This window comes from Schistocerca serialis, chromosome 10, assembly GCF_023864345.2.
Source record: "Schistocerca serialis cubense isolate TAMUIC-IGC-003099 chromosome 10, iqSchSeri2.2, whole genome shotgun sequence".
NCBI lineage: Eukaryota > Metazoa > Arthropoda > Insecta > Orthoptera > Acrididae > Schistocerca > Schistocerca serialis.
The window spans coordinates 58,254,215-58,376,110 of NC_064647.1; the positions used below are offsets into that span (position 1 = coordinate 58,254,215).

At 40.8% G+C, this 121,896-nt stretch overlaps 1 protein-coding gene across 1 annotated transcript; it reads left to right on the forward strand.

Moving 5' to 3' along the window:
• Positions 1 to 28,602: 28,602 nt before the first annotated feature.
• LOC126425104 (replication protein A 70 kDa DNA-binding subunit-like) lies at positions 28,603 to 119,100 on the forward strand. Its single transcript, XM_050088028.1, has 13 exons — positions 28,603 to 28,813; positions 29,629 to 29,676; positions 30,486 to 30,685; positions 37,066 to 37,238; positions 54,946 to 55,066; positions 66,840 to 67,002; positions 67,993 to 68,197; positions 94,058 to 94,170; positions 101,362 to 101,608; positions 103,583 to 103,743; positions 114,545 to 114,628; positions 116,163 to 116,354; positions 118,606 to 119,100. Exons 1-13 carry the CDS (start codon positions 28,781 to 28,783, stop codon positions 118,711 to 118,713), a joined length of 1,848 nt encoding a protein of 615 aa, XP_049943985.1. The 5' UTR covers positions 28,603 to 28,780; the 3' UTR covers positions 118,714 to 119,100.
• Positions 119,101 to 121,896: the final 2,796 nt, after the last annotated feature.

The window sequence follows — 121,896 nt, forward strand, 5'->3', positions numbered from 1 at the left end:
TCATGTTAACGTGTTCTGTCCAAAGCTATTTACAGTAGTATCTCTGTTCCAGTTTGAATAGTTACATGTTAAACCATTTTTGTTGAAAGTAAAATCGACGATAGAGAATGAAAAAAACAACACTAAACAGCATTTTATTACGTAACATCAGAGCACTTTGCTTTATTATCATGAGGGAATAATTACTGTAATTACAAAAAATATACAAATTGGGTTTCATTATTCAATGTTTGGGCAGACAACCATACATTACAGTTGTCGTATTACATTTACAATTTCCCGTCTTCTATTTGCTCCACATACACGTACGTTTGCTGCTTCCTCTTCTCCCAGTACTGGAAGATTGTTGTCGTCATCACTAGGTGCCTCAAAATCCTCATCCCCTACATGTTTTGCTACGTTGTGCAAAACAAAACAGGCTACTATCACACTGGGGATTTTTGTTTGGGCGAGCCTTATTTTATTTTGCAGACTTGGGAAACGCCTTTTCACCTGTCCAAAGCACCATTCGATTATCACCCTTTCCTTAGAGTGAAGTCTGTTGTATGCCCTCTCATCAGGTGTTTCGGGATTTGGAAATGGTGTCATAAACTACGGTGCAATGCCATATCCTTTGTCTCCTAAAATTAGGGCGTTGCACTGGTTCTCACGCAATATACGATACACATCGTATTTTCTCCATATCCTAGTGTCATGTGCAGACCCAGGCCATGAAGCATCAACACTCGTACACATTTCACTGTTGTCACACGTCGCCTGCACGTTTATAGATGGAAAGCCCTTCCGATTAACGTATTCGTCTCCATGCGAAGAAGGTTTCATTATAGGTATGTGAGTGCAGTCTAGGGCCCCTACCGCACATGGAAACTTGTATCTCGATTGCCATTTAACCTTCGTTGTTTCTAGTTCGTTAATATTTCTCGGAAATCTGATCCACAACGGTGCTTTCCTGTTGACCTGTTGCAGAACATACGAAAATGTTAGTGATACTGTAGTCTGGTGTACTCCCAAATCTTCTCCTACACCTATCTGAAAGCCTGGATCCGCTAAATAGCGCAAAAATATTTTCATTTTGCATTCATTGGAAAGAACACCTCATCTTCTTTTGTGATTTTCCGGAGGAAAGTGATTCGCCAGCCAATTAATGTTTTGACTGTTAAATCTATACAAACTTCTACAGTTCCTTTCTTCTGTGTTCCTGTGTACTACGTATATCTTTTTTTGCCTTTCAAGAAACATAAATTCTGCCATTTTCGCTAAAAACACTCGGTAACGGTTATTCACAACACAGCTCACTCAGCTCAAAGTATGCTACGGTGCTCACTCACAAAAACAGAGAATGTTCTCTGCTTGTGAGAAACTTCTTTGACTTTATTCATACGAAATCGGAGAATATACTTTGCTTTGAGCAACTACCCCCACCCTTCAACCTACACTGAGAACATACTCGGGTGAAGTATATTCTCAGACTCGCTTTATTCATGCCAACCAGAGAACTGTCTCCGAACATCTGAGTATAAAGTATATTCTCCGTTTTATTCATATGACTCATTGCGCTTGCTCTTTGAATAGTTGATCAATAGCCTCTTTCGAATCAGCTGTTCCATTCTGGTGTGTATGGAGGGGTGATTACCAGCCGGATTCCGAGGTTTCTGAGAAGCTGTGTAGTTTCTCAGTTAATATGCAGTACTTCGTATGATTGTCCACACACAACATTTTGGTTCTTTGACGGAAGCTGTTCAGCACAAGAACGTTAAATTAATGCAATTTATCAGTGTCGTCGTGTTAGAGAAAATAAGTACTGTATCCAATTGTCGTATTTAAATTTAACAAAAAACTATGCACTTTGATCGCATGGCCAACATTTGTTGAAGTGACCATATATTGAATGCCCCAGTCATTAATGCCAGTACTTCATTTTATTCACTGCACTGTTTACTTTAGCACTCGGGTGAGTCGGTTTTAGCATGAAAAGCAACCTATTTATAATGTTCGCTTGCTTCACTTCTGCAACAGTTTCTTTGTCATGCACAAACTTGGCATTGTTTCATAAGTAGTGATTTTCGTTAAACTACATGTTCCAAGAGTTAACCAAATTATTTGATGTCACTCACTCCATTTGTGATCAACGGTTTTGTTGACGACAGTTCCCATACCAGTGATTTGGCATTATCATCACAGAATGGTACTTATTCAGCCATTTTGCATGTGACACACCACTGTCCATCAGCCATATGTCTAACTGATTGCACTGAGGCATTTCACTCAAGTGCCCTGTGATGTTTCGACAAGACATGTTTTATCCAAGAAAACTTTCATGTTTCTCCAGGTCTTGCTTTCTCTTCCAGCAGTCTGGAGATAAATGTTCACTCTTTGTAGTGAAAACACTTGTCGGCAGATCGTATTTTTTGCTCTGTAGAACTGTTTGTTTTATAAGGTTAAATTGCCTTTTTCTTTTGCAACCCGATTGCTGTCACTGCAAACATGTCCACTTCATTATCTGTGGCCAATTGGTACGTTGTTTTAATGAGACATTCCAACCATGTTTGCAAGTTCTGTTGACCACTTGGCACGCTGTCCCATTTTGCTTAGAACACGTTGCACTTTGATGGCTATGATGCGATGATTGTCATCTTCATGGCAGTGTCTGACTCACTTTCTCGAACGTTTCGGAGTTGCAGTGCCAGGTTTCGACTTTTTAATGTGCAGTTACTAGATTATCACATTCATCATATATTCAAGAAAAAACTGTGTTAAGGATAGCATACTTTCTTCTGATCATTGCTTGTATATGAATCTCAATGTGTTCCACATTGTCTCACAAATGAACAGATATTGCAATTGATTTTCATCTGCTGATGTGGAAATCAGGAACAGAGTCTAGGCATTTCCTTTTATTCAAGCTTTCATGGCCTCATTTCCAGGTTCAAGCAATGGAATTCCTGTTCTAACTACATCATCAAAACTTCCGTTGGTGTTGAGAATTATAGTCATCTGGAGCTCCATTACTTTTTTCTTCTTCTCATAAATTTGTCATGTCATGATAAAATTTCTTCAGCCTTTGTAGATCAATTTGTGTCTGAGCCCGTCATGATTGAGATAACGAAACCTGCCACAATATAGTCGTTATTTCTTGTTAACTCCGTTCTCACTGATAGCAAAATGGGACTTGCTTTCAGTACTTAAAACAGTGGCCATAAGATAGGTATTTTGCATTCCATGACTGCATCTGGTGACGACACTGAGCTGACAATATTTGCTGGTTGGATTCCACTATTTCACTGTCGCAATCTACTGATTTTAATGTGTTGTTAGTGTGAGAATACGACGTTAATGGGAAATTCAAGTCACTGGACATTTTCACTCATGATCAGTACTGCAACAGACAGAAGTAAAGTGATGGAGAAACAGTGGTACCTATTAAGGATAGAACGCAAAATGATTTAATTTTTAATTTACCACACAACCAGTTAAACAGCAATGAAACTGAAAGATAGTTGTTTACAAGACTAAAGTTCTTATTAATATGTCGAGTGGAATTGTTTTTAAATGTGTTCAGAAAATAAGAAAAACATGTTAATGTATGTAATATCAGTAACAAAAGAAATCTGTATTTTAATGAGATGTTTTAACTTTAAGAAGCTTTTTGTTTGAAAAGTTGAGTAGAATTGTAAATTTTTTCATTAGAAGTTAACTGATGATTGAGAAATGTGGGTAACATATGGATAAGTTTCTTACTGCAGAGTGTTAAACATTGTCAAATAATCCCTGGTATGAGGTAATGTTCTGTTCTGACTCGTGAATATTTTGAGAACTACCAAAATGCCAACAGGAGCTCTAAATTGTAGTTGCTACTGCAGAATAGTTTAAAACCAGTGGCATGAAGGCTGGAACGAGAAAAGAAATCTGACACAACTTGAGTTGCTTATCATTGGAACATTGGGCATTTTACAGTGATAAATCACAAACTGTATGCTCTGAAGAGAAATCCCTGTTGAGATAACGACTTTCTGCATTCCCCATCGATTTTTTCTCAGTTCATCGAATCAAAGACCAGACTCATCTAAAAGTTGTTACCAAACGTTGCTCAAAATTGCAAAAATAATGTGTGGTTGAGCGAACATGCTATATTGCCTGCAAAAAGCATTGATATCGAAGAACAGGATTCCAAGGTTTAAAGTGAAATTGCTCGAGAATTGATAAGGAAATTGGTGTGTTCTGCTACTAGTGAAGATGATGTCAACTACCCAACCAAATTTGTAAACTAGTCCAAATAGTCGCCCCACACTCTCCAATTGAAAGTCAGATCGGTAATCATAATGTTCCGAAATATCAGAAAGTCTTTGTAATGGTTCCTGGCTTGCATTGAAGAAACTGATGAGTAGCACCACTGAAGCAATATTTTCAAAGAAAGTACAAGGAAGACGACGTTTTGATACCATGCATCTCAATTTTTCCAGCTGACATACCAACCGACTTTAAATGCTTGCAGTTTCTCGTGCAATTCGGGTCTGCAGTGATGATAAATAAATCATAAGAGCAGTGATTGAGTGCTTGCAGCATTAACCTTGAAGGCCCACGCTTCTTGCATGGTCAATCGTATAACGCCTGTTTCCATGTGAGAAAACGACCAGCTTTGTTTGTTTGTGTACCAGACAACAAAACAAAAAAATGTCATGTATCATATAGCTTTGCAATGAACGAAATGACATCACAGCAAACCAACCGAAACAAAGTATTTCTTTGTTTTGATTGTTAAAGCCAGGTTCATGCATGCAACAAAGTCCCACAACAGCTAGTACTAGTGCTAGTTGCAATGCAGTTGCGAATGTGAACTCCCAGTTTTTAATTATGCAATTAAGAGATGCAACTTCTGTCATGCCACAAAAAGCTCAAATTTGTTGTACTTGGTTGCGCCACCTCCCCTGCACCATTGCTTCCTGTTGGCTGTATTTCGAAACACAAGCATTTTGTCAAATATACCATAGAGTAATTTCTGCTGTACTCCATTCGATTTTTGCGTGTGTTCATTTTATTACTAAAACAGTGGTCGGTAGGTACATTTTCGCAGTTTCTGGAACTACAGGGGTAACAACAACAGTAACCTGGAATCAGAATGAGATTTTCACTCTGCAGCGGAGTGTGCACTGATATGAAACTTCCTGCCAGATCAAAACTGTGTGCCGGATCGAGACTCGAACTCGAGACCTTTGCCTTTCACGGGCAAGTGCTCTGCCAACAGTAACCTATCAATCTAAGTTTGATTTTCTGTAGCAGTATATATATATATATATATATATATATATATATATATATATATATATGTGTGTGTGTGTGTGTGTGTGTGTGTGTGTGTGTGTGTGTGTGTGTGTGTGTCGTATCAACTTAGTGATTTGTGAGACCAAGCATTGCATAAATTATAGATTATATTAGTTAAATAGTCCCAAGAGTGATGTGGCAGCTGTTAAACTAAAAATTAGATACTCGGAATGCATACAGTAATCAATAGCAACAAGATTCTAAAATCTTTGTAGAGTGGCATGTCTGCAACTGATATTTACGTGCCAGCTGTTGGTTAGTTTGCTATAGCAGACAGCATTTCCGTCTCCAAGTGTTTTTTGTTTTATAAATGTGTTGATGTCCCCTGATTTGTCCCAGTGCGAAATATATTTTTGGATGCAACATTTGGGTTTTGTCTTCTTTATCTTCAACTGTTGTTACAGCTCTAATGCCATAACTTGCACTATAATATTAGTACCCTTTGATATGGTTTCAATTGACGCCATATTGAAAGTTGTGTGCAACTGCATAGAATCTGTGGTGCCACTACAGAAAGACACTAGCTGAGGCACATACTAGTTGCATATGTGAACCTGGATTGACTTGAACCTCAGTCAAAGTCGAAATGTATATAAAACATCTTGAAATTCTTTATAATATCAAATGTAATACAAAAAAATCAATCATTTGATTGACATGAAATACTGATTCAATTCCATTGAGATTAAAATTTTGGAACAAAACTGCATGATTACAACACGAGTGCATACCAGGCACATCACACATTTCAAGCATTTCAGCGTTGTTATACAGATAGAATTCATCTTGTATGTACAATTTCCCATCGTCATGGTTGTGAAACTATTCCTCATCTTGAATGTTCATTACCACAATCTCTAATGGATATAATGATCATTCAAAATAATGTCTTTTCTATTTTTACTTTCTTTACACATTTTCAATAACTTTTCACAGATTTGCAAAACTATCAGAAACAAATTTATTGAAATTTGCTCAGGACAATGTCTGTCACGTCAGCAAGTTGTCTGATAAATATTGCAACCTTCCTACTTTTTCTCCCACTGCAACTCATGTAAAAGATGAGGCCTTATTGCCACAATATCACCTAGAACAAGTCTCACTCATTCACTCTATTCCACGTTTATCCATAGTCTATGCCCTGCCCCTGACCAGTCGCCAGTTCCACCCTCTGGAAGTTACATCAAAGTTGTTAGCAATCACAGATTTGTAAGTCCAAGACACTTCACCCAAGGGTAGAGAGACATATGTATGTTTGTGGTGTAACACATGCATAGACCATAGATAATGTCTATGAATACATGTTACACTGTGATGACATTCACTAATTAGTGAGAAATTAAAGTTTTTTCAAATACACACATCAAAAAAAGTTTTACCTCACCTCGGTTCCGAGGGATCTGGAACCTGTACAAGAAATTGGAATAGAGATCAACATAAGCATCATTTCTGCCCTTTTTATTGTTTATGGGAACCACACATTGCATGTTGTACCACCACACAGCGAGAGCTTCACAGGTGGTGGTCCAGATGGCTGTACACACCGTACATCTAATACTGAGTAGCACATCCTCTTGATGCATTCCTGAATTCGTCATGGCATACTATCCACAAGTTCATCAAGGCACTGTTGGCCCAGATTGTTCCACTCCTCAATGGCGATTCGGCATGGATCCCTGTGTGGTTGATGGGTCACACGTCCATAAACAACCCTTTTCATTCTATCCCAGGCATATTCGATAGGGTTCATGTCTGGAGAACATGCTGGCCACTCTAGTCGAGAAATGTCGGTATCCTGAAGGAAGTAATTTCAAACACATGCACGATGGGGACGCGAATTAGCATCTATGAAGACGAATGCCTCGTCAGTATGCTGCCAATATGGTTGCACTGTCGGTAGGACGGCATTCATATATCATACAGCAGTTACTTCCATGACCACCAGCAGCATACATCAGCCCCACATGATGCCACCCCAAAACAGCAGGGAACCTCCACCGTGCTGCACTTGCTGGACAGTGTGTAAGACGCTCAGCCTGACCGAGTTGCCTCCGAACAGGTCTCTGACGATTACAACACGAGCCCTGTACATCCTTCCTGGTGGAATGACTGGAACAGATTGCCTGTCGGACCCTCTTCGTCTAATAGACGCTGCTCATGCGTGGTGTTGACGTCTTTGGAAGGGTTAGGGACATCTCTGAACAGTCAAAGGATATGTGTCTGTGATATAATACCCACAATCAATTTCTATCTTCAGGAGTTCTACGAACCGGGTTGATGCAAAACTTTTTTGATGTGTGTTGTAACATAATACGAATGTATATTGTTTACAAGCTAAAATTCACCCATTACACATGCAAATACTAATGAGATAAGTCACATAAGGCAAATATTGTACTACTTTTGTTGTATATTTCTACTATATGTAGTTGTTATATTCTTTAATTTTCATGATCAAATCACAGATAATTTGAACTTAGAGAAAGTGGAACCACAGTATAGTTGGAACTAAAATTTCGGAATTCAGATACTACATGTGAAACAAACACCAATTTTGACTGTATTTCCAGAGGGCAACCATATCACTTTGTTATTGCTAGACTGATCCAATCTGTTTTTGCATGTTATTCATGGAATAGTTTTGCTGTAAAGTTTTAAGGGCAGAAAAAAACTAGCATAACTTGAAGAAGATACGTTACAATCATAGAACACTGTAGCATTTGTTTCTTGCAAACCCACAATGTGACAAACATAGAAGTCGCCATTATCAAAGCACAAAACAACTGGTTGTGAATTCCATGAAATTACATACAACTAGTGCTTGATTTGTGACAGTACACTCCATATGTCATACAAGTAAAAGCGCTAAAATAGTGTATCAAGGCGTCTAAAATTTAAAAAGGTCACAATACTGGAACACCATTTCTTTTTATAAATAAAGTGCTGCATACAACTCTTGGTTAACAACAGCTACAAGAAAGAATAGCAACCGATTGTTTTCCTGAGACGTTTGCAATAGAACATATAACACAACTTACCACACAGCAGCAGTCACAATTCGTTTTAGACTCCAAATTAATATCGCTTATAATGTGCAGGAATGACATTGGTAGAATTTATAAGTTAAAATTCGTCCATTGCACATACAAATACAAATGAAATGAGTCATATATGCGAAAATCTCATGGCTTTCATTGGCCATTTTTACTTTACGTCATTCTTATATTCTTTAATTTTCATGAGCTAATCGTGGATATGTAAACTAAACGACTTTGACTTGTTTGGGTATAATGTTGATTTTAGACAATCAAGTTATCTGACTGCATCCTTGGCATTGCTACCGCTAAGAGTATTGGTTTCATATTTTATTTTGGCTCTGATGTTCCCCTAAACGACTGTATTACACAAAGTGAATTACTTAATGAAAATTTATCTTTATTGACATTAACTAACATTGCATTTATTTTTGGTTTCTTATCACTAGCGATGTTTCCAGTTCAGTATACGTATTTTTATTTCTTTAATAATACATGTTAATATTATATTATTATCTAGGAAAACTTAAATTTATTACTAATTACTGAATATCATCACAGCCCCTTAACATGTATTAGACTGTGATATCATTGTATCACTGTAGGGAGTGTCTTTGACCGACATAACTGTGACACTAACAGGATTGATGTAGCTTCTACTGAGTGGAACTGGCAGTGGAGCTTAGACTATGTATAGGCATGGAGTGGGGAAAGACTTGTTCCGGGTGATTTCCTGGTGCTAAGAGCTCAACACAATACCACCCCCCACATTGCAGTGCAGAGGACTATGGAAATTAGTGTAGTGTATTATATATCTAGAAGCACAGAACTATACACGAAAACAACATGACATGCACAATGAGACAATATCAGTAACAGAACATAAGAAAATAGAAATTAACTACCTAAATACCTGTGGAACAATGTCTCTCACATAAAAAACTGTAGATTATGTAATGATACAATCGCAATAACATTCATGAGTCATGTAAGTTTGATGTCCACATCGTATTCTCACAAAAATGCAGTGAAAACAGAAAGAAAGGAAAAAAAGTATTTGTGAACATATGCACTAGTCGCTGTATGGCATAATATAGCACTTAGAGCTAAACACCACGTAGTCCACCAAATGGGCTGGTGGTCTGCACCAGGGTTCACAGCTTGACTGGGTAGCATCAGCAGTCTCTGCAGTATGGATGTGGTCTGGAGTTGACAGTTACAGCTGCGCATTGTGTGAATCCCTGGAGTCAGCCTGCATATTGGAAGTAGCCTGTGAATATCTTGCAATATCCATGCTGGTTTCAGCATATGACCCGAAAGGGTAGATGGTTTTCCAGTGAATATAATGTCAAAAGTGTTGTCAACTCGGCGTATAACTTTATGTGGGTCCAAATATGTTGGTTGGAGCGCTGACCTAACTGTATCATCCTTCAGCATCATAGTCCTGCAGTTCCTTGCGTACAAAAACTGGTTGAACACCACATGATCTCTTGAGAGGTTGTGGATGTTGGAAATATGAAGATTCACACATTGCACTAATACTATCAACCCCCAGAATCTGATAAGGCTACTGGTTCGACAACTCTGTCATAAAGTTTAGAGCTTGTCCATACACAACTTCTTCTAATGGTGCTTATAAGTCTTGCCTGACAGCTGGTCTGACTCCTATTAAGATCCATGGTAGAGATTCATGTCACTCAACCCTGTGACACATTAATACTGCCTTTAACTGGCAAAGCCATTGCTCTGCCATCCTGTTGCTTAGAGGGAAGTAGACAGTGGTTCTGTAGCATTTCACTCCACACATTTCACAGAGGTTCATGAACAGTGCCAACTCAAATTGTGAACCTTGATGAGTTGTGATGGTCACTGGGCATCCAAAGTGAGCCATCAACATTTCCATGGTTTCTTTCACTGTGGACTCAGTTGTGCTGTCAAGAAATGGAGTGGCATCCACTCATCTCTTGACTCTGTCAATGGCAGATAAGATGTATTTAAATCCTTCTGCCCCGCTCAACATGGGAAGAGGGCCAATAATATTCAGGCAAACATGCTATTAATTGCCAGATGGAACATAAAATGCACCTAAAGTAGGGCTTGTTAGTCCTCCTATTTTGTTCTTTTGACATTCTACAAAAGCTTGAGTCCAAAGTTTACAATCTATTGATGTTTAGCCACATAAAATTTTCTGTCACTAGTCTGGTACACGGATGTATTCCTGGATGTGATAATCTGTTCAGTTTCTGAAAAATGGTCTATCTATACTTTTTTAGGAATGAATAGTCTGGTGTATCCTTATGATGTATCACACCATAACGTGTCTGCTATATTACTCATTTGTCAGCGTTCAAATTTTAGACTTGTGTGGTTTCATAACAATTGTTGGAGCTCCTTTTGGTTTTTTTTTTTGCTGCAATGTCGTCGAAGTTGAGGTGTACTCAGAATGCATTTATTCTGAGAACATAGTTACCCACAATACAATCCATCCGCATAATGCGTACCACATCCGTCGAGAATCGCCTGATTAAATTCAAGTGCCAAAAACGTCGAGGCAGATAATCTTTACTAGAATTCCTTATCGCGTCTATCAACATTGCCAACAGACGTCCTTCGATGTCTGCCTTAAAGCACCAGACTATGTCATAAACCTTGAGCAGCTCCCTGTCAAATGCCGACCACTTGCACAGAACTGCAGTTAGTTTTTTTTTAAAGAATCACAATGGGTAAGGTTTTCCATCGATTATCTGTTGCAAAACTGCTTCAATTGTGTGGCGAATTGTGTCTGCTGTCATAGTTAAAAGGGCATCCACTATTTGATGTGTTAATGTAACTGCCTGTTCTAAGCTGCATTTGATCTCTTAGAAAGCCTCTTGCATATCATCTGTCCACTTCAGCATACGTTTCCCATGATTATCTTTCCCCATCAAAGCGTCTGTCAAAGGCGCCTGCAGCTGCGCTGGTTGATGCATATGTCTCCTGTAAAAGTTGATTGTTCCAAGAATTCGTTGCAGCCCCTCTAGAGGTTGTAGGTGTAGGCATAGAGTGGCTGGTGTCAATCCTATCAGCTGTGGGTCTAATACGAGATTAGTTACAGAATAACCCAAGTAGGTTACCTCATTTTTCAGAAGTTGACACTTCTCTTCATTGGCCGTGACACCATGTATCTTGCAATAATTTTTAAATGTATTTCATGCTCTTCTGCTGATTTTGAGAAAAAAACTGGAATGGAAACTCTCCTAACATTGAGGCAATATAACACTGCCATGTATGGGCTACATTTTTGAAACATAGGGGATTGGCACGAATTCAGAAATGCCAAAAGACGTAATAATTGCCGTTTTTACATGTATTTCGGTGCTATTGGAATTTTATGGTAGGTCTTCTAGCGATCTATCACTCTAACCACATCTGCACTTGCCAGAGAGTATAAAAATTTTTATAATTTGGTAATAGGATATCGATGTGGGATAGTACAGCAGTTAAGTGATATATAATCTCCACACAGTCTATGAGAACAGTCCTTCTTAGGTACTAAATGTATTGGTGGTGTCCAGTTACTAGCAGTAGACTGAATTATGCCTAAGTGCAAAATTTTATTTACAGTTTGTCTAGGAGCCCAATGTCTATCAGGTGCAAGTCTCCCTGTCTTGCTGTAGACAGGTGGGCTGATCTGTGTATTTTCTCTTTTCCAAGCTAGTGTGTTGATATACCTGCGGTGGCAAGGCTGTAAGTCTCTTATGTCTGCTGTCCAACTGTTCTTGTTGATTCCTTATTGTTTCCCGTAACTCTGAATTTTCTTGACATAGTAATGCCTTCTGCTGCACCATTTCCTGTAATTTGGTGTGAGTCCTGGCAATCTCCTCTTCTATAATTTTCGTCAAATGTTTTCTTTTATATTCTTGTGCTGTTGTGCCTAAATTGACCATGTGTCTCGGCAGTCAATATCCTGTAATAGAACAACTTATCGTTCCTTTTGCTAAGTCTAGTGAAATTTAGTGGTGGCGAAGAAAATCCACCTCAATAATTGACACAAATACATCTTTTGTTACAAAATTCCAATTGAAAGTGCGCCGCAATCCAAAATCTACTGTGAGCTGACATGTTCTGCAATGATGCACCAACGTGTCGTTAATGGTACACAGTGGTTTGCTGCCAAGTGGGGATGTTGTGATGGTATGGTGCTTACTGCAGAACTAGAGTCAAGTAGGATGTGGTGACTGGACACCTTATCTCACACGTAGATCCTTCATCTACATCTACATCTACATGGTTACTCTGCAATTCACACTAAGTGCCTGGCAGAGGGTTCATCGAACCATCTACATCCACATCTACATGGATACTCTGCAAATCACATTTAAGTGCCTGGCAGAGGGTTCATCGAACCACCTTCACTATTCTCTGTTATTCCAATCATGTATAGCGTGCGGAAAGAATGAACACCTATATCTTTCTGTACGAGTCTTATTTCCCTTATTTGATCGTGGTGATCGATCCTCCCTATGTAGGTCGGTGTCAACAAAATATTTTTGCATTTGGAGGAGAAAGTTGATGATTGGAATTTCGTGAGAAGATTCCATCGCAACGAAAAACGCCTTTCTTTTAATGATGTCCACCCCAAAACCTGTATCTTTTCTGTGACACTCTCTCCCATATTCCGTGATAGTACAAAACGAGCTGCCTTTTTTTTTAACTTTTTCGATGTAGTCCGTCAGTCCTATCTGGTAAGGGTCCCAAACTATGCAATTGTATTCTAAAAGAGGATGTACAAGCGTAGTGTAGACAGTCTCCTTAGTAGGTCTGTTACATTTTCTAAGTGTCCTGCCAATGAAACGCAGTCTTTGGTTAGCCTCCCCCACAACATTTTCTATGTATTCCTTCCAATTTAAGTTGTTTGTAATTCTAATACCTAAGTATTTAGTTGAATTTACGGCTTTTAGATTAGACTGGGTCCTTAAGCTGAAAAAACGAATTGTTATTCTGGTCCTTTATACCTTGTAGGCTGCATTCCTCTTGAGTCTAGTTGTCCATCACAGCAATGATAATACGTTGTTGCTGATACGTGAAATGGCAAGGGGAAATGCATTTGCATGCTGTTGGTTCAAATTTCCCATGAAACCAACATAGGTCATTCGACCTTGAGGCGGCATTATGAGTTGATATTCTCTCTGGGCAAGGCCAAGAACCTCGTGCCAAGGGTGTTCCATCAGGAGGAGTCGTCGGCTTCTGCTAAAGCTCTGTTAATCGGCGTTCCATGTCGTCTCTGCGAATCCCATGAAAGCTTTTGTACTTCTCTGGAACCAATCCTCTCCTGCTGTAGCAACATGGCTCCCTGCATAATATTACTAATATTTCCTATATATGAATCGACTTCCTTTTGTAACTGCAATACTGCATGGAGTCTACCACCCAAGTGTAATTTGATTTCTATAGTCTCATGCTCTCCTGAAATGAGTGTAGCTTTCAGTGATGATGGAAGCTTGAGCAACCTCAAGGTGTCATCTGAAGCTAAATCAGATCCAACTGTATGCCTCATGTACCACCATAGTTGCGGAGATACTCTGCTTACGATGTCCTCTTTATACAACACCTCTTGTACTTGTTGTTGAGGTGTCTGCTACAGGCGTGACAATAATGGCTTTTTTACTGTGTCTAACTTGCCTGAAGTAGGTGAGGCAGCAGTAATGTCCCCAATGATATGAGAATGTTTGGCTAAATTGTTCAGCATTGCTTCAAACTTGTGTGTATCATCCATCACCCACTAACTTCATAAAATGAATTGTTATTTGAAACCAAGCTTTTCGGTGGTTGGGCTGTAATGATGGAAACTTAGAAATGATTTCCACTTGCCATTGTTCAGCACTAGCTGCTAACTGGAGAGGCATTGCATTGGTCGATTGATATGACTAAAGATCCTGGCAGTTTTGTGGCACGTTGAACACCCAATGCACATTTAAGCGATTGTCCACGTAATACAGGAGTGGTTGGGTTATTGGAGCACATATTATAAGACTCCAGCGGTTGTGGAATATAATGTGAAGTGGGAGGAAACGTCAGATTATGAACTGGAGCGGTAGAAGCCGGCGCGGTTGTCTCTTACAATAAAATTGGCTGATTGTGAAATGCTTCCAATTGTGCATATTGTAGGGTTTCCTGCACATTCACTCTGATACATAGCTGTATCTACACTATAACAAGTTGCTGTCTGTTGTCTTGTTTACATATCAGTCCGCCATTAGCACTGTAGTCCATGAAATTAGTGGTCACCAGATCATTTCACCTCTGATTTGAGTCTTCTAGTGCTGATGAAGTAATGGTGGTTTGAGGTTCTCCCTCTGATACTTCCTTCTGAAGAAGCAATCGGTCCTGTTGCTGATTATATAGATTTGCCATTATGAGCAAATGCACGATATTGGCCCAACATAGAAGTTGGGGGTTGTTTTGGGGGGAGGAGATACGACTGCAAGGTCATTGGTCTCATCGGATTAGGGAAGGATGGGGAAGGACGTCGGCCGTGCCCTTTCAGAGGAACCATCCCGGCATTTGCCTGGAGTGATTTAGGGAAATCATGGAAAACCTAAATCATGATGGCCGGACCCAGAACACAGAAGTACTCAGTGTTATGAAGAGTCCGTGAAGTCAGTATCACCATTGCAGTTAACTGGCATAGGCGGTTTGTATAAAGTACAGTCAACACGATTTAGACACACAGTAATTACAAGGTGACTATATGAAAAAAACGTAAATTAGTTACAAACTGCGGTGTGCACACACTTTACTCAAAATGTAAACATCACTACAGATGAGATTTTCACTCTGCAGCGGAGTGTGCGCTGATATGAAACTTCCTGGCAGATTAAAACTGTGTGCCTGACCGAGACTCGAACTCGGGACCCTTGCCTTTCGCGCGCAAGTGCTCTACCAACTTAGCTACCGAAGCACGACTCAAGACCGCTACTCACAGCTTTACTTATGCCAGTATCTCGTCTCCTACCTTCCAAACTTTACAGAAGCTCTCCTGCGAACCTTGCAGAACAAAGGCAAGGGTCCCGAGTTCGAGTCTCGGTCGGGCACACAGTTTTAATCTGCCAGGAAATTTCATATCAGCGCACACTCCACTGCAGAGTGAAAATCTCATTCTGGAAACATCCCCCAGGCTGTGGCTAAGCCATGTCTCCACAGTATCCTTTCTTTTAGGAGTGCTAGTTCTGCAAGATTCGCAGGAGAGCTTCTGTAAAGTTTGGAAGGTAGGAGACGAGATACTGGCAGAAGTAAAGCTGTGAGTACTGGGCGTGAGTCGTGCTTCGGTAGCTCAGTTGGTAGAGCACTTGCGCACGAAAGGCAAGGGTTCCGAGTTCGAGTCTCGGTCGGGCACACAGTTTTAATCTGCCAGGAAGTTTCATATCACTACAGATATTCGGATTTAGGTTATGACATGTTCGATATGCCTGCCGTCATTGGTGATGATGTGGCGCAGGCGAATAGCGAAATTCCGCATAATCCGCTGAAGTGTCGGAACGTTGATGCTGTCGGTGACCTCCTGATTTGCTGTTTTCAGATCAGCAATTGTTTTGGTGTTATTGTTGTACACCTTGTCTTTAACATAGCCCCACAGAAAGGAATCTCATGTGTTCATATTCAGAGAATATGGCGGCCAATCGTGGCCCATACCAGTCTCCTCTGGGTACCCCAGAGCCAGAATGTGGTCCCCAAAGTGCTCCTCCAGGACATCAACCACTCTCCTGCTTCGATGGGTTCTAACTCTGTCTTGTATGAACCACATCTTGCCGAAATCAGGGTCGCTTTGAATGATGGGGATAAATTGTCTTCCAAAACCTTCACGTACCATTTGGTAGTCACGTACCATCAAGCAATAGTGAACCGATTATTCAGTGACTGGACATTGCACACCACACAGTTACCTGTTGAGGATGAGGAGACTTCTCGGTGGTGAAATGCGGATTATCAGTCCCTCAAACGCGCCAATTTGGCTTATTGATGAACCTATGCAAATGAAAGTGGGCTTCATCGTTAAAGCTAATGGTTCAAATAGCTCTAAGCACATCTGAGGTCATCAGTCCCCTAGACTTAGAACTACTTACATCTAAATAACCTCAGGAACTAACCTAAAGACATCACATGCATCCATGCCCAGGGCAGCATTTGAACACATTAACCCAAGTAACGCCAACAATAAAATTCAAAGAGAGTCAAGGACAACTACCCACAAAAAAGTTCCATATCTCAGTCCATTTAAGTGGGAACGTCTTGCACTGTCAAGAAATCGATTACACTGGACTTCATTATTTCCAAAATTCGATGTTATTGTTATTGTAATTGCCACATACATCATAATACACGAGAAAGCTTTCATTATGGTCAAAATGTCTGTAGTGAATTTGATATTAACGTTCTGCCATCTTAAAGTTTCTAGTCTTTCATCGAGTTTTACTTCTAAGTACCAACATACACCCTAAATTTCAACTCATGGAAACATTTCTGCAAGGACTGTGAAATAGTACATTTTTACAACAGGTTTTTGTCAGATTGTCTAATCTTTAGGAAGCAAAGCAATACTTTTCTGAGCTTATTTATAGGTCATTGCTTCATTTTCTAGTGCAAAGCACAAAATCTGATCTGAGACAAACCTTCAGGGATGTAGGACGACTCCAGATTTACATCAACAAAAGACAAATTGTAGACCATAATTTGTATTAACATTAATCTACCTGTATTGCTTAGTATTCATATCTGTTCAAACAATCAAGGAAATTAAAAAAAGTTGCTACTTTGAGAAAATGATGCTGCCTCCGGAGTTTTACTGAATAATTGTTGTTTATCTCCAATTTCTAGCTTCATATTTACTTGATTACACCTGTTTTATCGAAGAGCATTGTTGCTTCCATTTGTAAATAATGAATCCTGTTTACAATGCATTACTAGTTGACAGAAAGATTTACAATGAATACACTTACCTGCTATGTAAGTGACAGAACTTTTTGATCTGTATATATAGATCTTCAGTCAGGTTTTAGAAAGAGAGGCTAATTGATTGAATTTTTTGTTTGAATTGGTAGAAATTCCCAATTTTTTGCCTCATGGTTAAGGGGAGCTTGTTTAATACCATACCTTTGTAGTAGAATCTGTAACTGCACTTTGATCTCTGGGCAGTTAAATAATTGGTTACATGAAGAGTATTTTTAATGTTAATGTGTACATCACAGTTAAACTGAATCTTGTTTTTGTAGGCTACAACAAAAATCGTTAAGGACTTTATGTATTAGGAGGTGAGTGAAGAATTCCAAGGGCCTTAAAAACTCATTCTGCACAATTCATGATTATCTGTTTTACACAATAATCTTGCTGTTCATTTCTGTCGAATAAACATTTTATTCATTTTCAGTGCCCTGCTTCAGAAGATTTATTATTAGGTTCTGTTTAATCAATTTCATAGAAACGCATTAACTTCTTTCTGATATGCAGTGGGCTATATGCAATGTGTTAGAGGGTAAAGCCTGCAGTGTTTTCTTGTAGACTGTTAGGAAGAAACGGTTTTTGGTTTAAAAAAATGGTTCGAATGTCTCTGAGCACTATGGGACTTAACATCTGTGGTCAGCAGTCCCCTAGAACTTAGAACTACTTAAACCTAACTAACCTAAGGACATCACACACATCCATGCCCGAGGCAGGATTCGAACCTGCGACCATAGCGGTCATGCGGTTCCAGACTGTAGCGCCTAGAACTGCACGGCCACACCGGCTAGCAAACGGTTTTTGGTGACTGAAACTTTGCACTATGTAATCTAGTTCCAAAAAGATCAACGGATTTCTTAAGTCAACAACAAACACAACAGAAAAATGAAATAATTAATGGTAATAATGCAAGTACTTAATTTATTGCTGTCACAGAAAAGAAGCATTTTGCTAAAACAGCGTTATGGAAAACTTATATCCTTGTACTGTGTCACTTTATTACCTACCATGTAACCCAAATCTTTTAAAATCAGCGTTATTTAACTCAATTTTTTTGCTGTGAGAACTTTTTATGACGGGGAAGAAGAAAAAATAGTTCATACATCTCAGAAGTTAACATTGTAACACAGTTTTAAAACATAGACACCTTGGAAATGGATACTCTTGAGTTACAGAATGAAACAAATACAATGCATTAATTGCTGACATGTCAGCAATAGGGTATAAGAATCATTCAGAGAAACTTTAAGGTAGGGGCAGTCAAGATTTCAGCTTAAGGCTCTTTCCAGCCATGAGTGCCAAGGAGCTCAACCACACTTTCCGTTTTCCCACTGCCATGCCACGCTATCTGAGCATGGGGAGCAGGAACAGGCGAAAACTGCGAATGCGCCGCTTTTAAATGGCAGTTTGGTCCCACTGCATGCTACTTGGCTTTATATTTCACAGTTCTCAACAACATAGATCACAAACAAAACAAAATGTCAGTATTATCAAATTGCTTTTGGCGATCTGAAGACGCAATATAATTATTATCTGGTACAAACTGTCGGCATACGGACAATGCTGACAATTTCACAGATTTTCATCCTCGAGTTACGATGTAAATATGACTCATTTAGCCTCATAATCGAAAAAACTCACAAATACGACAATCGAAACATTGTAGCACTTTTGCAACCTCATTATGGAGACTTGGAAACTGTACCCAAAGATGTCGATGTAGATATCCTGGACAGTTTTAATATAAAAAGATTAGTCATTAAAATGGGAATTATCTTGTAGGTTAATCAGTTACATCTGCATATGCGCAGGGTGCTTTCAACTGAAACAGCAAATGGTCTGAAAAAGAGCTCAGAAACAGATGTAATATTGACAATGTCCTCAAAATCTTTATAAAACTATCTGTGTAATAACTTCCGATAGGACTGCACAAGGCCACAATGAATCCCTCAAAACTCGCGTTTTCTGTAAAGCCAGAGAGCATACGGAACTGGACTGTTTTTGTCAGTATGTGTCCCTTCTACAACGCGATTTTCTGTACAAATGCATCCCCACACCTTGCAATGTGTTACTGTGGGCAGTGTGCAGTCAAGCTCACTTAAAGCGCGAAGTCTGCAATTCATTCCGGATGTTCTAATTTTCGTTCCTGCACTCGTTTTTCCTTCCTAAATTGAGCAACAGCGAATTTTAAATTGAAAAATCCTTCCAAGTATGTCCTTGACATAACCATAGTACTTTGCAGAAATGTATAAAATCTCCCTACTCTTTGTTCAGTTCTACTGAAAGCTGTCGAAACTGACATAGGAATAATACGTACGAGTTTAGAAATTTTGCTGTTCATACCACTAATTTCCTCATGTGTTCCAGGCCTGCAAATTTAGCATAAAGTGAATCCCATCTGTCGATCCTTGTAATTTTTCACCCTTTCATTGGCCACTAAATCCTTAAATCTTTAAATTATTTCTACATGGTACTGTATAGTCGTTTCGTAGCAAATATGTAGTGCCTGTCGCTTACGCAAATTGAGAATTCTCATCCCTCTCTTCTGTCATTCTCATTCATTTTACAGGATTGCGATGATAGATCGCTAGAGTGCCCCTTATTGTGCAAACAGCCATTGGACCTGTGATTGTCCTTCGTACCACGAACAAACAGTGAGGGTTAAACATGGTTGACATTATGATCCTGCCAAACTCAGAGAATTTTGACGACAGAAAAATGCCGCACAGCAATGCTAAATGAAATGTCAACTTACTTCCGATAAAGACCGAGCAAAGCCGAGTGACAAGCCCAGCCTTGACCTGTACACGACCTGCATACATCGCACATGTGAAGTCTGGCATGCCGTAGCTGGCCCTGGTTTAAAGGATAGTACTCAATTTCATTAATTTATTTCACACAAGTGCAAAAACAGCAGTTCACCTGCACATTATAAGCGCTGTTTTAATTAAGAACAATATTATCATGCTTATTTTCATATAATTTGATTGATAATATCGGAAATAATTAATAGCATTGAAAAAGTTTTAATTAAAATTATCGATATATAACAGTACAGAATAACGCCTGCATCAAAGCAGAGCTTCAGGGAAATCAAAGAGGGTTTAACATGGCTAAGTTTGTTTCTAAATTCTATTGTATAAACCATGCGTGGGAATTATTAGTTCTCTTGTCTTATTTTCTGCGCTCTGAATAAGTCTATGTAGCTGCTGCGTGCGATATATGGGGCATTTCCGCGTGATATGCTACAGAAGGAATCAGGGCACTTTTGTTCTACTGCAAGAAAATTGACTATAGTTAATTTATATGGGACAGACTTTCGCCATAAGGTCATGGATTGAGAATGTCTGAGGAACTGTGTGCGCGAGAAAAGTAGCGCTCAGTATTTTATCGCTCAGTATTAAATTCTATTACCAGCCAAATAACTGATAATAGAATTTGTGGACCATAAGAGGGGACGTTACACTGAATATAAGAATGGAACTGGACAGTTAGCTTTGTGAAAATAAAAGCGTATGAAGTTTGAATGAACGTATCGAAGTATAGTAATGGACCATAGTCCTTGCTGTAATATCATTGTGTGATGAACTACAAAAATCACAGACATTTTAGTGCCGTAATTGCTGAGAGTAATTGCAGGATTAACACTCCCTCTATACAGAATGCAGTCCATCACGATCATCTAATTATTATTGAATATTGTTAAAAACTAAAGTGATTTCCCTAAGTACGAGTGTATTAGTAAATAATAACTAACAGCAAAAGATGGTATTAACTATCTTGTCTTCAGTAATGTGGCAACAAATGAAGAGTGATAGACTGAGCAAAAAGTTAACATTAATTATTATGAAAACCCGTAATTTAGTCACTGTTACAGTGAAAATGTATACGGCTGCTGCAGCTGATTTACAGATATAACGAAAAGTTGGGAATATACAGTAGATAACAACATAAATATCTTATGTCAGAGAAGTCGACAACAGCAGATCGATGGAAGGCATCTACAATGTGACTTGACTTCTGCAGCTGTATGTGCCACCACATATTTACTTAATCTTACTTTCAAAACAAACAAAAAAATCACTGCTTACTAAACAAAACTATTTTTCTGTGGAAGCTCCAAATCATAGCACTGTGTAGGTTCTGATTGCAGAGTCTGACTCCATGATGCCACTTCATTTTAAAGTGCTGAATGTGTATAGCTTTTTTCATTTGGGGAATGGAATCATGAAAGGAGACTGGTTGAAACATATTCATTCAGCTGAAGGAAAATATAATTCCGTATATCCTGCTAAGCTGAGATCACTAGTTCCTTCAGAGGGTCTCTGACATTAAAAATGAATGTTTGTCTAATACTTTCTGCCGTGTTTTGCACATTTAAGCATCGTCATTGGATATGGCAAACAAGACATTTCTATTTTTGCTGTTTAAGATACCAGCAATAGAAATATTAGAACACAGTGCAATTTGCCATAAGTGGCACGCCAGTTTATTGTTCAGTTTCCAAGCCAAATACGAATTGATAGAACCTGGATGAAGTACATAATCGCACTCATGATTTATTACAATGACAGAGCAATTAGCATTAGTAGAGGCATCAGTTTATATACATACTAAAAATCTCTTGAAAGCAGCTTGAAACTCCTGGTTTGGTATTCTGCCATATCTAGCGACTTCTCACAGCACTGGAAAATACTCCCAGCTGGTCTTGACTGAGTTCATATGTTAGTACAAACGTCATTCCTGGTGCAGATCTGCTTGCGATAGTATCATATGCAGCTAAATTATACCTATAAACCAGTTCTAGTCCAGTGAACCACAAACGTTCGACAAGAAGATTATTCTAATGTAAATAAGCAATCTTATCCTTGCTTTACACATCAGGATCACTATACGTGGCAGAAGTCATAAAATATAAAAGCTTATTTCGCGTAAAAAACGGACATTGTGACATGGATGGACTTCGTTTTTTATAAAAGTATAACAAAACATTTCACACATATACTTGAGGCGTTGTAAGAGTGCTAATGCTACTTGCCAAACTGAGGTCTTGTCTTCTAGTCCTATGGAAGCAGTGACCTACGAGTGCTGGAACTTAAATAATGGCAACTATTCATTCACAACCGATGCATAAGAGTTACATGTTTGCACCTGTTACTGTCCTTCAAAGTAGTCACCAGCGTTGTGTAGAACCCATTGCCAGCGATGTGGAAGGCGTAGTATACCGTTAACAGAGCCTGTTCTGTTGATCGTGAGAATGGAGCTGTCTACAGCCTGTCGAATCTCTGGAACAGTTCTGACGAGAATGCCACAAAGTGGTTTCTTCATCTTCATAATCAAATCAAAGTTACAAGGACTTAAGTCCAGGGAGTATGGTTGATGGTACAGTACTTCTCAGTGCCATCGGCCGAACAGAGTAGCCACAGCTTGCACTGTATGGGCCCAAGCGTTACGTGCTTCTTTCGCAAAGCTGGTCGCAGGTGGTGCTCCAAAAATGAACAACAATACTGTACATTGACGGTCTGCTGTGGGGAAACATAATGCGTTAGGACAACACCATCACAGTAATACATGAGAATCACCATAACTTTAGACTGTTCCATTCGCACCATCAACATAACAGACTCTGCTAACGGTATTCTACGCCTTCCAAACTGCTGGCAACGGGTTCTGCACGACGCTGGTGACTACTTTGAAGGACAGTAACAGGTGCAAACATGTAACTCTTTTGCATTGGTTGTGAATAAATAGTTGCCACTAATTAAGTTCCAACCCTCATATAGGGTTGACAGTACAACAGAAACAGGTATTTACTGAAGAAAAGTGATTCTGTTGTTTGCAAACAGAACTGTCAGTATGTTCCACCAGGTAGTGCAGAAAATATCTCCTTCTTATCGAATCAGGCAGCACACAATGGCAGCCATGTGGCAGCTCCGGCAAGCATGGTCTCGCAGCTGCAGGTGAGCCAGAATTAACGAGACATGCTTTGGCTGCACCCTGCAATATCTCTCAAACGATTTTATAGAAAATTTTCGATTTTCACGGCATTTATAGCTTTATGTGGCAGCGTCATAGTGAATGCCCATCATCGCCCCAGCAATCACACTTGTGATATTCTCATTTAAGGAAGGCATTGTCAACATTCGGAAAGTATGTAATGAAAAATACGGGTCGTTATGATTTTGCGTTTGCTGCATATTACATAAAATGTTACTGAGAAGGGAATTTAAAGGCACAAAATTTTTATTTAGACTTGAGAGGAGGCCTCTATCGGTTTTCAAGCTCTAGAAAATAGATTTTATGCAGTGTGATCACTTCCAATTGCACTCGTGTGAGAATGAAATTTCCCTAACATACCTCACATGTACTAAACAGTTCGAGATATCGAAACGAGATTTCAGCAAATGACAACACACAAAGAGGAGAATATTTTGACGTATTGTTAACATACGAACTTTCTCATCGATAGGTAGCGAAAAGAAAATTTGCTATTATGAAGTTTCTTGTCTTATGTTATGCAAACCGATAGAATGAGTTTTGCATGAGGTATTGACCTCTTTGGTCTCCTATTGCTTGTTTAATGAGACATACTATTTCAATATTCTGTGGCAATAGCTACTGCAAGGTGAGTTTGTACAAATTACACTGTATTTCGGCGAAAGGAGTAGAATTAAACTTGTCATCAATATAAATGTGGGTGTTATTCATAATTTATGATGCTTTATCAAATGCAAAACGACTAACAATTACGACAAAACAAAAAAATTCATACACATATAAACAGCCAATTGTGTTGCAATTTTGGCCCTGTACTCAAACTTTTTCTTAGTAGGGAATGACTGGAATCGAAAATTAGTAGAGATTTTCTCCCTGCTCTTCGTCTGAGAAATATGAAAATTTCTGCAGAAAGTATGTATTATATTTTTCTTTCTATCCCAATTCACAGTGAAGTCACAGACCAATGCAAGAGTCGTGACACTCCACCTCGTTTTCCTTACCATCAGCGATAACGCCGCCCCAAGCAGCCAGGAAGTGACACTTCTGAATACAGTATCCGATGAGTGCGAATCCTACTAACGTTTAAACTGACTTGCAAGATAGTTTTTACAATAGGTTGTGTATATAGTTTCATAAATATCGCCAAAAACTAAAAAATTACACCATATTTGTGATTATTTAGTTTCCTAAGGACCCTGGAAGAAACGAAAGGTGCATTGCAGGACAGTTTATTTATGATGCTCTTGTAGTGCACAGGCGTTTATTGAATAATCTCGTTTCGCTTTAATAACAAAAACACTTGCTAGTAAACACCAGAAGACCCAACTTTTTATGGAAAGGCGCATGTATAAGCCACAACAACTGCAGCTTCTGGAACAATCACCCAAATATGATAATAAATTATGAAAAGCAATAAACCTGTTTTGCAAAGCAGGAGCAACCAATTCCATAATTATTACTGAACTGGCGCCACAAATGACAAGAATCTTCAACACATTCGCTTTAGAGGCAAAAGTAATTACATTTACATAAACATTCGTGTATTAGAAAGTCGAATGAAGTGTAAGAAAGGGCAAATCATTGGATTCCATCAAAATTTTTTAAGGGACAGGTAATGTGTCTATGATAATAATAACAGATGACAACAGAAATATATACTTCTCATGCATTAAAGGTATTTATATTATCTTGATTTCAGCAGCATAAGCTGCAAATATAGAAATATCTGAAAGTATTTCTTCGTGAACGAGTTTTAGCTTATATTAATGAATCAGTGGGATTCGTCTGGTTTTATATATATTCCACAATAATTCAAGTCTCTTGATAATTTACCAGTGCATGGAACACAAAAAAATTCGACTATTCCATTAATTAAATAGAAAAATATTAAAACCAAACTTTATCATTTCGATGCATGTGACTGTCTGCTTTCTCAGCTCTTGCTCCAGCTGACAAACGGTAACAACTACTGCACCAGACAGCCTCGTGACTATATTTATTACACTATTGTGGAGTGGTGTACTTCTTCACTATAATGCCCTTTTGATGTGTTAAAGATAGGTAATACATGTTTACAATCTATTTGAACCTTAATGAATAGTCTCAAGCGGTTCATAAACCAATAACTATCATGTTTTCATAGCTTGCCATTCACTGACAAACAGATATCATATTAGTAATTTCTAATAGAAAAATGTTGTATTTTTGCTGCAGAATAACACTCTGAAGCCGCCAACACACTGACAACTTGCAGAACCTTGCCAACTATTAGTCAAAGTCAATATCACTGATGAATTAAAAGATATTTGTAGTAAGAAGATTCACTCGCTCATTCTGTACAGAGATAGTAACGAAAAGATGGTATGCTATTTGCTGTACTTTTTCATATATGGTACCAGAGACAATGGTAGTGTACAAATAAAACCCTTTGGTAAGTTTCAGTCTCAGCCATTCTTTGTTAAAGGTACAGGATACCCGTGCAATTGTATCAGAATTGGCGATTTATTTTCATCTGACTTGCTAAACTCTTTAAGCACTTCATCTTCAGAGAAGTATGGTACCTTTATTTAAATGTCATGTTAAATTTTGCTCCTTTTGCCAAAACACAACAGAAATTGAACACGCAAGTGACTATCAAAACAAATGACAGGTTCTAGAATAAAAAGTACTGCATAACTGGTGAAAAATATTTTTATCCTCACTCTGTGCCCTCATAATGAACTATTTTTTCATATATGTCTACGGCTATTACGGTTTTTTAATTTCTGTTTTGGTAACTGTAATGTGATGTATACACACATTTATTGTATGTGATATGTAAAACTTGTCATTGATGATACTTCTGAAAGAGGTTATCAAGTCAGATGAAAATAAATCATCAATATTTTGTAATCACAGAAAAATTATGTAACTTGGTGTATCTTTACCAATGAACAGCAGGGACTAAAACCTGCAAAATGATTTCATTACTACATTTCAGTTATCTGTGACATATGAAAAATTCCAGATAATAGCATACCATCTTTCCACTCCCAATCCTATACAGTGCGACTGCGTGAATCTTATTACTACAAATAGTTTTAATTCATCAATGGTATTGACTTTGTTGGCAAGGCCCTGCAAGTTGTCAGTGTGTTGAAAACTCCAGAGTTTTATTGGGTTAGTTCTACTCTGCAGCAAAAATGCGGCATTGTTATATTAGAAATTACAAATTTGATCCTGTTTATTTGTGGATGGCAAGGTTATGAAAGCATTACAATTGTTACTTTATGAATGGCTTGAGACTACTCATTAAGGTTAAAACAGATTGTAAACATATATAATCTATCGTTAACTCATCGAGAGATAAAGGTGAAGAAGAATGGGGATAGGAAGAAAAATGCGAATAGAAACAAAAATGTGGTACACTATTTGCTGCAAATATTTTTCGCATTTCTCAGATGAAGAACAGAGAAAAAATCCTTTGGTAAGTTTCCATTCCAGTCGTTCCCTATCAAAAATTACGTTGGGTTACACAATCCTTATAAAATTGCAACACAATGGGCAATTTATTTTTGTTTGAATTGTTAACCTTATCTCAGATGAAGAAGCCTCATCAGTGGTGAGTAATGACTACCTTTATCTTGTTGCCAGGTGTAATTTTGCTTCTTTTGCCAAAACACACAATTTCAACTTGCAGTAGCTATTGAGGTAGAATCTAGAAACTGTGTGTCTTATTAAACAAGCAATAGGCGACCGGAGAAGTCAATACCTTATGGAAAATCTAATTTTTGGTGATGTAAGAGGAGAAATTTCATGTTTATTTTTATATTAGTAAGTGCTCTTTTAATTAGTTGTCGATGACGTTTTAAAGATTAAAATACTGAGTTGAAAAGAAATTTTAAAAAATTCGAAATAGAGAAGAAAGTTCCGTATGTCATCCAATTGGTAAAATACTATCTACTTCGCATGCTCTCATTTGCCAAAATCTTGTTTCGATATTTCGAATGGATTCAGAGACATGGGTTTTGTTATGAATATTTCATTCTCTCGTGTGTACGACAAGTCATCGCCCTACATTAAATCCATTTTCTCGAAACAGTTAGAGATCTCTTTCCAAGTGTGAAGAAAAATTCAATGTATTTGCTTAATACGATTCTCAGTAACTTGTGATATAATACGGCCCAAACGCAAAATCAAAGCGACCCATAATTTTCATTGCAAAACTTTTCGAATTTTCCTTAATGTCTTCCTCAAATGCGAATAAGAAATAAGTATGGCCATTTGCGAGGTGATGGGCACTTAAGTATGAAGCTGACATATAAACCTAAACGTACTGTAAAAATAATTTTCTTGTAATGAATAGTTTCTGTGAATTCGTATGAGAAAAAATGAATGCGAGCGACGTACTTCTCATAATGGGACTGCTGTACCTTGACTAGCTGGCTAACCAGCGTTCTCTGTGTGCACTTGTATGCGCAATGCTAGACAGCATGGCAAGTCGGCAAGCAGACTATTGGCTTTCTTTCAGTCCTTACACTTAGATGTTGATGACGATAAAATGACGTGGTCTATGTTTCATCCTATAGTCCATCCAACACATTTATGCCCAGCAGCTTTCAATCCCATGACAATGACCATGGTGATTTGCAGCTACTGTTAAAAAGAAAAGGACGAGTTTTTCTATACTCAAGAACAGCATTCACAGTGGGGCTGTATTATGGCTGGTGTAATGTTGGTTTAATGTTTTCTTCCGAACAGTAATTAAATAACTTTGAACACAACTCGCTAAATTTGTTTTAATTTACTATCGTTCGCGCTTCACGAATTATAAGTTCCTCTTAAGAAGTGCAGCTATTAACATCACAGAGTTATTTTGTGCTACAACAAAATAAAATTTAAAAAAAGTGGATGAAATTAATGGCTCCCTACGACAATAGAAATTTTGAGTCTGGAACTTTCGTTTTATTGTGGTTATCCTCAATAACAAATTACTGTAACAAACTCAAAAATAACGAAATTTATGAGAAATACAGGCAAGGATGACACTAAGTATTACATAATATGACAGTTGCAATATGATAGATAATTATTTAATACATTAATAAGAATCAGAGTTCATTATTTGAGAATGTGTCGCCATAGCAATCTTTAGTCTCTTTCCCAACACTGAAAATTTATACTGAGAACATATTCCTAAAGAAGCTGTAATACAAGAAATGGATGAAACTTTCGATTCGCTCAGTCGAATACCCTTGTTATTTGGAACCTTTCCTGTGGCTTATAATCGACTGCTTCGCTGTAGTGTGCTGTAGTATCTATGAGGTTGTTTCCCGCGGAATCTGCGTTTTGTGTAATTGCAATTGGAGTTTGGTGGAGTCATAGATAATTGGATGTGGTGTAGTGGAAGTGCCAGAAGAATTGACTAAGTGTGGATTATATTTTAGCAACGTTTATTTGTTGTTCTTACCGTCAAGATGACCTGGCAACTCACGGAGGGAGCGCTTGCTGTGAGTTTGTAAATTAATTTGGAAAATGTGAAATAGTTTACGTAAACGAAGTGACAGCTATTTATTTGGTTTCACGTTATCTCACCGACTTCATGCTTTTTCGAAACTCGATGCAGAAAAGCGGAACTTAACGTAGATTCATGTTATCGCTAAACACGGATGTAAAAGTATCGTTTGTTTGTTTATAGAAGAATATTGAAACTAGTACCATGCTGATTGATTATTATCACCATATTGTGAGCTAATTAGCATTGATTATGTTCACTTGAAATGGTGTCATGTAGACTGTCTGTACCATTTGTATGCGGATGTGCATCCCCCCTCCGCCTGTATGCGATGCAATTCTCTTCATTATCGTACTTATGTAAACCGATGACACGCTTTCCATGGTGAGGTATTTTACTTTTTTTTCGTATACTATTACATTGCCCCCCCCCCCCCCCCCCCACACACACACACACACACCCTCCTCTATGATCTCTTGTATGTGGTCACAACTACCTATAGCGAAGATCGAGGTCCAGGTTGGTTGGAAGATCAGAACGTGATTGAGAGTTGGTGAAGCCAGCGAGTATTAATTACAAATATAGATTGTGATACAGCTTTGCTTGAACTGTTGCATAGGTCAGTGTTTACGTTCGTTTTGTCTTGACTGCACCTCTCGTCAGAAAACGGAAACTGCTTGGCAAACTCAGGAAACAGATAATTTAAAAGTTTTCAATAAGTGTTTTGATGGATATTACGTACATGCTTAATACATAAACTACGGAAAGTGCAAAGGGATGTGCACTTTTATCCATTTTTTTTACTTTCAGACAATAATGCGTGGCGGTACTGTTGAAGATCCGGTAATGCAGATATTGGTGAGTATTACTTATCCTCGTTTCCCAATTTTCTTCCAGTCTTTAATGTTATAGTTTGATCTGGTAAATGTTCTATCTCCGAAAAAGTATCGTACTTTGAAGTATTTCTTACACGTACCAGGATTACCATGGTTTGTGTAAGTGTTTTCTTTTCTGGCATTGCAGAGGGAGAGATTTAGGGAAGGTAGCACCACCCCTGCACAATTCCAAGAGCGTGGAGAATTGTTGCGATAAAGGTGTTCAGGTGTTGGCAAATGCAGGGATGGGGTGGGGTCTACATTGAGAGCATTAATATTGTGATGTTAACTAGTTTAGAGAGTTAGTCCCATTACAGAGCGTCACATAACAGGTTTGTTAATTTCTGTATGTTTCTTAAACAGAATTGTAATTCATATTGAAACACTTCGCGTGCAGTCGCAAGAACTTAATAAGATATGTTTTCTGCTGTTAGGTGAATGAGAAACAAATTAGTGTTCCTCACATTTTACAAATATGAGATTTTTTATCTTGGAATTCTCAGATAACATGAAACTTGATGTGTCAGAAAATTCCATTTCAATATGAAAGCCATGTGAGATGTTTGAAAAGAAAACAGCAACACAATGAGCATAGCAATATTAACACTTTTGAAATAGTGCTTGGAATGTCGATGACACTTTGTTGGACTCAGGTCCTGCCTCAAAAATGTTTAGTGTAATACCTGACGGTAATAAAATTTCATATAAATTAACTTCTCACTGAAAAGCAGATTCTCTTTTTCTGTGCTATTGTGTGAAAGTTGATTAACTGATAGATCGTTCAATTTGCAGGGCAGCAAGAGAATAGCTGGTGCAGGCTCAAGTGAGAGGTATCGTCTCCTGGTTTCTGATGGCTGCCATCTGAACAGCTTTGCCATGCTTGCAACCCAGCTGAATGACAAGCTGACATCTGGAGAGCTATCAGACTACTCTGTGGTCCGAATGAACCGTCTGATTACCAGTATGGTTAACAATGGAGGAAGGGGGGAAAAGTGAGTTCTTATTTGATAATGTTGTAGCCTATTGGAAAGATAATAGATTTTTCAGGTTTTTATGTCTATTAAATTAATCTCTGGTGTGTAATTAGAAAGTATGAATCGAAATACAAGCCTCCAGTTAGTATTGTGGCTGTTTCTCCCATTTTCTTTCTGTCACAATGTTATATTGCCCAGTGGGATTTGTTTAACAAGGTGGTGTCCAGTTGCAGCTATTGAGCCATATAATGGATAAATTCAGACATAACTTCCAGTTCGTGCTAGAGGTGTGGTAAGAATCCCACTGTTTTTATACAATTCTTTGTTAGACGAAAACGGTGTTTAATGTATAGTAGACAGCTACTGAATCAGTCATTTTTGAATGTGTGTTCATAAGTGCCTCTAAGTATGAAGAATCTCTTGTATTAGATCCATTTTTTTTTTTTCTCCTCCAGTGTGCTACAAGTAAGCTCTGTTTGTACTAATACGAATGGGAGTGAACACAAGCAAAAGAAACATTCACAGCAGTCGCTGTTGGTTCCACCACTTACTTGTAATAGTGAGCAAGCCCACACAGTGGAGGAAATGGACGAGAACATGTGCAAGCAAGCATCAAAGAATGCGGTCGCTGTGCATCTGTTCTATAAAGGTCATTGGCATATAGGTTTCAGTTAGGGCGATGCTAGTTTAGTCATGAAGGAAAACTGTGAGTGTAAATAGGATTATTTGAAAAGGCAAGCCCTTTGATGGTGAATTAATGTAGGGGGTTGAAAATATGGATTCGTGAATCTTCATGTAAGGGTGAAATGTGTGGTGGTGGAGTGTCCAATCCCACCTGTCGGCTTTGACACGTGTTGTAAGGCTGTTGTGGTGTGTGACGTCACGACGGCACAGAATTTAGTTTGTGAGAGTGGCGTGTTTGTAGGTGTCGTTTTGATGCGATCGGTGGTGCTCTCTGGTGGTGTGTTAGGTGGTGTTTTTGGTTTAGTTTGAGAGTGTGACGTCGTGTGTGAATTTTGGTAAATTCCTTTTTTATGTCTTTGGTAGGTATGGATTTGACTGACAGGGTCAACAGTTTTCGGCTATGATGGGGGACAGTGCGTTGTCTCTAATAAAATTTCTTCTACTATTCAGGTTTTTGGATGAAGTCGTGAAGAAATGAGGCTTACTTAGAGTTCCGGCGTCTCGGACCAGGGATGGCTGTATGTGGAGATGTAAGGATAACAGGTCAAGGGAAGTGTTAGATTCCAATGTGTGGCTGTGAATGTTGGTATTGGTATCGGGAGATGTTTTTGAGCTATATAGGTCAAGGGAAGTGTGTTAGGTCCTAATTTATGGGATTGGGAGCTGCTGTTGAGCTAGATAGGTCAAGGGAAGTGTTCGATCCCAATTCATGAGATTGGGAGCTGCTGTTGAGCTATATAGATCAAGGCAAGTGTCCGATTCCAGATGATATTGTTTTCAGTGGTATTTGGGGAGTTTTGTGATTCCAGTTTTTTTCGTTGTTTTGCGTGGTTTTGTATGGGGGTGGGTGTCTAAATTTGTTTATATTTAACTTCCTGGCAGATTAAAACTGTGCCTGACCGAGACTCGAACTCGGGACCTTTGCCTTTCGCGGGCAAGTGCTCTACCAACTGAGCTAACGAAGCATGACTCACGCCCGGTACTCATAGCTTTACTTCTGCCAGTACCTCGTCTCCTACCTTCCAAACCTTACAGAAGCTCTCCTGCGAATCTGCCAGGAAGTTTCATATCAGCGCACACTCCGCTGCAGAGTGAAAATCTCATTCTGGAAACATCCCCCAGGCTGTGGCTAAGCCATGTCTCCGCAATATCCTTTCTTTCAGGAGTGCTAGTTCTGCAAGATTCGCAGGAGAGCTTCTGTAAAGTTTGGAAGGTAGGAGACGAGGTACTGGCAGAAGTAAAGCTGTGAGTACCGGGCGTGAGTCGTGCTTGGGTAGCTCAGTTGGTAGAGCACTTGCCCGCGAAAGGCAAAGGTCCCGAGTTGGAGTCTCAGTCGGGCACACAGTTTTAATCTGCCGGGAAGTTTCATATCAGCGCACACTCCGCTGCAGAGTGAAAATCTCATTCTTGTTTATATTTAGTTTGTTCCCACCCAAAAATCCCCTATTTCCCGCACTTGTCCCGTTAGTGTCATTAGGCTTTTTGTGGAATGTGTGTGTGTTCGTTTTTCGATGTATTTTCATCCTCATAATGTGTACGTAACGACTTTATATGTGCCATATTGGAATTGTGGTTTATCGTTATTTCCGCCATATTTGTGATGTCATGGGTCAAAGCAGACGGGCGGGATCGGGTCAAAGCAGACGGGCGGGATCAGATGCTTCCATATTTCCGAAAATTGCAAACCAAAATTCTAGCCGCGAACAAAGTCAGTTGAGATTGTTAGAAACTGGATGTTAGTCTTAAGTACTTGTTTTGCATTTCACATATTATCTAGCTTGTGGCTAATTCAAATTCTTCTTGTCTGATGGAAGCAATAAATTATTTCCTTTTTCCTCGCTTACTCAGTTATTACGTTCATTGGTTTGGAAATTCCTTACCAAGCAAAATTTTTCGCCATTTTGCCCTTTGGATGCCTTGGATCCAACACACTACTAAGAAATTTATATTCCTCTGTTAGTAATATTATTCTCCTCTGCCCCCTGCATTGTTCAGTAATTCTTGCAAGACAACAGCAGGCTTCAAAAGTGAATACCACACCTTAGCATGTGCTAGTGCTAAGCAGTCACAACCAAATGATGTTAGCATTGGCTTGCATTCTGTGTAAACACTCATTCACTTGAGTTCACTCCACTGAAAATCAAGCTTTTGATAGAGTAACTCTGTAAAATACTTTTTTAAGTTATTTATTTGTTCTATTTTTTTTACTTAACTGCTTCAGTTAGCTGTCTTAAGTCACAAAATTAAAGGCATTCCTAAAAGTAGAATAGACAGATGACAAATGGTAAAAAATATCTGAACAGTGATTTGTTGTGTTAATGCACAGAATTACGCCCAACTCAAGGATAACCATTGTTATAGAAGTTTGAGTCAACTGAAACTGAGCTGACTAGTGTTAGACAATTCAAAAACATTTCATGCACAGTTTGGGAAAATGAACTATGCATACACAGGAACATAACTACATATGCACATTGCTAGTCTTATATATTGGCTGTACGAGGCAGCGTTGTGAATTACCCACAAGGTCGTAGTTTAATAATGAATTCGTGTGGAGCATTATATAGGGTTGTGCTTCACACAAAATTAAGGTCGTAGTTTAATAATGAATTCGTGTGGAGCATTATATAGGGTTGTGCTTCACACAAAATTTTACTGTCTGTTAAATATGGTCAGTGGAATTGCTGCTGAAAAGTTAGTTATGTGTTCCATTGATCAATCTCACAGAAACTGTTATGGTGTGGAACGTGTCAAGTGCATGAGAAATGCATACATGAATCATGAATCAAGGTTTTTCTTTTTTTTTTTTTTAATTTTTTTTACATACCAGATTCCCTTAAATAGCACAAAATGCATATATTATAGCTACAGATGTATTTATTTCTATTCTGGTATTCGTCTAGGATATGGAAGAAGTTGTCAAGGAGATATGATTTCAATTTATTTTTGAAACTGTTACTACTGTCTGTCGGACATTCTATTTCTTCTGGTAGTTTATCGAAAAGTTTTACAGGAGCATATTTTACCCCTTTCTGGATATGTCTTTCTATCTTCTGGTATTATAATCATAATGTCACTCTTGCTTTTAAACTGGCCCATACTGTTGAGAACAAATGTCATTACTGAGTAAATGTACTGTGAGGCTGTTGTAAGAATTCCTAACATTTTAAGCAGATGCCTACAAGATGTGCAACTGAGCCCCACACATTATTCTAACCACTTTCTTTTGAGCAGTGAATACTTTTTGTTTAAGTGCTGAGTTACCCCAAAATATTATTCCATATAACATCAGAGAGTGAAAATATGCAAGGTATGATGGCTGTGTCCTTTGAATTAACAGTTATTCTGATAGCAGAAGTGGTTGAACCTAGTCGCTGTAGGAGATCCAAAATATGAATTTTCGAGTTAAGATTCTCATCTATGTGTACACCCAAAAACTTAGTATGCTCTACCCTGGTCACTGACTTCTGTTGATGTATTATATTTATGGGAAGAACTGTATTCCATGCAGGAAAAAATTGAATGTACTGTGTGTTGTCAAAGTTTAGAGCAAGCCCATTCACAGAAAACCAATGAATAACTTTTCCAAAGACATTATTTGTATCATTTTCTGTTGGAGTTTATTTTACTGGATTAATAATGATGCTTTTATCTTCAGCATACTATGTCTGTTTAGCTTCTTGTTTCGGTTAAGAAGGGAGGTCATTCGCATATATCAAGAACACAAGGGGACCCATAATCGAACGCTGAGGAACACCTAATGTAATTTCACCCCAGTTAAATGAAGTGGGAAACTATCCTTAAATCACTTAAACCATCTTTGAAACTTTTTGCTTCTTGTTCTGTAGATGTGATGTAAACCACTCATATGCCGTTCCATGTATAGTGTGGAATTGTACTTTCTGTAATATAATGTCATTCTTCACACAATCAAATGCTTTGGGTAAGTCACAGAAAATTCCAATTGGTGATATTTTACTATTTAAAGACTCTTTTATGTGGGCAGTGAAATTGTATATTGCTGTTTCAGTAGAACAGCATTTTTGAAATCCGAACTGTGATTTAGTAACTGTTGAGATGGCTAACCACTAGAGTACAATACTTTCTTGATGATTTTTGAAAATGCGGTAATCAAGGATATACTGGCCAGTAATTTTTGACATCTGTGGTGACATCTTGAAAATAGCACATTTTAAACTGTCTGGGAAAATATCTTAAGTTTGTGATGCATTACGGATGTGACTCGGAACATCTGCTGTAACTGATCCACATTGTTTTAATGTCTTGTTGGAGATATCATCAACTCCAACAGGACATTTATTTTTCAAAGATTTAATGATTTTCATTATTTCACAAGATGCTGTTGAATGAAAATAAATATGACAAGGATTTCCCAAAACTGACTCTTCCATGTACGTCTTGGCTTCTTCTTTTGCATTATGCTCACCAATTTTTTTCACGTAAACTTAAGAAATGGTTGTTACATACATTAGCTACTTATGTACGATTGGTTAAGGTGGTCTCATTCTCTTTAATAGTAATACAACTACCCCCAGATGTTACTTTTCTTTTTTCTCTTCTAACAACATTCCATATTGATTTGATTTTATTGACCAAGTTGTTAATTTCGTCTCTAATATACAATTTTTTTGATTTGCTGACAACTTTTCTCAGTATGTTACAATAATTTTTATAGTGTAAAATTACGTCTGGGCCTTTACTAATTGTTGGTGTCTCATACCATTTTCTTTTCCTTTCTGAAGGCACTGTAATACCTATAGTAATCCGAGGTTTCTTTGAAAACAGTTGTGTGTTAAATTTAGTAATTTTTTGAGGGCAACAATGTTCGAAAAGGGGTATAAATTTATCAAGAAATATTGCATTTATTATTAGCATTTGGCTGATTATATACATCTCCCCACTTGTACCTAATGGTTTCTGAACTGTACACCTTGCTGGGTTTTGTAAGTCAGTCAGTTGTGCATCGTGGTCTGAAAATCTATTTATCACAGGGAAAGCATGTGTTAGTTTTACATCCTCTTGCTGTACAAATACATTATATATTAGAGTGCTGCTGTCTTGAGCTATACGTGTAGGGAAGTAGATCACTGATTCTAAGTTATTCATAACACTTCTTCTTTTTGTCTGACAGACTCAAGCTTTTTATGAATAGCTCCCAATCTGCTAATGGGTACTTGTACACTGCTGCTAACAGCCCTATGAGCTTAAAACCAGAAAAATGCAGAAAACTCATTTATAAGGCTTGTTTAATTCTGTGAAATTTGAGTTTCTTCCAGTGTATAAAATGTTCGAATAACTCTTGATACTGCAGCTTTGTGATACCCTTGATAATCGATACTTCAAGAGGTGTGCATGCTGCACATCATTTTCAAGACACAAATGCAATGGGAAGTCACTGTGCAAGGAAGTTGAAAACATCGGTATGTAAGCATTAGTGTTTAACACTGTTCTTCTCATTTCAAATATTCGTAAATATTAAAACGAGTACTAAGCTGGTAATTTGCACTCAATTTTCATGCAGTAATCAGTATTTGTAGTTGCTGGAAGTCCGAAGGCTATAATGTAGTGTTTTTATATGTAACAATACAGGTTACGTATACATTCTGTGCATAACTTTTTATTAGTCTCTAGCCCTCTTATTTCAGCAATATGAGATACCCAAATCTAGTAGCTATTGCAAATGTGTGTTACAGACGTGTCATGATAATACTCGACCTGACGATATTGGCAAAGGGTACCGAGGTGGGCATGAAGATTGGCAATCCTGTGGCCTTTCCAGATGGTGGCTCCAGTGCAGCAGCAACGCCTGCTCCCACAAAGCCAGCAGTAGCGTCTCCTGCACAATCGAGGCCACAGGCAAATGGCAGTAAGTACATAGTTAAAAACTCGTTGCTATGCTGTGTGAGAGGTAGAGGTCCCATATGCTAACAATGTGTGTAGAGTGTAACTAGGTTTCCAATATTGTAAGCTGGTTTATGGATTTTGAAACTGTGGGTACTTCATATGCCAACTGTGGATAATCATATTTTCAGTATCTTACCAGTTGAAACATGTAGGCACTCTATTTGACTGTCTCTGTGTGTGTGTGTGTGTGTGTGTGTGTGTGTGTGTGTGTGAGACAGAAGCTGTTGTTTAATGTGTTTTGAGCTGTGACGGGATCACAAGAATGTGTGGACAGTTGATTAAAAGTATCAATGACGAATCTGTGCAGACATGTTTCATAGCAGTGCATTGAAGTACTTGTGCCAAAGCTAGGGTTTTCATATTATTGGAACCAAATTTGGGACATTTTCAACATAAATCACAATAATTGAGGACAAATGAGTAAAAAGTGGGGTACAGTACAATTACTATCACTATAGGCTTGGTAATAATTCATTTTCACGTATTTCTTCTGTACTACTGATGAGGTGTTAAAACAGTATTGCATACATAATTTGGGTTCAAATATATGTATAAATTTCATGTATTTTATTCTGAGAAGATCGTACAGACTCAATGGTCTTTAAGTAGTACTTTTTAGTGGTGTTGTTCACTCTAAAAGTTTGCTTATGTTAAGTATCAAACTAGAAGTCCATATGAGGGAAGCTAACAAATGTGGTTTTTATCATTGTCAGAGTAATTTGAGGGGTATTGTTTTAACTCTGTCCATAAAGCTTTACTAACTGAAATTACTTATTGGATAGGTGCATTAGAACCTGCAATAGCTAGTGAAAATTCACCAATATGTAGTTGTCGGTTTTAGATCTTGAAGAGTTAATCTGAAGTGCAGCTTCATGTTTGCTACACATTGTGTATCATGTCAGTCAGTGTTTCCTCGACATGCTAAATTTTGAACCACAAACTGTACACTCAGCAATGTCAGTGTGTTTTTAATTGAAGATTCTTGCCAAGACTTACTGTGTAATTTGCGTTTTCCTGTGATTAATGCAGGAACATAAAGATCCAGTTTGTTAGACACTGAAAACGTTACACTGCTGTAAAACAGATTGATGTTATCACCGACTGCGACATAATCGCGTATACAAACAATGATCCAATACTGTAAAATGCTTTTTTATTTCAGTCTTTGATCACAATATGAACTCTGTAGACGATGACCGGTTTCAGTCTGTAATGACCATCCTCAGATCTAAAATAAATAAAAATACATCTAGTGAGCAGTGTGTCTTTTAACATAAAACAGCAGTATGTATCACAATATACTGTCATGCAACCACGGAAATGTACAGATACAATATGGTATAACATACCTTTTTTACACCATGTCCTAAAGTGATACGGCCATAGTGGCATCATCAAAACATATAATCAGCATAGCACCGTCACATAGATTTAAGATATGGTGTAGAATAGGCCACATCATAATTATTGCCAACCAGCCACTGAAGTGCAGTAGCATCCAGGAACCTGTTTGCCTACACCCTCCCTAGATGTCGCTACTGTGGGCTTGCTTATATGTAGTCATCATTTACGCAAAAACATAATCTGATAAAAGCACATTAGATAAAATGCATGTAGCAGACTTATTAAAATTGACAACTGTCATCGAATCCAATTGTTATGCATTAAAAGATGAATGCAGTTATCCATATAAAATTATTAAAAGGAAATATATGAAGAGTATAGGTCCGACCCTTTCTTTTTTTTTTATGGTGAATTTACGGTCAATAATAAATATAGCGTAATACATTGCCTGTGGCAACCTATAAATTGCTTATGAAAGATAAAATGTCTATATGACAGCTGAAAAAGACAGATCAATGAACAGCGCCTTCTGTTGGGTCAGCCACTAGTATCTTATGTAGACGCGCACCGATCGTAAGAACTTAACCAATAGAGGGCTTTACATACATCGTGACATGTCTCCCACAGAAAACGTTTAAACAACGTATAAGCATTCAATAAATAAAATTATATAGTTTGGTTATACATTCCATGAGTAGGTAGGAGATAATCAGTTACAGGATGAGAGCAACTACTGTGTGGAAGTAGTTCTGTTCTCAACATAACTCATTAAGTAAGGCTAGGTACAAATACGCGAAGCATTATTTGGTTATCATAGTATGTTATCAAATAAAGCAAAGTAGGCGTTGGGTACAAAATCGCTCTGTCCATTGAGTACCCTGGTGGGTTCATGCCTTTTGGCTTTGTAAATTTCCAACTCCTCCAACAGGCCTAAAGCGCCACCCTTCTCTGCCCTGTGTAAAATACGCATACAACTCTCGATATTGTCTACAGTGTGGCCGGTTTCTGCTAAATGCATTCCTAATGTAGTTTTGTTATGTGCTTGCAAATGCTTCCTGAATCTAATTTTAAAAGAGTGGCCAGTTTGACCGATGTAAAACTTGTCACAACCACTACAAATGATTTTGTAAACCCCATGCAGTTGTTTACAAGATCACAATATCTCTTGAGTTTCTGAAAGAATCCACGTATTATTTCGAATTTGACAACAAATGTAGTTCAGTTTTTTCGTGAGAGTGGAGAATAATGCCAACATGAGGATAACTAAGTACTGTGTTAGGGTAGGTGGTTACAGTTTAGAAATAAAAAGCATAACTGAGACTAACATCTTGGACATATTGCTATACCCAAAGAGTGTTTGGAGACATAGGGACTCGTGTTGCAAATTAGGACTGTTCTGGAAAAATTGTGACAAATGGGAACCCTAGCAAAGCTTGAGGTGATTTTATCATGCAATTTTAGTGTGTGTTTAGAAAAATATCATAATTCTGAAGATTCACAATGCATCTTTCACACTCAAAAAATTTGCATATGATGTACAGCAGAAGTCAGATTTGAACAATACCTGTACTTTTTATTGCCATCACCAACTGTAACCCAAACTGTCAACTGCCAACCCAGCCTAGACCTCAGTCTAAGCAATGGATCAGCCTGTCAGACTAACCTACGTTTAAAAAAATAAAAATCATTGTTTAATCACTTTTTGCACGGGTATGATGTCACACCACATTTATTAACAGGTGAAAGCTTTATCAGTAGGTTCAGCTGACCCAGTTGACAATATTTGTTTTTCCTTGTGTATGATTTTTGGACCTGTACGTTGTCTCAAAGGTGAGAGTTAGATCGTAAATTGCCGAAGCTAAAGAATGTAATGTCATGAGATTAACTAAAATTCATGTTATGTTTGTATTTTATGAATATTAACAATTGCAGACAGGCACAATGAAAAGACTACTAAATACGCAAGGAAGAAGCAATCTGGGTGGTTGGGGGCAAGGAGGGGGAGGGATAGCAGGGTAAGGGTGGGGAATAGTAAAGTGTTGCTGGTGGGGCATACAGGGATGAGGTAGAGAGAGGGTAGGGCAGCTATATCCAATAAGGAGTTACACTGAGGGGAGGGGGGAACAGAAACAGAAGTAATAAGACTGCGGACATGTTGGTAGAATAGAAGCTGTGTAGTGCTAGAGTAGGAATGGGGAAGGGGATAGGTAAATAAAGGACAATGACTAACAAAGATTGAGACCAAGAGGATTGTGGGAGTATGGGACATATTGCGGAGTAATCTCCCTGTACAATTCAGAAAAGCACATGTTGTGAAGTAGTCATTGAAAGGGCAGCATGCTCAGCAACTGGGTGGTTCACCTGTTTGTAATTCACAGTTCATCAGTGGCCATTCATGTGGACAGACAGCTTGTTGGTTGTCACACCCACATAGAACACAGCACAGTGCTTGCAGGTTAACTTGTAGCTCACATGATTGGTTTCACAGGTGTGTCTGTGATGGGGAAAGGTTATGCTTGTGACCAGACTGGAGTAGGTGGTGGTGGGAGGATGTATGGGAAGGGCCCTATTTGCCCAAGAAATTCACAGTGCCGTAGACACTGGCGAGCAGATTGATGCCGTATTCCTGGACTTCAGGAAGGCATTTGATACGGTTCCGCACTTACGTTTAGTGAAAAAAATACGAGCTTACGGAATATCGGACCAGGTTTGTGATTGGATTCAGGATTTCCTAGAAGAAAGAACACAACATGTCATTCTTAACGGTTCAAAATCTGCAGATGTAGAGGTAATTTCGGGAGTACCGCAGGGAAGCGTGATAGGACCTTTATTGTTTACAATATACATAAATGACTTAGTTGACAACATCGGTAGCTCCGTGAGGCTATTTGCAGATGACACGGTTGTCTACAAGAAAGTAGCAACATCAGAAGACTCGTACGTACTCCAGGAGGACCTGCAGAGGATTAATGCATGGTGCGACAGCTGGCAGCTTTCCCTAAACGTAGATAAATGTAATATAATGCGCATACATAGGGGCAGAAATCCATTCCAGTACGATTATGCCATAGGTGGTAAATCATTGGAAGCGGTAACGACCGTAAAATACTTAGGAGTTACTATCCGGAGCGATCTGAAGTGGAATGATCACATAAAACAAATAGTGGGAAAAGCAGGCGCCAGGTTGAGATTCATAGGAAGAATTCTAAGAAAATGTGACTCATCGACGAAAGAAGTAGCTTACAAAACGCTTGTTCGTCCGATTCTTGAGTATTGCTCATCAGTATGGGACCCTTACCAGGTTGGATTAATAGAAGAGATAGACATGATCCAGCGAAAAGCAGCGCGATTCGTCATGGGGACATTTAGTCAGCGCGAGAGCGTTACGGAGATGCTGAACAAGCTCCAGTGGCGGACACTTCAAGAAAGGCGTTACGCAATACGGAGAGGTTTATTATCGAAATTACGAGAGAGCACATTCCGGGAAGAGATGGGCAACATATTACTACCGCCTACATATATCTCGCGTTATGATCACAACGAAAAGATCCGAGAAATTAGAGCAAATACGGAGACTTACAAGCAGTCGTTCTTTCCACGCACAATTCGTGAATGGAACAGGGAAGGGGGGATCAGATAGTGGTACAATAAGTACCCTCCGCCACACACCGTAAGGTGGCTCGCGGAGTATAGATGTAGATGTAGATGAAGGGCCTTGTATGTAGGCAAGTCATGAGGTAAGGGGTTGGAGGCAGGGGTCGTGTGGGAATGGACAAGAATATTGTGCAGGTTCCCTGGGCAGCGGAAGACCACTGTGAGATAGTAGTTGACTGTAGAGAAAAGGCAAGAGAGCTCTGTTTTTGTACAAGGTTGGGAGGGTAATTACAGTTTTTGAAGGCCTCAGTGAGACCCTTGGTATATTCCGAGAAGGGCTGCTGTTCACTACGGATGTGTGACCAGGCTGTATGCCGGGGACTTGGTATGTAATGAGTGGCAGCAGTTGAAATGGAGGTATTGCTGGTTGTTGTTAGATTTTACAGTGACTGAGGCAGTGATGTTGTCATCTTTGAGGTGGTCAACATTGAGGAAGGTGGTTTGTTGGGTAGGACCAGCTGAAGCAAATGGGAGAGAAGATGTTGAGGTCCTGTAGAAATGTTTTTGGTGTCTCCTCACCATCAATCCAGTTCATGAAGATGTTGTCAGTGAATTTGAAACAGGTGAGGGGTTTGGGATTGTGGGTGGTTAGGAAAGATTCCTCGAGATCAGGCTGTTCCAGCTCGTCGGCTCCATTGTGAGCCGCGGAGCGCTCCCTGCTCCAGGGAGCCGTGTCGCTCGCTGTGACCGACCATTCAAGTGGGCCGGCCCGTGGGACAGCTGGCTGAGGCAGGCGGCAAGGCAAGCGTTTTGATGTGCCAGCTGCGTCTTACAAAATCGACAACCTCATACTCTTAGCTCCTAAGACGTGGTGACATGCTACACCAGGAAATACGATGTTCAGGAAATAAATAAGAAACAACTATTTTACAAGAAATTGCATACTAAATTTATTGGGCCTCTGTAACTTGAAATTTTCTTTTCATTACAAGATCGGAAATATCAGGCGTCAAAGTGTTCGCAGCGTTAATGCAGAGGATGGCCTTCATTGTTGCATTCTGAAGAAACAATCGTTCCTTATTTTTTACTCTTTTCATTGCTGAGAAAAGCTGCTCACAACAATACGTAGATCCAAACATGCGCATGATCTCAGCGACATTGTTGTGAAGCTTGGGAAATGTTTTTTGCTGTAATGAACGATATCATCGTGACAAATCCAAAGTGTTGTAGTACCACTCTTTCAACAAAGTTGAATTTTGTAAATCAATAATCTCCAATTGAAGTGACGGTGACAAGTCATCGGGGGAAATTGAAAAAGGAGTGCTGAACACCTTAAGTTCCATTTCCAAACTAGTGAGGTCTCAGAATCGTGTTTCAAACGACGTGATGAGCTGTTTTAACTTTGCTTGGTAATCGCCGAAAGTAGTACCTTCAGGTAGTTTTAAAGAAGCAAGACGACTGAAGAACGTTAAATGTCCATTACTCATTTGCCTCTCAAATAAACGTAACTTTCCATGAACGCTTTGATCTTGTCGTGCATGTCAACGATTAGTTGCCCTTTGCCCTGCAGTGACAGATCTAAATTATTCAGATGCATAGTTATATCAGCTAGGAACGCCAGGTCTGATATCCATTTTATATCTTTCAGACAACGCATTTCTTCCCCTTTCATTTCGAGAAAAAGACATATTTCCTCACGAATGGCAAAGAAAACATCGAGAACTTTTCCCCGACTCAGCCAACGAACTGTACTGTGGTAAGGTATATCCCCATACTCCGCTTCCATATCTTTCAGGAATCCTTTGAATTGGCGATGATTCATACCGTGACGCCGCACAAAATTCACACACTTCAAGACATCTTTCATTACACCACCTAGCTCTGCTGTTTCAGCAAACAGGGCCTCTTGGTGAATAAAACAATGAAGAGTCAAAATGTCTTTCCCGAATTCGTCCCCGAGTTTATTTTTCAAACGAGAAGCAAAACCTTGGTGACACCCGATCATTTGTGGTGCAACGTCTGTCGCTACAGAATGGAGCTTACCCCACAACAAATTGATATTGTCCACTGATTCACAAACAGCTTCAAAAATGTCACGTCCTGTTGCGGTGTAATCGAGTGGTACCACATCCGAGAGCTCTTCAGTTACTTGCAGTTCCATGTCGACACCACGCACAAAGACTGCAAGCTGAGCACAGTCAGATATGTCGGTGCTTTCGTCAAGCGCTAGCGAAAATGCAACAAAGCTCTCCGCCTTTTTCCTGAGCTGTGTCTCTAAATCCGCTGCCATGTACAGGATTCGACGAGACATTGTTTGCTTCGACAGGCAAACCCCTTCAATTGCCTGCACCTCCCATGGAAACAAACATTCTGCAACTGCTACCATGCACAATTTTACGAGTGGTCCCACCGAAAACAGCTTGCCACTGGTCGTGAAGATGTGAGCGACCCTGTAGCTTGCTCGAATTGCAGATTCAGTAGTGTTTTCTCTGCTCTCATTCACCTGAAAATTATAAACGCATTACAGAACACGAACTATGTTGCACGTTTTGATACCCTCCGTATTACGAAACCGTTTTTAAACTTACTTCTCCTGGTATTTCGTTCTTAAGCCTGGCTACCAGTTCTCTGTGTGCAACGCCTTCTACCTGATTGTAGTGCGCTGTGTGAAGACGTGTATAATGTCGTATATTGTACCTCTTCGCAGAATTAAATACTTTGACATACAAGACGCTGCGGATGTCCATCCCTCTCAGTGAATAGAAAGGTATCCTCCAATAGAGGTACAGGGCTCCCACGGCTAATCGTAGCTGTCATTGAACACGGATTATTGCGTCACTTGCGGCTGCATGCGGCCAGGGGGCAGTGAGTTCGCTTTCCCCCTCCTCGCGGGCTCCGAGCTGCCGCAGTGAGCGCTCCGGAGCACTCCGGCTCCCTGGAGCTCAGTTGGAACAGCTTGCTCTAGATGGTCCAGGAGTGGGTTGGCATAGGATGCCATGTGGGTGCCCATTGTTGCACCCTGAATTAGTTTGTAGGTGGTGCCTTCGCAGTAGTAGTAATTGTGGGTGAGGATGTAGTTGGGTCATCATGATGAGGAAGGAGATTGTATGTGTGGAATCCATCAGGCATTGGGAAAGGTAGTGATCAATAGCGGCTAGGCCATGGCCAATAAGGGAACCTCACACGTTCAGTAATATTGTCAAACTATCAATATATTGACACATTGTCAATGCTAGAAATATTGATGAGCAGTATTTATTGACCTCAAAATATTGTCAGTATCGTCGATACATACTGAACGTGTATGACCAAATATTGACTATTTGACAGTATTATCCATTCAGATGTTAACAAAGCTTTAGGAACCAGCCACGCAGAATTAATGTACAGTGTTAATTTTTTCAGTTCGCCGTTGTGTTTATCGTACCTCAGTCAGTTTTTAAGGAGTCTTTCTCTCGTAAAAGAATTTTAATACCAGTAGGCTTATGCAAGGTAATCATTATATATGCCACTTTAGGATGGTTAATGGGGGATTCTGCACGATATTGTGTACTTTATTAATTTGAAAATGTGGTGCTTATTGTTGTTACACAGCAGTCTTGAAAACCACTCCCCTTTCAAAAAATTTGTTGTATATCTACTATGACTATTATAAGAGGTCTGCAAAATGCACGTCGGTTTCACAAAATTATGTCAAAGCACACAAAAAAAGTGATAATTGCCTGAACAGGTCGTAGCCAGGCAGATACAATTGCTTCACACGTTTCCATAGAATTTTACAAATTGTGCTTGGTAATATTGCATAACTAAACTTAGATCATTAGAATGATCTGTCTGTCATCATACATCTCAAAGTTACTCGTAATCGCTTCATAAACACAACTGCCTCTCTCATTAATATATTTTGTTTCTCTATTTTATCTCATTTCAACCATTAATAACTTGTCCAATGCTGAACTCATTGGAAAATAATTTATGAAATATTTTGGGTCTATGATTCTGATTGGTCAGTAAATTAACCTGTAACCAGTTGCTCCTTTCTTCAACCGGTCTCAGACCCATTTTCTCTTTTTTGTTGTTCTATTCCTTGTAAGCTTTTGATAATGTAATTCCAGCACACATTTTCTTTTGGCTGTTCAGCTTCTTAATGTTCCAAAATCTTGCTGTCAACTGACAATTTTTGTCAATGTTGATAGTGTGAAGACGCTTCAATACATTAAATATGTCTGCTTGTGTCTGTATGTGTGGATGGATATGTGCGTGTGTGCGAGTGTATACCTGTCCTTTTTTCCCCCTAAGGTAAGTCTTTCCGCTCCCGGGATTGGAATGACTCCTTACCCTCTCCTTTAAAACCCACTTCCTTTCGTCTTCCCCTCTCCTTCCCTCTTTCCTGATGAGGCAACAGTTTGTTGCGAAAGCTTGAATTTTGTGTGTATGTTTGTGTTTGTTTGTGTGTCTATCGACCTGCCAGCGCTTTTGTTCGGTAAGTCACCTCATCTTTGTTTTTATATGTAATCAATACATTGAAGGTTTGACAGACAAGTATTGTCAAATAATGAACATGGGCAAGATGTTGGTGGAAAAGGAGGTGGCATCAATAGTGATGAGCAGGGCGCCATGTGGTATAGGAACAGGAACTATGGAGGGTTGTTGGTGCTATTTAGACAGGAGGTTAGGTTGGGGGTAACAGGGTGAAGGTGTTGGTCTGTGAGAGTAGAGATTCTCAGTGGGAGCACAGTAAATGGCCACAGTGTGGGATCCTTGGTGGTAGGACATGTGCACTTCAGGAAGCATGTAAAAGGTAAGAGTGTGGGGAGTGGTAGGGGTGAGGAGATAGGTAGACCTCGAGGAGAGGTTCTGGGATGGGCCTAAGGATTTGAGGAGAGACTTGAGATCCTGCTGGATTTCTGGAATCGGGTCGCTGTGGTAGGTTTTGCAAGTGGACAAATCCGATAGCTCGTGGAGTCCTTCTCTCAGGTAATCCTTGTGGTTCACAACCGTGGTGGAGCCTTTGTCAGCAGGTAGGATTGTAAGGCTGGGGTCAGATTTTAGGTGGTGAATTGCAGTTCTTTCTGTGGCTGTTTGATTAGCTTACATTTCGAGGTATTCGGGGAATGATAGTGAGGCAAAGTTAAGAATTTCTGGAAGGTAAACTGGGCGATTTGGGCAGTGGGAATTGTTTGCGGTTGGATTCAACATTGGTTTGAGGTTGCTTCTGATTAGTAGGGTTGGTGGCAAAAAAGTGTTTTCACTGAGGGAACCAGGAGAAGGAGAGAAGGTCTTTAACAAGTCCTGCATGATTGTATTTGGGAGTGGGGCAAAAGGTGAGGCCTTTGGAAAGAATGGATACTTCTGTGGGGCTAAGGCTTTTGGATGAAATGTTCTTGACTGTTTTGGGACTATTTAGATTCTGGATTCTGTGTAGTGGTGGGTGGGAGTTTTGGAGGGTGGGGTAAATGTAGTAAGTCTGAGAGGCAGGATTTGTCAGCTGTGAGGGGATGTGGGGAGGTGGTTGTAGAGGCAGGGATGTGGGGAGGTGGTTGTAGAGGCAGTCCATGGAAGGAGTAGGAAGTGAACAGGTTGAAGAATTTTTTTCGGTGGCGTTGTGGGTGTTGCTCTAGTTCCTGGAGGGCAACAGTTTCTGTGTCTGAAGTGAGATGCAGGAATTTTTGTTTGCACAGCAGGAGAACTTTATGGATGGAGAGGAGGAGCTGCAATTAGGCTTGGGCCAGATTCATGTGGTCTTGCAGGACTCTGTTGGTGAGGGTTAAGACTGGCAGAATCTGAATGGAAGGAGGTCATTGTGGAAAGAGGAGTTGCAGATGGAGATGGGTAATTTTTTGGTTAGGTCATTGGGAATGACTCCGTGAGCCCAGCAACAATGCAGGTAAAGTATGCAGGACAGGGTACTGGCTAGGAGTAAGGACACTTTTCTGTACTGGTGCAGATGGAAAGAGCAGGGATCCATGGTGGAGATAAAAATATGTAAATAACATAGAGATACATCCCCTGTTCTCAGTGACATATACGGGGCCACATTTGCGGCTTTGTCAGATCCCTTCTTGCTCATAGGTGAGCTGACTCTTGGAGGATTTCTTCAAGCTCGCTTTGTAAAAATGCTGATGAACTGTGAGCTGTACCATCTCTGGAGCTTCCTGTGACAGTTCCCAAGGAAACTCAGAAAGAGTCATACTGTATAGTTGGTAAGAAGGTCTCGTTGTTTGAGGCCTCTTGCGTAAAGCAGTTCTTTCTACCTAGTGATCTTATGGTTCATTTCGGGCAAGATCTTGAAGACTGACTTTGAGGCAATAACTAGCTGGCTGCTGGTTTTAGGAACCATCTTCCCAGTTTTAACATTCTCATGAGCTTCCAGTTCGTCTGCAATTGCATTTCTCCAGTGTTTCAGGTTGGGATCAGAATCTGCTTTGTTGAAAGGATTGGGAGTGTATGGGAGGTAATTAGTTTCATACCTTGGTGATCTACAGATGATTGAGCAGTCTCTTAACTGTTGTGATTGGTCTTGACTGGTTTGCTCATCCGTTAGCTGTTGCAATTGTCTATCACTTTTGGAGGGTGTCTCCCTTTCTATACTTTTGATGGCCTGAAGTGTGCTTGCTTGTCATGATCGACTCATGCTCTTAGTCATTCTTGATCTTTAGTTACATCCTCAATTTCTTTTGTTGCTGATGTTACGCTGCTGCTAACGTCATTGAATGTGACAGCTCAAGATACAAACACTTTCCAATTTGCAGGGTCAAAAAGTTGATAATTTGATTCTTCTTGCTACCCAATGAATGTAACTTTTCAGCCGTTCGTGTTCTGTACTTCAAAATTGTTTTGGCACATGAGCAAACGTGTTTGATACAAAGATGCAAATGTGTCCAATGCAGTGTTATCATCCTATTCCACAACTCGTGGAGTTCGCTTGAAATTGGGTTTTGTCAGAACCGTATTTAGAATGTAAGGTACAGTATAGTTGACAACTTCTACCCATGAAAAAATTGGATGAGTGTTGGCTTTAGACATTGGGTTGTATGGATAAAAACGAGAGCATTCTCCAGAGTTTATACTCAGAGCAAAAGAACGTTCTCAGTTTCGTATGAATAAAAACTAGGAAGCATAATCTCTGACCCTGGAGTACTTTCTCTCTACCTCCCCACCTTTCTGAGGAAGTTCTCAGCAATGAGATTAAAATCCAACATCTTTGGTTCTCAGTTTGTTTCGTTTGCGTGTGTTTTGTGATAATGAAAGTTTTTCTCAAGTTATTTCTGTGCCAAAATGGAAGACTCAGAATTAGCCTTTGTCAACATTATAAAAGATTACCCCGCAATCATCAGTAAATCACAAACTCCGGCCGCAAGAAGAGAGAAGGCGGATTGTATTAAAGAAATTACGGACAGGCAGATAATGAAGAAACTGCTCAACATGAAATCCCATATCAAGGCCAAGACGGATGTTAATAAGACGGGAAACATTAAGATTTCCCTGAAAAATTGGGAGCAGACATTTTTGAAGTTTTTGAACGGAGATGAGTGCAACCCAACCATCCACAGAGGTCCTGGTAAGTCCCATACTTTCCGATTTTTTTATTACGTGCTTAATGCTTTGAAATTGTGATTCAGAATAATATGTATTTTTAACATGTGAAAATGAAACAATGTTTGGTAAATTTCGTGTAATATAGCACCACTTTTCTGTAAAAGTATCACAGTGTACTCTGCATGAAATTGGACGAACCCCTCCCATATTTCTGCGTAAACCTGTTTGGTTTATTTACTAACTAGGAACTGAATGCTGACACACTACTATTACTTTTCTAAAATTTTTATTAGGAGCTTGTGCAGTGGGTGGTGGTTCTACCTCTGCCATCTCTTCACCACGGAATTCAGAGGTAGCTGACACAGACTGCACATTGTATGAACAAGAATCAATTTTGCAGCTACCACTAATTGTTGCAGCTGACCATATGGATCTCGTGGGCCCCGAAGTCGTCGTACCTGCTCAGTCGCCTGCTTTGGGGCATGAGAGAGTGCCTAAATGTCGGAGATTAAGCATGGAAACAGATGAGACACTTAATTTGTCTACTTCAGAGCTGCGAAGGCTAGTGCTATTATACCAATTGGACATATTGAAACTAAAGCGGCAGAAATTGATGCGTGATGAAATTGATGCGTGATGAAGATAAACAATAAAACAAATTGTGTAGTGTCTTATTTACGTACCGAATTTTATTAATAAACACACATTTTTTTAAAGTGAATGTTTATTTACATTTCTCATTTACCAAATTCCATATCCTCTTATAAAAATTATTCAGTACAAATTTCTTTTCAATGAAACAATAAGAGTAATGAAATCCAATTTGAAATGTTAAAAAAGTGTATGCACTTATATTGTTGTGTCCGGCCAGTATCTTCACCACATCATTGAAACAATTTCTTGTAAAGTAAAGCAAAAAGAGTAACTTGTTTTACTGTAGCATCTGGCAAATACCTTCACCACTAATTTTTGGTACAGTAAAGCAAAAAGAGTAACTTGTTTCTATTTTAAATGCTGTAGGTTAGACAGTTGTGCACTTATTCACAGTAGCACCTGGCAAATACCTTCACCACATCCTTGGAACATTTTTGGTAAAGTAAAATAAAAACTTGCGCCATCAATTCGCTGAAGTTACAGTACAGAAATTACATTAAGGTTCCAGCAGTTCACGTTAACCTGTTGTGTCCAGAGCTATTTACTGTAGTATCTGAAAATTCTGTTCCAGTTTGAATAGTTCAATGTTAAACAATTTTTGTTGAAAGTAAAATCGATGATAGAGAATGCAAAAAAAACACTAAACAGCATTTTATTATGTAACATCAGAGCACTGTGATATATTTTCATGAGGGAATAATTATTGTAATTACAAAAAATATACAAATTGGGTTTAATTATTCAATGTTTGGGCAGACTCCCATGCATTACAGTTGACGTATTACATTTACAATTTCCCATCTTCTGTTTGTTCCACAACACGTACGTTTCTTGCTTCCTCTTCTCCCAGTACTGGAAGATTGTTGTCGTCATCACTAGGTGCCTCAAAATCCTCATCCCCTACATGTTTTGCTACGTTGTGCAAAACAAAACAGGCTACTATCACACTGGGGATTTTTGTTTGGGCAAGCCTTATTTTATTTTGCAGACTTGGGAAACGCCTTTTCACCTGTCCAAAGCACCATTCGATTATCACCCTTTCCTTAGAGTGAAGTCTGTTGTATGCCCTCTCATCAGGTGTTTCGGGATTTGGAAATGGTGTCATTAACCACAGTGCAATGCCATATCCTTTGTCTCCTAAAATTAGGTCGTTGCACTGGTTCTCACGCAATATACGATACACATCGTATTTTCTTCATATCCTAGTGTCATGTGCAGACCCAGGCCATGAAGCATCAACACTCGTAAACATTTCACTGTTGTCACACGTCGCCTGCACGTTTATAGATGGAAAGCCCTTCCGATTAACGTATTCGTCTCCATGTGAAGAAGGTTTCATGATAGGTATGTGAGTGGAGTCTAGGGCCCCTACCGCACATGGAAACTTGTATATCGATTGCCATTTAACTTTCGCTATTTCTAGTTCGTTAATGTTTCTCGGAAATCTGATCCACAACGGTGCTTTCCTGTTGACCTGTTGCAGAACATACGAAAATGTTAGTGATACTGTAGTCTGGTGTACTCCCAAATCTTCTCCTACACCTATCTGAAAGCCTGGATCCGCTAAATAGCGCAAAAATATTTTCATTTTGCATTCATTGGAAAGAACACCTCCTCTTCTTTTGTGATTTTCCGGAAGAAAGTGATTCGCCAGCCAATTAATGTTTTGACTGTTAAATCTATACAAACTTCTACAGTTCCTTTCTTCTGTGTTCCTGTGTACTACGTATATCTTTTTTTGCCTTTCAAGAAACATAAATTCTGCCATTTTCGCTAAAAACACTCGGTAACGGTTATTCACAACACAGCTCACTCAGCTCAAAGTATGCTACGGTGCTCACTCACAAAAACAGAGAATGTTCTCTGCTTGTGAGAAACTTCTTTGACTTTATTCATACGAAATCGGAGAATATTCTTTGCTTTGAGCAACTTCTCCTACCCTTCAACCTACACTGAGAACATACTCGGGTGAAGTATATTCCAGACTCGCTTTATTCATGCCAACCAGAGAACTTTCTCTGAACTTCTGAGTATAAAGTATACTCTCCATTTTATTCATATGACTCATTGCGCTTGCTCTTTCAATAGTCGTTAAATAGCCTCTTTTCGAATCAGCTGTTCCGTTCTGGTGTGTATGGAGGGGTAATTACCAGCTGGATTCCGAGGTTTCTGAGAAGCTGTTTAGTTTCTCAGTTAATATGCAGTACTTGGTATGATTGTCCACACACAACATTTTGGTTCTTTGACGGAAGCTGTTCAGCACAAGAACGTTAAATTAATGCAATTTATCAGTGTCGTCGTGTTAGAGAAAATAAGTACTGTATCCAGTTGTCGTATTTAAATTTAACAAAAAACTATGCACTTTGATCGCATGGCCAACATTTGTTGAAGTGACCATATATTGAATGCCCCAGTCATTAATGCCAGTACTTCATTTTATTCACTGCACTGTTTACTTTAGCACTCGGGTGAGTCGGTTTTAGCATGAAAAGCAACCTATTTATAATGTTCGCTTGCTTCACTTCTGCAACAGTTTCTTTGTCATGCACAAACTTGGCATTGTTTCATAAGTAGTGATTTTCGTTAAACTACATGTTCCAAGAGTTAACCAAATTATTTGATGTCACTCACTCCGTTTGTGATCAACGGTTTTGTTGACGACAGTTCCCATACCAGTGATTTGGCATTATCATCACAGAATGGTACTTATTCAGCCATTTTGTATGTGACACACCACTGTCCATCAGCCATATGTCTAACTGATTGCACTGAGGCATTTCACTCAAGTGCCCTGTGATGTTTCGACAAGACATGTTTTATCCAACAAAACTTTCATGTTTCTCCAGGTCTTGCTTTCTCTTCCAGCAGTCTGGAGATAAATGTTCACTCTTTGTAGTGAAAACACTTGTCGGCAGATCGTATTTTTTGCTCTGTAGAACTGTTTGTTTTATAAGGTTAAATTGCCTTTTTCTTTTGCAAACCGATTGCCGTCACTGCAAACATGTCCACTTCATTATCTGTGGCCAATTGGTACGTTGTTTTAATGAGACATTCCAACCTTGTTTGCAAGTTCTGTTGACCACTTGGCACGCTGTCCCATTTTGCTTAGAACACGTTGCACTTTGATGGCTATGATGCGATGATTGTCATCTTCATGGCAGTGTCTGACTCACTTTCTCGAACGTTTCGGAGTTGCAGTGCCAGGTTTCGACTTTTTAATGTGCAGTTACTAGATCATCACATTCATCATATATTCAAGAAAAAACTGTGTTAGGGATAACATACTTTCTTCTGATCATTGCTTGTGTGTGAATCTCAATGTGTTCCACATTGTCTCACAAATGAACAGATTTTGCAATTGATTTTCATCTGCTGATGTGGAAATCAGGAACAGAGCCTAGGCATTTCCTTTTAGTCAAGCTTTCATGGCCTCATTTCCAGGTTCAACCAATGGAATTCCTGTTCTACATCATCAAAACTTCCATTGGTGTTGAGAATTATAGTCATGTGGAGTTCCATTACTTTTTTATTCTTCCAATCTATTTGTCATGTCATGATAAAATTTCTTCAGCCTTTGTAGATCAATTTGTGTCTGAGCCCGTCATGATTGAGATAACGAAACCTGCCACAATATAGTCGTTATTTCTTGTTAACTCCGTTCTCACTGATAGCAAAATGGGACTTGCTTTCAGTACTTAAAACAGTGGCCATAAGATAGGTATTTTGCATTCCATGACAGCATCTGGTGACGACACTGAGCTGACTATATTTGCTGGTTGGATTCCACTATTTCACTGTCGCAATCTACTGATTTTAATGTGTTGTTAGTGTGAGAATACGACGTTAATGGGAAATTCAAGTCACTGGACATTTTCACTCATGATCAGTACTGCAACAGACAGAAGTAAAGTGATGGAGAAACAGTGGTACCTATTAAGGATAGAACGCAAAATGATTTAATTTTTAATTTACCACACAACCAGTTAAACAGCAATGAAACTGAAAGATAGTTGTTTACAAGACTAAAGTTCTTATTAATATGTCGAGTGGAATTGTTTTTAAATGTGTTCAGAAAATAAGAAAAACATGTTAATGTATGTAATATCAGTAACAAAAGAAATCTGTATTTTAATGAGATGTTTTAACTTTAAGAAGCTTTTTGTTTGAAAAGTTGAGTAGAATTGTAAATTTTTTCATTAGAAGTTAACTGATGATTGTGAAATGTGGGTAACATATGGATAAGTTTCTTACTGCAGAATGTTAAACATTGTCAGATAATCCCTGGTATGAGGTAATGTTCTGTTCTGACTCGTGAATAATTTGAGAACTACCAAAATGCCAACAGGAGCTCTAAATTGTAGTAGCTACTGCGGAATAGTTTAAAACCAGTGGCATGAAGGCTGGAACGAGAAAAGAAATCTGACACAACTTGAATTGCTTATCATTGGAACATTGGCCATTTTACAGTGGTAAATCACAAATTGTATGCTCTGAAGAGATGTATTATTTCTTTTTAAAATATGTGGCTATGTTTCCAGCTATGGCATCTGCCCCCACTCAGCTGACACGACCACTAGTGCGAAATAATGCTGCTCAACTTTCATCTCCAGCTGACGGGCACATCTTCCCAATCGCAAGTCTCAGCCCGTACCAGAACAAGTGAGTACATCAATGTCTTTTTTGCACTTAAGGTAGAGACTGATGATACCATTTACTACAATATTTGCCTAGTTGTGTTTACTTATATTGCAATTAATCTCTCAAGATGATTGAGATTTTCAGTTTACTGAGATAGTGGCACAATTGGGATCTCATTTTCTCAAAGTGTACAGAACAACATGTTTGTTGATTACATCTTGCCTCAAATCATCAGAGGCAAGGGTATAGGGTCACTATTATTTTCTGTATATGTACATGATACAAAGGACAGGGTGAGCAGCAATGTGCACTTGCTTGCTGGTGATGCTATGGTGTACAGGAAGGTGTAAAAGTGACTGTAGGATGAAACAAGATGACTCTCACAAAATATCTAGCTTGTGTGATGAATGGCAGTTGGCTTTAAATGTAGAAAAACTTAATGTGGATCAGTAGGAAAAACAAATCTGTAATATTTAGAGACAGTGTTAGTAGTGTCCTTGACATAGATGCATCATTTAAATATCTGGGTGTAACGTTGTTAAGTGATATGAAATGTGGAGTGAGCATCTGAGGATTGTTGTGGGTAAGGCAAATAGTTGACTTTGGTGTCGTGGGAGAATTTAGGAAAGTGTGGTTCATCTGTGAAGGAGATGGCACATAAGACTCTAATGTGACCTACTCTTGAGTGTTGCTCATGTGTTTGGGATCTGTGCCAGGTCAGATTAAAGGAAGATAACAAAGAAGTCCAGGGACAGACTGCTAGATTTATTATAGGTATGTTCGAACAACACCCAAGTATTATGGAGGTACTTTGAGAACTCAAATGGGAATTCCTGGGGGGAAGGAGACAGTCTTTCCAAGGAAGACTATTGAGAAAATTTAGAGAACTGGCATTTGAAGTTGACTGCAGAATGATCCTGCTGCTTCCAACACATAAGGACTACGAAGATGAGAGCCATATAGACAGTTTTGTGTGTGTGTGTGTGTGTGTGTGTGTGTGCGTTTTTTTTTTTTTTCCCACTATATCAGTGAGTGGAACAGGAAAAGAAATGGCTCGTAGTGGTACAGTGTACCCTCTGCCACCCACTGTATAGTGGCTTATGGAGTATTTATATAGATTAGTGTAGCTGTTTGCTCGTGTTCCTTCATGTGTGCACCTCGAGACTTCATTTCTGTTAATCTTTTTGATAAAATTCTGACCATCTCTTGGCCTCCAATGAAGGCGATAAGTATGCAACAGGGTGGGTCAAGTCTTTGGGGTCAAATTTGCCTATTTCACTTGGCTATGTGTGACATCCTATGACTATAATTCCACTGTGCACACTGCTTGACTCTGGTTAGATTAGATTAATACTTGTTCCATAGATCATGAATAAGACACTTCGTAATGATGTGGAACGTGTCAGGTTAATAAAAGATGTCTGTACAAGATATTACATTACACAAAATATTGCATGACACTAATGTTTAAGTTGGTTTTTTTCCTTAATTTATATCTAAAAATTCAGCCAGTGAGTAGAAGGAGTTGTCATCTAGAAATTCTTTTAATTTATTTTTAAATGTTGGTTGGCTATCTGTCAGGCTTTTGATGCTGTTTGGTAGGTGACCAAAGACTTTGTGGCAGCATAATTTACCTCTTTCTGTGCCAAAGTCAGATTTAACCCTGCATAGTGAAGATCATCCTTTCTCCTGGTGTTATAACTATGCACACTGCTATTACTTTTGAACTGGGTTGGATTATTAACAACAAATTTCATAAGTGAATATATATACTGTGAGGTTACTGCGAGAATCCCTAGATCCTTAAATAGATGTCTGCGGGATGACCGTGGGTGGGCTTCAGCAATTATTCTTGATTACACGTTTTTGAGCGATGAATACTTTTCTACTCAACGATGAATTACCCCAGAATATGATGCCATACGAAAGCAGTGAATGAAAGTAGGCATAGTAAGCTAATTTACTGATATTCGTATCACCAAAATTTGCAATAACCCTAATAGCATACGTAACTGAACTCAGCTGTTTCAGCAGACCATCAATGTATTGCTTCCAGTTTAACCTCTCATCAATGGACACACCTAAAAATTTTGAAAATTATACCTTAGCTACAGACTTTTGTTCAAAGTCTATATTTATTACTGGAGTTGTGCCATTTACTGTACGGAACTGTATATAGTGTGTTTCATCAAAATTTAAAGAGAGTCAGTTTGCTGCGAACCACTTAATAATTTTGTGAAAAACATCATTTGCAATTACATCACTTAGTTCTTGGTTTTTGGATGTTATTACTATACTTGTATCATCAGCAAAAAGAACTAACTTTGCATCTTCATCAATGTGGAATGGTAAGTCATTAATGTATATCATGAACAGTAAAGGACCCAAGACCGAACGCTGTGGGACCCCGTACTTGATAGCCCCCCCAGTTTGAGGAATCAGCTGTTGTTTTAACATTACATGAACCACTTATTCCAACTTTCTGCATTCTTCCAGTTAAGTATGAATTAAACCATTTGTGCACTGCCCCCCTCAAACCATAATGATGTAGCTTATCTAAAAGAATTCCATGATTTACACAATCAAAGGCCTTTGAGAGATCACAAAAAATACTAATGGGTGATGTTCGGTTATTCAGAGCATTTAATATTTATGTTTAATTGCTTCCAGAATGTCTTTTTCAACCTTGTTGTTGTTCTTGGAAATTTTTTTTATATGTTCATACAGTTCATCACACTTGCAATTTTACTATTCAGTTACAGAGTTTGTAGCAATTTTCATGTCTTTCTGCCACGGTCTGCTGATTTCAGCGACATCAGTATGTACTGTATGTGTATTCCCTTCTACTTCCTTTCTCTCTCTCTCTCTCTCTCTCTCTCTCTCTCTCTCTCTCTCTCTCTCTCTCTCTTCCGTAAAGGTGTACTCTGTTTTCTTTGCTTATAGCTGTGGCCATTTATTTTGGTTTTTTAGTCGTGATTCCAACTCAAAAATTTTTTCTTATTTGTTCCCGATTTGCCACTTTTGTCTACATAGTCTTCAGACTTCAGAAATACTGATAATGAAATTTGTTTAGAATCTTTTTTCTCTTTGTTGTTGCAGGTCCCGTTCATCCTTTCTTTGGAACCATTGTGCTTCCTGTTCTTTTATTAATTTTTTTTTTCCACTGTGCCTCCCATTCTTCCTCCGCTTTCTCCGTTGTTCCTCCCATTCTTCCTATCTTCTTAAGAAAAGTGCGTCCTTGTCTGTCTCCTCTTTATGTTGATCTTACATGATTCTGAATAATAATAATAATCATCTGAACACTGCTGAAATCTGTAATTATTGATACATGTTCAATTACCCGAAAGTTCCTAAATGCAATGTAACATATACTATACAGTTAAAAGGAAGTCGCACTTGATCAAGGTCCGCATCACTTTCCATTTTTAACCAGACATAACGTCTGAGAAAGGGAAGAAATAATAGTAGTAGTAGTAATAATAATAATCTTTCCTCTGTTTTAACATTAAAAAATCCTAAATATTATGTTTGACCTCTTCTTCCATTTTATCATCCTGGTCTTTATTTATGCTCTCCATATACTTCTTCCGCCTCAGTCATAATACATAATTTACATAGTTAAGGCTTAAAACAATCACCACTTGACTTCAGTTAGTTGAAATCTTCATGAATTGTTTCACACTCAAAAATCTTTTACTCACAATAATTTTACTGCACCAGTGTGTGGCAAATGATGACTTTGCTTTTTGCAGACGTACATCTTATCATTTTTAATTGCTGCAATTACTTAACATTGTGGCCCCTGACATATTGAAGACCGCTCATAGTTTTGTGAGAACTTCATTCTAGCTGTGTGATTCACTATGCTGGTTAATGTCATTCCAGGGGCATGGTTTGCTATGCTGGTTCCTTGTCAATGCTCGGTGTGTACCCTCCTGCCTATTGTGACATGTGACATCAGTTTCTTCACAACCAATTTAAATTAATAATGTATAGAGTTCAATTTATTCTCATGTTCCGAACATGTTATTTCACAAAAAACTTGTTTCTAATGACTAATAATTACCACACACATCCTTTTTAGTTCCTCATATACTTAGGATTCCAGATATTTATATAATTCCAATCAAATTGCTTCACTCTGTGTACTAGCCTCTACTCGTCTCTGAAACACAATCCAGAGAACCCCCAAAACAAAGGATATTTCACTTACGGGTCCCCCTGTGCGTTCTTACAACCAAAAAGAAGCAGGACTAGATAGTGAAATTTTCAAAAACTGGTTTCACACATATTTTGTACCCCAAGTTCAGTGATATCTAGAGGAGAAAGGATTGCCACAGAAGGCTGATGTATTGCGTGACAATGTCCCTTCACATTCCGATGAGAGGATTCTCATATCCAGTTATGGTCTCATGGTAACAAATTTTTACCTCCTAACGTGACTGTGATTATGCAACCAATAGAGCAAGGTGGAATTGCATCAGTAAAACAATGCTACCTGTCTGGTCTACTGAGAATGCTAATTGATGAAGATGATTTGGTGGCATTCTGGAAGTAGTTGATATTTCTAGATACTTTACACAGGATTTGTGATCCCAAATCGGAAGCCGAACCACATACACTACTTCAGTCATGGAGGAAAATTCTTTCAGATGTATAAGAAAGAGATTTCAGGGTTTATGTTGAAGAAATAACATCTGCACAAATAATAAATCTGGCAGCAGGTTTAAATGGTTTTGAAGGTGTCAATCAAGAAAACTTGAATGAGCAGCTGAAGATAGACTTGTGTACACACAGCTTCCAGTACATAAGTTTTGCCAAAATTGTGACTGCTGCTTCGCAAGAGAATGGAAAAGACAGTGAATGTGAAACTGTAGACGAAGACAGTGACATCATTGTACTGCATTGCACTGTGTTGATGCTCTCCTGGATTATATGGGCCGCAGAGGGGTCTCAGTATAATGATATTACTGCTGCAAGAAAAATTCCAAATGCCATACGAAAGAATATCAACTCCACTCAGAAGTGGACCAACATCACAGGCAATTTTAAGATGTAAACAGGCTTACAGTACCTATACATAGAACTTGGATAAACTTACGAACAAATAATACATGTTTGAAAGTATCCCAATTATTTGTGTATATTCTCTCCCACATTACCCCAAGTTATAGGGAGTATACTGTAAATAATTTTTAAATTTTCGTTTCTTGAACTGAATGTCTGAAAAATTGAATGTATTTCAACACTCAAGAATTACAAGATTATTGGTGAAGTATTCTTAAGGTCAGAGAGATTCTTTTTTTAAAAAAGATGTTTCATCATACATGTGAAAATATAGGTTTCTTTTAAACTATTTAGTAGGCTACCTTCTTAATGGCGTATAGGCTTGACAAGGATAGTTATGTCACAGCTATGTGATTTTTGTTCTTTCAGATATGGACTAATTGAAGATACACTATGCCAGTGAGAGTCACATTGTCTCTTAATCTTATTTTGAAATTTATTTCTGTTCTTGTCAGTTACAATCTTGCAATAAGACAAGCAAAGGAGGCATCGTGGAAGGCATTCTGCGAGGAAGTGGAGGGCACGGCTGCACAAGCCAGACTTCACAAGATTCTCACTAGGATACCAACCGTGAGACGCTGGAATTGCTCCTCAAAACTCACTTTCCTCAATATTCTCTGCCGGACAACACAGTCCAGTAAGTGATCCCAGAGAGACAACGGTTCTCAGCCACTCGAAGAGAGTACTGGGAATCTGCCAAGGAGTGTGGAACTTCAACAAAATTCAGTGGGCGGTGGGAACATTCCAACCGTTAAAGTCACCTGGCCCAGATGGAATTTTTCTAGCTCTCCTGCAACAGGCAGGAGGAAAGCTTATGAGAGTCCTATGCAGGCTATTCAGGGTTAGCTTCGCAGTAGGAATCATTCCCAATGCTTGGAGGAAGTGAAGGTTGTCTTCAGCCCAAGGCCAGGGAGAATTGATCATACCAAGACCAAGGATATGAGACCAATCAGTCTGTCCTCCATCATTCTCAAAACATTGGGAAAACTGGTTAATGTATATCTTGGGGAGAGGAGACTAAGTAGGGTCCCTCTACACCTGAACCAACACGCATACCAACCAGGTAAATCCCAACTCGTTGGGAAGGTGGAAAAAGCACTTCACTTCCAAGGAATAGCCCTCTGCATCTTCCTGGATATCGAGGGGGCCTTCAGTAACACGACCTTAGATTCCATGGTAAGGGCAGCAGATGTGCATGACCTGGGGACCCCTATATGGAGGTGGACCAGGGCCATGCTTAGTGGAATGCATCTTCCTGGATATCGAGGGGGCCTTCAGTAACACAACCTTAGATTCCATGGTAAGGGCAGCAGATATGCATGACCTGGGGACCCCTATATGGAGGTGGACCAGGGCCATGCTTAGTGGAAGGAAGGTAGAGGCTACCATGATGAAAGAAAAGATGGTAATTAAGACCACTAGAGGCTGCTCACAAGTAGGAGTTTTGTCTCCTCTATTGTGGAATCTAGTGGTGAATGAACTCATTGAGGAACTAAATACCAGACAATGCTTCTGCCAAGGATACGCAGATGACCTTGTCATAGTAATACTTGGTAAATTCACTGACACAGTCAGGAATATGGTACAAGGAGGGTTGGACATTGTGTGAAAATGCTGCATTAAACAGGATCTGAGAGTCAATCCTAAGAAGACTGTCGTGATGCCATTTATGAAGAGACATATTCAGCATGCAGGTTGGAATCTAAAGCTTTTCGATGAAACTCTACCTGTGAAGGGGACAGTGAAATATCTAGGGGTAGCCTTGGATGAGAAGCAACTTGGAGTATCTGCTCCAAGGCAAAAAGTACTTTAGTGAGTACTATGAGGGCTCGTGGCAAAAACTGGGGCCTAAGCCCCAGGGGTATGCACTGGATACACACCACAGTGGTTTGACCTAGGATTTTCTATGGGGCTGTAGTGTGGTGGAAGAAGGTAGAACAGCAGGTTGTTGCTAAAGAGCTTGCTAAGGTGCAGAGATTGGCCTGCTTACCCATAACGGGCGGAATTAGCAGCACACCAACCGCTGGAATGGAAGCCGTGCTAGATATGCCTCCACTTCACCTTTGGGTTAAGATGGAGGTAGCAGCTGGGGCACACAGACTTAAAAATGGGTCTCATTCGGGTATCCAGAATCACACACTAACATAGTGAGTGAGGTAAATATAGGTATGGCTGGGGAAATGCCTGCTGACTATATAATAACTCTCAACTGCTTTGACAAACCTAATCAGACAGCCCTGATATCATTGGCAGCTCCTGCAACAAGATCTAAACTTGTTGCAGATTGCCACAGGGCTCTGGTGGAGCTAGGGAGAAGCAATAGGGTAAACCTAATGTGCGTCCCTGGCCACTCGGGGATCTGTGGCAATGAACAAGCCGATAGATTGGCTAGGATGGGGGCAACAACTCCATTTATTGGACCAGGACCTGTCCTGACAATCACCAAGGCTAAGATCAAATTAGAACTACGGAACTGGCTTAGGAAACAGCACATAGGATATTGCACCAAGGTCCATAAACAAAAACATGGTAAGGTAATGATGCCCAAGCCATGTTTTAAAAGAAGCTCTGTAATCCTAGGATTGAACAGGAAAGAGATCAAACTCATGACTGGACTGATGACCGGCCATGGGAACTTCAAAAAAACAGATACACACAATGGGTATAATGGAAGAGGACCCTAAATGTAGGATCTGTGATGAGGGTGAAGAAACTGCATCACACCTAATCTTCGAATGCATAGCGTTTGAGAGTAAAAGATACAGAATCATTGGGACAACTAGACCTGAAGAAATTGTCTCTAACAAAAAACTGGTAGAGGGACAACTTGCACTATTTAAGGGCACTGGTTGGCTTTACTAGATATACAGGGAGGGATACCGCCCAATAAATCTAGTTTTGGTGCGGGCAGTGGTGCGTCAGACTAAAGCTGTTTTAGCTCTCCAATTAAAATAAATAAATAAATCAATCAATGTGAACATTTTCTCACATCCATTGTGTTTTAGGTTGTTTTTTGTTAGGGGCATGCTAGATTTTGTCTGAAAATTTTTCCCAGTGTGGTTTGACAGTGAACTGAGCCCTTGTGGGTAAGTTAATGCTGTCTTTATTTTCATTGGCTTGTAGCTTTTAAGCACAAATTTAGTCAGCTAAGGTGGGATTCTAATCATTTTCTGGTATTTTATTAGTGTTTCTAGTTCATAAATTGTTTCCTTTAGTTATTGGATATTTTGCTAGTCCCCCAATGCAGGTCTGTGATTTGGATTGCAACAGCTATTATGAATTTGCAGTGAGTAGTTGTTTCGCTAGAAGCTGTTTAATCAGTGTGTTACTAAATTTTTGTGGTTTGAGATTGTAAATTTTATTTCATTATGTTGCTCTTGATAGATTGTGTGGTATTTGTTGCAAGCTATTTCATTGCAAGTGAAATTTATGTAATTTTTTTCTGTGTCTCCAGATCAAACTAGTGTGTCATCTACATATTGGTATTGTGTAAGAAAATAGTAGCTAGTGCACCAGCAATCAATTTTCCTTTGTAAAACTGTACTCTGAAACAAGTTTGAAGATGTCCACATCAAACAATGCAAAACTTCTTTCCTTGGGTGTAACAGTCATGTACCTTAACGGTTGATGAAACTATTTAAATTAACAAACATTATTTACATATACATCATAAAATGAGTGAAATAGTAATGGGGAATTTATTATTGTTGTGTCTTCATTCCGAAGACTGGTTTGATGCAGCTCTCCATGCTACTCTATCCTATGCAAGACTCTTCATCTCCAAATAACTAATGCGACCTAAATCCTTCTCTGCCTACTGTATTCATCTCTCTGTCTCCCTCTGCGATTTTTACTCCTCCTCCTCCTCCTCCTCCTCCTCCTCCTCCCCCTCCCCCCTACACCACCACCACCACCACCACCACCACCACCACAACCACCACACCACTTCCCTCCAGGACTATATTTGGTTATCCCTTGTTGCCTCAGAATGTGACCTATCAACTGATTCCTTCTTTTGGTGAAATTGTGCCACAAATTTCTTGTCTCACCAATTCTCTTCAGTACCTCTCATTAGTTACGTGATCTACCCATCTAATCGTAAGCATTCTTCTCTAGCAATACATTTCAAAAGCTGCTATTCTCCTCTTGTCGAAGCTGTTTATCTTCCATGTTTCACTTCAATACATGGCTGCACTCCATACAAATACTTTCAGAAAAGACTTCCTAACACTTAAATCAATGTTAACAAATTTCTTTTTTTGTTTCGGAAATGCTTTCCTTGCTATTGCCAGTCTACATTTTATATCCTCTCTACTTCTGCCATCATCAGTCATTTTACTGCCAAAGTAGCAAAACCAGCCTTACTACATTGTGTCTTGTTTGCTAATCTGATTTCCTCAGCATCACTTGATTTAATTCAGCTGCATTCCATTATCCATCTTCCGCTTTTGATTATGATCATCTTATACCTACCTATCAAGATGCTGTCCATTCTGTTCAACTGCTCTCCCAAGTCCTTTGCTGTCTCTGACAGTTACAATGTCATCGACAAACCTCTAAAAGTTTTTATTTCTTCTCCCTGAACTTCAATTGCTTCTGCAAATATTTCTTGGTTTCTTTTAGTGCTTGCTCAATGTAAAGATTGAATAACATGGGGGATAGGCTATAACCTTGTCTTACTCTCTTCTGAATCAATGCTTCCCTTTCATGCCTCTCAACTCTTACATCTGCCATCTGGTTTCTGTACAACTTGTAAATAGACTTTCGCTCCCAGTATTTTAGCCCCACTACCTTCAGAATTTCAAAGAGAGTATTCAAGCCAACATTATTGAAAGCTTTCTCGAAGTCTGCAAATGCTACCTTTCGTTAACCTGTCTTTTAAGATAAGTTGTATGGTCGGTATTGCCTTGCATGTGCCCACATTTCTCCAGAATCCAGCCTGATCTTCACCAAGGTTGGCTTCTACCAGGTTTTCCATTCTTGTGTAAAGAATTTGTGTTAGTATTTTGCAACCAAGAAATATTAAACCGATAGCTCAGTAATTATTCACGTGCCAGGAACTGCTTTTATTGAAATTACTACACTGTTTTTTAAGTCTGAGGGTATTTCGCCTGTCTCGTACATCTTGCACACCAGACGGAAGAGTTTTGACATGGCCCGCTCTCCCAAGGCTATTAGGAGTCCTGAGAGAATGTCATGTACTCTCAGGGCCTTGTTTTGACTTATGTCCTACAGTGCTCTGTCAACTTCTTGTCGCAGTATCATATCTCCTGTCAAATCTTCACCTACATCCTCTTCCATTTCTGTAGTATTGCCTGCAAGTTCATCTCCTGTGTATAGACCCTCTATGTACTCCTTCCATCTTCCAGCTTTCTCTTCTTTGCTGACTTTCCATCTGAGCTCTTGATACTCGTGTAGCTGAATCTCTTTTCTCCAAATGCCCCTTCAGTTTCCCTGTAGGCAGTATATATCTTTTCCTTGGTGATACATGCTTCTGCATCCTTACATTTGTCCTCTGTTATACAGGGTGATTCGAAAAGAATACCACAACTTTAAAAATGTGTATTTAATGAAAGAAACATAATATAACCTTCTGTTATACATCATTACAAAGAGTATTTAAAAAGGGTTTTTTTTTTTTTTCACTCAAAAACAAGTTCAGAGATGTTCAATATGGCCCCCTCCAGACACACGAGCAATATCAACCCGATACTCCAACTCGTTCCACACTCTCTGTAGCATATCAGGCGTAACAGTTTGGATAGCTGCTGTTATTTCTCGTTTCAAATCATCAATTGTGGCTGGGAGAGGTGGCCGAAACACCATATCCTTAACATACCCCCATAAGAAAAAATCGCAGGGGGTAAGATCAGGGCTTCTTGGAGGCCAGTGATGAAGTGCTCTGTCACGGGCTGCCTGGCGGCCGATCCATCGCCTCGGGTAGTTGACGTTCAGGTAGTTACGGACAGATAAGTGCCAATGTGGTGGCGCTCCATCCTGCTGAAATATGAATTGTTGTGCTTCTTGTTCGAGCTGAGGGAACGGCCAATTCTCTAACATCTCCAGATACTGTAGTCCAGTTACAGTAGCACCTTCGAAGAAAAAGGGATCAAAAACTTTATTGGGTGAAATGGCACAAACACCCATTCTCTGTAAACTGTTTATACCAACGTTTAATTCACCACCTATCAGGAGGTTTAACACCATACTTCGTTCGAAATGCACACTGAACAACTGTCGTCGATTCACTTCTGCCGTACTCAATAACACAAAAAGCTTTCTGTTGAGCGGTCGCCATCTTAGCATCAACTGACGCTGACGCCTAGTCAACAGCGCCTCAAGCGAACAAATGTACAACTAAATGAAACTTTATAGCTCCCTTAATTCGCCGACAGATAGTGCTTAGCTCTGCCTTTTGTCGTTGCAGAGTTTTAATTTCCTAAAGTTGTGGTATTCTTTTTGAATCACCCTGTAGTATTAAAATTAGCATTCCCCCGTAACTATTTCATATTCAGCTACAGATTATATGTACTATGCTGAGTAGTGTGTATGAAAGACATTCCTGACTAGGTGGTGCCAAACCAATTTTGAAGTGCACATATCTTGACAACAATCTGTGGGCTTTATAAAAACGGAAAATATTATTACTGAAATGTATTGCATCCATTAAAATATTTTATAGAACTAATATGTAATCAGATTTCCATTCAGTTCTGTCTGCTTCCAGGTGGGTAATCAAAGCTCGTGTTGTAAATAAGACACCAATAAAAACTTGGTCAAATGCAAGAGGAGAGGGGAAACTATTTTCAATGGAATTGGTGGATGAATCTGGGGAGATACGTGCAACAGCGTTTAAGGAACAGTGTGACAAATTTTTTGACCTCATAGAGGTGAGTGAACTGAATCTTTTGTTGAACATAAACGCAGCAAACCATGACTAGTCACTTACAAAATATTTGTTTATTTCCCTAAACTTGTTTTTGAGCCTTTTCAGGCTCATTTTGGGATTGGGCATGCCGAAGTTACAGGTTTCTGTGTGATGGGTTCTGGCGTGTGGCAGTATGGACAGTATTGTTAACATACAAATGGCAGCTTTCATTTTCATAGCCCATCAGTCACAGAATTCAATATAAACACAACCACCAGACATCTGCTAGCATCCTGCAAGGGTTATACCTTATAGAATAACAATTATTGATAGCTAATAGTTAACAACAGGACAACAGCCATAGAAATGATCAGGAAATGAAATTGGTTATGACTCGAAGCCAATACCATTAGTGTTAATTTGTTTTCATTGTATGCTTTGTCTCTGTGTGTAGCATATTTGTTCTACATGACGTAATCTCACAGGTTAGGAAAGAGATTAGGATAATAACAGCCTGCAAGGTGAACTTATTACCAATGAAATGATGGCAGACTTTGATGATTCCCATCTTACAGATGTGACATTGAAAGTAGGACAGAAATCTCAGTTATTTCAATAAATAAATTTTGTGTGAAGAAATGAAAGCAACAAGTAGATGAAATCATTTCCAGTCATTGAGGAGTCTCATTGCTGATAAAATCTCACATTATTTACTTAAATAATAAGCAGTAATATGTGAAGATGTTTTATGTACTGTATATGTTGACACTTTTCAAAATTCTTATTTTTGCTTGTAGCATACCATTGGATAATCATGGACAAAATAGACAACGAGTTTATTACAAAGCAAAGTGTTGCCATGGTTCTTCCAGAAAACAGTTTCATTTTCAGCTTCTTATTTAGGAGTAGTGTCTCGCTCTTTGTATGAAATGAAATGTTGCTTCTGAAGTGCAATTGTGAAACATGCACACCATTGCTTTCACATTTATTAATATATTGTAACTTGTTTCAGGTGGATAGAGTGTATTTTATTAGTAGGTGTCAGTTGAAACCAGCAAACAAGAAGTTTACCAGTGTGAATAATGATTACGAAATGACATTTACGGGTGAGACAACTGTTGTACCATGCCATGAAGATGTTACTGATATCCCTCACATTACCTTTAATTTCGTACCTCTGAACAAGCTCGCTGAAACTGATCTCACTGCAATTGTCGGTAAGTAACTTTGTCTGTGTGAGAGAGCATACTTTTTGTTTTTGAATAGAATCTATTTCATTTCAATCACTAAGATTTATAGTTAAAGCCAGAATATGAAACTGTAAAATGTGTAAACCTCTAAATGAAATAGAAGAAACTGTAAATAAAACATTTTGGACTGGTGGTGTTCCAAAGCTTGTGTAATTTTCAGAAACATCTTATTTGTATGAGCACCCCTGGACATCATTTAAAAACTTCATTGTTCAACTGATTTTGGATTTAGCCCATTGTAGTGGGAAATAACAAGAGGATGAAATGCAGTAAAACAATAAATTGATTGCAAAGCTTTACAATAAAACTTCACAAGAAATTGACAAAATCAAGCAAATATTGGTGTGAGGCTTAAATTGTATTTATCTTCTATCGATTATCCCCACATAACTGATGTGGTTGTATTTGTATACGTCATGAACTGAAAAATTGTATTACGTTTTCTGTACATTTGTACTATAATGTACCTCATGAATAATGTGAACAATACACATTATAAATATGGTAATGGAAATAATTCACAAAATGTAAATGTGGACAGAGTAAAAGTGACAGCTGACTATATAGTTGAGGCCTTGATTTATCAATAAGCACTGAAACAAGACTGAGAATTTTGCTGAGCTTTGAAAGTAATGTTTCTCTTGAACTAACAGAAGAACTAACAGAACACATGTGCATTTACTCGGTTACACATGCACAGCAATATTGTGCCCTCTGACTGCATTGTACTGGTGGTGAGGGGTCATATCGAGTGAAATTGATGAGGGGGCAGAGTATTACCGATAGCTGGAAGGGAGTGGCAGCAGGCGCACAGGACAGGAATGGGCCACTGTCGGGCTCACAGTGGTGCAGGCAGGGGGAAGTTGGATGTGGCACACAATGATGTGGACGATGGGACTGGGAGGGGGAATAGAACCGCTGTCTTACGGTCAGCATGTGGAGTCTAGAATAAGCTGAGTGAGGGGCCATGGGGGCAGGATTGGACGTGGGGTTTGGGATGGGCTAGCAGTGACAGAGGCCAGGAGGGTTGTGTGTTGAAAGATGTGTAGTGAGGGCAATTACTGTCTGTTCAGAGAAGTTACTGTTGATGGGACTGGATCCAGATGGCTCGGGCTGTGACCAGCTAGTGATAGCATTTGTTATAGTCTGCAAATCGTTCCTCCACCAAGGGGTTGACTTTGTCCTCAGATTGCCGATGGCCATTCACTCTTGTGGCCAGCTAGTTACTTATCAGCTCCACCCCCCCCCCCCCCCCCCAAAAAAAAAAAACCACGCTGTGTTATGTGACTGCTTTCACAGATGACCTGCCTCCGATGGGGTGAGATGCGCCTGTTGTGGATCTGGATTATGTTGTGCTTCACTAGTGGGTGGGACAGGTCTCACACCCAGGTCTCACGTAGGTATGGCTGGTTGCTCGAAGGGTTCGGAACAGCTGTGACGTAAGGTGGACATTGTGTTATGATTCTTGTAGTCAGTCATTATGATGACAGGTGGCCAATTCTAAATAGAAACACATATTGCAGGTTTGGCAGTGAAGTCGGTAAGGAGCTGGCTGCATAGTCTGTACCTGCAATAACTGAAATAATTAGTAGTCATAGGTAAAAATAATATATATTATGAAACTTCCTGGCAGATTAAAACTGTGTGCCCGACCGAGACTCGAACTCGGGACCTTTGCCTTTCGCGGGCAAGTGCTCTACCAACTGAGCTACCGAAGCACGACTCACGCCCGGTACTCACAGCTTTACTTCTGCCAGTACCTCGTCTCCTACCTTCCAAACTTTACAGAAGCTCTCCTGCGAACCTTGCAGAACTAGCACTCCTGAAAGAAAGGATATTGCGGAGACATGGCTTAGCCACAGCCTGGGGGATGTTTCCAGAATGAGATTTTCACTCTGCAGCGGAGTGTGCGCTGATATGAAACTTCCTGGCAGATTAAAACTGTGTGCCCGACCGAGACTCGAACTCGGGATCTTTGCCTTTCGCGGGCAAGTGCTCTACCAACTGAGCTACCGAAGCACGACTCACGCCCGGTACTCACAGCTTTACTTCTGCCAGTACCTCGTCTCCTACCTTCCAAACTTTACAGAAGCTCTCCTGCGAACCTTGCAGAACTAGCACTCCTGAAAGAAAGGATATTGCGGAGACATGGCTTAGCCACAGCCTGGGGGATGTTTCCAGAATGAGATTTTCACTCTGCAGCGGAGTGTGCGCTGATATGAAACTTCCTGGCAGATTAAAACTGTGTGCCCGACCGAGACTCGAACTCGGGACCTTTGCCTTTCGCGGGCAAGTGCTCTACCAACTGAGCTACCGAAGCACGACTCACGCCCGGTACTCACAGCTTTACTTCTGCCAGTACCTCGTCTCCTACCTTCCAAACTTTACAGAAGCTCTCCTGCGAACCTTGCAGAACTAGCACTCCTGAAAGAAAGGATATTGCGGAGACATGGCTTAGCCACAGCCTGGGGGATGTTTCCAGAATGAGATTTTCACTCTGCAGCGGAGTGTGCGCTGATATGAAACTTCCTGGCAGATTAAAACTGTGTGCCCGACCGAGACTCGAACTCGGGACCTTTGCCTTTCGCGGGCAAGTGCTCTACCAACTGAGCTACCGAAGCACGACTCACGCCCGGTACTCACAGCTTTACTTCTGCCAGTACCTCGTCTCCTACCTTCCAAACTTTACAGAAGCTCTCCTGCGAACCTTGCAGAACTAGCACTCCTGAAAGAAAGGATATTGCGGAGACATGGCTTAGCCACAGCCTGGGGGATGTTTCCAGAATGAGATTTTCACTCTGCAGCGGAGTGTGCGCTGATATGAAACTTCCTGGCAGATTAAAACTGTGTGCCCGACCGAGACTCGAACTCGGGACCTTTGCCTTTCGCGGGCAAGTGCTCTACCAACTGAGCTACCGAAGCACGACTCACGCAGGAGAGCTTCTGTAAAGTTTGGAAGGTAGGAGACGAGGTACTGGCAGAAGTAAAGCTGTGAGTACCGGGCGTGAGTCGTGCTTCGGTAGCTCAGTTGGTAGAGCACTTGCCCGCGAAAGGCAAAGGTCCCGAGTTCGAGTCTCGGTCGGGCACACAGTTTTAATCTGCCAGGAAGTTTCATATCAGCGCACACTCCGCTGCAGAGTGAAAATCTCATTCTGGAAACATCCCCCAGGCTGTGGCTAAGCCATGTCTCCGCAATATCCTTTCTTTCAGGAGTGCTAGTTCTGCAAGGTTCGCAGGAGAGCTTCTGTAAAGTTTGGAAGGTAGGAGACGAGGTACTGGCAGAAGTAAAGCTGTGAGTACCGGGCGTGAGTCGTGCTTCGGTAGCTCAGTTGGTAGAGCACTTGCCCGCGAAAGGCAAAGGTCCCGAGTTCGAGTCTCGGTCGGGCACACAGTTTTAATCTGCCAGGAAGTTTCATATCAGCGCACACTCCGCTGCAGAGTGAAAATCTCATTCTGGAAACATCCCCCAGGCTGTGGCTAAGCCATGTCTCCGCAATATCCTTTCTTTCAGGAGTGCTAGTTCTGCAAGGTTCGCAGGAGAGCTTCTGTAAAGTTTGGAAGGTAGGAGACGAGGTACTGGCAGAAGTAAAGCTGTGAGTACCGGGCGTGAGTCGTGCTTCGGTAGCTCAGTTGGTAGAGCACTTGCCCGCGAAAGGCAAAGGTCCCGAGTTCGAGTCTCGGTCGGGCACACAGTTTTAATCTGCCAGGAAGTTTCATATCAGCGCACACTCCGCTGCAGAGTGAAAATCTCATTCTGGAATATATATTATACTTGTGTTACAGCCTTGTTCATATGCTGCATACATATAATTACAAACAGATATCTAGAGAGGCATTACTTACGCCATACTTGACTAAGCACCTTGTTAGAGGTTGCTTCCTATCAGCTGAAGGCTATGCTACATTCCTAGTTGACGTCCCGAGCAAGAGTGGATGAGAGCTCGCTAGATAGTTGTCACAAGCCACGGAGCAGCACTAGTCGCGACTTGCGGTTCCAGCAATATCTATTATGGACTGCGGTCGATATCTGCAACCCCTAACAAGTGTGGTATCAAATGTTGATACCACACATTGTTTTCTAGACTGGGTGGGTGACAGAAAACCTTTTGGGAGACAGCAGTGTCTCGTGACACAGTTCACAGGAGCAATTATCGTCAGCCTCTTTTCCTTCTAACCTAGCTTCCTCTTCCTCGCTCCCTTTCTCTGGTCACCCATTCCGTCGGATATGATCTGTCACCTCAGTCGGGCTGCAGTGTCTGTACAGTCCAGTCGGTCAAGACATTGTGGCTGTGTGGGATGTATGTGAACTCTGTTTCCTCAGGAGGAAGATGTGTCCAAAGCTTAAGGTGTACTGACCTACTCAGTCTAGTGCATGTATTGGTGACTTGACACCTCAACTGTGTGCTAACGTGATACTTGTGACAGAAGCTTAGTGTTTTATAGTAGCAACAGCTCACAACATTCGTCCCTGCAAATGTACCCTCCGTTAGCTTGTATGCATGTCTATTAAGGAGTTGCTAATGCTGCTTGCAAACATGTGCTTAGACCACTTCATTTGTGATCAAAAACAGCTGAGAGACCAGTAACAGGAATACAAGACAAGGACAAAGTGTCGCGTAGTTCCTCTAATTTCCTCTTCAGAAGTATGCATGCTACATTGTGTAGAACTGATAGTTTGGTCACAGTTAAAAGATAAAACAGTGTGTAAATAACTAAATATGGCTATTATGTTAACAGTAATAAGTAAGGAAACACTTCATCTCCCTGTACTTTTCCTACCACTTCACTGGGTGGTTGTTTCTCATAAATGAGACTTAAGGTATCTACTGCATAGCACCCACTGTCTGCAGATGTATACTGTCTAAGGGAAGATACATTTGCTGAGAGCCATGTTTTGAGCTGTACTTGAAGTGCATTAGTCCTGCTATAAAATGCTGTGATTATGCTACATGTATGTGTAAGGTTTCATTTTTCTCTTTAACTGTTTTCTTTAATGTATTGCAGCATATTTTAATACAAACTTTTATTTTGCAATGTTTTCACTTTGTGATGTGTATCAGCATTTCCAGAGTAGTTTCGCGAGACAAATTCTTAACCAGATAAATAACATACTCGTAACTCCTGCTCCTGTATTTTGTTGTTTTTTAATGATTCCTTGATTATTTCTTTGATAAAGTTTTGCTACTGATTAATTGTTAATTTGTATTTCATTCCATTAGTTTTCAGAATTAAACTGTTTAAACAAAGTTTTTAACACAGCTGAGAGTGTATCATCGAATATGATATCATTCTTGAAGCTCCAAATGTACAGCAGTGCTCAGAAGTATTATGTAGAAAGCATTAACTACAATTGCATAAATGAGAGTGTGTAATAGAAATAACTGCCCGTAGATAGTTGAAAAGTACTTTATTCTAATCCCTTAGTACAAAACTATATTTAGTTTAAGCAAAGTTATCTTAAAACAGAAATAACAATTTCTGTAGCTCAAAAGTAATTTGTATGTAAGAGTAAAACCAAACTATTGAGTAATCTGAAGAACAATTCAGTATTTCGTTGTGTACCCATGGGCTTCGATCATAGCTGCACATCTATTTGGCTTTGAATCTACAAGTTTTAGTAATACGTCAAGTAGAGCTTGACCATTCATCCAATAATTCAGCAGCAAATTGACCCTTGTTTGAGTAGCTTCTATGACGAACACATCAATCCAATGTATCCCAGAGATGTTAAATATTATTTAGATCCAGGCTCTGTCTTGGCCATGCCAAAAGTTCAGATTTTGCTATCTGAAAGGTTTTTTTTAAATGGTTGTAGGTATGTTTTGAAGCATTGTCCTGCTGAAGTATATAATTATGTGGCATATTTGTTTCCCCATGTGAAACCTATTCTTTTCTGTAATGTCACTACTTGGACTTCCGGACCAATCCCACACCTAGAAAAACATCAGCACACCATGACACTGCTACCACTGTGCATAATGGTCAGTGTGTGGTACTTTGTATTGCCATTTTGGTCGCCATGTACGACACACCATTAGAAGAAAATATATTACATTTGCTATTGTTGCTCCATAAACATTGCACCAGTCTAGCATTTCCAGATTGATACTATTTTGAAATCTGTATCCTGCCTATACATTTTGCTTATTTACCATATAATCACTCGCTACCATATGGCTTTTTACAGTAGACATGTAGTTTCAATCCTTGATGCTGCTTCAGGTCATCCCTAACTTGTCGATTGATTTTCTTGGGTCAGCAACAAACTGCTTATAAATTGTTTTGTCCTCCCCTTGCTGTTTTTCGAGGACTTTCTGAACGTGGCTTACTGGCTGTTGTTATATGCCGTAGTCTCTAGCAGCTGCGACTTTCGCTTCTTTGACGATATCATATAGCAGAGACGCTGAGTCGCAGATAGGCAAGACAAAAAGACGCTCACAATCAAAGCTTTCTGCCATTAAGGCCTTTGCCAACAACACACACACACACACACACACACACACACACACACACACACACACGTTGCCTTTGCCAACAACACACACACACACACACACACACACACACACACACACACACACACGTTTGCAGTCTCAGACAACTGAAACCACACTGTAAGCAGCAGCACCAGTGCATGATGGGAGTGGTGACTAGGTGGGAGTAAGGAGGAGGAGGGGGGGGGGGGTGGAGGAGGAGGAGGAATAGTACGTAGGAGTGGAGGACAGCGAAATGCTGAATGCCCATGGCACTACCTTTCCCAACACCCAACGGATTCCAAACCAGCCACTTCCTTCCTAGTCCCCATGACCAACTGTGTCCTTGCCCACGATCACTTCTTTTCTGAATGTATTACCTACAAACAAATCTGGGGTACTGCTACGGACACCCGCATGGCACCATCCTATACCAACCTACTCATGGGCCATCTAGAGGAATCCTTCCTAAAAACCCAGAATCGAAAACCCCTCACCTGGTTCTGATTCATTGATGGCATCTTTACTCTCTGGATCGAAGGTGAGGGCTCCACATTCCTCCATAACCTCAGCAACTTCTCCCCAATTTGCTTCACCCAGTCCTATTAACCCAACAAGCCACTTTCTAGATGTTGACTTCCATCTCAAAGATAGCTGCATCAGTACCTCCAGCCATATCAAACCTACTAACCACCAACAATACTGCCACTTCAACAGCTGCCACCATTCCATACAAAGAAGTCCCTTCCGTACAGCCTAGCCACCAGTGGTCATTGCATCTGCAGTGACAAGCGGTCCCTCTCAAAATATACCCAGGGTCTCACTGACCGTAATTGTCCTCCCATCCTTGTACAAAAACAAATCTCCAGTGTCTTCTCTTTCTAGTTTCTCACCACTTCCCAACATCTCCATCATCCGGCCACAGAGTAGCATTCCCGTCGTAACTCAGTACTACCCAGGACTGGAGCAACTGAATTACCTTCTCTGCCAGGGTTTCGACTACCTCTTGTCGTGCCCTAAAATGAGAAATGTCCTGTCCACTATCCTTCCCACTCCTACCACAGTGGTATTCTGCCATCCACCGAAATTACACAATATACTCTTCCATCCTTACACAACCCCTGCTCCCAATCCCTTACCTCATGACTCGTACCCTTGTAATAAACCTAGGTGAAAGACCTGTCCCATACTTCCTGCCACCAACTATTCCAGTCTGCTTACCTATCCCATCAAAGGCACCCCCCTGCGGGTCCGGGGATTAGAATAGGCCCGAGGTATTCCTGCCTGTCGTAAGAGGCGACTAAAAGGAGTCCCACCCCCTCAAGGGGGTCGTTGGCGCCTGCGTCCGGAGACGGAAGGTTCCACGACCTCTATTTGCGGTCATTTTGCTTTTTCACTTCTCGTTTCTTCCTTCCTTTGATTGGTTCCTTTCTTTGCTCTTTTCCACCTCACTGTCTTCCTTACTCTTTCCCTTGTCTTCTTCTCCTTGGTTCTCCTTGCCTTCTCATTGCCTTCTTCTCATTGCCTTCTCCTTGCCTTCTCATTACCTTCTTCTCCTTGCCTTCTCTGGTCTCCGCCTCGGCGTTTGAGACAGTCTGTCCTCTCTCTCCTCCTCTTCTTCCTTCCTCCCTGTGCGTGCCTGAAGGCCGACCCACGCGTTCGCACGCTTAGCCGGTGACGGGGTAACGCGTAATTCCCCACCCTGGGTAGACATGTAAGGCACGCGCGTACCCCCTGGTAAAGGCCAGGCCCGGGGAGGGGTGATTGCCTGAGCTGATACCTTCTGACCATGCCGATTGGTCCCTCCGTCTGGTTCTCGGGAGGTGTGACCTGAGGTGTAAACATTCACCTAAGGCGGGAGTGCCCTCTGAGAGGGTCCCCACAAGGAAGGAGCGCGCCATTGGAGACGCTGGCAATCATGGGGGATTCCTCCGCAATGGATTTCACTCCATTTGTCTCGACTTCTGCCCAAAAACGGAAACGTGACCAGCCACCAGTGACAAAAGTACTACCGCCTGCCCCACAGTTCCTCGTCGTTTCTCGATCTGAGGACGGAAAGGATTTTTCCTCTGTCAACCCTTTCGTTATCCAGAAGGGTGTAGATGCCATAGCCGGATCTGTCAAATCTTGTACCAGGTTGCGTAACGGTACCTTATTACTAGAAACTGAGAGCGCCTTTCAGGCACAAAAACTGCTTCGGGCCACACTCCTGTACACGTTCCCTGTGCGGGTGGAGGCTCACCGAACTTTGAATTCGTCTCGTGGTGTGGTCTATACTAGCTCCCTCGACGGATTGACTGACGAGGAGATTCAATCATTCCTCGCTGAGCAGGGCGTGACGGCTGTCCATAGGGTCATGAAAAAGGTCAACAATGACCTTGTACCGACCCGGACACTTTTCTTGACCTTCGATAGTGTTAAGCTGCCATCGCGCATCAAGGCAGGCTACGAGGTTATTTCTGTTCGCCCCTATGTCCCGACACCTACGCGCTGCTACCAGTGTCAGCGTTTCAATCACACTCGACAGTCTTGTTCCAATGCGGCTAAATGTGTCACTTGTGGCAGGGATGCCCATGAGGGTGACTGTCCGCCTCCGTCTCCTCGTTGTGTGAACTGTCAGGGTGACCATGCCGCATCCTCCCGCGACTGTCCTGTCTATAAGGAAGAACGCTGTATCCAAGAAATTTGGGTCAAAGAGAAAGTGTCCACCTCGGCTGCTCGCAAGCTATTGGCTAGTAGGAAGCCCACGCTGCTCCCAGCGGGGAAATACAGTACTGTCCTCGCCTCTCCTCGGACTACCCGGGAGGTGGCAACCCAGACATGCGATCTGACCTTCAGCACCACGGTCGTCCGTTCGGCCAGTGCTAAGATCGCCCGGTCAACGTCTCCTCTTCCTCCCGTCACCCCTCAGACACAAGCACCTTCACCAGCTTCTGCCAAGACGAAGACCCAGAAGTCCGATGCACGGGCCTTCAAGAAGGAACCGTCCCGTGCAGACTTTCTACATACCTCGACCTCCCAGCCTTCGACCGGTACTTCCACCAAACGTCCTTCCAAGAAGGCTCATAGGAAGCACAGTTCTCCTTCTCTGCCACGGCGCATTTCTTCTCCTGCGCCACCCAGCGGTTGCCGCCCCAGGCCGTCATCCGTTTCGCCTGGCCGCACCTCTGGTAGCCGAACATCTGGCCGTTCACCGGCGGAGGAAGCTCCCCCTCCCGGCCTTCTTCCCAAGATGGCCGATGAACCTATAGACCCCATGGACGATGACTGTCCGCCTACTGATAGCGGCGGCAGTGCTCGCTCGAAGCCAGGCCCTCAGCGGCCTTCGAGGTGACCCCTTCTTTCGTCTTCCTTTTCTTCTTACGATGGCACTTATTCACTGGAATATTCGCAGCATTCGCTCCAACCGAGAGGACTTGAAGTTGCTGCTCCGCTTGCACCGTCCGCTCGTCGTAGCCCTCCAGGAAATGAAGCTACGCCCATGCGATCAAATTGCCTTGGCACACTACACCTCTGTGCGTTTTGACCTACCCCCTGTGGTAGGTATCCCGGCCCATGGAGGGGTTATGTTGCTGGTCCGGGATGATATTTACTACGATCCCATCACGTTGCACATCGGTCTGCAGGCAGTAGCCATCCGCATTACTCTCCCCACTTTTACATTTTCCATTTGTACCGTTTACACTCCATCGTCCTCTGCCGTTACCAGGGCAGACATGATGCAACTTATTGCTCAGCTACCTGCACCATTTTTGTTAACTGGAGACTTCAATGCTCACCATCCCCTTTGGGGCTCTCCAGCATCCTGCCCGAGGGGCTCCCTGTTAGCAGACCTTTTCAACCAGCTCAATCTTGTCTGCCTCAATACTGGCGCCCCTACTTTTCTTTCGGACACATCTCACACCTATTCCCATTTAGACCTCTCTATATGTACTCCCCAACTTGCACGCCGGTTTGAGTGGTAAGCGCTTTCTGATACATATTCGAGCGACCACTTCCCGTGTGTTATCCATCTCCTGCAGCATACCCCCTATCCGTGCTCCTCTAGTTGGACCATATCCAAGGCAGACTGGGGGCTCTTCTCTTCCAGGGCGACCTTTCAGGACAAAACCTTCACAAGCTGCGATCGTCAGGTCGCACACCTCACGGACGTCATTCTCGCTGCTGCTGAATATTCCATCCCTCACCCTACTTCTTCTCCACGTCGCGTACCGGTCCCCTGGTGGACTGCAGCATGTAGAGACGCTTTACGTGCTCGTCGACGTGCTTTATGCACCTTTAAACGCCACCCTACAGTGGCGAATTGTATCAATTATAAACGATTACGTGCTCAGTGTCGTCGTGTTATTAAAGAAAGCAAGAAAGCCAGCTGGGCTGCTTTCACAAGCACCTTCAACAGTTTTACTCCTTCTTCTGTTGTCTGGGGTAACTTGCGCCGGCTATCTGGCACTAAGGTCCACTCACCAGTTTCTGGCTTGACGGTCGCGAATGACGTCCTTGTGGCCCCTGAGGATGTCTCCAATGCCTTCGGCCGCTTTTTCGCCGAGGTTTCGAGCTCCGTTCATTACCACCCTGCCTTCCTCCTCTGCAAACAGGCAGAGGAGGCTAGGCCACCTAACTTCCGCTCCTCAAATCGTGAAAGTTATAATGCCCCATTCACCATGCGGGAACTCGAAAACGCACTTGGCCGATCACGGTCCTCCGCTCCAGGGCCTGATTCTATTCATATTCAGATGCTGAAGAACCTTTCTCCTGCAGGTAAAGGTTTTCTTCTTCGTACTTACAATCGCATCTGGATTGAGGGACATGTTCCCGCATGCTGGCGCGAGTCTATTGTTGTCCCGATTCCTAAGCCGGGGAAGGACAAGCACTTGCGTTCCAGTTATCGACCCATCTCGCTTACCAGCTGTGTCTGTAAAGTGATGGAGCGAATGGTTAACTCTCGATTGGTTTGGCTGCTCGAGTCTCGACGCCTACTTACCAATGTACAATGTGGATTTCGTAGGCGCCGCTCTGCTGTCGACCATCTGGTTACCTTGTCGACCTTCATTATGAATAACTTCTTGCGGAAGCGCCCGACCGCGGCTGTGTTCTTTGATTTGGAGAAGGCTTACGACACCTGTTGGAGGGCGGGCATTCTCCGCACCATGCATACATGGGGCCTTCGCGGTCGCCTCCCTCTTTTTATTCATTCCTTTTTAATGGATCGACAGTTCAGGGTACGTGTGGGTTCTGTCCTGTCCGACACCTTTCGCCAGGAGAATGGGGTGCCACAGGGCTCAGTTTTGAGCGTCGCTCTCTTCGCCATAGCGATCAATCCAATAATGGATTGCCTCCCAGCTGATGTATCAGGCTCCCTTTTCGTAGACGATTTTACCATCTATTGCAGCGCGCAGCGTACATGTTTCCTGGAGCGCTGTCTTCAGCGTTCTCTTGACCGTCTTTACTCCTGGAGTGTCGCCAATGGCTTCCGTTTTTCTGCCGAGAAGACGGTCTGTATTAACTTCTGGCGCTACAAAGAGTTTCTCCCACCGTCCTTACGACTCGGTCCCGTTGCTCTCCCATTCGTGGAGACAACAAAATTTTTAGGTCTTACATTTGACAGGAAACTTAGTTGGTCTCCACATGTGTCATATTTGGCTGCCCGTTGTACCCGTTCTCTAAATGTCCTCCGTGTTCTCAGTGGTATGTCGTGGGGAGCGGATCGAACCGTCCTGCTTCGTCTATATCGGTCGATCGTCCGCTCCAAGCTGGATTATGGGAGCTTCGTATACTCCTCTGCACGGCCATCCATCTTACGCCGCCTCAACTCCATACAACATCGGGGTTTACGACTTGCGATCGGAGCGTTTTATACTAGTCCCATCGAGGGTCTTCATGCCACTCACCTACCGGCGCGATATACTGCTTTGTCGGTATGCCTGTCGGCTACTGGCAATGCCCGACCACCCGTCTTATCGTTCCTTTTTTGATGACTCTCTCGACAGTCAATACAGGTTGTATGTCTCTGCCCTGCTACCCCCTGGAGTTCGCTTTCGTCGCCTCCTTCAACACCATAATTTTTCACTCCCTGCAACCTTTCGAGTGGGCGAGAGCCACACGCCACCTTGGCTCCAGGCTCAGGTTCGCGTCCACCTTGACCTCTGCTCGCTCCCGAAGGAGGTTACCCCCGGTTCAGTCTACCACTCCCGTTTTATCGAACTTCGTTCGAAGTTCATTAATATGACCTTCATTTATACAGATGGCTCTAAGACCAATGACGGGGTTGGGTGTTCCTTTATTGTCGGGGCACAAAGTTTCAAATACCGGCTCCATGGCCTTTGTTCGGTCTTCACAGCTGAGCTCTTTGCCCTCTACCAGGCTGTCCTTTACATCTGCCGCCACCGACATTCTGCATATGTCATCTGCTCCGATTCCCTGAGCGCTATCCAGAGCCTCAGTGATCCGTACCCGGTTCACCCTTTCGTGCACCGGATCCAACGCTCTCTTCAGCAGCTGGTGGACGTCGGTTCTCCGGTTAGCTTTATGTGGGTTCCTGGCCATGTCGGTATCCCTGGGAACGAAGCTGCAGATGCCGCGGCCAAGGCTGCGGTCCTCCAGCCTCGGACTGCATCTTGTTGTGTCCCTTCGTCAGATTGTAGCAGGGTAATTTGTCTGCGCATTTTATCGCAGTGGCATGCCGATTGGGCTGCACTTACAGACAACAAACTTCGGGCTCTGAAACCTCTTCCCGTGGCTTGGACGTCCTCCTCACGCCCTTCTCGGCGGGAGGAGGTCGTTTTGGCCCGGTTACGAATTGGCCACTGCCGGTTCAGCCATCGCCATCTGCTGACGGCTGCGCCGGCACCGTTCTGCCCATGTGGGCAATTGCTGACGGTCTGCCACATTTTAACGGTGTGTCCGGATTTTAACACCCTGCGTCTTGAACTTGGCCTGCCATGTACTGTAGAAGCCATTTTAGCGGATGACCCACGAGCAGCTGCTCGCGTTCTTCATTTTATCAATTTGACAACCCTCTCAAAGGACATTTGATTCTGCTGTTTTCCTTTTTTAATCCTATGCCTGTCAGTCTGTCTTTTATCGTGTTTTCCGTTTCGTTGCTGTTTTAAACTTGTGACTCGCGGTGCATTCCTCCCGTAGTCTGGGCGCTAATGACCGATGAAGTTGTGCGCCCTAAAACCACAAAAAAAAAAAAAAAAAAAAAAAAAAAAAACCATCAAAGGCAGGGCTACCTGTGAAACAAGTCATGTGGACTACAAGCTAAGCTGCAACGACTATGCCGCATTCTGTGTAGGCATGACAACCAACAAGCTGCCTGTCCACATGAATGGCCACCAACAAATTGTGGCCGAGCAACAAATGGACAACCCTCTTGCTGAACACACTGCCAAACATGATATCCTTCATTTCAATGACTGCTTCATAGCCTGTGCCATATGGATCCTTCCCGCCAACAGCAGCTTTTGTGAATTGTGCAGGTGGGAACTTTCCCTGCAATACATCCTATGTTCCCGTAACCTTCGTTAGTCGCTGTCTTCACCCATTCAGCCCCTTCCCTATTCCCATTCTAGCACTACAGAGCCATCATTCCACCATCACATCCAGTCATTTTATTTCTCTCCTTTTCCACTGCTCCCACCAACTCCCCACCTCTCCCCTGCCCTCTAACATGCAGCACTTCACTGTCCACCACCCCCACCATACCATTCCTCCCACGTCAAACCCCAGCCTCCTCTTTACCCCCACCCAGTGGCCACTCCCGTCATGTACTGGAGCTGCTGCTCACAGTATGGTTTCAGTTGCCTGAGACTGCAGTTGTGTGTGTGTGTGTGTGTGTGTGTGTGTGTGTGTGTGTGTGTGTGTGTGTGTGTGTGTAGGGGACGAGGTAAAATGGTGCCAAGTCTTGCAAGTTTCTGAGTTTAAATAATATTTGGATATCTAATCCGAAACATGTAAAAAGTATATATATATATATATATATAATGGAAGGAAACATTCCACGTGGGAAAAATTATATATAAAAACAAAGATGAGGTGACTTACCGAACAAAAGTGCTGGCAGGTCGATAGACACACAAACAAACACAAACACACACACAAAATTCAAGCTTTCGCAACAAACTGTTGCCTCATCAGGAAAGAGGGAAGGAGAGGGAAAGACGAAAGGATGTGGGTTTTAAGGGAGAGGGTAAGGAGTCATTCCAATCCCGGGAGCGGAAAGACTTACCTTAGGGGGAAAAAAGGACGGGTATACACTCGCACAAACACACATATCCATCCACACATATACAGACACAAGCAGACATATTTAAAGACAAAGAGTTTGGGCAGAGATGTCAGTCGAGGCAGAAGTGCAGAGGCAAAGATGTTGTTGAATGACAGGTGAGGTATGAGTGGCGGCAACTTGAAATTAGCGGAGATTGAGGCCTGGTGGATAACGGGAAGAGAGGATATATTGAAGAGCAAGTTCCCATCTCCGGAGTTCGGATAGGTTGGTGTTAGTGGGAAGTATCCAGATAACCCGGACGGTGTAACACTGTGCCAAGATGTGCTGGCCGTGCACCAAGGCATGTTTAGCCACAGGGTGATCCTCATTACCAACAAACACTGTCTGCCTGTGTCCATTCATGCGAATGGACAGTTTGTTGCTGGTCATTCCCACATAGAATGCGTCACAGTGTAGGCAGGTCAGTTGGTAGATCACGTGGGTGCTTTCACACGTGGCTCTGCCTTTGATCGTGTACACCTTCCGGGTTACAGGACTGGAGTAGGTGGTGGTGGGAGGGTGCATGGGACAGGTTTTACACCGGGGGCGGTTACAAGGGTAGGAGCCAGAGGGTAGGGAAGGTGGTTTGGGGATTTCATAGGGATGAACTAAGAGGTTACGAAGGTTAGGTGGACGGCGGAAAGACACTCTTGGTGGAGTGGGGAGGATTTCATGAAGGATGGATCTCATTTCTGGGCAGGATTTTAGGAAGTCGTATCCCTGCTGGAGAGCCACATTCAGAATCTGATCCAGTCCCGGAAAGTATCCTGTCACAAGTGGGGCACTTTTGTGGTTCTTCTGTGGGAGGTTCTGGGTTTGAGAGGATGAGGAAGTTGCTCTGGTTATTTGCTTCTGTACCAGGTCGGGAGGGTAGTTGCGGGATGCGAAAGCTGTTGTCAGGTTGTTGGTGTAATGCTTCAGGGATTCCGGACTGGAGCAGATTCGTTTGCCACGAAGACCTAGGCTGTAGGGAAGGGACCGTTTGATGTGGAATGGGTGGCAGCTGTCGTAATGGAGGTACTGTTGCTTGTTGGTGGGTTTGATGTGGACGGACGTGTGAAGTTGGCCAACTTCCTCATCCTCTCAAACCCAGAACCTCCCACAGAAGAACCACAAAAGTGCCCCACTTGTGACAGGATACTTTCCGGGACTGGATCAGATTCTGAATGTGGCTCTCCAGCAGGGATACGACTTCCTAAAATCCTGCCCAGAAATGAGATCCATCCTTCATGAAATCCTCCCCACTCCACCAAGAGTGTCTTTCCGCCGTCCACCTAACCTTCGTAACCTCTTAGTTCATCCCTAAGAAATCCCCAAACCACCTTCCCTACCCTCTGGCTCCTACCCTTGTAACCGCCCCCGGTGTAAAACCTGTCCCATGCACCCTCCCACCACCACCTACTCCAGTCCTGTAACCCGGAAGGTGTACACGATCAAAGGCAGAGCCACGTGTGAAAGCACCCACGTGATCTACCAACTGACCTGCCTACACTGTGACGCATTCTATGTGGGAATGACCAGCAACAAACTGTCCATTCGCATGAATGGACACAGGCAGACAGTGTTTGTTGGTAATGAGGATCACCCTGTGGCTAAACATGCCTTGGTGCACGGCCAGCACATCTTGGCACAGTGTTACACCGTCCGGGTTATCTGGATACTTCCCACTAACACCAACCTATCCGAACTCCGGAGATGGGAACTTGCTCTTCAATATATCCTCTCTTCCCGTTATCCACCAGGCCTCAATCTCCGCTAATTTCAAGTTGCCACCACTCATACCTCACCTGTCATTCAACAACATCTTTGCCTCTGCACTTCTGCCTCGACTGACATCTCTGCCCAAACTCTTTGTCTTTAAATATGTCTGCTTGTGTCTGTATATGTGTGGATGGATATGTGTGTTTGTGCGAGTGTATACCCGTCCTTTTTTCCCCCTAAGGTAAGTCTTTCCGCTCCCGGGATTGGAATGACTCCTTACCCTCTCCCTTAAAACCCACATCCTTTCGTCTTTCCCTCTCCTTCCCTCTTTCCTGATGAGGCAACAGTTTGTTGCGAAAGCTTGAATTTTGTGTGTATGTTTGTGTTTGTTTGTGTGTCTGTCGACCTGCCAGCACTTTCATTTGGTAAGTCACATCATCTTTGTTTTTAGATATATATTTCCTACGTGGAATGTTTCCCTCTATTATAACCATATCATTAATTTGAACCCAACAATTACGTTTATTATTGTCGCTGTTGCATCTCGAAATCTTTCCTGTCGTCTTATTTTCTCTTTCTGCGTTTACCAGTAGTCTCACTTTCTATTCACCTTCCCTTTTTACCGTAATACAATTTTATCCCGCCTATATATACTCTATAATACGTAACCCACTTCCAAACCATAACCAAAAAATTTTTATTTTGCGCTTTCAACAATACCGCTAACCGTTTCTAGTTCAATAACAGCTGCCTTCACGTATTAAACTACCATTTCGGCTAGTTCTAATAACTTTTACTTTATTTCCACTTCCGTTTTTCGTACATCACTGATCATTTTTAGCCGCTCTCCACCGGTTTTAACGTCATTATTTACAATTGTTAGCCCCATTTTCGTAATCTTTCACCACAACACCACGCCTTTTATTACATTTACACGTTTTTTCGAAATTTTCCCGAATTTCTCCGTCCTTTAACGTGTTTTAGCGGCAACACAACCACTTAACCTTCATGCACATCGCTGTCTACCAACCCAAGTTCACCACAGGATCAACTTAACCAACACATTTTCGCATTTTTTCATACCAGATCTCCAGTTATTTTCTAGTTCACCCTTATCTCTCCCCATATATTTTTATCTTTCATTTTCATTTCAACCTCATGTTACACTTTCCACCTTCTAATACCATGTCACCCTCACAACACCCCCACAACGACCCCATTAAGTTTTATTTACATTCCCTCCGCAAACATGCCTTCACCCTAGCCAGATTACGCTCACATATATTATTTTCTCAGGCTTGTCTGACATTTGGCATAACCCCCAAAGGCCTCACACTTAAAGTTCCCATCTCTGGCTGCAACCCTTCTTTCCATCAGTCCCTATACCAGTTCCAAACCGAACAATCCATTGCCCTCACCCACCTAATCCTTCACCTACACATCAACTCAGCCAATGAACACACCCGTCAACTCCTATCCTTAATAAAAGTACTCAATCTTTCCTCTCCCACATCCACACCGGCTATTCAGAGCATCCTCCTCCAGGCCAACCGCAAATTAGAGCAGCATGCCACCCTTCACCTAAAAAAACTATCCAATCTCCTCGTTTCCCACCTCCGGAAAGGCAACTCACTCACTCTTCACAACCTTTCCAGCAAACCTCAACCACCTCTCATTGCACACAAACCCAGTCTCTCCCATCTACTCAGTCTCCCACTTCCAGCTCCACTCCCTCCTAAACCTCAAAATTCCAAGCAACACAATCTGGCACCACAACACCCTAACTCAGTAGTTAACCTTTCCTCCAAACCTCTCTCCCAATCTGAAACCTCTGTCCTATCCAAAGGCCTCACCTTCAGCCCCACTCCCAGATTCAACCAAACAGCCCTCGTCAAAGATTTACTGTCCTACACTCGTACTCTCTGCTGGAAGTATCACTTTGCCACGAAGAAAAATGATCCTAACCTGCCCCTAATGATCCAACTCCCCAAGACACTATCCAAATTGAACCCTGCCTGGAACAGTTCCGTCCTCCGTCACAGCGGGACCCACCACCTCTTCCTCAAAATCACCCTCTCCAAACCTTCCAGGAATTTCTGACTTCCAGCCTTGCCTCTCAATCCTTCTTAAAAAACCTTAATCCTACTCCCAACATCACCACTGCTGAAGCCCAGGCTATCCGTGATCTGAAGGCTGACCGGTCCATCATAATTCTTCCGGCGGACAAGGGTTCCACGACCGTGGTACTTGATCGTCGGGAGTATGTGGCTGAGGGACTGCGTCAGCTTTCAGACAACACCACATACAAAGTTTGCCAAGGTAATCCCATTCCTGATGTCCAGGCAGAGCTTCAGGGAATCCTCAGAACCTTAGGCCCCCTACAAAACCTTTCACCTGACTCCATCAACCTCCTGACCCCACCGACACCCCGCACCCCTACCTTCTACCTTCTTCCTAAAATTCACAAACCCAATCATCCTGGCCGTCCCATTGTAGCTGGTTACCAAGCCCCCACAGAACGTATCTCTGCTTACGTAGATCAACACCTTCAACCCATTACGTGCAGTCTCCCATCCTTCATCAAAAACACCAACCACTTTCTCGAACGCCTGGAATCCTTACCCAATCCGTTACCCCCAGAAACCATCCTTGTAACCATCGATGCCACTTCCTTATACACAAATATCCCGCACGTCCAGGGCCTCGCTGCGATGGAGCACTTCCTTTCACGCTGATCACCTGCCACCCTACCTAAAACCTCTTTCCTCATTACCTTAGCCAGCTTCATCCTGACCCACAACTTCTTCACTTTTGAAGGCCAGACATACCAGCAATTAAAGGGAACAGCCATGGGTACCAGGATGGCCCCTTCGTACGCCAACCTATTCATGGGTCGCTTAGAGGAAGCCTTCTTGGTTACCCAGGCCTGCCAACCCAAAGTTTGGTACAGATTTATTGATGACACCTTCATGATCTGGACTCACAGTGAAGAAGAACTCCAGAATTTCCTCTCCAACCTCAACTCCTTTGGTTCCATCAGATTCACCTGGTCCTACTCCAAATCCCATGCCACTTTCCTTGATGTTGACCTCCACCTGTCCAATGGCCAACTTCACACGTCCGTCCACATCAAACCCACCAACAAGCAACAGTACCTCCATTACGACAGCTGCCACCCATTCCACATCAAACGGTCCCTTCCCTACAGCCTAGGTCTTCGTGGCAAACGAATCTGCTCCAGTCCGGAATCCCTGAAGCATTACACCAACAACCTGACAACAGCTTTCGCATCCCGCAACTACCCTCCCGACCTGGTACAGAAGCAAATAACCAGAGCAACTTCCTCATCCTCTCAAACCCAGAACCTCCCACAGAAGAACCACAAAAGTGCCCCACTTGTGACAGGATACTTTCCGGGACTGGATCAGATTCTGAATGTGGCTCTCCAGCAGGGATACGACTTCCTAAAATCCTGCCCAGAAATGAGATCCATCCTTCATGAAATCCTCCCCACTCCACCAAGAGTGTCTTTCCGCCGTCCACCTAACCTTCGTAACCTCTTAGTTCATCCCTATGAAATCCCCAAACCACCTTCCCTACCCTCTGGCTCCTACCCTTGTAACCGCCCCCGGTGTAAAACCTGTCCCATGCACCCTCCCACCACCACCTACTCCAGTCCTGTAACCCGGAAGGTGTACACGATCAAAGGCAGAGCCACGTGTGAAAGCACCCACGTGATCTACCAACTGACCTGCCTACACTGTGACGCATTCTATGTGGGAATGACCAGCAACAAACTGTCCATTCGCATGAATGGACACAGGCAGACAGTGTTTGTTGGTAATGAGGATCACCCTGTGGCTAAACATGCCTTGGTGCACGGCCAGCACATCTTGGCACAGTGTTACACCGTCCAGGTTATCTGGATACTTCTCACTAACACCAACCTGTCAGAATTCCGGAGATGGGAACTTGCCCTTCAGTATATCCTCTCTTCCCGTTATCCACCAGGCCTCGATCTCCGCTAATTTCAAGTTGCCGCCACTCATACCTCACCTGTCATTCAACAACATCTTTGCCTCTGCACTTCTGCCTCGACTGACATCTCTGCCCAAACTCTTTGTCTTTAAATATGTCTGCTTGTGTCTGTATATGTGTGGATGGATATGTGTGTTTGTGCGAGTGTATACCCGTCCTTTTTTCCCCCTAAGGTAAGTCTTTCCGCTCCCGGGATTGGAATGACTCCTTACCCACTCCCTTAAAACCCACATCCTTTCGTCTTTCCCTCTCCTTCCCTCTTTCCTGATGAGGCAACAGTTTGTTGCGAAAGCTTGAATTTTGTGTGTATGTTTGTGTTTGTTTGTGTGTCTGTCGACCTGCCAGCACTTTCATTTGGTAAGTCACATCATCTTTGTTTTTAGAGATATATATATATATATATATATATATATATATATATATATATATATATATATATATATATATATATATATATATATATATATATAATTTGTCATTCAAACTTAACAGTGAAACAATTAGTGGATGTAAGTGGAGTGCCAATTAAACTTACGAATTGCAGTTAAAATGTATATTCAAACATCACGTATCAGATTCTCTTAAGCAACTATTTATTTAACTCATCCAAATACAAAGTCCCGTAGTGCTTCAGTTTCGCAGAAGTCCAACAGTTAGTCCACAAAAAATATGACAATCTGCATGTAAAAAGGAATTTTTAATCTCCATGGAGCCCATCACCAAAAGCAGTACAGATAATTCCAGGTCTCATCCACTGCTCATAGTCTAAAATCCACAAACATGTAGAAAAAGGCATAGGACCCAGGTTCGAGACACAGTGCTGCACACAGTTTTAATCTGCCAGGAAGTTCCGGTCTTAAAGTATTGACCCACAGTCAAACTTAGTCATCAGAACAGCACACAATTCTAAGTTCCAAGCTACTGTCCAGAGACTGTCAGTTGTAAAATGATGATGTATAAAGTCTCTGCAGCTCTTGAACTTAATGCTAACCAATATAGCTCTCAGCTCCTTGAGTGATCAGCAACCACTGTACGCAGGTTTTCTGATGCTTGAACTTAACACACACAGACACACATTTATTTAAAATCATATGGTCAGGCACGCCCCTGGGCAGACTGTTCGTTGGGTGCCGGTCTTTCAATTTGACACCATTTCAGCGACCTGCATTCGACTTTGATAATGACAGAACAGCATCCAGTCCCTGGGCAGAGAAAATTCCCCGACCCAGCTGGGAATTGAACCCGGGCCCAGAGGATTGACAATCTGTCATGCTGACCATTCAGCCACACACACACACACACACACACACACACACACACACACACATATGTGTCACTCATAATCATAAGAAGATAATTGAAAATAAACAAACATATTGAGTATTCTTATGCACTCTTTTCGGTGGTTTTCTTTGAATTTACATGCACACCATACTTCAGTGATGTGTATCTGAGTTAATGACCAAATGATTAATTAACTATTAAATACCTCTGTCTTCATGTGTGATGCATTGAGTGACATGGATCGGTCATAGGTTATGCAGTTACATATTACATAAATCTTTGGAGGATTCAGTTTTCTGGTGGATTTGCATAATTAAATGTGACTAAATGAAAGTGAAATATTGTCCTACAGAGGAAAATAAAATACAGTGACGAGAACAGACTGCTTCATCTGTTATCTGAAACTTCATTTGCAATCAGGGTTATAAACATTCACAGGCTACTAATTTTTATGGGTATTTTTTATTAGTTATATGAAACATTCTCGGACTTCTTGCCACAAAGTTCAGGGTAACACATCAAGCTTTCCGCAGTTATCATTATCATCTTCATCAGAGACAACTGACTGTCAAAACCGCTGCTATAGTGGCCTTATATAGCACACAGATGGCTTCTAATTGGTTGATAATTCTGTCGCAGATAGTGTCACGTCTGTGCTAGTGGTGCCACTGCTCCTGTCTAGCATAAACGTTGCAACAAACAATGCAACAAATATTGCTACTGCTTCTGTGTCGAGAGATCGCTTCCACTTGCTGCTAAGATCATCTCTGCTGTCTGGGTTGACGCTCTTCTCACACATTTTTACTTCTAAAGCCTCTTTAATGACAGAATCCCAGTATGGAGGAACCTAGGACAAAGTTTTTATTTCATCAAACACAATTTTGGTTTTGTGAGACTACAGATTTTCCAGTTCTCAATTTTTAATATTCTGTTGATGTTCTGCATAGTGGTCAGAAATGGTACAGCTGGACTGGCCGATGTAACTGCTCTTGCACTCAAAAGGGACAGTCAGTTGCTCGTGATGAAGATGGAAGTAATTATCAAAAACTTGAGATTTTACCCTGAATTAACATGGCAAGAAGTCAAAGAATATCTCATGCAACAGTGCTGTCATGAAAGATTTGATTCTCATGTTTTATATGTTTTGAATATAATAGAGGGAAACATTCCACGTGGGAAAAATATATCTAAAAACAAATATTCTGTAACTTACCAAACGAAAGCGTTGGTACGTTGATAGAAACAACAACAACAACAACAACAACAACAACAAAACACACACAAATTTCAAGCTTTCGTAGCCCACGGTTGCTTCATCAGGAAAGAGGGAAGGAGAGGGAAAGACGAAAGGATGTGGATTTTAAGGGATAGGGTAAGGAGTCATTCCAATCCCGGGAGCGGAGAGACTTCCCTTGGGGGGAAAAAAAGGACAGGTATACACTCTGGCTCCTACCCTTGTAACCACCCCGGTGTAAAACCTGTCCCGTGCACCCTCCCCCCATCACCACCTACTCCAGTCCTGTAACCAGGAAGGTGTACACGATCAAAGGCAGAGCCACGTGTGAAAGCACCTACGTGATTTACCAACTGACATGCCTACACTGTGAAGCCTTCTATGTGGGAATGACCAGCAACAAACTGTCCATTCGCATGAACGGACACAGGCAGACAGTGTTTGTTGGTAATGAGGATCAACCTGTGGCTAAACATGCCTTGGTGCATGGCCAGCACATCTTGGCACAGTGTTGCACCGTCCGAGTTATCTGGATACTTCCCACTAACACCAACCTATCAGAACTCCGGAGATGGGAACTTGCCCTTCAATATATCCTCTCTTCCCGTTACCCACCAGGCCTCAACCTCCGCTAATTTCAAGTTGCCGCAGCTCATACCTCACCTGTCATTCAATAACATCTTTGTCTCTGTACTCCCACCTCGACTGACATTCTATCCAAACTCTTTGCCTTTACGTATTTTGCCTCTGTACTTCCACCTCGACTGACATTCTATCCAAACTCTTTGCCTTTATGTATGTCTGCTTGTGTCTGTTATGTGCAGATGGATATGTGTGTGTGTGTGTGTGTGTGTGTGTGTGTGTGTGTGTGTGTGTGTGTGTGTGTGTGTGTGTGTATACCTGTCCCTTTTTCCCCCCAAGGTAAGTCTCTCCGCTCCCAGGATTGGAATGACTCATTACCCTCTCCATTAAAACCCACATCCTTTCGTCTTTCCCTCTCCTTCCCTCTTTCCTGATGAAGCAACCGTGGGTTGCGAAAGCTTGAAATTTGTGTGTCTGTGTTTTTTGTTGTTGTTATTGTTTCTATCAACGTACCAATGCTTTCGTTTGGTAAGTTACAGAATCCTTGTTTTTAGATATATTTAAATGTATTGACTTATGCATAATTTGCTAACTTTCACAGTAGTTTAAATATTGTACGGAAAGTTCTGGCGGAATGTAAATAATTCAAGAGTAAAGGGAACAACTCAGTTGTCAACAGGCACACAAAGTAAACGGAAATATCTGTAGTTGCCCTCCACAGTTCTGTTGGCTTCAAGTATACTTCTACCCACTGACAATGTCTGTGTCTGCATTTTGACAACTGTCACTCCTTATACACCAAAATGACATATCAGCAGTGATTAGAATTCCCTCGCCCAGAATGCTGAAGGTATCAGGCACTGCACTTGCCACCTGATATCATCCCAGATTGTAGCAGCTGAACAGTCACCAGGGCTTAGACTATTTATCATTTTACCCAGAATTGAGGATTCTACCCAGGATCTTTCCCACCCCTCATGAAGTGGTGTCTGCTCTCCACCAAATCTGCACAGTATCCAGGTCAATCTCTGTGCCGGTCCCACTCACCTAGGTAAAGACCTGTCTTGAGACACTGACACAACATACCTACTCCAGTCCCATCATGGGCTTATCGTACCCTATCAGGGACAGCAACACCTGTGAAAGCAGCCGTGCTGTGTGCCAGACCTGCTGCAATTTCTTCACAGCATTTTATATTGGTGTGGCCACCAGTAAGCTGTTTGCTAGAATTAGTGGGCAGCACCACACTGTATCTGGGAGCAGAATCGACCACCCTGCGACGGAACACTGTGCAGAGCACATCTCACTCGATTTCAGTTGCTGCTTCATAATGTGTGCCATCTAGATCTTTCCCCACACAACCACCTTTTCTGAATTATGTAGATGGAGTTTTTCACAACACTGCCTTTGTTACCATAATCCACCTGGCCTCAATCTCCACTAACCCTCTGCTTTTGCACCGTCTTCCAAACACTCCCCCCCCCCCTTCCTCTGTTCTGTTACCCCCTCCCGAACCACTCCTACAGGCCACCGGCTCTGGTGCCCGTGTGCCGCATTTGTACTGTACCTCGCACACCTACCAGCTCTCTTTGAGCCATCAGCCACCTTCCCCCAGCTCCCCCCCCCCCCCCCCCCCCCCTCTCTCTCTCTCTCTCTCTCTCTCTCTCTCTCTCTCTCTCTCTCTCTCTCTCTCTCTCCCCCCCCTCTCCCCCTCCCCCCCCCCCCCTCCCTCCAGCGTTATTTCTCTCCTCACCCAATCCACGTGACACAACCCCTGTGACCGAGCGAGGTGGCGCAGTGGTTAGCACACTGGACTCTCATTCGGGAGGACGACGGTTCAATCCCGTCTCCAGCCATCCTGATTTAGGGTTTCCGTGATTTCCCTAAATCGTTTCAGGCAAATGCCGGGATGGTTCCTTTGAAAGGGCACGGCCGATTTCCTTCCCAATCCTTCCCTACCCCGAGCTTGCACTCCGTCTCTAATGACCTCGTTGTCGATGGGACGTTAAACACTAACCACCACCACCACAACCCCTGTGTCAACAGCTGTTGGCAGGCCCTGATAGCTGAACAATGGGCATTACATTAAAACTTCTTTAGAAATAACCTTCTTTTTGAAAACTTCACATTACGTGCTTGATAAATTTGACAAACTAACATTTATTTCAAATGTGAGTACACTATGTCTTTAAAACTGTGATTACGCAACAAGCCACCATTAATCTTTTGTTTTATTTATCTGTGTGCAGATGTCATTGGCGTACTAAAGGCAGCTGGTGGCGTTGAGGTTTTCACAGCGAGAACAACAAACAGGGAAATGAAGAAACGTGAGGTTACCATTGTTGACCAGAGCAACACTGCGGTAAGGAAGCTCCCGTAATAGGTTAACAAGTGAAGAGCTTGTAGCGTGCTTAACTTGAATACTAATTATTTTCTGTTAATTTGCAACATTTGAGCTCTGTATGTGGCTGTTTTATTGTTAGATTCATTGGATATTTCAGCACTCTGTTTCATTAATACTTTCTTTTGTAGAACATAATTAGGTATAGTGTATATCAGCCAGAATAGTTTTGTCTTAATAGATTGCAAATTGTAGTTCACAAATGCTATTAAAAACTATTCCTTGACTGCGAATGCTATTCATGTGCTCTCTCAAAATAATTTAATACCTTCACAGCTTATCTATTTCTGCCTATCATTTTTAATGCATGGTGAGAAAAAGTGGTTAACATTTTTTTCCCCTCCAAAGTAACGCTAATCACATGTTTATGGCATTATAAAATCAAAAAATAATTAATCTGACATTGCAGTTCCAATAAACTTTTGCTCTTTTAAAAAAAAGGTTTGATAAATACAGGATAATCTCACTTTCACATAATGTTTCCGTATTTCTTGGGTTCCATTAAATTTGCTATGTTAAAAGCATTAATTTGTGCCCACTTCTGTGTTATGAGATTTATAAGTATCCTATGATTTAAGCAAACAATGTTGATGGTGGAAAAAAGTCTTTCACATAAAATGACACTGGTGTGGTGGTGGTCTTTACACAGACATCACGCCATGAGCTTCCCTCTATCTAGATCTGCATCGGTTATTTGTCATTGTAAGTCAGAACAGTTAATGTCGCCAGTGGAGCATCCGCTGCTGCTGCTGCTGCTGCTGCCAAGCTAACAGAATATATTAATTATTCACTCCGAGGGGGCATCTGATGTGGTGGCTCACAGGAGTAATTTTCAATACAATTTGGAAGATGATGTACATCAATATTTATTTGTCTCCAGTGACAGTACTGTCCACTGTGATTACTGTAACCACATTATTTCAGTGCTACCTTCACCTTGTGATTATAATTACACACAGTGGATAATCACTGTCCAGTATTTGTAACTACTAATACAGTTTGGTTTACTGTACATGGACACACTAAACACTATCATCAGCTAGCTAAGGTTGACAAGGTTGGGTGCACTAAGAAAGCTTTAGATATACACAGAGACTGTTTGATATGTTGCCACAGCAACTCCCATCAGCCACCGAGCAGAGAATCTTAATTGTGTGTAGTGTCACTCGTAGCTAATACATTTATGGCTGTTAGATGTTCAACAACATTGATTTTTCTGTTAGAGTTTTAAGGTGCAGAATATTATAAATGTAGATGCGAAGACAGTTCAGATGGAAGAAAAAGTAAAAATTCTCAGGGAAGCTGCGATTCATCCTGGAATGTGTGTTGAACTTGCACGTAGTGTAGGGAGACTTGTGTCCACACTGAATACCATCACTAAAAAAGGTAACTAAGTTTTGGAAAGTGCAAACAAATGTGGTTCAAATCCAAGAAGAAAGAACTACAAAAGTTACTTCAGATATGCAGAGCTGGAAGAAATTACAAAGAAATGGTTTCAGAAATTGTGTTCAAACATCCTGGTGAACGGTGTGATACGTGAAGACGCTGGAGATGGGCAGTATACTCATAATTGAGGACTTATCCACATCTGTGAGCAACAGCCTTGCCGCAGTGGATATACCAGTTCCCATCAGATCACCGAAGTTACACACTGTCAGGTGTGGGTGGCACACGGATGGGTGACCTCCGGATCGCCGTGCACTGTTGCCATTTTTCGGGGTGCACTCAGCCTCGTGATACCACCCGAGGAGCTACTCGACCGAATAGTAGCGGCTGCGGTCAAATAAAACCATTGTAACGACAGTGTACTGACCACATGCCCCTCCTGTCGGCATTCTCAGCTGAGGCTGAAACGGCAGTCAGATGGTCCTGATGGGCCACTTGTGGCCTGAAGACAGAGTGCTATCCACATCTGATAGGTGGGTTGAGTGATTTAAGATGTGGTGTAATGCGATTACAAAGTTGTATGTGAAAAAGAAAACAAAGTGAACAAAATAACTGTTGGTGGATGGATGAGTGGTAAGTTAAAACAACTTAAACGCCATTATGAACCAAAGGGCATAAGTATAGTCTTCAATATTCTTCGGAGTAAAACACCTGCATTTAAAGGCAGAAATTGCCACAGAGGAAACACAATAAAGTACACATTATGGTAATGTTATACATCATTGGTGATGGCGCCGATAAATTGAAGGCCTTTGTGATCAGGGAATCAAAGTTGTTTTAAAAATGTGCCAACATTGCTCACAAACTGCAACACTCAGGGGTGATGTCAGAAGCATTTGAAAAACAATTGAATGTTCTAGATGCAAAAATGGCAGTGGATTAAAACATTCTGTTAGGTAATTGTAGCTCAGCACATCCTAAAAATTTAAATTTACAGAAGTACTATTATTTCTTTCCAATGACGATCATCAACCATGTTTCGAAAACACGCACAAGATCTAAGATGCAGAAGGAATTAACTTTGATGTAAGCTGGAAGGAACCCTGCCTCTTCTAAAGTGTAGATTTTGGATGCTCTGCACCAAACAGGGTGGTCCATTGATAGTGACCGGGCCAAATATCTAACGAAATAAGCATCAAATGAAAAAACTACAAAAAACGAAACTCGTCTAGCTTGAAGGGGGAAACCAGATGGCACTATGGTTGGCCCGCTAGATGGCACTGCCATAAGTCAAACGGATATCAACTGCGTTTTTAAAATAGGAACCCCATTTTTTATTACATGTTTGTGTAGTACGTAAAGAAACATGAATGTTTTAAGTTGGACCACTTTTTTCGCTTTGTGATAGATGGCGCTGCAATAGTTACAAACGTATAAGTACGTGGTATCACGTAACATTCTGCCAGTGCGGACAGTATTTGCTTCGTGATACATTACCCGTGTTAAAATGGACTGTTTACCAATGCGGGAAAGGTAGATATCGTGTTGATGTATGGTTATTGTGATCAAAATGCCCAATGGGCGTGTGCTATGTATGCTGCTCGGTATCCTGGATGACATCATCCAAGTGTCCGGATCGTTCGCCAGATAGTTACGTTATTTAAGGAAACAGGAAGTGTTCAGCCACATGTGAAATGTCAACCACGACCTGCAACAAATGATGATGCCCAAGTAGGTGTTTTAGCTGCTGTCGTGGCTAATCCGCACATCAGTAGCAGACTAATTGCGCGAGAATCGGGAATCTAGAAAACTTCGGTGTTGAGAATTCTACATTAACATCGATTGCACCTGTACCATATTTCTGTGCACCAGGAATTGCATGGTAATGACTTTGAACGTTGTGTACAGTTCTGCCACTGGGCACAAGAGAAATTATGGGACGATGACAGATTTTTTTGCACGCGTTCTATTTAGCGACGAAGCGTCATTCACCAACAGCGGTAACATAAACCGGCATTATATGCACTATTGGGCAACGGAAAATCCACAATGGCTGCGACAAGTGGAACATCAGCGACTTTGGCGGGTTAATGTATGGTGCGGCATTATGGGATGAAGGATAATTGGCCCCCATTTTATTGATGGCAATCTGAATGGTGCATTGTATGCTGATTTCCTAGGTAATGTTCTACCGATGTTACTACAAGATGTTTCACTGCATGACAGAATGGCGATGTACTTCCAACATGATGGATGTCTGGCACATAGCTCGCATGCGGTTGAAGCGGTATTGAATAGTATATTTCACGACAGGTGGATTGGTCGTCAAAGCACCGTACCGTGGCCCGCACGTTCACCGGATCTGATGTCCCCGGATTTCTTTCTGTGGGAAAATTTGAAGGATACTTGCTATCATGATCCACTGACAACGCCCGACAACATGCATCAGCGCATTCTCAATGCATATGCGAACATTACGGAAGGCAAACTACTCGCTGTTGAGAAGAAATTCAAAAGTTATTTTAATCCACATCTAGTGTATAATCATCATCATCATCATCATCATCATCCAGTTTGTTGTCTGTTATAACATGTCATATATTGCAGGGTGTGTGTCTGCTACTTTTTGGAAAACTCTTGAGTGCTGTGGCATATAAAAGGTTTTGAACAAATTTCTGACAAAAGTGCTTGTAACTGAGTAATGTTTTTCCTCTTTCAATTGTAGAATACCATGTTTGATTCCCACTGTAAGCAGCATTCTTCATAACTTTTATTTGAACTCCGTATTATCAAATTGAAATGTTTAGAAATATGTAATTCTACTTATTTTAATAAAAGTATATTATTTTATTTTTACTGACTGATTGTGTAATGAAGCTTGGGACAAGAATTCAAAATGTTTTACTGTTAAATGAAACAGTTTACACACACACACACACACACACACACACACACACGTACGTACGTGCATGCATGGTGTCCTGCCTAAGAGTCATCAGGTGTTTGATACAGTTGCAACTTTGTCTTTGCTATGTGTAGATGGAGTCAAACCAAACAAATACTGCTTGTAAAGTCCTTCATGCACTGACTAGTTTTGGTAGGTGTAGGTTTGTTTCCCATTAAAAAAAAAAAAAGGTTGAATTTTATGTGGCCATTCAGTAGAGCTGTAGCAAATTAGTTCAGTGTGATATTCATTTTATTTATACATATTAACAGGGACAGTAAAACACAAGGAATAACCAGTACTCCAGCAGCAAATGAGTAGTGCTGCTATGTGGAGGTAGCAGTCAGCAAGGGCCAAGGGTGTGCTGTCTCCTCTAGAGTGCTGGTTATTTTTCATGTTTTCAGCATCCCTGCCAATAAGTATTGATAACATGAATATCACACTACCGTATTTATTCGAATCTAAGCCGCACCTAAAAAATGAGACTCGAAATCAAGGGAAAAAAAAATTCCCGAATATAAGCCGCACCTGAAATTTGAGACTCAAACTTCAAGGGGAGAGAAAAGTTTTAGGCTGCACCTCCAAATCTAAACAAAGTTGGTCCATTGTAATATGAGACACAATTTAGGTCGAATGAATGACGATACAGCTACAGTAGTTTGCTTCGAGTCGTAAGCTTAGCAGTTAAACTTTACCAGATAGCCATTGCTGTGCGTCAGGTGCTCCGTCCGTATTTATACGGGTACCCTTCCTTTTTCATCTGCTTCGTCTGGTTTGAATTGATTGTTTATTTTTCTTTGATCTGATAAGCGCTGTTCTCTTTGTTAAAGGTGTTTACGTTACTCTAAGCTGAAAATGTATTACTGTGCTGTGTCATGCACTGTTTGTCGCATTCTGATAATGACTGTTTACGGCCTGTTGCCGCTCGCGGCATGGCTTGCTTTTGTGTACGCTACCGCCGCTTTTTTTTTTTTAAAAAAAGAGGAATCGTCTCATTAGCGAAACAATGACAAGAGACTGCTATTTGTTGTTACTTACACTGCTGCTTTCTTTGATAATGATCAACAAGAACCAAATAATATACTGCATATGATAGAAGTTTTGAACAAGAGTTTAGCGAAAAGTTTTCTCCGTTTGAAAATCTTTGCAGACGCCTCTTTAGTACATAACATTCTGCACAGAAATTAGTCATCTTAGATTTAAAAATCTAGTCAATTGCTGTGCTTCATTTCTGTCTGTATCACTATTAGGCATAAGAATAATACGAATATAAACATGACATGATATCTATGTTCTTCTGTGTTTGCTGTTGTTTCACTCTGGTTTCGTAGTTTATTAGGCAGACAGGATTTAAATGAGATACCTGCAAACACGAAACAATACTTGGCAAAATATTTATATTTGTATTATTCTTGTGGTGAAGAGAATACTGCATGTGATTCAGTTCATAAAAGTTCCTATTAGCAACCATCTCTTCTCACAGGTAGGAAATAATTCAGAATGTAGAGTTGGCCATATTGACAAACATTCCAAACAGTCTTGCCAGTCGGATTTTCGTAGTACATTGAAATGCCGTTACATTTGAAGATGAACAATATGGAATTTGTATTTACTTCGTTGGATAACCGAGCGAGGTGGCGCAGTGGTTAGCACACTGAACTCGCATTCGGGAGGACAACGGTTCAATCCCGTCTCCGGCCATCCGGATTTAGGTTTTCCGTGATTTCCCTAAATCGCTTCAGGCAAATGCCGGGATGGTTCCTTTGAAAGGGCACGGCTCGTTGTCGACGGGACGTTAAACGCTAATCTCCTCCTCCTCCTTACTTCGTTGGATAATGTATGAAAATGCATTGGTCGAAACTCGGGGCAGAGAAAAATACTCATCTTCCACCTTTTTTTTTTAAATTTATTTACTGATGCAGAGGTTTTGGCGCCAGTATTTATCTTTGTGCCTGCAAAGCATGCCTGAGTAGCGCTACATATATTCGACGACAGAAGTTAGTTGTGGCGGCACCTACCAACATTTTTCAGAACTTCCGCTTACGTTGCACTCGATTCTGAGTCGCGGATTGTTTTTTGGATTACAAAAAACCGGAAAAAGTGGGGCTTAGAGTTGAGTAAATATGGTATACTAATTTGGGCCCACACTATCGAACAGGCATGTAAAATTCACTTTAAAAATAATTTTGTTTATAATGTGAAACAAATCGACACTTTCGCTTGATGCTACCCATTGCATGAAAGACATGATGAGCAGTATTTGTTAGAGCTGACACCTGCTACATGTGGCAAAAACAGATATTGGAGATAACTGCTGAAACAATAGAGGAGTGCCAGACTACTCTTAAGAGGGACACCTGGTATCATGTATATATCCTTTTTGGCATTATGTTTACAAATGAGGACAGTCTCTAAGATACAAAATGGTGTTTTATTTTATATTTTTTATTTATTTTGAATTTATCAAATTTTAATTTGTTATGAGTACTTGCATTATCATGGGTTTAGTAGTGCGGTTTGTGAAGGTCAGTGTAGAATTCAAGTAAATTACTTCTAGCAAGAATTGAACATAACTACCTCAGGATTAGAATACTAGAATGCCTCGCACTCACTTACAGGCACTTCAGTTAGACAATAGCTCGTAGTGTTACACACTTTGTGTTACAGCACTGTAGGGAGTTGATGTCAAAATTCTAGAAAGATCAAAGAAAATAGTTTTCTTGTTAGGCAGTTGATGCAGAATGTCTCAGTAGAGGCCACATCACAATTTGCAGTGCTGTTAGATTCTTCTTACTGCTGACAGGCTAAACTTTGTCCCACAGATGGCACTGACATTGTGGGGCGAGCAGGCCGAAGAGTTCTCTGAGACACCTGGTGCTGTGCTGGCAGTGAAGGGTGTCAAACAGTCAGACTTTGGTGGTGGGCGATCGGCATCAGTTCTGATGTCGAGCACCCTGCAAGTCAACCCAGACATACCAGAGGCACACAGGCTGCGTGGCTGGTATGACAGTGTCGGCCACAGCCAGGAACACGTAAACATTTCAGCCAAACAGCTGGGAGCGGCAGGCTGTGAGTAACTACTTGCTCCCTTTAACAGAAAGAATGCCATTCTTGAGTTATTTGTTGGTATGTGATTGAGAGAGAGAGAGAGAGAGAGAGAGAGAGAGAAACTGCCCTCTGAAGAACTTTAGAGATAGAATTGTGATAGGTTGATCTCATTGATAATTGAGAAATTAAGTCTTGACTGCAGAAACGTTTATTTTGTGGCAACCAGTTTCGATCAGTTTTTGACCATCCTCAGACCCTCATACCGTCATCGTATGACAGTCTGAAGATGGTCAAAAACTGAACAAAACCAGTTACCATAAAATGAATGTGTGTTTGTAGTCAAGACTGTTTTGTGCCTTTTTAAAGTATTTTTTGACAAACTGCTGTTTTCTATGAGAAATGTTTTAAATTACTAATAATTGAGAATGACTTATTGCAAGTAGGCTAATTAAGGACATTCTTTACAGAAGGGGGGGGGGGAGACTTTAAAAAAAAAAAGATCATATCTATCCTTTGCAGAAGTGTTATTGATGAAAACTTATCGTTTGCTGTTGCAATAAAAATTTATAAGTGTATGAAATTGTCAGCGTCCATAGTAGGTAATTGGATGTGAAATGCAATAAGACAGAATCATGCTTTACATGAATTTCAGACAATGGAAACTCTTAAGTTGTAATATCAACAAATTAGGAAAAGGATCAATTGCTACTCAGCATATAGATAATAGGCTGAGTCGCAGGCAGGCACAATGAAAAGATTGGTACACATTAAACTATCAGCTGAAGCCTTCTTCAGAAACGAAAACACACACACTCGAGCAAGTGCACATCACTCGCACACATCCACCATCTCTGGCAGCTTGGAGCTTGCCCCCTCCCCACCCCACCCTCACCCCTTCCCTCTCTACCCCACACCCATCCTCCACTCAGGCTTTTGAGCACATCAAAAGCAGCGCTAACAGTATGTCGGGCAGATACAAACTTATGGTGGACAATACCATTAGCATAAAAAATGTGAGCATTGCCTTCACTTTGAATCTGCTCATGTAGGCCTTCTTGCTGTGTGGTGACTGCAACTTGTGCCACTAGCAACTCCATTAGTCATTCCAAACCCAAGAATCATCTCCCATTATAACTCCGCCAAAAAAAAGTAGCATCATTTCCAAACAGTTAAAGAAGTTCTTCACAAATGAACACTCAGTTTGTTGTTTTTCATCTGTCGAAATGTTCGGTACCAGTGCGTACAATTTCTTCCTTTGCAATTGTTGGTTACAGTCTTTTGGATAGTGGCTTTGGGTACACCCAGCTTGAGGTGTCAGATGAACACTCATTTTATGTCCCGTGTTCAAAAGTTCACATACAAGAAACACCGCTTTCACATTTCGACGCTGGAGGGCATTCGGAGTGAGTTTGTCGGCGTAATGCTGGTCTTCCGATAACATTTTGTCCCACCGAACACTTGTCATTTTGACAGACATTAATTAGCAAATGGCTGTTCAGTTGTTGCGTTTTGCTAGCAGGTTTTCCAAGTTTAAAGCAAAATTTGATTGTTACCATTTTTAAAAGTTGCAGATGGAACCGGACCACTAAGAGTTTAACGTACAAACACATACTAATTGTCTGGCATTTCACAGGAAACTGGGGTTGGTCACGATGGGAAGCTAAGGACCCCCATCAGCTAGCCTGGGTAGTCAGAAATAAACAGTGGCACCTTGTAGCTGGGATAAGCAATGACTGGTGTATGTTGCACGAACATACACAGTGTGTGTATTGGTGACAGTGATGAGTTCTCTCTCTCTCTCTCTCTCTCTCTCTCTCTCTCTCTCTCTGCGCAGAACGCGTGAGGCAGCGTCGTTTTTACTTGCACACTGCCATAACAAAATTGAAGACAAAAGCCTTGTAAATGCATTGTAATTTTTTTCATTACTGGATGTGTGTTTTCAGCCTTTGTTAGTCACTTCCCTCATTGTTTACTAGTGTTCTTCTAACTTAACAGCTGGAGGTCTGACACCTTGGGCAACTCTGCTGGAGATCCGGGATAAGCAGATGGGCAGCGGAGAGAAAGCAGACTACTGCCAGACAAAGGCCACCATAACAACAATTCGCAGTGAGAACTGTATGTACATGTCCTGTGCTGGTGAGAACTGCAACAAGAAGGTGAGTTATGCATTACTGTGCTGATTAACTCATTTTGACGTGTAGTAATTTGTGAAGCTGCCTCAGAGTTATTTGGTGTAACTATTAATGCTTCATCAAATGTTTGTAATGATAACACTGGAAAATCTATGGTTGATGCAAAGAAATGCTAAATTTGTCAAGTACAGCTGCTCACCTCAGAAAATTCTTATATTCCATTCCGTTGTGACCCCTCTTTATGTATTGTTTATAGTGGATAACATTAACATACCTCTCATTGTATGATTTAACTGATGTATTTATTGACACATTTAACTCGTTCACAGATCACTTTGCCATTACAATGGATGTTGCATGTTGCTAAATTGTGAGTCCTGTGATTGTGCAACTGTGTGCTGCAAGTGACTTTAGAATGGTACAAATATTTATATAGTCTTTGGATAAATGTTCCACCAATTTCTTGGCACAACAGATATGTATGTAACCTGAACTTCTTATAATTTACTTTGTTGTCATTGTCAGGAATTATCTGTTGACTGTGTGGACTTCATTTAGTTGGCTGAATTTTGTTAAGATGGTGTCACAAGGATACAGAATTTCCATATGTGTGCTCAAGAATATAGCAATGTCCCTCTGGCCTTTTTGCGTGGAGCATCTGTACTCCGTTAAGGGTATAGCTGCTGTACTGGTTGCAGGTTCCAATCTCAGTGGATTCTTTGATGACAGAATGCCAGTAGACTTGTTGAAATTGTGATATAAAATGTGACATTTGTACTCTGTGCAGTATTCTGAAATTGCACGTGTAGGCTGAGCAGTGTAATCGCTACCGCAATCTTAAGGAATTTTATAAATTCCAGGAACACTTGAAACAAAGACTGACGTTCAGTGAACACAGCATCTCCATAATTTTCTTTGTTGGTCAGAAAATGGTTTGAATAATGTCTCTACCTCTTTTCTTTCTTTCTCTTCTTCTTCTTCTTCTCCTTCTTCTTCATATTTTTTTTTCTTCCTCTTTTTTTAGCAGCCCAAAGAAATAGAGTAGGTTGATATCTTGGGAATAACTGTGTGTTCATTTCTAGAGGTACCTAATTTAATATAATATTGACTATAACATTGAATGACAAATTTGAAGTGAAAGTGTGTAAATTGCATGATTTTGAGATAGTTATGTTTGTTTGGTAGGACATGTTCTGAGGCATCAAGGGATCACCAATTTAGTATTGGAGGGCAGCGTGGAGGGTAAAAATCGTAGAGGGAGACCAAGAGATGAATACACTGAGCAGATTCAGAAGGATGTAGGTTGCAGTAGGTACTGGGAGATGAAAAAGCTTGCACAGGATAGAGTAGCATGGAGAGCTGCATCAAACCAGTCTCAGGACTGAAGACCACAACAACAACAACAACAACCACATCATGTTTGTTTCAGTATAAAATGATACAAAATCTCAGTATAAAATGATACAAAATCATCTTCATATATATTTAGCTCTAGCTTTTTAAAAAAGTAATCTACATTTTTGTTTAAATAACTTGCTAACGAAATACGCTTTCATGTTCCAAGACTCAGCATAACAAATTTTAAGTGAATAATTACTTCAATGATGTTATGTGTTATGCATTGATAAATTTCAGTGCCATTCTGGAAATACATAAGTAAAATATTATGTAAAAATGAAGATAATATTACATGAATGAAAATACTTTGTAAGAGAACTATATAAAGCACAGAAGAAAATATATAAATTAACTGGTCGCAAATGTATGTAAAGGATTACGAATGTTAAATGTCCATATGTACAGTATATACAATTACATATTTTGTTCAGAGACAAATTCAGAAGTTGGCCATTTTCGCTTGGCTTGACATTTACACACAAACTCAGGAACATCCCTTATGACAGTCCAGCAGTAATCTGCTAAAATTGGAGGGCTTTACTTTCTGGCATACCTCTTCTTAAATGTGGCAATATCTTGATGAAATTGCTCCCTATGTTCTCACTGCACCACAATCTTTGGGGAAAAAGTCAGGATGACTATGTAAGAAATGCATTTTCAATGACATGTTGCAACCAAGTTTTTCGTAAGCTGACAACAATTTACTTACAGTTTCCTTGTAATTTATTGCTTGTTTGTTCCCTAAAAACTGTCAACAGACTGTCTTAAAACATTCCTATGCATGCCTCTCATCACCTTGTATGTTTCAATCAAAAGTATGGTCTCCGAAAAACTCTCGAATCTGTAGACCTACAAAGATGCCTCCCTTAAATAAGGGAATTTTTGCCTTAAGTACTTACACGCATCACCATCTTTTTTTTATTCGCTTAACAAAGTTTTTCATGAGACCCAACTTGATCTGCAAGAGAGGGAGCAGAATCTTTTTAGGGTCTACTAGAGGTTCACTCTTATTGTTATTTACACCTGGTTGAAGAGATTTTCTGGTGGGCCATTCATGTTTACTGTAATGAGATGCACGAACTCGGCTATCCTATTCACAGAGAAAGCAGCAATATTTAGTATACCCTAACTGCATATCTAATAGCAGTGCAACCACTTTCAAGTCACCACAAATCTGCCGTTGAGAGTTATTATACTTGATGGCTTCTAGTAAAATTTTCATGTTTTGGTATGACTCTTTCATATGTACACTATGCCAAACTGGAACACAAGGAAGCTCATTACCAATATGTAAAAGCACTGCTTTTAAGCTCAACTTTTACGAATCAATAAAGTGTCTCCATTCATCAGGGTTGTAATTAATTCTGAGAGCGCCTTCACTAGACCATTTATGTCTACACATGCCACAAGACTATCTTGCATGTTAAAAAAAGGAATGAAGTGTTGCTCTCTTCTATTGTAGAGTGAAACATTTACATTGCTTTCCAGAAAATTGCGCTGCTGCAATTTTGATGCTAAAATTTCAGCCTTTGCGTTAGAGAGCTCCAAATCTTTAATGAGATCACTTAACTCATTTTGAGGGCAATTTTTGTGGATCATCAGTTGATGATATATTTGGAAGAAACTCTGGATCTTGCGATGTACATGGTTCAGGACGTTCAAAATCCCCATCAGAAGTAATCTTGTACTCTGTCAGTGGTTCAGGTATTGGCAATCCTTCCCCATGTAGAACTGGACGTATGGCAGATGGAATGTTAGCATGGGTCACTGTCCACTTCTTCTTCTTCTTCTTCTTCTTCATCTTCTTCTTAAATATTCCGTTCTTGATAGGAGGAACCATACAAAAGTAGCAGTCACTGACATGGTTCGTCAGCTCACGGCAGATCACGGGCACTTCCCCCATGCATCCAATTCCTGATGTTTCTGACACAAGTGTTGCAGAACACATGCGGAGCCCAGGGTTTATCCTGATCACTTATTTTGCAACCAAAATAACAACTCTAAGCTTTATTAATCAATGGAGTTATTTGCTGTTTTGTCAAGGAAATGTCACTTCTCCACACACCTAGCAATTGTCAGCACTGTTAACACAAACTCGTGGCATTTTTTGTTTACTTAAATAGCAGTCAAGTTGAACAACTGGTAGTTAATCTTGAAACAAACGTGCAAATATTATTACATACATTAATAAAGTCAATGAAGTTGAAGAGGAGGGAGACAAGAAGATCACTAAAATTGGTATCAAAATATTTATATCCAAAATATTGCACACAAGTAAGACCAGGGACAATAATGTAACCCATTGTTACTAGTTATGACGTTGACAAACCGTTATAATCTTTGATTTTAAACTTGACATAAAAATCCATATGTAATTATCTCACTGTAATAAAACAGTGTAAAATTAAAACTAGAGCTACTTTTGAATTGTCTTTGTGATATTTGTGATCAGCACGTTAGAATTGGTAGGCATTAGCTATTTTCATTTGATTTACATTTGACATTGTTGCACAGTGTAACCATTCTTTCCGAACAATGGGAAATCCAGGATTACTAATTTTAATGATTGAGAACTACCACAACTGTATTGATACATATTTATAGTGTTACAACCGGTTTAATTCATTAGATCATAATAGAAACAATCCTGTTGGAGGAACATCCTCAACTGAGCATTATACCAGAGGTTGAAAATACCGCTACAGTTATTAAGTTCTTCTATTATCACACGACCGGTTTCGGGATCTTATACGCCCATCTTCAGGTGTCGTAACTTGGTGCTGTGAGCCCCGAGCACCGCGGTGGAAATGTGCGAGGTGTGGTGTGCTACCTAGGAGCGCAGAGCTCGGTGTCACAGCACCAAGTTACAACACCTGAAGATGGGCATATAAGAGACAAAACTGGTCGTGTGATAATAAAAGAACTTTACAACTGTAACGGTATTTTCAACCTCTGAGATCCTAATGTTACCAATTAGTGCCAGCATCTCAATTTAAGAGGTCTAGTTGACTTCTGTAACACTAGAGACTAAATCTGTAAATGATGATAATGTGAACATTCTGCTGACTGCCTGGCACAAGCTTGGTGAGCAATAAGTGGAGCACAGCATTCTGTGTACAGTAGACTAGACCTGTTCACCTGTCAGCTCATGTGAGCTGACAGGTTCACACCACAGCAGTGAATGGCAGTGCGGCTGCCAGTGACTGGAGGTGGGGGGAAGAAGTGGTACTGGAGGTGAGTGAGGAATTGGAGCAAGGTAGCTTCAGAAGAGAAAAGGTCCTCAGGAAAGTGTCTACCTCTGTGGTAGCTAATCTCATGATCTACAGAGCTTATCACTTCACATTGACTTATGAAAGTATTTTGTGGCAAATCTATTAATGAAGCACAGGATGTGGGGCAGCTAAGTACGAAATATGGTACATCTGAAGAATGGTACATCTTCATGATGAGAACCATTTAGGATGAAAATCAAATTGGCAAAATTGTATTTTGTGGCCATTTTATTCAAATGTTAAGCAGTAAAACACAAGATGTCAACAGATATTACTTCCTTGCTTTTTCACTAAACCATCAGTGGTCTGTTACCACTTTCTGAGGGCTGCTAATTTGAAGAGGAGCTTTTAAGTTGATGTTTTAGCAGTGAGATTCTGTGGGGGAAGGGGGGGGGGGGGGGTTCTGTTCTCGTCATCGGGAAAAAATAGTTGCATACACAAATATGTAGAGCCAGGCATAGAAATAATCAGAGTTAGAGAGTTGTAAAGTACTGGAAATTTATGTTGAAAAAAATCCTATGAAAGAGAGAGTTAATTTTGTTGTGAATAATCTTGTCATCCAACTGCCTGACACGCTAAAGTCTCAGAAGTTCTAACTGTTGCTCAGTTTCAGCATTGTCAGCATTAAGTGAACAGACAGTTGACTTTCCAACCCCTGGAAATGAGTCTCAAATTTGTGGAGGACGTCAGGAATGTATTATGTACTGTTTCTAATACTGCTCTGCCCCTATTGTTAAGGAAGGCAGCTTGGGGAAATGAATAGTGTTCCCATTTCCTAGCTGTTACTCCACAAAGCATTTTTCATCTTTAATCCCTGAATTCAGTCATACATCTTTGAAATTAACATGTTTTTATCTTGCATTACTAAATTCCGAATATTCCTAATGTGTGTAATGTCACAGAGGAAGGCCACATCTCCTGTAAACCATTCATTTTTCAGTTCTACAGCAGGTAAACCAGTTATGTCCATAAAAATATTTGTTTCACTCTAAGATGGAAATGGATAGGTTAAAGTTAGATATAGTGGGAATTAGTGAAGTTCAGTGGCAGCAGGAACAAGACTTTTGGTCAGGTGAATACAGGGTTATAAATACAGAATCCAATAGGGGTAATACAGGAATCGGTTTAATAATGAATAAAAAAAATAGGAGTGCGGGTAAGCTACTACAAACAGCATATTGAACGCATTATTGTGGCCAAGATAGACACGAAGCCCACGCCTAGTACAGTAGTACAAGTTTATATGCCAACTATCTCTGCAGATGACGAAGTAATTGAAGAAATGTATGATGAAATAATAGAAATTATTCAGATAGTAAAGGGAGACGAAAAGTTAAGTCATGGGTGACTGGAATTCGGTAGTAGGAAAAGGGAGAGAAGGAAACGTAGTAGGTGAATATGGATTGGGGCTAAGAAATGAAAGAGAAAGCCGCCTGATAGAATTTTGCACAGAGTATAACTTAATCATAGCTAACACTTGGTTCAAGAATCATAAAAGAAGGTTGTATACATGGAAGAAGCCTGGAGATACTGACAGGTTTCAGACAGATTACATAATGGTAAGACAGAGATTTAGGAACCAGGTTTTAAATTGTAAGACATTTCCAGGGGCAGATGTGGACTCTTGGTTATGAACTGTAGATTAAAACTGAAGAAACTGCAAAAAGGTGGGAATTTAAGGAGATGGGACCTGGATAAACTGAAAGAACCAGAGGTTGTACAGAGTTACAGGGAGAGCATAAGAGAACAATTGACACGAATGGGGGAAAGAAATACAGTAGAAGAAGAATGGGTAGCTTTGAGAGATGAAGTAGTGAAGGCAGCATAGGAGCTAGTAGGTAAAAAGACGAGGGCTAATAGAAATCCTTGGGTAACAGAAGAAATACTGAATTTAATTGATGAAAGGAGAAAATATAAAAATGCAGTAAATCAAGCAGGCAAAAAGGAATATAAACGTCTCAAAAACAAGATCGACAGGAAGTGCAAAATGGCTAAGCAGGGATGGCTAGAGGACAAATGTAAGGATGTAGAGGCTTATCACACAAGGCGTAAGATAGATACTGCCTACAGAAAAATAAAGAGACTGTTTGGAGAACAGAGAACCACTTGTATGAATATCTAGAGCTCAGATGGAAACCCAGTTCTAAGGCTCAGATGGAAACCCAGTTCTAAGCAAAGAAGGGAAAGCAGAAAGGTGGAGGGAGTATATAGAGGGCCTATACAAGGGCAATGTACTTGAGGATAATATTATGGAAATGGAAGAGGATGTAGATGAAGATCAAATGGGAGATACGATACTGCGTGAAGAGTTTGACAGAGCACTGAAAGACCTGAGTCGAAACAAGGCCCCGGGAGTAGACAACATTCCATTAGAACTACTGACGGCCTTGGGAGAGCCAGTCCTGACAAAACTCTGCCATCTGGTGAGCGAGGTGTAGGAGACAGGCGAAATACCCTCGGACTTCAAGAAGAATATAATTCCAATCCTAAAGAAAGCAGGTGTTGACAGATGTGAAAGTTACCGAACTATCAGTTTAATAAGTCATGGCTGCAAAATACTAACGCGAATTCTTTACAGATGAATGGAAAAACTAGTAGAAGCGACCTCGGTGAAGATCAGTTTGGATTCCGTAGAAATATTGGAACACATGAGGCAATACTGACCCGACGACTTATCTTAGAAGCTATATTAAGGAAAGGCAAACCTATGTTTCTAACATTTGTAGACTTAGAGAAAGCTTTTGACAATGTTGACTGGAATACTCTCTTTCAAATTCTGAAGGTGGCAGGGCTAAAATACAGGGACCAAAAGGCTATTTACAATTTGTGCAGAAACCGGAAGGCAGTTATCAGAGTAGAGGGGCATGAAGGGGAAGCAGTGGTTGGGAAGGGAGTGAGACAGGGTTGTAACCTCTCCCCGATGTTATTCAATCTCTATATTGAGCAAGCAGTGAAGGAAACAAAAGAAAAATTCGGAGTAGGTATTAAAATCCGTGGAGAAGAAATAAAAACTTTGAGGTTCGCTGATGACATTGTTACTGTCAGAGACAGCAAAGGACTTGGAAGAGCAGTTGAACAGAATGGATAGTGTCTTGAAAGGAGGATATAAGATGAATATCAACAAAACCAAAACAAGGATAATATAATGTAGTCGAATTAAGTCGGGTGATGATGAGGGAATTAGATTAGGAAATGGGACACTTAAAGTAGTAAAGTAGTTTTGCTATTTGGGGAGCAAAATAACTGATGATGGTCAAAATAGAGAGGATATCAAATGTAGACTGGCAATGGCAAGGAAAGCGTTTCTGAAGAAGAGAAATTTGTTAACATCGAGTATAGATGTAAGTGTCAGGAAGTTGTTTCTGAAAGTATTTGTATGGAGCGTAGCCATGTATGGAAGTGAAACATGGGCGATAACTGGTTTAGACAAGAAGAGAATAGAAGCTTTCAAAATGTGGTGCTACAGAAGAATGCTGAAGATTAGATGGGTAGATCACATAACTAATGAGGAGGTATTGAATAGGATTGGGGAGAAGTTTGTGGCACAACTCGACTAGAAGAAATCAGTTGGTAGGACATGTTCTGAGGCATCAAGGGATCACCAATTTAGTATTGGAGGGCAGTGTGGAGGGTAAAAATCATAGAGGGAGACCAAGAGATGAATACACTAAGCAGATTCAGAAGGATGTAGGTTGCAGTAGGTACTGGGAGATGAAGAAGCTTGCACAGGACAGAGTAGCATGGAGAGCTGCATCAAACCAGTCTTAGGAGTGAAGACCACAAGAACAGCAAATTCTCCCAAGGACTTTCTTTTGATTCAGTCAGGATATTTCATATGATATGGCACATCACCATAACTGTTTTCCAGATCTTCCAAAAAGGCTTTCGAACTGGAATTTCTTGAGAGCATGACTGCAGAGGAAATTTGTTGTACAATTCACTGCACTCATCAGTTCCTATGTCCACTCTCTTGGCACATGAATTATCTTGGTGACGAATGCAGTGTATTGCAAAAATATCATGTGGAATGGGTAAAGAACTTAACATCACTTGTAAAAGTGTCCCTGAAACTGATGTTTCAGCCAACGGTAGCCACTGTGCCATCTATAGCCACAGAAGCGGGAATCTTCAAGCAAATTTATATTGTCAACACTCTCTTGAACACACAAGAATATCTGCTTCTGTTATCTTTCATCATACATTACCTCTTCTATGACAGAAAGATTACTACCTAATATGAGAGTGTAAGTTGCCAACTGAGCAGTCAGAAACATCTGTGCTCTCAGAATCATCTGTGCTCTCATCCAGTGCCAATGGAAATGCAATAATTTGTTTGCAAGAAATATTACCTTATCAGAAATGCTATTGACAGACTACTTCTTGAATTCTGCATCAAATGAGTGAATTAGAGAGGCTAACTGCCTGAAACTTTAAAAATGTCTAGGGAGCTATATTCAAAGTTGCAGGCACTAAACATGTAATTGTAAACTTCTTTCAGTGAAACTGCGCAGTACTTTAGCAATCTGAAATGCAGGTGCATTTGCTGAGATTCATCCTGATAACATTACATTTTTATGGTGGAAATATTGAGGAAAATTATTCAGATGTTTCTTTCTGTGCTCTGTCATAAGTACCTACTTTAGTCACATTGCTTAACAGTGCTTTCATTTTTGCATTTGCGCTTATTGCTCTTCATCTTCATAGTGTATATGATCTTTCATGTGGAAGATATAACCTCATCATAAACTGAATTTTTGTGTGTGTGTTCAGTGATTTTGAAGCGCACTAGGCATTTCAAGAGACCCGCATCATAAACATATAGGCGTCCTTCACTAACCAGCTGTAAATTGATCTCGATGTGTCCGATCCTTCACATTGAAGTTTGCAAGCTGGCCATTACATTAGCTTCAATTGATCAAAAAAGATCTATTCTTCACTGTGCTGTAGGAAGATGGGCTCATGTCAGAGGCTACACAGAATCTAACAGTGATCACACCTCTGAAGAGGTGCCTCTCCCTCGCACTTTGAGCACTCACTTCTCAAGTGGTGAGCGAGTGTGAGCATTCCTGTCCACATAGCTGCTCCTTGAACAGGGTCCACAGCTCGTGGTCTTATGATCGCGTTCTCACTTCCCGAGCGTGGGGTCCTGGGTTCGATTCCCGGCGGGGTCATGGATTTTCACCTGCCTCGAGGTGAGTGGATGTTTGTGTTGTCTTCATCATCATTCATGAAAGTGGCGGGATTGGGCTGAGCAAAGGTTGGGAATTTGTATGGGTGCTGATAACCGTGCAGTTGAGTGCCCCACAATCCTATCATCATCATCATCATCATCATCATCATCATCATCATCATCATCATCATCTTGAACAGCCCAGCACTACACTATTTAGTGTACACAGCAAACCATGTTGCGTGACGGTGAAGAAGCTTCTATTTCGTATTCTGTGGTTTAGACTGTTCAGTGGCATGACCCATGTTGTCATTTGTTCTTACAGTGACATTTTCTGAAGTGATAAAAAGTTAATATAATGACCCTGTTTTGCTTTTTTACAAAGATTATTTTAAACTATATGCACAGTTGCTGTCTCAGCATGAATTAACGTAGCTTTTAGTGGTCATAGTCTCATCCCCCTCCTCCCCTCAGAAAGCGATAGTCTAAAATGGTACACTTCACATGTTATTGTAGCTACTCACCAGTCAAAAATGAAGGTTCCATTATTTTATTGCAAGTTTTTTAGAGTTTTACAGTTGGATGTAAAATCAGGTGGCAGTTTTCACTTAACACAGTTGGAAAGTATTAGGTGAGCACTGTGGCATGAAACTAACTGAAGTGACACTTGAGTGCTAGTTGAGATGACAAATAAGGTCTATGAAAAGTAATGCAGTAGAGGTAAATGGTTAAAAGAGAGACAGAAAAGCAATAAGGGACAAATTGTAAGGCATCTAAAATTACAGATTAGCTGTAACATACATTTATGTGTTGCAACAAAATGGTAAATTATTACTTAAACAATCATTTCAAGGTGATAGCTCACAATGCTCTGTGTTAACTGCAAACAGTGAATCTGTTGAAAGCACTGCTTGTAGTTTTGGTAATGTTCATAACTACCTCTATAAATGGTTACAGTTCTAGTAAAAGCCTATTCTTTCCACAGGTTATTGACATGAATAATGGAATGTACAGGTGTGAGAAATGCAACAGAGACTACCCTGGCTTTAAGTACAGATTCCTCATGTCGGTAAGTGATTTTCTCATATCTATTTAGTTTTATGGAGGTATACTTGTGATCAGAGATTAAGGTTAATTTGCTGTCTGTTCTTTGGGCACCCAGTTTCAAAAGTTGTATTTGCGGAATTATATGGTGTTAATACATGGACAGAATGTTCAGAAATAGGTGACTGCAGTAGGTTATATACACTGATCTGACAGAACTTTATGACTACCGACCTACTACCGATATAAACCCGTCACCTGGTGAGGAATGGCTGCTTGCCAGACACACTCAGGGTGCATGTATTATCAGTGAGCGTGCTGTCCATGTGTAGAATGGGCAATGCACGTGATTTCTCGGATTTGACTGAGGGTAGATTGTGATGGCCCGGCACAAGAATTTCGGAAACTGTATGGCTTGTTGGGTGTTTGAGGAGTTCTGTGGTGAGAGTCACAAACACATCGCAAAGCCAAGGTGAAACCATGTCCAGACGTAAGGTGGTTGGGCAGTCACTGCTTATTACAGATGTTGGATGTAGTGGGCTGAGCAGACGGGTAAAAAAGGAAATGTGGTGAACTGCAGGGGAACTAACATCAGGCTTTAATGTTGGGCACAGTACAAGTGTGTATGAACACACAGTGCACGAACACTCACGACGATGGGTTTCTGCAGTTGACGACCCGTGCATGTGCAAATGTTAATACCACGACATCAGGAGATATGGCTGAAATGGGCACAGGACCATTGGCGCTGGGCACTGAACAGTGGCAGAGCATTGCACGGGATGTCCCGATAACTTTGTCGTCATGCCAACAGGAAGGCACAACTCTGTCATCTTCCAGGATACAGCTTCTTGACACGTCTGCGGGATGGAGACAAGATGGTGGGGGCTCCATTATGCTCTGGGGAACATTCACGTTGGCGGTAACGGGTCCAGTGGAGCTCGTGCGAGGCACCGTGATGACCAAGGAGTATTGTACACTGGTTGCAGACCATTTACACCCTTACATGACAATCATGTTTTCCGACAGCAGAGCTCTTTTTCAACAAGAGAATGCATTATGTTACAAGGCCAGGAGTGTGGTAGTGGTTCGAGGAACGCAGTGACGAGTTCATTGATTTGCTGCGCCCCTCCACAATTTGGCAATCGAGCACATCTGGGATGTGATCGAATTTGGCGTCAGAGCTCATTACTGCCTCCCCTCTCCCCGGTCTCACCCTCTGGAATTTGCACTTCATTTCTTCCGTGCCATGACGCTCCACTGTTGTTATCTGTGCCAAAGGTGGACGTACTAGCTGTGAGGTGGGTGCTCATAATATTCTGGCTGGTAAGTGTAAGTGCTAGTGCCCTGTGGATAATGGCTTGCTGAATGCAGATATACTTCAACATGAGAACTGTAGTATAGGAATAGTTGTACTTGCAAGAATAGCAGTGCACATTGGTTGACAAGAAATTAATAGTTATAAGAAATAATTAATTTTGTGCAGAACATTCTTCTTTCAGTGTTGCCTTTTTTGTTCCACTTGGGTGGATGTATTAAAGATTGGAAATTATTTCTAGGTTTGTATTGGTGACTGGAGTGGACAGCAGTGGGTGACCTGCTTCCAGGACACAGCTGAGGCTTTGCTGGATATGAAGGCAGAGCAGTTTGGTGAAATATTCTCTGACAAGGCCCAAGTGCAGGCTATTGTCAACAACGCAACTTTCAAGTCATTTGTATTCAAACTGCGTGTCAAGTTTGAAACATTCAATGTAAGTTATGTGTCATTGCAGTTTCATTGAAATTTTTTTAACTTTTATCACATAGTGAACACTGTGGTCAAGGATTTAGCTATAGACTAAACTGCACCATTGACAAAAATTGAGTTTGCTGATGCCATACAATGCTTTGGATTGTGTCATTTGATATACATTAAGTTCCTTATCATCTGACTGTGTATCATCTGTGCATGGTTTGGTTATTTTCAAAAAAAGAAAGCATGGCACTTGAAGTATTCTGTTATAATTAAACAAATATTTTCATTTAGATTACAAATTTCTGTTCGTGAAGAAGTAGTTGATGAAAACATTTGTTAGTAGTTAAACAGTGATGTCTTTGAAGTAAGATATTAGCAGCTAAGTGAGACTGTTTAAGTGAAAGAAGTATGTTCTATAGAGAAAGTGAACAAAGGTGAGATGATAAAGGAACTTGTCACACTCACTGGCATGTGGACATGTGTTCATCTGTTGTTACAGGGTGCAATTTTACTACACTGATGCTTTGAGTCACCGGAAAATGAGAACAATCACCAAGAAAAAGAAATAGAATGAAAATCAGAAATACAAAAAAATTGGACAATTATTTCTCTAAAGTGAACAGAAAGTGATATGAAATACAGTGTGTTTTAAGTGGTTTTGTAAATGTCAGTTTCTGGCAAATAACAAGTAATGCAGTGGGCTTTCAGCTGTGGCATTTAGTCATGTTTTGTAAATACAGTGAACCCCCTATTTAATGTTTCCATGCAGTCAGACTTGAGGAAAATGTTAAAACTTCCCAAAATACAAACAAAAACACATGTACTTGGCATATATGATAAAAAATCACAATCATCTTCAATACTTTGTGTAAAATATGTCTGAAGTGAAGGAAATTAAACGTGCAATACAATATTTATACAGTTATGTGCGGTAATGGATTTCATCAGTTCTTAAAAAATCATAGATGTGTAATAGCAAGTAAAAACTCGTCAAAAAATTGAAATTTGTATCTGGGTACAAGAAAATTGAGCTTTTTTTCTGACATCTTGCTTTCACAAATTATACATTCAAAACGTGTTTTTGAGAGATCATCCTTTGTGCTCACCCAGAATAAAGCAAAATTTGATGAACATGTTGAATTAAATCAAAACATCACAGCAGCTAAGTGATTAAACCATTAGGATAAATGTAGACATGTGCTTAATGACAAATTTTGTCACCATCACTGTTGTTTAAAGCTTTTCAAAAGAGCCACACTCCATATGCTCACCACTGTTAAAAGTGTTATTTTAGGCTTGATGAGAGAATAGACTTGAAAAAATGAGTTTACTTCCCCAATTGATGTTACAAGCTTATTAGAAGTCGGCTCAGTGAATTTCTGTACATAAGCGTTAAACTTTTTTTCTCAGTTAGATATTGCATAACAGAGGTTATAATTATGGTGCTGTAGAACTTTATCACACTGCTGTAACAACTATTCTTAAACAAAATGCAAAATTTTTGTAAATCACTCTCTTCAAATTCAATTTCTTTCCTCTTGGTACACACAGCTCTGTGTTAAATAATTTTAGTTCATTATGTAGGCTACACATTCCTGAAACCTCATCTCAAAACTCTTGTCAAAATTGTAAATGTTTTAGTGATAACCACAAAACCAGTATTAGGAGGAAACTGTGAAACATGTTTTGCTTCAAAAAAAGTTAGGTTTTTGATGCCAAGTTGCACACCTACAAGAGTAAGGTGGACTCCAAACGTCTGTGCGACCTCAAACTTTTCACATTCACAAATCATTTGAAAAATGTCACATTTCATCTGCCGAGGGTACAGTCTGTTTAGATTGCCTCCAGGCAAAAATTTGGAAAGTGACTGTAACCTGTAGACAAGTCAACAGTGTTGGCTCATTTTACGATTGAGTATATAATGAATTTTACTATTGATGGCATTAACATAGGAATTATTTATTTGCTGCCACAGTTTTAATACTGCTATGTAAGCTGTTATAAATGACTTGATGATGATCTGAAGATTGAAGCCAGTTGTGGATAAAAAAAACTGTCAACTGCTTTTGACAAATAAAACATTTTTCCCTTCAGTTTCTTATGATTTATGGGGCATCATCTTCACAAAATACATGGTGTCTTGCCAGAGGTGATAAGTGACAGAAATATTGGAAAATTAGCAGTCTAGTGTAATGGGTTGCACAATGCAAATCACAAATTATCCCTGATTTTCTCTTGTATTTGTGACAGGAAATCTTTTGTTGCAGGATGAGACAAGACTGAAGGTTGTAGTGATGAATCTGAGGCCTGTGGATGTGAGAGAATACTGTATGAAGATGATATCAGAGATCAAGACTGCAAATGGAATGTCCTAGTGAATTACGTGGACAGTTGGAAAAACTGGGATAATGGAAAGTGTGTACTGAGTGTTATATTACGTTGGTAGCTTGAATGGAACTGGCATGCATTGAGTAATCTTCACTAAGCTTTGTGTAAACCTGTAATGTAATTTTAAATCAGAAATAAGAGACATTTCAAAATGTAATTTCATATTTCTGTAGCATGTTTATTTCTCTTCTTACTGGTCTCTCGTGACAGAAAGAGTGCCTTTATTTCATGGAAGTATGCACTGTTTTCCTGAAATTTATTTACTGTGTCTCACTGTATAGTGCCTGGAGCACATTTTTTATATATTTTTTTCATGGTTCTCTGTATGTCTATAGTGTTTCATTCTGTCTACAATAAATTTTTTTTGTGTAAAACTGTAAGATGTATAATTTACAATGCACATCACACACACACGAAGTAATTAAATGACACATTTCCAGAAATTTATTCGTGTGTGTATAATAATAATGTGATCAAGAAATGTTGACAAATGAATAGACAGCAAGTAATTTGAAACTTTTAAGATGACCATTGTTGACCCAAGATGTCTGAATAAGTAACACTTTATACACTTTACTGCAGACAAGTGGAAAAGTTTGATTTCAAAATTGAGTGTAGCTCTGAGTGAATATTGCTGCCAAAATCTTTCCTCACAACTCTCTATAGCTACAACACAGCCAGTTCTTACTTGCAGGGCTGCCTTTCCATGAATTGCTAAATGATTTTAAAAAATCACTGGCATGAATAGTAATACAATAGCCAAAAGCCCCTGTGTCTTAGGTTAATAAACTACCTTCTTATTGAGCAAAATAAAATCCAACTTTAAACAAGAATTCTGCACAGTTTATTTAACTTTATATTCTGTTGTAAAAATGATCAATACGTTTGAAGGAAGTTCCTGTTGGATTTTAACTATTTTCATAAGAAGCCAGTCTGATTCCTTTCTGTGTCCAGCGCAGCCCAATTCAAACTGATAATACGGATCCGTTGAGAGGCTAAAACTGGGAAATAAACCAAGCAAGTCCAGAGATATTCAAAATTTTGTTGCAAGGGGAAAGAACCGGGTAAGTAAACTTTTCAGGGGAAAGAAGTGGGCAGCCGTGAGAGAGCAGAGCAGACTGAATATTTATGAAATCTCTCTGTCCATTAAACTGGAGCAAGGAAAAACAAAAATATGGTGACCTGCATAGGCCTCATAAAAATGTATTCTTGCCCAATATAGCAACCAATGACATTTAAGTGGCCCTTTCAACGTATTCATTCACTGACAATGTTCTTACAACAGGAGAATGCTCTTGTATATTAAACCCGAATGTGTTGCGATAAAGGGCAAATGAAATGAAGTAGTCTCTTTTTCACTCGCGCCTCATATGAGAACACTGAAAAGCTCTGTACAGGGTAACCCAGGAGGAATGATCAATAGTCAGCGTTCTGATGAACAATTATTCGAAGTGAAAATGTCTAGTAAACATGGTCTCCAAAATGAGTATCTTAAGATCTGTAACACTTCATCAGTAGAAGAGATGTTACACAGTAGCGAAGATGGAAAAAGTGGCCATAGCTCCTAAAATACACACTTTTAGAACCAACATTTACTAGATTGTCGTATCCGTGACTACTGACCATTCCTCATGGGGCACCCTGTATATTTTGTGATTTCACCTGTGATCAAAGTAAAAACTCCACCACATTCCTCTTCATTCATTATGCGACTCTGTCACATTAGTGGCCTCAAGAAGATGAAAATAACATTCCCTGTGCATGGCCGTGGAAACACCTGAAGATTTCAAGGAAATGATTGATGCTTCCAGATGTAAGCTGTCTACTTCTATTGTTGTCTGTGTTAATCAAGGAATGGAAAATAATGTTTGATTCAAAGTGTGCTGCATAATGTCCTTCCAAAACAGCCTATTAAGATATCATCTGAATCCAACCACTGCTGTATGTTCAAATATCAAATTATTTGCCATGAAGGAATTGATTGTAAGGACACTATGACAATGTCAACCAATAGGTGGGCTGTTTGAACTGCCCATACCTGATTATGACGACATATTTCCCGTCAGAATTCCTTACTTTTCTAGTGCACAGTAAATTTGCATTCATGTTCACTGTAATTGAACTCTAAAAGTTGGGTTCTTCATTACAGATTCATTGAATTTTCAGACAAAAATATAAAGCTTTGCAAAGCCTGATTAAGTTTTTCCGTCTGGAGTTCTACGGATCGGAGTGCGGAATGTCAGATCACTTAATCGGGCAGGTAGGTTAGAAAATTTAAAAAGGGAAATGGCTAGGTTAAAGTTACATACAGTGAGAATTAGTGAAGTTCGGTGGCAGGAGGAACAAGACTTTTGGTCAGGCGAATACAGGGTTATAAACACAAAATCAAATAGGGGTAATGCAGGAATAGGTTTAATAATGAATAAAGAAATAGGAGTGCAGGTAAGCTACTACAAACAACATAGTGAACGCATTATTGTGGCCAAGATAGACACAAAGCCCACGCCTACTACAGTAGTACAAGTTTATATGCCAACTAGCTCTGCAGATGACAAGAAATTGAATAAATGTATGATGAAATAAAAGAAATTATTCAGATTGTGAAGAGAGACGAAAATTTAATAGTCATGGGTGACTGGAATTCGGTAGTACGAAAAGGGAGAGAAGGAAACGTAGTAGGTGAATATGGATTGGGGCTAAGAAATGAAACAGGAAGCCGCCTGGTAGAATTTTGCACAGAGTATAACTTAATAATAGCTAACACTTGGTTCAAGAATCATAAAAGAAGGTTGTATACATGGAAGAAGCCTGGAGATACTGGAAGGTGTCAAATAGATTATATAATGGTAAGACAGAGATTTAGGAACCAGGTTTTAAATTGTAAGACATTTCCAGGGGCAAATGTGGATTCTGACCACAATCTATTGGTTATGAACTGCAGATTGAAACTGAAGAAACTGCAAAAAGGTGGGAATTTAAGGAGATGGGACCTGGATAAACTGAAATAATCAGAGGTTGTAGAGAGTTTCAGGGAGAGCATAAGGGAACAACTGACACGTATGGGGGAAAGAAATACATTAGAAGAAGAATGGGTAGCTCTGAGGGATGCAGTAGTGAAGGCAGTAGAGGATCAAGTAGGTAAAAAGACGAGGGCTAGTAGAAATCCTTGG

Bases quoted from the DNA above. Each gene is read 5' to 3' on its own strand.
- LOC126425104 (XM_050088028.1), top strand. From the start codon at position 28,781: ATGACCTGGCAACTCACGGAGGGAGCGCTTGCT. The intron at 29,677-30,485 runs GTGAGTATTACT...TTCAATTTGCAG, and splicing joins ATCCGGTAATGCAGATATTG to GGCAGCAAGAGAATAGCTGG. The intron at 37,239-54,945 runs GTAAGTACATAG...CTATGTTTCCAG, and splicing joins GAGGCCACAGGCAAATGGCA to CTATGGCATCTGCCCCCACT.